Source organism: Panthera leo, chromosome C1, assembly GCF_018350215.1.
Source record: "Panthera leo isolate Ple1 chromosome C1, P.leo_Ple1_pat1.1, whole genome shotgun sequence".
Classification (NCBI taxonomy): Eukaryota; Metazoa; Chordata; class Mammalia; order Carnivora; family Felidae; genus Panthera; species Panthera leo.
Window position 1 is genome coordinate 192495168 of NC_056686.1, and position 144179 is coordinate 192639346.

At 39.6% G+C, this 144179-nt stretch overlaps 2 protein-coding genes and 1 non-coding gene across 12 annotated transcripts; 2 read left to right on the top strand and 1 right to left on the bottom strand.

The window, feature by feature from the left end:
* Window positions 1–3416: 3416 nt before the first annotated feature.
* Window positions 3417–21833, bottom strand: IDH1 (isocitrate dehydrogenase (NADP(+)) 1). Of its 3 annotated transcripts, none has more exons than XM_042949963.1 (10): window positions 21692–21833; window positions 20569–20634; window positions 17782–17966; window positions 14875–15166; window positions 12202–12307; window positions 10492–10669; window positions 9318–9469; window positions 7248–7388; window positions 5980–6142; window positions 3417–4364 (listed from the first exon to the last, which is right to left on the bottom strand). In XM_042949963.1, exons 3-10 carry the CDS (start codon window positions 17901–17903, stop codon window positions 4274–4276), a joined length of 1245 nt encoding a protein of 414 aa, XP_042805897.1. In that variant the 5' UTR covers window positions 17904–17966; window positions 20569–20634; window positions 21692–21833; the 3' UTR covers window positions 3417–4273. The 3 variants fall into 3 exon arrangements, with proteins under 3 accessions (XP_042805897.1, XP_042805898.1, XP_042805899.1); XM_042949964.1 differs by lacking the exon at window positions 21692–21833 and adding an exon at window positions 20804–21062; XM_042949965.1 differs by lacking the exon at window positions 17782–17966.
* LOC122228950 lies at window positions 13865–13969 on the top strand. The gene has a single exon (XR_006206833.1). It is a non-coding gene; the product is annotated as a U6 spliceosomal RNA (small nuclear RNA).
* Window positions 21834–22314: 481 nt separating the features above from the next.
* PIKFYVE (phosphoinositide kinase, FYVE-type zinc finger containing) lies at window positions 22315–109741 on the top strand. Of its 8 annotated transcripts, none has more exons than XM_042949972.1 (43): window positions 22315–22334; window positions 31521–31701; window positions 33977–34129; window positions 34392–34427; window positions 37652–37770; window positions 38473–38644; window positions 43570–43777; window positions 45945–46034; window positions 48529–48673; window positions 49961–50118; window positions 51316–51427; window positions 52354–52501; window positions 53041–53208; window positions 61136–61195; window positions 62827–62956; window positions 63398–63578; window positions 64230–64304; window positions 66256–66363; window positions 70798–70938; window positions 71549–71675; window positions 71958–73117; window positions 76427–76527; window positions 77799–77870; window positions 78528–78699; window positions 80865–81043; window positions 82644–82757; window positions 83464–83572; window positions 83683–83837; window positions 85179–85269; window positions 88245–88305; window positions 89386–89523; window positions 90832–90952; window positions 92913–93008; window positions 94709–94792; window positions 95864–95961; window positions 97752–97916; window positions 100679–100738; window positions 101389–101565; window positions 102547–102650; window positions 103421–103549; window positions 104632–104893; window positions 105298–105372; window positions 106494–109741. In XM_042949972.1, exons 2-43 carry the CDS (start codon window positions 31530–31532, stop codon window positions 106607–106609), a joined length of 6342 nt encoding a protein of 2113 aa, XP_042805906.1. In that variant the 5' UTR covers window positions 22315–22334; window positions 31521–31529; the 3' UTR covers window positions 106610–109741. The 8 variants fall into 8 exon arrangements, with proteins under 8 accessions (XP_042805906.1, XP_042805908.1, XP_042805903.1 ...); XM_042949966.1 differs by lacking the exon at window positions 22315–22334 and adding an exon at window positions 27912–28074 and having other exon boundaries at window positions 48529–48667; XM_042949970.1 differs by lacking the exon at window positions 22315–22334 and adding an exon at window positions 28099–28218.
* Window positions 109742–144179: the final 34438 nt, after the last annotated feature.

A 144179-nucleotide genomic window follows, 5' to 3' on the forward strand; every position in this document is an offset into this window, starting at 1 on the left:
AAAAAGTTCTTGATTTGCCCCAGGAGAATGTGGCCCTGTGCAATTTGTCCAAGAGATTCAGAACAGGTTTCCTAATATATTTGTTAACCTTTTTATTGTGAAATAAAGTTGATAGAGTTAACCACATAAAGCAAATAGGCACAAGGCACTCTTGTAATTATCACCCATGTCAAGAAACAGACACTGGAAGAACCCTTCAAGCTCTCCAAGTGCCTGTCACAATCATACTCTGCCCTTGCCCCCATTAATTATTACCCAAGTGTGCATCCCACACACTATAGCCTTGATAACAGAATTTAAAAATATACCCATCTCCCCAAAGGATCCAGGAATTAGTGACCCTAGCACTCTACTGCCTTCATTTGCTTCTAACCCGCACCTGTCCGTTAATGCTAGCCTTAAATTGTGAAATAGGTCTCTAGCATCCAGAGAGCCATTTTGAAAATGACAGTATTCCAACACATTCTACAGAGCCAGTGGGGGTGGGGGTGCTGTGGGGTTGGGGGGTAATGGAAAGGAAGGAAAGGACCAATACATTCTATTGGTAGAAAAGGAAGATCACATCTAAAGGCCCATCTTAGAGACAGTCTCACGAGAAGTCTTCATACTGCATAGCGAGCCATATCAAACAGTGTCTTTCTCTACTCAAGTGAATTGCTCGCAAAATGCTGTTACAATGCCAACAGGACCTGGTTTGATGAGATTGCCAATGGCCAAATCTGAGGCAATTTAAATATCAAAATATATTATGATAGTGTTAGATTATAACCCATTGAATAACGTTTTATTTATGGGCTCATTAGCCCATATTGATATGACTGAATGAAAAAATAAGTGGGGATGTCTGTGTGTGCCTGGGTGGCTCAGTTGGTTAAACATCTGACTCTAGATCTTGGCTCAGGTCATAACCTCATAGTTTTGAGATCAAGCCCTGCATCAGGCTCTGTGCTGACAACATGGAGCCTGCTTGGGATTCTCTCTTCCTCTCTGCCCTCCCCCTGCTTGCATGCACGCTCGCTCTCTCAAAATAAATAAACCTAAAAAAATAAGTGGGAAGAAGGGACAATTGCTCTTTACAGTCAAATGTAATATTTATAATATATATGACAATTACAGAACATACGATGGAGTTATAAAATCATCAATGGACGTTAAACTATGGGCACACTGTGAGAATGAACAGTATAGTTACATAGCATCTCCCTACATGTAACTTCTGCTCAAGAAGGGGAAAATAGTAAATTCACAGTGGAGAAGGCCAATGACTACCTTATCCTAATGAGCAAAGCCAGCTTCACCAATATTGGGACAAACCAATATATGTCCTTCTCCCTTTTTCCCACTGTAGTCCACTGTGGATACTATTATCACTTCAATGGTATTTCTGCCAGAAATGCAGAACTTGAATCTAATTACAAGGCAACATCAGATAAACCCAAATTGAGGGACATTCTACAAAATAACTAGGCTGTACTCTTCAAAAATGTCAAGGTCTAGAAAGACATAGGACGGCTTAGGAGGCTTAAGAGATGACAACTAAATGATATGATCCTGGATTGGGCCTTCAAAGGAAACCTGTAAAGATTATTGGAGCAGTTGCTGAGATTTGAATAGGGACTGTATCGTGTTATATTAATGTTACATTTCCGGACTTTGATAATCATATTGTGGTCACATTAAGAGAATGTCCTTGTTCTTAGGAAATACACACTGGGTTATCTAAGGGTAAAGGGGCACAATGTCTTCAAATCCCTCTGAAATGGTTCAGGAAAAAAAAAGTGTGTGTGTGTGTGTGTGTGTGTGTAGGAAGATGAGAAACAGAATAACAAATGGTGCAAAAGTAAAAAATAGGCAAGAGATTATGGGACTTCCTCATACTATGTTTCTGTAAGTGTGAAATAATATCAAAATGAAAAGTTACAAACAATGCTATGCTGTCTGCATACATTGAGTCTGAGATACCATCCAGAGTTATTCAAGTTTCTTGTTCCAGAGGAATTAGCAGTTTGGATGCTGTCTCCCTAATATTAAGAACAGGGACTATGAAATAAAATTTGATAGTATACAGGTAATAAAAGTACAAAATTTTTATCAGTATTTGTATAAACACTCAAAGTCATTCTTAATATTTTTTATATTAGTTTCCTATCTTACCTCCTGAACGGGAACAGACAAGACATTTAATTTGGAAGAACTTTTCATGATAGAAATATTCAAGTGCAGGATGGGAAACCACTCGTCAGGAGTGACTTAGGAGGACTGTATGTATCCGGGAAAAGTACAGGGGAGCTGTGATTCTAACTGTGAAGATTAATTTTTAAGTATTTTCAGTTAAAATTCTACTTAAGAAACAGTGCTTGCAATTTAGGGAGTTTCAAAGTCTGGAACCCCTCTGCCTTCTGTCCCTGGATCCCGCCGCCTTCAGTGTTCTGCAAAGCCAACAGTCATTTTCCAGGTCAACAGTTCTGATCCTGATGTTGTTACAAAATAAACCATCAGCCTCTGGATGTATTGGTCAGCAGCTGTTCATTTGCTAATTATTTTAGGACATTAACTGGTTCATGGCCAAATACAGATCCTGATAGACATGGGGGCAGGGCTTTGCAGCCATGATCACTCATCTGATCAACTTCAGGATGTTTGTGAGTGCTGGAGGGACTCATCCAATCCAGTCATCACTCTGTTCCATGTGATGCTTTCTTCCTCCATGTAAACCTGCAAAAGGGCAGATCTAGGAGAAAGAGCCCGAGCTTTGCTACAAGGATTCCTGCCTTCCAGGCCAAAACGGCCATTGACGTATCGTGTAAGCCTGATCAAAGCGCCTCTGGAGGCCTGTTTCCTTCCCCATAGTACATGGGTAATGCTGGGATGCTGACCAGCCTTTCTCCAGGTGGGAAACCTCCTTCCCCTCGTCCCCTGGGGCCCACCAATCCCCACCCATTCTTTCCTCTTCTTGGAGACCCTGCTCCCTCCATCCCCAGTGCCATTGCCCCAGTTCAGAACCTCATCATTTCCCACCTGAAGTATTACAATACCCTTACAACTGGCCTGCCTTCCTTGATTGTGGCCACCACTCCCTCCTCCACTACTATCCGTTCTTCATAAAAGCTGTGCTATTTTTTTAATTAAAATATGATCATGTCCCTCTCTGTCTTCCTATTAATTTACATGATCATACCTATACTCCTTACCATGTGCCCAGACTTGATTCCCTAATATTCCAGTTACCCCTTTGTTCTGTCTTTGGTCTTCTTTCCCCTTCACTGTAGGATCTACCTCTTACTGTTCACATACCCATTTTCCCCACAGTAAACTCCTTCAGGGCAGAGACTTTTTAAGATCGAATTCCTGTGCCTAGGACTTAGCACGGTGCCTGGTACCTAAAATATACTCGATAAATAAAAACCCAAGACTAGTCGTTAGCACTTGATTTTAATTAACATTAACAGTTCAGATGAAGAACAGACTAGAATAGTGTTTAATAATCAACTTCTGAAAAATCACATTTTATAGAAGGGAAATAAAACAGGCCAACAGAAGTCCAAAAAAGGTACAGCTTGCATTATTGCACTTGGAAGAAATACACTGCTCAGGGTGGCAGAATACTCAGGCCACACAAGGCTGGAAGGATGAGACAAACACAGGGGACAACCCCCAGGTAGTATTTATTTTGGATTACAAATGCTCCGGTGGCCTCAAAAATATTTAGCTTTTTCCAAACATTCAAGAAGAGCTCATTACAAAAGTGACTGCGGCATCTCCAACACGTTTTAGTCATACCTGTGCTCTTCGTCCCAAATTACAGGCAAGTTTAACATAACAGCTCTACCTCCCGTAATGGGACATCTGATACACCAAAACCACCCAGCGCCCGGGCCACGGAGAGTGGGGAAGGGAGTGAATTTTTACTTCACATATGTTTTAGGGAACGATACTGTGACTAGAGGTTACCCTTTCAAGCACTCTTCATTTTGGTCATTTGTATGGGAACATGAGAAAAAGTGACAATGAGTACAAATGAGTATTAAAGTAATTCCTAGGCTACTAGTAGAAAATAAAATAAAATTTAAAAAAGTCCCCTGCCACGTTCACGAGGGTGGCCTAACCATATGTGTAAGAAAAAGGCTGTAAACTTATAGAAAAGATACACTCTGGCTTCTAAACAAATTACAAAATTGATTTTACCTTTACCCTTGAGTGTTATACAGGAAAATGTAAACCAGTGGACCTAGTTACCAAAAAAACACATATCCTCCTTAGGTGAGGGACGGCCTTAAAGTTTGGCCTGAGCTAGTTTTATATTCAAGTTTTCTCCGAGTTTGTCCATGAACTCAAACGTATTCAAGTAGTCAGAACGCTGCACGCTAATAAAGGAGGAAAAAGAAAAGAAGGTTAATTAGTTGGTCTGTGATCTGGGAGCAAGCAGAGGAAAAGTCCTAGAAATGCTACGTAGGTGACATTTTATTTATGTCTAGAAGAAAACTATTTAATGTTAACAAGCTATAAATGTATGGCTGATGACTGTGCCCAAGGCAGATGGGGCTGACCCAGGCTATAGACAGCAGGCCCGCACGCACCTTCATAGGATGTCTCTTGCCCTGAGTCTTTGGGGGTGAAACTATCAGAGAGGTTCAGTTCAGACTAATGCTTGGGAGACCGAAATCATCCCACTTGTTATTCCTCTTCTTAAAAATAACAAAACCACTGGCCGCAGTCACTTACTGGATAAGGCATGAGCCTCCTTAAAAAGAATAAAATCTATTCAGCGTACAGCCATGCTTTTATCTACATTCCCACAAATTGTTACATGTCCTGAAAAAAGGTTTAACGCTCTTATTTTTATCATTGTCTTACTTAAAAACAATGTATATATAAGGGACTGGCTAACAAAACCATGCTGATAGGTGCCTATTTGAATAGGCTACAAAGATGGGGCGCCTGCGTGGCTCAGTCAGTTAAGCATCTGACTTCGGCTCAGGTCATGAACTCGCGGTTCGTGAGTTCGAGGCCTGTCTCGAGCCCTGTGCTGATAGCTCAGAGCCGGAGTCTGCTTTGGATTCTGTGCCTCCCTCTCTCTCTGTTCCTCCCCCGGCTCGCACTTTCTCTATCCCTCTCTCAAAAATAAAGATTAAAAAAAATTTTTTTTCAAGTAGGCTACAAAGGTAACAAACTGATAAGAACATTTGGAACACTGTCTTCCTGCTAGAAATTTAGGAAAGAAGTAGTGACTGAGTGAATCTCCATCACTGAGGTATACTGACCTGAACTGAGATCTCTGAGCATGCATGCTGGGGACATGAAATGGGTGCTAAATTTTAGTAGGGTTTCTTGAAGTGAGTCATAGTGAGCAACTCTGAGGGAGAGGTTTCTCTGATTAGCAGCCAATCCAGCAGGGATATGGGTTACCATGTTCTCAGAAAAATCCTGGGCAATACATAGACCTTGAATATCTGACTGTCGGTTATAGATGATTATGAAAGGGACTATGACCAGTGGGCATCTAATACTTGTGCTGTTACTTTTCTTATCTGTAAATTGAAGAAAACAATAGCCTTGGAGGTCCCTTTCTTTCAACCGCCTATACTTTCTTGTTAAATAAAAACGGAACCTTGTCATCCAATAACTGTCAACTAGATCAGAGGTCAGCAAACTGCAGTTTGGCTCATGGACTCAATCCAGGATACAGCCTGGTTTTGTACATAGTTTAATTGGAACACTGCCACATCCATTAGCTTCTGTGTCATTGGTGACTGTTTTCCTTCCACAGTGGCAAAGTTCAATAGCTGTATAGTTTTGAAAAGGCTCTATGTTCCACAGAGTTTGAAATGCTTATGGTAGACACTTTACATATAGTTTCTGTTGACCTCTGAACTAGGTAGTAAATAACAATTTGTATATTTCTGAAAAGCACTGATGTTTTTGAGCCCAATAAAGATAAGTGGTAATTTGGCCACGGGGCTCAGGGAATCTCATACTTACTTGGGCAAACCTTTAATACAAGCAGCCAAGTCCTTGGTCATGAAGCCAGCCTCAATGGTCTCAATACAGACTTCTTCCAAAGCCTTTGCAAAGAAGCTGAGCTCTTTATTGTTATCAAGCTTAGCTCTGTGGGCTAATCCTCTGGTCCAGGCAAAAATGGAAGCTAAAAAAGCAAAACAAAACAGCACTCAGACCAGACCAAGAGGGATTCCCAAATGTTTCACAGTTTTCAAAAACAGAACAATTATTTTTTCTTTTTGTTTAGGTGACTGATTCCATTAGATGTTATCCACATAGGCTATAAGTTTTATAAGAATTGGAAATATTTTGGGGTGCCTGGGTGGCTCAGTCGGTTAAGCACCCAACTTCAGCTTAGGTAATGATCTTGTGGTTCATGATTTCGAGGCCTGCGTTGGGCTGAGAGACTTGGAGCCTGCTTCGGATTCTGTGTCTCCCTCTCTCTCTGCCCTCCCCGGCTCGTGCTCAGTCTCCCCATCTTTCTCAAAAATAAGCATTAAAAAAAAAAAGAATTGGAAATATTTTACTGAATAGAAACTTTAAAAAATGCCTTTTTGTAGAGGAGATGTCTTGGGTTTTGTTAGAGCCTTAAAGCACATTTTCACAGTGTGCTTGTAGCACTTGAAGCTTAAGGGATTTACTAATTTGGAATAGGTCACAATCTCTTCTCTCTCTTGTCTATGTTGGCCTCCCTTCCTCTTTCCAAACTGTAATCTCTTTTTAAAGTGCTGCCCTTGAAACCCAGTTAGAAGGATCTATCTGTGTGGCTTTTACATTCTTAGCCATCTGGGACGTTTCGCTGTACCAAAGGAAAAGGAAAATGCTTGCTGACAACATTCTTCTCTGTAATGTACATTCTACCACAAAACGGAAAAGCATATACTACATTGTGTATATTTCAAGAAGCACATTCATGGGAGCCTGGGTGACTCAGTCGGTTAAGTGCCCAGCTCTTGATTTGGCTCAGGTCAGGTTTGTGAGATTGAGCCCCGTACCGGGCTCTGTCCTGACAGTGTGGATCCTGCTTAGGGTTCTCTTCCCCACCCCCACCTCCCTGCCTCTCTCTCAAAATAAATAAATAAATTTAAAAAAAAAAATAGTACATTCAAACAGCTCTTATTAGAACAGACCCGATGCTTGGTGAGGACTTTATATACAAAGCATTGGGTAGCCAAAGGAACATGTCTGATTTCCTTTAGAGATCTCCACTCTCTGGCTGGAAATCAACGTAGCAGAAAACACTATCTTACCAATGGGATTGGTGGACGTCTCTTGTCCTTTCTGATACATGCGGTAGTGACGTGTTACAGTCCCATGGGCAGCCTCTGCTTCCACTGTCTTGCCATCTGGACAAACCAGCACGCTGGTCATCATGCCAAGGGAGCCATAACCTGTATGCGGCAGAGCGTGAAGTACTGGGTACAAGTGCGAGAAGAACACTGGGTCTCTCGGAGAGGAGAGGTCTCAGCAAACCAAATAAACATAAGCATGTGTAGTCATCACCGATCCTTCTGCCTTTCAGAAAGACGGTCTCTGCTCCACACCCCAGGATCAGGGAGTCTGGAGGGGCTGCATTTCTTCCTCACTTATCTATCTCAGAAGCACCTGCCCCATGATGGAGAGCTCAGGGTCCACCTGCTTATACTGCACCCTAGTGCTGGGACTTCCTCGCTACTGGGGCTTGATTTTCTTATCTGTAAAATGGGAATAAAAGCACCTCCTTCATCGGGTTGTTGTGAGAATTAGATGAATATACATATATTTGTGAATATATGTGAAAGGACTATATATTAACATTCCTTAGAATAGTACCTGCCACAGAGTAAGAGCTCTCAGTATATTGCTGCTATTCGTATGTGCAGATGCTCTGCCGTTCTGGGAAAATAAAGATTAATGGGATGTGTGTCCTGCCATCTTTCTGCTCAGATTCACTGAGACTGGAAAGAACAGCAGGTTGAAAACAGGATGAGATGATCCAAGCACATCCCTCTTGCCCTTGCTGTCTGTAACAGCCCCACGAACAGTCCTATTCTGTCAGAGAAGGACATTGACACTTTTAAGTCCAGAAAATTGATTTTCCATCTTTTATTCATTTTTTTTTACCTTTGAATTCAAAGAATATTTTTCTCCATTTTTGCTACCTCCCAATAGCCTCTGTAGAGTTAATAATGCAAATGTATCATAGGCTGTTACTTTTGTTTTCTGGCTTGACAGTACATAAATAAACAGTGGTTTTGTTTGCTTGTTTGTTTTCTTTTAAACTCATCTTTGAGTATCGTTAAAACTTCTGCAAGGGATTAGTAGCTCCTTTCATATCATTGTGTTGGTCTGAGGCTTTAGTAGACTCTCAAATGTTTATTGGTTGGAGAAGGTCAGGAACCATATCCATAGTGAGTGTGTCGATCTTTAATACTAGGAGACACTCAGTACCACTGTCAAAACTGGGGACAAGAAATGGTGTGAGTCCAAAGTAGTTCATACTCTAGAAAAGAATGCACGTGAGGACGGCCTTGCTGCCTTTTGACTGTTCAGCTGCACTGAGGTCTCATTTATCTATAGGCTCTGCTCCAGGTATCTCATCAGTGCATTAATGGACAATACACTTCAGAAGTCCTATTCCAAAGTCCTTTGAAATATCTTGACAACATCCCTCCAGAGACACTCTTCGCTGCTACAAGGACATTTAGAAACAGTGGAGAGATTTGGGTCCCTTTCCAAGAAATCCAAGAAAACAAGGAACAGTTTCCCTTATCCACCGTGGAAGCCTCGTAAAGCACCACTCCTTCCTCTATGTACTCAGCACAAAGGATTAGGAGGATGTGGAGAAACAGAAGGAGAGTAAGAGAGTCGTCTAAGTCATTTATTGGACATCAAACTTCTCTTTAACTGGGTTCATCTACTGATTTTCAAACTGGTAGGAGATACTTAACTTTTCATAAGAGAAAAGAAAAAGTAGCACTTCCTGGGGAAAAGCAAACATAATTAAGGTTAACACACCATTTATCAGGGAAGATTCGAGTTTGCCATGGGTAACTGAAATTGAAGGGCAACTTGGTACTGAAGCAATCGGGGCAGAGAGAGTTTCTGCCGATCTGGCCCTTCCCTCTGGCATGGAGCCCCCGGTTCTTGGAATTTCTGTGAACAGCCCGGGGGCTTCTCTGCTCAATTCCTTGTGTCAGCTGAGAAGATGGAACAGAATGGCCTGCACTGCTGACACTTTGTGATTTTACAAACAATGGGCTGCGAACTAGAGAACTATCCCGCATGACCAACGTGATGCAGGCTGAGTTCCACCTCTACTTGGTCCCTCAGCTCCTTACCTTGGGCCACGGAGTCCGACTGCACATCGCCGTCATAGTTCTTACAGGCCCAGATGAAGCCCCCCTCGGATTTCATAGCTTGGGCCACCATGTCATCAATGAGCCTATGCTCATACCAAATATTTTGGGCTTCGAATTGGGATTTGTACTGCCTAAGAAGCAAGAGAGAAAAGGGAATTAAAAAGGAACTGGTTTTGGTAGGGACAGCACCCGCTTCTCCGAAGGGGGTGGGGATGGGGCTAGAAGCAGCATTTTTTAGTGGCAGCAGCACAGACTTGAGAAGCTGATAGACCTAAGCTCAAATCCTGCCCATTTTCTAGCTGTCATCCCCCAAGTCCCCTGCCTGTCAGAGCAATTTCACCTCCTTTGCAGAGATGTGAGAATGTCCCCAGCATTATTTTTAGTTTTCACTACACTGCTGATCAGATTCTAGAGACATAGCTTACTTTAAGAATGTAATAATGTATCTCTCAGGAAACTAGGACAGCTCCTAGAGTTGGTATGGATGGGTAGCAGAAGAGGAATTAAGATGTCTTAAGAAAGATACCTAAAATCCAAGCCCTGGCCTCAACACGCGCACCTGAAAGGGAGTTGTGCCATCTTAAAAGTTAACACATGCTCCCGTGTTGTTGAACCTGAAGCTGTTATAAAAATAGACTTGAGTTCAAATAGCCCCCGCAGAGTTCTAAATCACAACAGGCTTCAGAAAGAGTGAAAATGTGCCCAACTTAGAAACTCATATATTTGAAAAATCAGAATTTTCTTTCTTTCTTTTTTTTAAAGATTTTATTTTTGAGTAATCTCTACACCCAACATGGAGATTGAACTCAATCCCGAGTTCAAGAGTTGCAGGCTCCACCAACTGAGCCAGCCAGGTGCCCCGAAAAATTAGAACTTTCTATCAGTCACAGGGCACCTGCATTCAAATATTAAACAATTCTGGCTCTGAAAAAAATAAATGTGGGACCCTTATTTGAAAACATTTACCTTGTAAAAGCAACTCAGAAGTGCTTTTGTTTCATGTCTGTTAAATCTTAGTTTTGCCCTTAACTTTATGAGACAGAGATGGTTTTCATTCCATTTGTCCCAGAATCAAAGGGATAAGGATGCAAATTCTGTACTACAAATGTCAGCTTATTGTAGAAAAAGGAAAAAAGGAAAGAACTGTAGTTACTTGTCATATATTTCCTGAAAGATGTCTTTAAAACGTCCATCATATTTCTTCAGAATAGTGTTTTTGGTGCTCAGATACAAAGGCCAACTCTTAGACAGAGCCATCTGGAAAGAACTGTGTGCAAAATCTTCAATCGACTTATCTTGATTGTACATCCCCATGGCAACACCACCACCTTCTGTTGGGGGGACACCAATGAGAGGAGAAAGGAGAAGGGTAAATGGGGTAGAGTTGTAACAAGTCCAAATCCACCTACCACCACCCAAGCACCCAATCCCCAGCTCCCGTGTCTGGGCCCAGGCTTCCAAAAGTCCCAGCCAGGCTTCAAACGTGAATATTCCATGAGTTCCTGGGGCAAGTGATTGGAACAAAGTCACCTCTCAGTAAGGACATTCTAACTTGTTTTGAAAGGGCAATAGAAGAGAGAAAAACATGGTCTATAGGATCCTGAAGATATCAAGATACGAAAAACTACTGATATGAACCAGAAATACACTCAAGAGGGGGTGAATATCTAGGCTGTCTTTCACACTTTTATTATTTTTTTAAGTTTATTTATTTTGAGAGAGAGAGAGAGAGAGAGAGAGAGAGGGAGCACGAGCAGGGGAGGGGCAGAGAGAGAGAGAGAGAGAGAGAGAGAGAGAGAGAATCCCAAGCACTGACAGTGCAGAGCCTGATGCAGGGCTGAAACTCACAAACCGTGAGATCATGACCTGGGCCGAAATCAAGGGTCAGATGCTTAACTGACTGAGCCATCCTGGTGCCCCTGCGTTTCACACTTTTAAAATTTCATGTGTTTTAAACTCTAAGTGTGTGCTCCATCCTCAGCCATTGAAAAAAATTTGCATTTCAAATACTGAATGAGAATTCTCCTAATTTCCTGGAGGACACTGAAGATTCATACCCCACTGGCAGAAATAATTATGTTACATGTAACCACTAGTGTTTCACAACTCTTTATTAGTTGAACTCTGTAATTACCGGAAATTTAGAACTTGAATCTGTGCCACTGCCCAGGGCCAATTTAGCCTCAAAATGTGCAAGGCCAAATCCTGCAGGACTAGATTCTATTAAAATGATATTATTTAGAGGAGGCAATAAGAACACAGGCTAAGTAGGCTTTGAGCTTTTGTTTGTGTGAGTGCTTTCAACAACTTCAATAGTGGAGAAAGAGCGTTCTCTGTTCTTTCAGCAAACTTTGGGTGGCATTTGCCATAACGAACCTTTGAGACAGCAGGTGGGCAAGAAAAGGCAAAAGACAAACGTTCACTTAAACCGGATAAATACTCGGACCAAGAAGAAAATTCAGCAAATCTATAACGCAACCATTTTCAATACAAACCCTACCAGAGCAAACAGGCAGATTACATGATAGGTGACATGGGATTATTAATGTCTGATTCATACAATTTATGCACAACAGATTCCTGCCAACCTTCCCTCCATGTTTTAAGAGAAGTGCAAGTATCTACCTGTCTTTGCCCACATGCGTTTCCAATTAAGTGGCTAGTCTCTCTTGTGTCTTTATTCCACACCGTGGGAAGGCACGGAAGTCAATTACTTCTCCATGCTAGATTTTGGGTCCTATAGAAATGTTGTAGATTCCAGGTTGTATTTTTGGCAGCCACATAACTAAGTTTTAAGGAACAGCAATGACATTGTCTAAATGATCTGTAAAAAATTAAAAGAGGGAGCTCGCTACGGACCTACCTTCAAAGTTATGTACCAGGTATGTCATTTTTTTGGATCCATCACTTGACGTGTAGGTTATCTCTACTTTTCCAGGCCCAGGAACGACAAAATCAGTGGCTCTATACTGTGAAGGGGGTGGAAAAGGTATAAAGAAAATAAAATAGCATTTCAAGAATTGTAAGAAAAACAAAAATCACAGAATATAGAGCTGGAAGATACCTGGGCAAAAAGGGCAGTGTGGCTCAACCTTCATATATTTGAGAGATGGGGAAAAAAAGGTCCAGAGCTTTCCCAAAGCAAGTTAATCCTAGCGTACGTTGAAAACCAGTATTTACTGGCTGCCTACCATGTACAGGGCAGTTTTCTGAGCATTGATAAAAAGAATAACATCAAGCAGTTTCTCTTAGGAAGCTTATAACCCAACAAAGACATACGAAAGTGAGAAGCAACATAAGAGCTTTCAAATGGCAGAAAAGGGACTTAGATAAGAAATGCAACATGATGACAGAGAGAGAGAAATGACCATGACCTGGAGGTCAGGGAAGTCTTCCCACGGGGGGGTGACAGCACACTAGCTACAACATTGATGGTGGTGAGACACAGCTAATGCTTTGTCCTCACTATACGACAGGCGCTTTAAGTGACTGACTACAATCATCTCATTTCATCTGAGTATTACATTGGTCCTACAAGGAAGGAACTGTGATATGGTAGAGAGAACACATCTAACACATCTAGGGTCTAAAGACTTGGGATCCGATTCTTAGACCCACAGGACTCAGTCTACTATAATTCATGGTTGTTATTACTACCAACACCAGTCCAGGATTTATCCAAAAGCAGCAGTGATTGCAGAAGTAGCTGTGACACTTTGGTGGCCCTTAGGAAAGGACCTTACGAGGACAGTCATCTTGCTCACCAGAGTGAGCTACTCTAGGGAAACACGTGCCCAGCTCATACTGGGCATCTGTCAACTTTTGCTGCACTGTACCCTCTTTGATGATTTAAATTAGAATAGTTTCACAGTCAGGTACCAGTCAACCCTACTTACTTATGTTTGTATAGAGTAACACTGACAACAGCTGGTAGAAGAGCTGTAAATATCTTTTCTACCGAGAGTGTGTTTCTGCCACGTAAAGTCCTTCCCTATGGGTGGTCATTTATTCCCATTTCTCAAAAGGAAGACATGGAGGCACCAAAGCACCACGGATACTTTGTAGAGGTTTATGTACAGTTAAATGATTAGGGTTGAATCAACCTGAGGCTTAGAATTTTCAATCTGGACTTTAATAGAGAATGACCATTCTTCCAAGTGACTGATACCAAAACAATTCAGACAGGCGGGAGGAGGGGGATGGGGGAGATGAAAAAGACACCACTGCGCTCAGAAGAACTTAAGAGCAGTATTCCCAGGATTGGTGAGTTTGTAGCGCTGCGGTCTACATTTTCTCTCCGGGGTCTCCAGAGGGACCTGTGAAAGGTGTGGCCAGGACGAAGGGGTAGTTTGAACCACAGGGTGGAGCAGAGTGAACTGACCCTCAAGGACTGACCCAGTGACTCTGTCCCCAGGAACAGAGTGGTCAGCCCTGGCCACACTGCTTTTGAGAATGGCTATGTCGAAGCCTCTGGATCTCAGTGTTAGAGGTTCTTGTTTGAAAGGCTCTTTCAAGACATAAGCTGTGCCTGTTTCGGCAGTACGTATACTAAAATTGGAACGATACGGAGAAGATTAGCCTGGCCCCTGCGCGAGGATGACGCACAAATTCGTGAAGCTTCCATATTTTTACAGAGGGTTTCTGGAGGGGAATGGGCTAAATGGGTAAGGGGCACTAAGGAATCGACTCCTGAAATCATTGTTGCACGAAATGCTAACTAATTGGATGTAAATTTAAAACAACAACAACAACAACATAAATAAATAAAGCTAAAAAAAAAAAAAGACATTAAGCTGCTTTTTATGAAAGACTGAAACCTCTCTTTCAGCACCGTGTTTGTTCAGTTGGCAATTTTTCTGTTTAACTTGGCAATGAGTCGTCTTGTGTGAAAGTACAGAAACTATACTTTTTTTTGTCCCCCCTGTAGGAAAAGGAATATTTTAAAGAGAATGCTTTCAACTACTGCATCAGTTTTCTTTTTATGTATAAAGTCATGTTCAGTACAATCTTTGGTGGTTCTCAACCCTGCCTGCCTTCTGGAATCGCCTGGGAGCTTTAAAATGCCTGAAGCCCATGGAATTCTGATTCAGTTGGTGTAGGGTAAAACTCATGCACTGGAATTAAAACAAAAAAACATTTGCTTAAAAAGCAAAACAAAACGAAAACTGAAAAACCCAGAAAGGGATCTTATTGCATAGCAGGGCGAAGGACGACTAAACTGGTTGAACCATGGGAAAGGACACAAAAATGGCAATATAATACAGTTTAAGTGCAAAAACAGATACAGGAAGAAAAAAACCCATCTGAAAAAAAATCACTTGTGTTGACACAGGTACCTATCTGTAAGTTTATCTATATTTAGGTATACCTAAATATGCCTAAATATACAGATATACACATACACATTTCTCAATTTGGCATCTCGCTTAAAGGGAGTAGACACCAAAAGAATAAAACAGAAAACCAGAACTTCTAGGCAGCCACAGGTCAGGAAAAAAAAAAGCATGGAAAACCAAATCATGCCAACATGACTTACTTGATCCCCATAAGCATGACGACCTATGATGATAGGTTTTACCCAACCGCTCACAAGACGGGGGATATTTTTGCAGATGATAGCTTCCCTGAAGACAGTGCCGCCCAGAATATTTCGGATGGTGCCATTTGGTGACTTCCACATTTGCTTCAACTTGAACTCCTCAACCCTCTTCTCATCGGGGGTGATGGTAGCACATTTGACCCCAACGTTGTACTTCTTTATAGCTTCTGCAGCATCCTTGGTGACCTGGTCACCGGTGGCATCGCGATTCTCTATGCCTAAATCATAGCTGGGAGGGAAAAACCGTGAAGTATAACTCTCCAGGCAAACTGATGAGTGATGGAGGTACTATGGTCTACGGTAACTCATTAGTTACCATTCTACCACCACGCACCATTCTATGCATGGTGATGGCACGCGGAGCCTGCCCCGCAGAACGTGATGGCTCAAAACACACCCAAATCTGCCGACTTTTGGGTCAGTGCACCCTGGACACAGAAGATGGTTGTCAACCAAACAAAGCACAAAGAGAGGCTAAGACTCTGGGCCTCACCTGCCTGTGGTGTGGGAAGACGTCTAGAAGGCACCTGAATAGAAACCATTGTGCTCTGGCCTTTTGTGTGCTCTTTACCATAAAGAGGCAATAATAGCACAGGAGCAGACTTCCTTCCATAAAATTAGCATAAAAACAGAAGCCTAAGCACCTTATTTTTTCCTTGGTAAATATTGTGTGTAAAAATAAAGGGGTCAGAGGGTTTAAAGGGTTTTTTGTATTCAAGTGCTGGGAGCTATACATGTGACAGCTCACTCAGAGAGTTATAGCTTAATATACACCAACTCCCAGGCCGCAGGTTATTCAGAACTGGAAAGAGTGCTGATTGTTCATCAGGCACAGAGAACAATCAAAGGCTTATCTAAAGTATGAAACAGTTTGTCAAAAACAGGAGAGACAAAACGGTGACATAACAATTCGTGTTGTTTTCTGAGGCTTTAAAAACGTTTTTCAGCTTTCAGAACTTGTGAAACCATTAACACTTTGTTTTTCAGTTCCTTTTAGTTTTTGTTTTCCTTTCCTTAGCTATCCCAACTTACAGTGTAAACGCCAAGGTAGCAATCTTAAGGTATTTCCAAATAAAAATTATTCCAAACTGCTTTGACCTTGCGTAATTCACGGAAGTCTAACAAATCCATGGACTCTCTTATCTTCTGGCATAGGAAATGCTGAATGTTTACAAATGTCTAATCCTAACTCAACTAGGGACTGCAGTCAGCACTTTTCATGTTCGTAGGAACCATTTTTCATCAGCAGCATCTACCAGCAAAGTAGTGGAATTTTTGTTTCTCTTTTAATATTTCTAACAGAAAAGAATGAGTAAGTGGTCTGGACCCCTGTATAGCCTGCAGAAAACAAAACAAATCACTCCACTCCCCTCAAAAAGAACCCATGATGTAATAATAGCAATTTTGAAACAACTTAAAACTTGTTTGAGCCTCCCCAAATTCTTTACTCTGCAGCTAGTCACTGTTTTCCTTCTAGGCATAATGACTGTCCTCAAAAAAACTTTTTTATAATGTTTATTCATTTTTGAGAGATGGAGAGAAACAGAGTATGAGTGGGGGAGGAGCAGAGAGAGAGAGAGAGAGACATAGAATTCGAAGCAGGTTCCAGGCTCTGAGCTGTCAGCAGAGAGCCTGATGCAGGGCTCGAACCCACGAATCGCTAGATCTGAGCGAAGTCGGATGCTTAACCAACTGAGCCACCCAGGCACCCCCATAATGACTGTCCTTTAAAAGTCCTTATGCCCCTAAGGCTAATGAGGCTTAAAGCTTCTTTGCAGCTATTATACAATTTGCAAGAACTCTGCAAATTCACTTATTGCCATGTCAAGTCCTGAAACAGGAGAGTGCTCATAAAATGCTTCTTTAACCCACTTGGATGATGTTTTTTATGCTTCATTTCCTGTATGCTTGGTGGACCTCTGCAGGTATTTGCTTCTTCTCATGGTTGCAATATAGACCTTATCAACTCCTGAGGCTTAGAATAATTAAAAAGGGTGTCTAGCGACACCACGTGAATGAAGTATCTACACCTAAGCAAACAACAGGTCCTCAGGATACAGTCTTATGAATAATTCCGGGTCAACGCAAACACACTTAGAGGTGCCAGTAGTCCGGCTGAACTGTGTCGGTCAACATTTTGCCATGCCAGGCTTCAGCCACGGCCCCGTTGGAAAAATTCTGTCTCTACCTTGTTCAAATGCACACACAGCATGAGCAAGGTTATGAAAATCACAGGGAACAAAGCAGAAAGAATTCCACAGAGACTTTCATGCCTATTTCCAAACATGGTAAAGACAGGGCAAAGGCTCAAATCTTTAGAACACGAAAGGTTTAAGGGATTGTCTACTGAAAGGTGGGGGTTGTGTTAGATAATTTCAAGTGTTCTTTCTGTGCTACAGTTGTGTGAAAAGGGCAAGAGCCAAGGAATGAACAGGCGGAGAGGTCCACTGACTAGTTAAGCAGAGTGATGGAAAACAGCTATAGAAAGGACAAAACTGTGTGAACTACATTTACTTTACTGTTCGGTAGAGAATGTACCTCTATTATTTTCCCTTCCACTGATACCTTGTGCTACTCTTAACCACTGATTTATATAAATAGAAGAGGCTTAGAAAGAGCTGAGAATCTTTGTTCCCACCACAATTCTCTTCTGTGGAACAATGACAAGTCCAGTTTTTCTAGCAATATGTTAAAATTAAAACAGAAGATTCATGCATAGGCATCCCTCCCTCAAAAGTTTTATTCCTAAGATACAGCGCTAGCTCTGTGAAACAGCTAGTTATATCCTGAAATCACTTAGATTATGCTTTCTGAGCTTGCTGCTTGGAAGACTGATTCATTTACCTGTGTAGGTCCAGTTCCACGTAGGGAAAAATGAGTTTTTCTTTAATCAACTCCCAAATGATTCGTGTCATTTCATCTCCTTGCATCTCTACCACAGAACCGCCACGGATTTTTTGAGACATTTTGACTTCAAGAAACCTCTCAGAAGAACAAAAGAGAGGACACAGGTCTTCTCGTTTATTTCACTATAGTATAAAAACAAATTCAAACATTTTGGTGACTCCTAAACACGAAACTGCATAAGAAACTGTAACAATATATTTACCATTAGAATTCAGCACGTTCTCTGTAAAAAGCACTGTTATGTGCTTCATGTGTGGTTTTTGAGCCAGCCCTCACAACCCTGTAAGCTGGAAATTATTTTCCCGATTTACTTTGACAGAAGGAAAAGAACTTTCTCAAGGCTGTCCCATTACAGCGTGGGGGAACCAGATTCTAACATGTCCTTAATGATGTAATCACCACTCCTGATGGGTCATCTTATAAAATGAGATTATTTCTGCAATACCATGTCTAGTTGAATCCTTCTATCCAACTTCTCATCTTACTGTACCCTCAAAATGAGCAAAATGATAGGTGCTAGTATTTCCCCTCCTTTAAGAGGTTGTTTTATTTAAAAACAAAACAAAACAAAACAAAACAAAACAAAACAAAACAAAACAGGGGCACTTGGGTGGCTCAGTTGGTTGAGCGTCTGACTCTTGATTTTGGCTCAGGTCATGATCTCATAGTTTGTGGGATCAAGCCCCATGTCGGGCTCTGTGTTGACAGTGCAGAACCTGCTTGGGATTCTCTCTCTCGCTCTCTCTCTCTGCCCCTCCCCTGCTCATGCTCTCTCTTGCTCTCAAATAAATACACATTAAAACAAACCAACCAAAATAAAACAACTATGATTGAAGGGATTCAATGAGTTCTTATAAACCACGTTTAAGACTAAAAGTAAAATATGAAAAATTTCTGGTGGAATTATGTTTTCCTAGAGACAAAATGGATATTGGGGATGTCACACTAAATATAGAAGTGATTTCTCAATTTAGAAAAATCTGTATATAGAAGGGCTGCTGCCCAGGACCTAAGCATGTCCTGTCCTGTTCCTCAGTATCCTAACTCCTGGACTGTTCCTGGGCAAATTAAGCTGCCAGAAGGTGGGACAGAGAAATGGAAATTTTCCAGGAAGAGAGGTCTTCCTGGGATGTGAGGGTAGCAAATGCAAATTAATCTGATTCCCAGAAGGAACAGAGTACACCCTCTGGAAAAAGTCAAACTATGAGGCTTAACGGAAAACCGTGTCCTGGGTGTGTTTCCAGAGAGGAGGAGGGGCCCTGAGTCCACTGCAGGTAGGTATCTGTTCCCTTTCATGATGCTCTAATGGAAACTCTTTCCCCAGGACAATATAACTGAAAATTGCTTTTATCCTCTGAAGTTATCAATAAGACTGAGGCCTGAGAACTGATTTAAGCAACTATTAGGTAAGGGGCTTATAAGCAGTATCACTTGACAAAGTTGAACTGAAGTAATTTGACCTTTTTTTTTTTTTTAAGTTTCTTTATTTTTGAGAGAGAGAAAGCACAAGTGGGGGAGGGGCAGAGAGAGAGAGAGAGAGAGAGAGGATATCCCAAGCAGGCTCCACATTGCCAGCATGTAATTTACAAGTGTAATTTACAGTGGAGCTTTATATGATTCAGTCATGCTGAGCCCACTGTCACATCTGTCCTTGTATTTAAAACAAAACAAAACAAAACAAGAGGCAGCAAACTTATCTTAGTCTTGATACAGTTCCATGGCCACATTCCTACATAATATTATATAAGAGTTATGACTTGGCTATTTTTCCTTAATGGCAAATACAATTGATAGGTCATATAGCATCCTTGAAATTTTGATACTGAGTAATTGCATTTTTAAAACTACTTCCTTCTCAGTCAAAACAAACATTTACTGCAGTAATTTTTCTGTATCTTATAATGCATAACTGAAACATTTCAGGAGTTCCTCACATTATCCATTAAAATTTTACCACGTCCTAACTAAAAAAGTAAAGTCTTTTTGGGGTGCCTGCGTGGCTCAGTAGGTTAAGTGTCCAACTCTTGATTTCAGCCCAGGTCATGATCTCATGGTTTGTGAGTTCCAGTCCCACATCAGGCTCTGCACTGACTGTGTGGAGCCTGCTTGGGGTTCTCTCTTTCTCTCTCTCAAAATAAATACATAAACTTAAAAAAAAAAAAAAAAGGTAAAGTTTTTTTTGTAGACCATTGTTTCTTTCAAGGTCGGATTATTTCTTTTAGACTTAAATTCCATGGGGGTAGGCTTCAGGCCCCACTGGATTCATTTCTCTAACCCTTGCTCCCCAGATTCTCCCTCTCCACCCAAACCCTGACTTCAGAAGGAAGGACTTTTCCAACAGGCCAGTTTAGTGACTCTGAAAGCAGGTGAATTCCCATCTCCTGACACACTTGTGTAATTGCACAAGATACACCTGGACTAATACAGAGTAGTTTAAGGAGAAAGTTGCTTGAGCTTAATTTTCTTTTCATCAACCCCAAATTTTTAGCCACATGTTTTTTAAAAAGCAGAGTTCATGAACTACAATAATTTCTCGGCCAAAAATGGTCTCTTGCAGAGAAGAGCTGCGCTGAAAGAAACAAGGAAGCAGTTGCAGTTTGTTGTTGGAAATATCCCTGACTCATTCCCTTGCAGTGCCTCCACCTACTCAAGACCTCCAGGACCAATTAAATGCAGCATTGCCACATCAAGAAGTACAGAAGGGGAGAAAGTACTAATTCTCACCTTTACAACTTCTAATCACCCCAACTTCCTTCAATCTTGCAGACTCAGATGAGTGCAGTTAATTTCCTAAAACAAAACAAAAGAGGAATAGAAAAACTTAACGATCAAAATACGCCTGTCAGGAGGACTTAGCTGTTTTTAATACCGGCCAGACAGCCCAGTTTATCTGGTTTAAAGTACAGAGCTGAGTGTACCCAGTGGACCAAAGGCCAGTTTTAGGTGCGCGGGCACCTACCAAATAAAGGTTAAGAGCGCACAAATATCTCTGCCTGCCCACACACTGGAGGGCACGTCAGTGGGCGCGCCCCGGGTTCGTCGTCCGTTAGCTGGTCTTGGGGTTTGCACGTCCTTAGGTGACGCTGTGACCAGCGGGCTCTAGGCCTGCATGCGTCCTTGTGGCCGTTGTGCAAGAGGGCTGCAACCACGCTTGCTCCGCTCCTCTCTCCAGGTCTGCAAGCCCACCCCTTCCTTCTGCTGCGCAGGAACCTTTAAACCTCTGGCGCCAGTAGCATGCCGGGGGAACTGGAGATCCGCTTGGGGGCGGAGGGGTCTCCTCCACCTCCACTCCACCCCCTCCACGCCCCCGAGAGGACGCTTCCACTCTACCGCACTGCTAGTTCCAGCCACCTGAGTTCGCTGCACACGCCCAAGTCCATGGCTTCCACCTTTCTTTGCATGCAGCTCCCCACTGCCGCACGTTTTCTTCTCCCTAAACCCAAAACTTAGTCTTCCACTCATACTGGCATTCTCCCACCTCTCGATTTTCCTTTCTGCATGCAAACCCGGCCTTCTTTGTGTCACTGCAAGCAACTCTGTGCCGCTCAATTTCACCTTTCCGAGACCAAGAGCGGGCCTTCTCCACATTCTGGCATCTAGGACCTTCTTCCCCACGTCTCTTTCCCATACACAGGGATCCAGCACCTTCCTCCTCCCCACGTCTCTTTCCCACTCCCAGCCTGGATTTTCCCCGCTTCCTTTCGACCAGAGCTCGCCGCTAAATTTCTCCCTCCAGACCCAAGATCTGAGCTTTCTTCCTTTTTTCCCCACTCCAGCCATTGGCGGGCTCTCAGAGCCTCCCCGCAAAAGCCAGGGGCCCGAGCTGCCCCTCGAAGTCTGCGGTTACCTGCAGGAGAAGGTACGCGGGAGATTAGCCGGGGGCGCCACAGCCACTCACACGTTGAAGCTCACAAGGGTCTACACTGGTAATGCCAGCTGGGCCCCAGCTGTTTCGGCTTCTGACACCGCCTCCGCACCAACCCAGGAGGCGGCCGACAGGGCGGAGCCTTGGCACCAACACGCTTTTGTCCCCTCCCAGGCCCGCCCCCTCAGCCCACCCTCCCGGAGCCCCGCCCCCTCCACACCGCCAATCATCGCGCGCCGATCGCTCTGGGTGGGCAGGGCCGGGTCCCGGAACTTCTGGGCGAGATCTGCTGCTGCCTTCTCTAGGATCGCGGTGTGGGAAGGGGTCGCAGCGCCCCCTAGACTCGGCCCCGGAACCCGGCCGCGGAAGGACGTGAATGACATTTGCAGTCCTGCGACCAGGGAGCGCCAGGGCTGTAGTCTAAGACCCACGCCGCCTAGGGCCTTGCGGAGTGAAGTTTCCAGGTTCTCAGTGACTGCAAAGGAAAGACTTCCGGCGCTACTTCGGTGTGCGGTAGACCGGAACGAGCCTTTGGCAGAAGGAGGAGTGTGGGCGGGGGTAGGCAGTATGGGGTCGCTTTGGGGGCTTCTCGGAGCAACTAGAATGCAAAGAATTAAATACACAGGTAGGCATGCCACGGTAAATTTCCGCTACTACGTCTTCAGAACTTCTGTACCTATATTTCTAATTACTGCTAAGTACATACTATCAATAAGCCCAGGTGTCATTTGCATTAGAAGATAAATATAGGAGATTATTGTCTGGATTCCAGTGAAGTTGGAATAAAGATGTGAAGCCTTAGGAAACACTGGAATAAAAAGATTCTGTCAGCTACAGGAATTATTTTTGTGTATTCCTTACTCTTGAAAACATGGGGGAGGGGCATTTTAGACAGTGATTTGTAGTGGTTGTAATGCTTGTATATTACTGCCCAGGATTCAGTGTCCCAAAACTTATTTTAAAAAATTTTCTCGGGGCGCCTGGGTGGCTCAGTCGATTTAAACAGCCCACTTTGGCTCAGGCTCAGATCATGATCTTGGGGTCGTGGTCCTTGGGTTCCAGCCCTGCGCTGGGTTCTGTGCAGACAGCTCTCTGCCCCTGCGTCGTTCTCTCTCTCTCTCAAAAATGAATAAGCATTAAAAAATAAATAAATAATAAAACATTTTTTTCTCTAATATCGGATTACAATTACTCTGAAGATAAACCGGTATGAAGGTCATTGCACAAGGTACATTTTGAACACTAGAGGGCACTGGTATTTTTCCCAAGAGAAAAGTAAAGGGCGGGGGGGCGGGGGGGGGGAGGGGGATACATAGCATTGCATGTGCTGATTTTTTAAAAAATATTTTATTTTCAAGTAATCTCCACACCCAAGGTGGGACTCAAACTCACAACCCCTAGATCAGGAGTCACATGCTATGCCACTGAGCCAGCCAGGTGCCCTGCACTTGATTTTTGAAGTGGATTAATGGAAAGTAGCAGTTACCTCCATTTATTCTTGTAGAAATGATTATAGAGGTATATAAGCTTGTATTTTCATCTAGAATCTGAGATCCAAAGTCACCTGAGATTGTAAACTTACTCTCATTTTATATCAGGTTCACCCTTTGCCTACTACTGAAAGTATATTCTTTCTTGTTTCAGAAAGGATTTAGGGAAGCCTTCAAAATAACACAATATAGCACGATAAAACACATTGAATATATGTGAGGAAAATGAGGAAAAGGTAGAATACATATAGTAAATTATACAGAACCAAGATGAATTGAATCACAAAATGTATTCCATCAGATCCTAAACACTTCTAGAGATGGGCTGCAAATTTGGCTCTGAGCCACTGTGGGACACTTATGGATGGGAATCTCAGCATCCTAAAACAGTGTTTCCTAAGCCAATAACACAGCCTTTTTCATTGAAAATATTTTCTTGTAGGTCCCTAGAATTGGTTTTTTTACTGCATATATGTATATGCAAAACTAGGTATATATATATGCTCCTTATGCTGATAGCTCTTATACAACTAAAAAATAAATTTATAGACAAAATGACTAGAAACAAAACTATAAGATAATACATTACCCATTGACAACATTAACTAAATGTAACACATGATGTTTGCTTACATTCTTGCTGTTTTGAATCTAGCTTGCCTATTCTGGGTGTCGTGTGAGAATTCATTTAGCACACCATTTTTCTGTTTTGTTAATATTGCATGCCTTGACATCTTTTGTTTTTCATTTGGCCAATGAAAAAATCTGGATATTTTAATAGGAGCTGGTCCTATTTACTGTTGTACACACAAATAGAAACATGGGCTATGAAATTTCTGTCAGTATTTGGTTATGAGACACTCATCCAGATAACAGGATTGTCAGAAATAGTCTAAGGCATTTGTGTTTTCATTTTGATGATCTAAAAAAAATGCAGTGCAACATTCTACCTTGTGGAAATTCACTTTATTGACATTTATTGGCCATGAAGATTATGGGAGAAAGGAGAGTAAAGGTGATTTCTGGGCATGGGGTTTGAGTGACAGGGTGCCCTTCAACAAATACAGAGTCACAGATTTTCATGAGTTGAGTTTAAGATGTGTTAAATCTGAGATGCCTGTGGGACAGCCAGATAGAGATGTTATGGAGGCATTTAGCTGCATCTGCAGTTCAGGAGGGGTGTCTGGGCTAGAGAGAGAAATCTGAGACTCTTTAGCATTGTTATGGGCTAAAGTGTGTGTCCTTCTTTCCCTCAAATTCGTATGTTGTAGCACTGATCCCTAGTACCTCAGAACGTGACTGTGTTGGGAAAGAGGACCTTTAAAGAGGTAGTTAAGGTTAAGTGAAGTGATATTGGTGGACCCTAATCCAATCTGACTAGTGTTTTTTTTAAAGTTTATTTATTTTGAGGGGGGAGGGGCAGAGAGAGAGTGTATTAGAGCACTATCATAGAGCACTATCAGTGCAGAGCCTGGCATGGAGCTTGAACCCACAAACCATGAGATCATGACCTGAGCCAAAATCAAAAGTCAGACGTCAGATGCTTCACCAACTGAGCCACCCAGGTGCCCCTGGACTAGTGTCTTTATAAGAAGAGGAAGTTGGGACACATGTGTATGCACGGAGGGATGATCATGTCAAGAGGCTGCAAGAGGGTGGCCATTTATTGGCAACCAATGACAGAGGCCTCAGGAGAAAGTAACCCTTGCAGGCACCTTGATCTTGGACTTCCAACCTCCAGAACTGTGAGAAGTAAATTTCTGTTAAGTCACCCGATCTGTGGCATTTTGGTATGGCAGCCCTAGCAAACGAACAAGCATGTGTTGATAGTCGAAGCCATAGAATTTAAGAAGTCATAAACTAGAAGTATACAGTAAGAAGGAAAGTCTACCTCAGTGAGAATTCTGTGGAATACTCAATACCTTTAACAGCTAAGTGGAGGAAGAGTGGCCCCCAAAAGACAATGGCAAGGATTATCTAGGAGGTGGTAGAAAAATCAGCACAGACTGATGGGAAACAAAGAGAAAGTTTCTAAAAAGGAGGGGGTACTACAGAGAGGGCAAGGAAGACAAAGCCTGAAATTAATTTTAGCAAGTAGGAAGACCTCACGAATGCACCTTAAGAAGCATAAATCTATCAGAATGATTCTGATAGAAGCCTTACTATAGAGGATTGAAGTTTGAAAGGGAGGTGAGGGAAAGGAGACAAAACTTTTTCAAGAAGATTGATCATGAAATGAAGAATGCTCTAGAAAGTCTTGGCATAATTTTTAATGATTGCCTAATTGCCCATCATTTGACTATATTACTTTCATGTTATTTGTGTTCATTGGAAATTTGTTTCCTTTTTATTACTGTTTTGAATAATTGTGAAAAACATATTTAGCTATACTTTGTACTCGACTCAGTTCCTTAGGCACTACTGATAGAATTGTAATTGTTGGATCAAGGCGTATGAACATTTTAAAAGCACTTGTTAGATCTGTCAAATCATTTTCTAGGAGGGATATACCTATTTATGTTTTCATGTGCAGTGAATGTGAGTGCCACTTTCATTACTTCCTAGCCAGAACTGAATTTCATGATTTTTTTTAAATGTTTATTTATTTTTGAGAGAGAGAAGGAGAGGGAGCATGAGCAGGGGAGGGGCAGAGAGAGAGGGGGACACAGAATCTGAAGCAGGCTCCAGGTTCTGAACTGTCATCACAGAGCCTGACGCGGGGCTCGAACTCATGAAATGCAAGATCATGACCTGAGCTGAAGTCAGAAGCTCAACCCACTGAGCTACCCAGGTGCCCCTGAATCTCATGATTTTTAAAAATATCTTTGTGTTCCTACTAAAGAGAATCAGGGATCCTTACAGAACTAATTTTAGATCAAGGATAGTTCAAGATGAGTCTGGCATATTTTATTGGGTAAAAAAGTAAGGAAGTGCTCAAAAAGTGATGAAGGCATGTCAAATGTACACAGGAGCTGCTTGAAGGGCCTCTCACTGGGCAAATTAGGGACAACTTGACTATCAAAAAGAGTGGTGGCAGTAATGAATCATAACAGTGTAAAAAAAACACAAGTCTGTACTGATACCGTTAAAAGATAAACTGAGGCATATTAAAATTTCTAAGAGTTTATTTGAGCAGGAATCGGACACTGCCAAATGCGAAATGATCGGAAGCACTCCACCGATGGGAGCTAGGGGAAAGACTTGTAGAGGCAGAAGCAAAGCAAGAACACTATTTGACTGACCACATCTTAGGCGGTTGCATATTTAGGAAAGCCTAGGTGGCTGTTGGTGATTGGTTGTCCTTAGGTTTCAAATTCATAACTTTTGAGGCATTCTAGGCTTTGTTTTGGTTTACTTACAGAGGCTACTCAATCATTAGAACCATCTCATTCTGGGGCCTTCTAGGTTGGTTGGGCATCCCACTCTTGATTTCGACTCAGGTCATGATCCCAGGGTCCTGGAATTGAGCCCCGAGTTCGGTTCTGCACTGGGGGCTGCTTCGGATTCTCTCTCTCACTTCATCAGCCCCTCCCCAACACATGGGCATTCTCTTTCTCTTTCTAAAAAAAAAAAGAAAAAAAGTCTCAGACTAGTGGCCTGATGGCCTCCTTGTTTAATGAATTGAACAATACGAATCAATATAAAAAAGAAGAAAAGGAAAAGCTATTTTCAGTACAAATACAACTAATACATAATACAGGAAGGAATATAAGCATAGTACCATCATAATAATAGACAGAATCATAAATATGTGGGAGGTTTGTTACAGGTCACACCCAATAGCTTGTGCCTTTTGACTCAGGTAGGTGAGATTCTCTGCTGAGATCAATAGTCCAGGTAATGGGGCACGAGGAACAGTGTGATGTGGAACAGTAGTGACGGAGGGGAGAGGGGGCAGACTACCCACTCTGAGGATGATTGCCGAGGGACCCAGCTGAGGATGGTGATCGGGATTTCCCTGTAGTGATATCAGCCTTCAGGTTTTGACGCCATTCTCCATCCGCTGAGGAGGGCAACTCGAGGAAAACTGGGTAGGGATTTGCCAAAACTCTTGAGGAAAGGGCCTGGAGAATTGAATTAAAATAGCACCTCACTTTGGGTTTCATTAACTTTCTGACCTCCCTGCCAAGTCCCACCGTTGGGGTCAGCAGGTTTTGGCGTGTTGTCTTCAGCTAAGGGCACAACGCTCACAGCAGGACAAAAAGATGGATTAATGCTAGCCAGGCTGAGCAAGACCAGGCTCGGTAATTTTCTTGGCACCCAGTCTTGGCAACACACAACTTGAATGAAAACACTAGCTGTAGAGCTCCCATGACTTACTCTGGGTAAGGCGCTGTGCCAAAGGCTTTACGTGCCATGTTTTCCTTAATCTTCAAAAAAACTGTCCGTGAAGTGGGTATTGTTATCAGCCCCATTTTACAGTTAAGAGGGCAGGGGCCTAAGGAAGTTAGTAATTTGCTTAAGGTCATCTGGCCAGTTATTGACGGAGTCACTTAAGTGTGACAACAGTCGTCGCTCTCCTGAGTGTCAGTCCCTAGGAACGCTGAGCGCGGTAACACATTACGAGAGCCCATGTCATCGAACACATACGGTAACCGCGGTGGCCCAGCCAGCACCCGTCCGGTGACCCGACACGCGTGACGCTCACCCATGCAGTCGCCCTGCCTTCCTCTGGGAAGGAGGAGGCGGCCTAACCAGCCAAGCTGTCGAGGACGACTCTATCTGAACTCGACTCTTTTTGCCTGGGCGTCTGATCCAAACGTGGCGCGGACGGGAAGAAGAGGGCGGAGCCGGCGGCCGGGAGAATTGCGGATTGGAGAGAAGGAGGGACAGGGGGCGGAGCCTTCGGGGGAAGGGAGAAGCCGCATCAACCATGTAAGTGGCTTTGCTTCCTGCAGCAACCGCCGGCGGCCCGAGTCCTCCCGTCGCTGCGCTCCGGAGCTGGCTTTCCGCGCCTGAACGGGGTGAAGCGGCGACCGGGGTGGAGGGTGGCCGGCGGGGCCCAGGCGGGAGGCGCAGGTAAGGGAGGGGGCCTGGCGCGCGGCCGGCTGGCGCTGAGAGTAAGGAAGAAGGCCGGTTTGGGGAGCTCCGGGGCCAGAGCCGAGGGGAAGGCTGAAGTGAAGGCGAGAGCTGAAGCTTCACCACCGTGGCTGGAGGCCGGACTGTGGCCGAGGCTGGGCAACGAAGGGCAGAGAACCGGTACCCGCAGCAAGCCGGCTCCCCGATTCCCCGGTTGCCCCTGGTCTGGGAGCCGGGTGCGGCTGTTCTTGAAGAGGTTTCCTTGGAAACATTTGAAGTTCTCTTGCCCCTCTCTTGTCCCACGTCTCTCAGCTTATTTCGGAGGTGCACAGTCCCGTTCCTCCTCCCTCTCTGATGGATCAGCTCCTAGTCTGTGTGTCAGAGGTGCATCCATAGACTGAAAAAGAAAGTTCTTGAGCTGCAGAAAACGACACCAGTAGTGGGTTTTCAAATATGAACAGACCTCTTTAAAAATATTTGTTTCTTCTACTTGAGTCCATCCCATTACTACCTATGTTTCAAAGTCTCTTGAGGAGGAGACTTGATTTCCCATTTAGTATTTTACCTTTGCTTATAATGTTCCCAGCAAAAGCGTGAGGATGAAATGCGATGGATGTTTTTAGAGAATTAAGATATGCCCAGTGTAGAGATTATTTTTAAGATATTCAAGAAATGTGAGAAGTGCTAGAATTCTGTAGAAAGCAAGTTATTTATGTTTATCTGAGATGTGTAGGTATGTGTTAAATTATCATTTATTGATTCAGTGCATACTCTTTTAAAACCAGAGGTAGTGGTTTGGTTTTGCACTCTCTTATTTCAAACTTATTTGAATCTCCTTTTCTGCCACTCCAAAACTTTCATTCTATCAGGATTCAAAAATAACCTTAGTTGTTTGTTTGTTTGTTTTGGTTGGGTTTGAGCTTTTGACAAAGATTGGGCAGGTCGTCTGTTCTGTGGAGCAAAACAACTTTCCCTTCTTCTTTTCCTGTGGGCTCCCATTTTCTGCTTTCTGGGAAGAGTAATGTGGATCACGTTGTGGTCTTCCTTTAGTGTTTCTGTTGGCATGTTGGTCAAAAATTGAACAAAAAAATCTTTGTTGATGGAAACTGACAATTCTAGTATTCAGCTGGCCTGCATTATTAGATATGTCTTGAGTATTTTTAAAAACTGTATTTAGAAATTATTCAGCTGATACTTGGATTTTTTCATCCACTATATTTTGAAATTGGCTAGTGGATCTGGCCTGTGTTCTACGTGTAATACCTGATTAGCCTTCACATTGGCTTCATCACCGAGATAGTGTGTGGTGGGGTAGCCTTGAAATAAGAGGCAAAGTACTGGCATTTGGAAGGCCAGGTTAATATTTCTAATTGCCTGTCAGCAAGGAGGCCTAGTTTATATCCCAGACAGTAATTAAGCTGCCAGAGAATAAGAGTTGTAAGGCAGTTTTTTCAAGATGCTGGTGTCATTATGAAATTGTTAAGATTAGCTATGTGATTGTGTTTATGTTTCAGAGACTGCACTTGCTGAGCGTTTTCATGGTAATTTTTATGCTCACATCTCCAAAGCTTATTAATAGTTTTGTATATGGGTGACCCTCAGTAGTAACGCTGAGATTCTTCATGCAGATTGCTAACTCTGCTTCAGATGCTACTTATGTCACAGTAGAATGTGGACTGTTTTTCCAAGCCTGAGGGTGGTTGTTGCAATCACACAATCCTTTGTCTTTAGTACTCTTTTTTCTTCCCCTTTTTCTCTCCCCCCCCCCCCCCATTTTGAGTTGACACGAATTCGTTTAGCAGCTTGCTTCAGAATCTTTTATGCTGGAATATGGATTGTCATGATAATTTAGAATTGTTGACTATTCTCCCCAATAGAAGGTGGTATTAGAGACCCTTTCTGTCTCCCTCCATCTCCCTCACTCCCTCCCACCCTCTCCTCCTTTCTCCCTCCTTCCTCTCTCTTCTCCATCTCTCTCCTTCCTCCTTTTCCTCAACACTCCTTCCTCTTTTTCTTCCTCCTCTACTCCCCCCCATACCAATAAACATTTATTGCCAAATCATGTTCAAGTCCATGGTTTCATTTCTGCTTTAATCAATTAAATTATTAATCAGGAATTTAGATAGGCTGGAATTGAAGTCTGTGAAGAGCTACAATAATAATTTCGATCTAAAGAGGAATTCTGGGATAAAACTTGGGGTGTGATTACAGTTCTACCACTGACTGACTAGTTGTGTGACCCTCAAGAAAGTCACTTTAGGTTCAGTGTGCATTGGTTGCCTCAAAGGCAAAGTGTAGTAAGGCCAGCTCTGTGCGCTTTCCAGGATTTTTGTAAAATTAAAACAAGGTGGTAGATACGATTTTGAAACTGAAAAGCATTTTGTGGGAGTGTGATGTCCTCTTTGTAAGATATAAAGTAGATGACAAAAATCAAAAGTCATCTATAGTACTTTAATGACTACAGTTATGCATAGTTCATGGTTGTCATTAATTTGAAGTGTTAATACGGCAGAAAAGAGACATCAGTGTTTTTCTCTACCCTCCATCTGGTGATGTGCTTACCTTTACTACTTTGGTTGAACTATCATTTTTGGTTATTTAAAAAAAAAAGCTCTTGAAGATCTTCATTTTAATGTCTATATGAGGTTATGCTTAGAAGGAGAAAAACCAGATTCACGTGCCTAGGAGGAGAGATGACAGGAACAGTTTGTTGATTTGAATAGTTCTTGAGGAGATGAGGCACAGTTTGAAGAAATCTTTGAGGTTGTACAGAAATGTCATTAAGGGATGACTTTCATTTTCTTTTCTTGGAAATATTTATGTTTTATATTTTTAAAAGAAAAATTGAAATAAATTAAAAATTTTTTGAGGAATTAATATGGTTGTGTAAAACCAGTTTTCCTTATAACTTTAAACAGCTGTTGAGTTATCTCTTTTTCCAAAAAAAATGTTAAAATGGAAAAGATATAAATTATGTGAAAATGCTTTTTATTTCTTTTTTCCTGCTCACATTTGTACCTTACCTCCAAATTACTAATAATTTTTATATTTTCTGTAGATTAAATAGCAATGTTGAAAATTAGATTGGCTGTGTAATCGTAGTTTCAGTTGTCTGACACCCTTCCTTATGATCTAGACTACAGTGTTTTTAAGCCTTAATTTGCAATATATACTAAACTAGATTTATTTACTCTTTGGTTTCAGAGATCAGAGTTTTCAGAGTCAGATTTCCAGATATTTAGGTATGCTGTTTGGAATCAAATTTTGGGCTTCCTTAGCAACTCCTATCTTTTGTTTTTTAGACTCATGAAATGGCCACAGATGATAAGACTTCCCCAACATTGGACTCGGCTAATGATTTGCCTCGATCTCCTACTAGTCCTTCTCATCTCACACACTTTAAACCTTTGACTCCTGATCAGGACGAACCTCCTTTTAAATCAGCGTATAGTTCTTTTGTAAATCTCTTTCGATTTAACAAAGGTAAGACTTGTTCTTACAGATCAGAGAACCTGTAATTTTGATTTTCTAAAATTCTCTTGTTCAGCTCAGCTTTCATGCTGTGTCTTTGCAAGAATGTGAAATATCAACAAGGAGATAGCTTTAATCATCGGTCACTGGGGTTTGCTGCTCAAGAGAAGAAAGCTAGAATTTTCCCTGTAATCTTATTAGTTATTGGTAACTGAAGGTCTGAATTGAAAAATAATGTTAAAAGGAGATCCCTCTTTGAAGGTAGCATTTTTTTTTCGTTTCTTAATATGTTTCAACTTTCTTAAGTTCACAGAATGGACTTTGTTTTTATGGGGGTAAATAGCCAAAAGATTTTAATTAAAGCCATAAAACTAGAAGACTCAGCACCTGGGAGGAAAGATTCCTATTTTTCCAAAATTGAAACTGTCAGCATGCTTCTTGACTTAAACCTGTTAGATTAAGATGTAAGTGTAATAATATCAAGTGAAGAGATACTTTTTACCTATTTATATAAGGAAATTTAACATCATGCAGGACTTTTATTTAATCAACAGTCTGTATTCCAAACAAATGCATTGCCCTCAAAACTTCCATTCCAGGATCAGGTCCAGGATTACATACTGCATATAGTTTTCATCTATCTTTTGTCTCCTATTCTCTGTCTTGTGAGATGGACATTTTTGTAGAGAACATGCCAAATATTTTACAAAATGTTCCTTAATTGGGATCTTGCTTATTTTTATTTCTTTAATTGAAGTATAGCTGACGCCTAATGTTACATTAGTCTCAGGTGTACAGCATAGTGATTTTGACAAGTTATACCCCGCTCCCCCAAGTGTAGCTGTCATCTGTCACCATACAGCGTTACTGCAGTACCATTGACTATATTCCCTATGCTGTATCTTTTATATCCATGACTTGTTCATTCCATAACTAGAAGGGAAAAGGTACTTTTTAAGTGAGCTCTTTTGAAGTAAGGTATTTTTTACCTGGAAGAAAAATTTTAAAAAATAGGGGCGCCTTGGGTGGCTCATTCAGTTAAACATCTGACTCTTGACTTCAGCCTAAGTCATGATCTCACGGTTCCTGAGTTGGAGCCCTGCGTTGGGCTCCGCACTGACAGCATGGAGTCTGCTTGGGATTCTCGCTTTCTCTGCTGGTGTTTTCTTTCTCTCTCTGTCACTCAAAATAAGTAAATAAACATTTAAAAAAAAATTTAAAAAAATATGGCCTATTATCTCTGCTTTATATTTGGCTGTATTATTTGAAATGCATTAGAAAGTAATCCCTCTTGTAAGGAACTTGAGGGTTAATAGTTTAATTAGTTCAGAAGAAATTTTAATAGTATTAACAGACTTTTTTAAAGTTTGTTTATTTATTTATTTATTCATTCATTCAGAGAGCAGGGGAGGGGCAGAGGAGAGAAGGAGAATGAGAATCCCAGCAGGCTCAGCACTGTCAGCACAGAGCCTGACAGGGGGCTTGATCCCATGAACTGTGAGATCATGACCTGAGCCAAAACCAAGAGCTGGAACTGACTGAGCCAACCCAGGTGCTCCAGTATTAACTGACTTTAATTAGTAGTCAATTTAAAGTTCTATGAAATCTCCTGTTAGTCCATTTTTAAGGTAATGACTTTTTAGAAAAATTTTATTGTTTGCTTTTAGATTTACAGAAAAATTGGGAAGATGGTACAGGATTCTCATATACCCCCACACCCAGTTTTCCCTGTTATTAACATCTCACGTTAGTATAGTGCACTTATTACAATTAATGAACCATTATTGACACAGTATTATAAACTAAAGTAAGTGTTTTATTCATTCTTCAGTTTCTACCTAAAGTCCTTTTTCTGTTCCAGGATCTCATGTGGGATTACACATTATATTTAGTCATCATAAGACAATAATCTTTTTGTTTATTCAGCAAATGTTTTTTGAGTACCTATTATCCACTATTGCACTGTTTTAATAGTGCATGGGATCTATCCCATAAACAAAGCAGATAAAAAAAATATTCGCCTTTGTGTGAAGCTTACATTCTATTTCCTTTAATATGCTCAAGGTATTTCTAATGAAAAGTAAAACAAACTGAAGATCACATGCCAAGGAAGAAATATTGGCCCATAATTTTGCCACTTTCTTGAATATCTTTTTTTTAAGCTAATTTTTAGTTATGCATATATTACGTATATACATTATCTTCAGAACAGTTTTATCTATTCCTTCTCTTTGCTGAACTCTGAGTCTTAGTTTTGCAAATAATGCCAAGCTTTCCTTTGCTACAGAGCGAGTGGAAGGGGGCCAGGGAGAGCAGCCCTCTCTAAGTGGAAGTTGGACCAGCCCTCAGCTCCCTTCAAGAACACAGTCTGTGAGGTCACCTACACCTTATAAAAAACAGCTTAATGAGGAACTCCAGCGGCGATCTTCAGCAGTATTAGGTGAGACAGTGTTCTTATTTCATTCTTCTCTGTGTGTTACATTTTTCCAGACATTGTGTTTCCCAGGTTATTTAGTGACTTAACTTTTCTGCTGTTTGGAATAGTCAGGTGCTCTTCAGAATTCATGAAACTGTTACCTAGATAGTGAAAGAATTTGTTGATACCTAAAAAAAAAATTCTTAAGCATTTTGTTAAATTTTAACTTAGGCCAAGCACAGATATCTTGACTGTTTTTTTGATTAATTACTTGCTTGGGTTTCAGAAGAGAACAGTTTGCAACATCCCCAGGAGAATACAGGTTAGTTTCAACTTTGTGAATTAATTCTGCATCTGTTCTTGGGATGGCTAGTATAATGTGGTGTGCATGCCTCTGGCTGCAGAACTCTCAACTCCGTTAGTGGGCTGCCCCTTGCTCTTGTCCTTCTGTCCTTGTTGGGATGCGGACTGTCATTGTGGCTGGATAAGCTGAGCTCTTGCCTGTTTGTTCTCTGTCCTGGTCTACTGTAGTCATCTCCTTCATTTTCATGCTTTTCTGATGAGTATAGGCTGGGGATCAGTGTCTGAATGAGAGACTAGACAAAGTCAGTTCTATGTTAGATTCTATGTTAGAGTTCTATGTTAGTCAGTTTCTGTTAGATTATTAAACTCAGCACAGTGGCTTGCCCAGCTCAAGGGGGCAAAAGAAAGGCAGTGAGAGGTGACATAATAGAGGAAGAGGGGGCAGCATTAGAGAGGGCAAAAGAAAGGCAGTGAGAGGTGACATAATAGAGAAGAGGGGGCAGCAAGTGTCCCTGAACACCAGATCTTGTCTTGTCTGGCCAGTCTTCCCCGTGAGATCCTCGAGTGAAAAGTGGGCAGGCATAGGTAATGGTGGTTGGTGAGAGAGCTCTTCTAGCTAGTTCAGACTCAGTTTACGACCTCCTAAGGACTGGAGTGGGGCGGGCTGCATCACCACTGCAGGTTTCCCAGAGCAGTGAGCCTCTGCCTGGGTTACATCAGCCATTTGGAAGGAAGAGTCAGAAAGTGGGAAGTGGGGGAGAGAGAAAGGAGGCCATCCTTACTTTAACCTCTAAGCTCAGTAAGCTCCTTTGCTTTTGAACCTGACCTCTGGCAACACTACTGTTTTTGTGGAGGGGTCTGACTAAATCCTATGCTGAATTAAGCATAGAATTTCTTTATTTGTCAAATTGAGGAGTTGGACTAGAATCTAATCTCTTAGGGGTTACAAACTGACAGCCTACCACACCTTGTCGTGGTGTTTTGATGAACTTGAATTTAAATATCACAAGGTGGAGCTTGTAATGTCTAGTTTGCTGCAATCTCCACTACTCCTTACTTTCTTTTATCAACTCCGTTTGATTCTTTGATTCTACCTTAGCTGCTAGAAGCATTTAAGCTTCAGAAGCCTGAGACTGACCAATCAAGTTCATTTTTCTTTCTTTCTCTCTTTTTTTTAAATGTTTGCTTATTTTTGAGAGAGAGAGGGAGAAAACAAACATGAGCGGGGAGGGGCAGAGAGAGTGGGGGCCAGACGATCTGAAGCGGGCTCTGCACTGACAGCAGAGAGCCCCATGTGGGGCTTGGACTCACGAATTGTGAGATCATGCCCTGAGCTGAAGTCGGACACTTCACCAACTGAGCCACCCAGGTGCCCTCAAGTTCCTTTTTCTAACAAAAGGCTGCAATTCCACAATTTACTTGCTATGTGACTTTAGGGAAGTCATTTAATTATGCAATATCCATTTTACAGGAGAAACAACTAAGGTTATTTAGGGCAGAGTGCTAGACCAGATTTCCTCTCAGATCTCTGTCACCTCCATCGGATACCTGTGATTCTGTTGGTTCCAGGAACAGTGTCGCTCTTCCTTCTCCAGTGAATGATGCTATTAGTACTCTCTTATACCTCTAAGCAGCTAGAAGGGGCTTCACGATTATTTGTTGTCCCTGCATGGGAGCACAGCTATTGGAATTCTAACAGCTTCGTCTACCTCTTTTTTCAACTCAAATTACGGAGAGTTGCTTTTTATTATATTGTGATATTCAAAATTTTGGTCATTCTAATACTTGTACCTTTTATTCTAGTAACAACACATCTGAGTTATCTGCTGAAATTAGGGTAATACTATTTATAGAAAGGTAAAGTTTTTAAGTTTTCTAACAGGTACAGTTTCAATAATCACTTCTGTGATTCAGTTGTCTTTAGAGTTCTTTGTCAGTTTAGAGGCCAACCTCTCATTTCTTCGTAATCCTTTCTGTCCCATCCAGCCCAGACAAAGAACAGCTAAGGCAACTAGCAAATAAGTGAGTTTGAGAAGATTTAAGGTGGTGTATTTTCCATCCTGATCTGCCATAGGTTATTAGGTTAATGAGTTTAAGCTAACAGAGATGTCAGCCTTTTTGTCAAGCCACCTTCGCTTGACTTAGGTTTTGTAACTGCCAGAGCCAGGAATAGGTGGTAGCTTCAGTGGTAATCTGGCTGCAAAATGAAATAACATGACAGCTTTGGTGGGCACACCCATTTTGGCTACAAAACTGAATTTGGGTTTGTTTTACTGTTGATAGGACTGGCATAAGTATTGCTATTTAAAGTGTAAGTGATCCCTTCCAGTTGGAGATGCAGGGTTAAGGAGGTGGCAGGAAAGGGTAGGATTGGAGTTCTAGCAATTCTTTGGCATTTTTATCTGTTTAGACTTGATGGAGGGACTTTTGTGGGTAAATTACCACCCTGGATGTTCTGAACTCTGTCAGAGTCTTTGGGGGCTGGGTTATTAAACTTTCTGATCATCTGCTCAATGGGGCTTAGGTGGTTTGTATGTAGACTGAACTGGACTGTTGCTTACTGTTTGACTATATAGGCTAAGCTAGGTTAACTCACAGAGGTTGCCTTTTCTTCTGCTAAATTTCTAGCCGGTATTGATTATGGCTTGGGACCAAAGAGCCCAATAAATCATTAATGAATTTTGGGGCCATTTAAGCAGTACATCTGGCAGAGGCCTCAAAACTCTCAGTGGTCTTATTAGACAGTGCTTGTGTTAGGTAGCCCTTACTTGCCTGTGAAGCAATGTTTTACATGGTAGTAAGAAATACTTCCAACAGCCTCTTACCTTTATAAAGACTAGTTTTTGGGTTTTTGTTTAATGTTTGTTTATTTTTGAGAGAGAGGGAGACCGAGCACGAGCGGGGAAGGGGCAGAGGGAGAGGGAGACACAGAATCAAAAGCTGGCTCCAGGCTCTGAGCTGTCAGCACAGAGCCCGACACAGGGCTTGAACTCATGAACCGTGAGATCATGACCTGAGCCGAAGTTGGATGCTTAACCGACTGAGCCACCGAGGCACCCCCTATAAAGACTAGTTTTAACTCTCAATCCATATCACTGGCTGGGAGAACATAAATTTATGTAAATAGTAAAAGGCACTATACATCACATATATATCTTCACACATGCCTTATTTTTGCATAGACAGTAAGGACTAATAACAAGGTTGCTTTTTTTTTTTTTTTTTTTGGTAAATCTGACTCAGACACAAGAAGGAAAGCAGAGCCTGCCTTTGGAGGTCATGACCCTCGTACAGCTGTTCAGCTTCGAAGCCTCAGCACAGTATTAAAACGCCTCAAGGAAATCATGGAGGGGAAAAGCCAGGTACTTGAGAAGATCATTTATCAAATATTTCTATGGGCCTCATGCCATACCCACTAAAATTGGCATAATGCCGCCTAAAAGAATGTCCAGTTAGTACTTCCTTCAGCTATGAATGTGTATTTTTACGTGTAAATTCTTAAGTTTATAAATTTTTTTCTCCTTTATGGTTAGTGCTTTTTGTTTTAAGTCAGTGCTTTTCTGTTTAAGAGGTATTTATTTAGCCCACCGTCAGCGAATAGTCTTCCATAGTTTCTTCAAGAAACTTCATTATTCATGTGAAGTTTTGGGGTCAAGCTTTATTTTTTTCTCATGGATGTCTAGATGGACCCAGCACCAGTTTTGGTTTTGAAAGACCATTCTTCACTGATTGCATTATAAATCTTGTCACGAGTCCACATATCATGTGTGCGGGTGTACCAGGGCTCTCTTTTCTGTTATATAGCTCCCGTTTTTTTCTATCCTTGAACTGATTTTCTGTCTAAAATTACCATAGTTTCAGAATAAATTCTGATGGCTGGTAATGTAAGTCCTTCAACTTTGTTTTTGTTTCAGATTGTCTTGGTCATTTTGGCCAATTCCCACATGAATTCTCGAAATGGTTTGTCAGTTTCTGCAAAAGAAACCTCGTAGGGTATTGATTAGCACTATATTTGTCATTGCATCCTTTCATATTTTCGATTTCTCATATTTTTATTGTTATAGGATAGCGACCTGAAGCAATACTGGATGCCAGACAGCCAATGTAAAGAGTGCTACGACTGTAGTGAGAAATTTACAACCTTTAGGCGCAGACACCATTGCCGCTTGTGTGGGCAGATTTTTTGCAGTCGTTGCTGTAATCAAGAAATCCCTGGAAAATTTATGGGCTATACGGGTAAATGCATTTCATTGAAAGTTTTACAGTTTTTAAAGATCGTAACTATAAGTCGTTGTAATACAGGACCAATGTGAAGCCAGTTTTTATTTTGGAGCTTCATGTGTGAGACATGGGGGACACAAGTGAGGGAGATACAGCTTTGTTTTAAAGGACTTTACAGTCAAATAATAAAGCAGGTGGACATGTTCATAAATAACTAGGGTAAAAGATAGTGTGCCATAGGTGCTAGCAAAGACCATAGGAGTGTTAATATTTGTTAGACAAGATGGTTAGGGGACATTACTAATGTATATTACCACGAGAGTTTTCATTTTACAAAGTGCAGATCTTCCTTGAGTTGTATGATACTGTGCTTTAGAAAATTGCATCTTACTCATGTTCTTTCATGAGTTGTAGCAATATGGAGATTTAAAATTATATGTTGAAGCAGAAAAAAATAATGATGTGTGGATTTATACAGTGACTTGGGAGTGCAAGGTGGACAGAAGTTTCCAAAAAGAGAAACCCTCTCGGCATCTCTCAAATTATTTTTGTTACCATGCAGATCTTCCTCTTAGCTTTACTCACTTTTTTTCCCATCACTAAACTGCTACAGATTTCAGAGTTCAGTTGTCTCTCATCAGGATTATGGCTATAGCCTTTAAAAGATTTTTTTTTTTACCTTTCGTTTTTTGCTTTGTCTAATTCCTTTTCCACGTTCTGGTCATTATTCTTTGTTAAATGCTAATTTGATCATGTCAGGATATTCCTGTGCCTGAAACCCTTTCAGAGCGACCATTACCCTTAGGATAAAATCCGGTCTTGTTAATATGGTTGGTGTGTCAGTTTCCCAGGGCTGCCATAACAAAATACCACAAACTGAGTAGCTTACAACAACAGAAATTTACTTTCTTACAGTTCTGGAGGCCAGAACTACCATAATGGCTCTCACTCCACAGGTCAGGGAACTAATGTAGAGATTCTGCCATTTGCTGAGTATGTTTATTCCAATTATACATTTGAGAACTGAGGAATAATGACAGAATAACCACTGAACCCACTAGAAGATGGATCTCAGCTAAAATGCTGTTGATCAGCTGACCTCTGTAAGCCCCTACTCTGACTGGCAGACTACAGTAAAATGTTGGGTCCCTTGGAATTAGTGTCACTTAAGAGCCAAAGTCCAGTAACTTCCCCAAAGTTTGACTGTTAACCTTTTTCTCAATGCACAGTCACCCTGATAAAAGGCTGTAGGTCCCTTTGGGGAAGGCTGTATACATTTTTGGCAGTGTAGTGGAGTTCTTCCTCAAGGGGACCCAGCCTTCCTGCTTCATTCATGGAATTCTAGGTCTATAAATGGCTCAAGTCTGAGAATTGGGGAGCCATGACTGTTTTTGATTTAAGTTAGACTACTGTCCACTTGATCTAGAGTTCTACAAATCAAGTAAGAATTTAGTGGACTGCCCATTGAATTCGCTTCTAGGAACACCATGATCACTGCCACAGGTCCTATAAGTCAGACTATTCTGATTGCTGCTTTGACTCTACTGTCTATTGTGGTATGCATGCCCACCTTGTCATTGGCGATGAAGTGCCATCACTTGGCCCCCGCCACCCTGGGATCTAATGGTCTCCGTTGCATTTAGGTTTTCCAATTCAGTGGCAGCAGTTTTCCCACTGTAATTTCTGACCTACAGAGAACAGTGACCGCAAAGCTCTACAGGGATGCTGGGGCTCCCCTCACAAATTTATTTCTCATGGTCATGAAAGGCATGGGCTCCAGATCCTCCTGGGTGAGTGAGCAGGTCTTGCTTGGTAAATCCTCTCTTGACATTATAATCTTCCTATTTCTTTGCATCCCTTCCTTCATTGTATACCAGGGCAGTTCTGGCCTTTCAACTTCTTTTAGTATAGGCTGCTTTTGGTCCATGTTTCAGCCAGCCAACCAACCAACCAACCAGACTCTTAGAGCCCTTTTTTTACCCCTCAAGCTATGATATTCCATCCAGAACCTTTGCTTAGTGGGCTCATATCAAAAATCAGCTTGGTCCTACTTTATGTTCTTTCCACTATTCTATATCTTTGATGTCTGCTTCCACACCTATTCCCTGAGTTTCTGTCCCTGTAAGTTAGAAAAATCATGTAGTTCTTTTGGAGTGTAGTGCACCTTCTCATGGGTCACACTATACCTTACCTTTCAGGGCTTGTGGGGACTTGAGTCATGTTATAACTCTAGAAGCAAAGAGGGTGGTGGGAGTGGGTCCTGAGGAGAATAAGCAGTGTTTGGTAAGGTAGCAAACTCAGGCCATTTTGGATTTCTCAGGCAAAGCAGGGTTAATCTCTGACAGGGTGTGAAGGCTAAGAAAGGCAAAGAAGACTCAGCAGAATTTTGGGGTTTAGTGTCCCCCGCTTCATCAGGATCTTTTCATATATCCCCATTCTACTTTTCAGGATTCCATTCCTTCCTAATCAGTGCCCTTATTTTAGTAGCAGTCATACTACAAGATTAATAATTCAGTGTGCGTTGTAATTTAGCCACTTGCAGGATGAAACTCTTAGTTTGATTTTCAGCTCTTTTGCTATAGGAGATAGTGGTTTCTTTCAGGGAAGACATAGGAACTTCTAGGTAATTTGTACAGTTCTTGACCTGGGAATTTGACTTCCTGAGGTCATCCTTTTCTTTCCCCCACTTTGTCTAGTGCAGTTAGGAGCAACCAGTCTATCTCATTATACCTGCTAAATTGACAAAAATCTTTTAAGATAGGAGGCCCACCCACTTTATGGAGGGTAATCTTAATGTCAACAGATTGTGTACGTTAGTCATATCTATAAAAACCCTTCGCAGCAACAACTAGACTACTATTTGACCAAACATAAAGTTGACACATAAAATTAACCAACCCATTACGAATGGGATAAGACATGCTGGATGCAATTGTATGTTGTAGTTGTGAGTAAACGTAAAAGTACCCGGAATAATGTGTGGCACATGGGAAGGGATGAATGAATATCGAACAGTTATTGGTGGTAGTAGCAGTAATATCTCTGTATCTGTCATGTAACTTCTTCATTAGATGTGTCTTTCACTGCAGCCGACTGAGTTCTTTGGTGGGAGAGCTGTCTCATCGATCTTTGTATCCCATCACATAACACAGGCATGTGTTCAGCAGGCACTTGCTGATAAAGATTCTTCATGAAATGAAAACTTTCAAGTTCAGGCTTGGCTGAACTGTGTTGGTGTGGTCATTTTTATTCTGATCGCTGACTGGTTAAGGGAGCTCTCCTTAGAGTAAGAAACAAACCAAGCCTTTGTTGTGGGAACTTAAAGACCTTTCTGCAGGATGTGATTTCACTTCCTTACTGCAGTTCTACTTTGGTCAGCTGATGGTGGTATGTCCTCACACTGTCATTTATCCCAGACTGGAGGTCACTTTTTGTAGTCCTGTTTGCAGTGGATATATTTTTCTTTAGTTTTAATGCAACAAGTGGTATTTAATTTTGCTTAAAATATATGCATAACTTAACAAAAACTGAGCACTACATAGTTGTAGTCTTAAAATGAAAAAAACCTAAAACACCATTTATTAATGTTTATTTATTTTTGAGGCAGGGTGAGAGCATGAGTGGGGGAGGGACAGAGAGAGAGGGTGGTACAGAATCTGAAGCAGGCTCCAGGCCCTGAGCTGACAGCACAGAGCCCGATGCGTGTCTTGAACTCACAAACCATGAGATCATGACCTGAGCTGAAGTCGGCCGCTTGACTGACTGAACCATCCAGGTGCCTCATAAAACACCATTTACTATACTTGGTAGTAATTATGGTAAAAACAGAGTACAGGTGCTTTTAAGAAATCTTCTGTTCCATGTCACTTCAGTTTTCTAATGCTAATGGTAAAAAAAATTAAGGTAGAATTGTTAAATAACATGTTATTTGTGAAGTTTAGTTATCTGACTTTTTTTTTTTTAGTACACTAAACTGTTACAAAATCAATCACATGAATAGTGGTTACAGAAAATCAGGGTAGAAATGAAAACTTATATTTGGGTGGGGCTGTGTTCTAAAAAAATTTACAACGTATGAGAGTATTAAATTACCTTGTTTGTTCTCTGAAGAATATTTCATTTCCATGCTAATGTTCATTATAAGAATTTCTGCGATAGTTTCACCTATGTGCTTCCTACTGTGTGTAAGCCCATTTTCTGTTTGTTTTTACAATGGTGCCCCCTTGTGGAGGCCACTCTTAGGACTTCACAATGGAGACCTCCATAATGCTTTCCTCTTTTCCTCTTTTCTTGCCGAGGAAAAATATGTTGTTTTCATTTGTATTGGTTATTTACTCTATTTGAATTCTTTTTTCCTTGAGCCTACTGCCCCTTGTTTCACTTTTAGAATCTTGAAAAATACATTTTTTTTTTTTGAAAAATACTCTTTTTTTTTTTTTTAAGTTTATTTGTTTTTGACAGAGACAGAGTGTGAGCATGAGCTGGGGAGGGGCAGAGAGAGAGGGGGACACAGAATCTGAAGCAGGCTCCAGGCTTCGAGCTGTCAGCACAGAGCCTGACGTGGAGCTCAAACTCACGAACTGCGAGATCATGACCTGGGCCGAAGTCGGACGCTTAACCGACTGAGCCACCCAGGCGCCCCGAAAAATACTCTTTTAAAAACAGAGTTTTCTAGTATCAGAGTGCTATTTTCTTAACTCATTAATAAATATTTGAGGTAATTTGGATGCGTGGGTGAATTTATCATAATGATGGTTTTTAAAATATATAAATGAGCCAACAAAATTATTTTGCATTTTTAAAACCTCTTTTTTGGTGGTCTTTACTTGAAGACGTTTTCCTGTTACTCGAGTAACTGTTAACCCAAGAATATAATGTGTTGTGTTAAATTGTTATTGTTATCTTTTGAGTTAATTTTCTTTTTTTGTTTTCCCTCCTAGGGGACCTCCGAGCTTGCACATACTGTAGAAAAATAGCCTTAAGTTATGCTCATTCCACAGACAGTAATTCCATTGGGGAAGACTTGAATGCTCTTTCAGATTCTGCTTCCTCTGTGTCTGTACTTGATCCAAATGAACCTCGAACACCTGTTGGAAGTAGAAAAGCCAGCCGCAACATATTTTTGGAGGATGATTTTGCTTGGCAAAGGTACTATCACTTAACTACAATTTTATTTATATTTGAGAGCTACAGATAGTCTTGTGACCCATGAGAGCCTTCAGTTAATATTTATCTTCTTTTATTATTTCCTACAAATTCCCCACCTTTTTCTTTGGCTTTCTTCAAAAGGATCACAGCATGTTTATCGTGATTATATTGACTAATTAGGATGTAAGCTCTGCAAGAGGAGGGACTTTGTATCATTCTTGCTCACTGTTCTACCCACTGGCACTGAGAACAGTGTAAGGTGTATATATGATCTTGATAATATTTCTTGAATAGGCAACAGAAGTTATTGGGATTAATGATTTCTTTTTGTTTTTAAGTTTATTTATTTTGAGAGAGGGAGAGGGGGAGAGAGCACGAGCCGGGGAGAGGGAGAGAGAGAGAATCCCAAGCAGGCTCTGCGTTGTTATAAATCTTGAGATCATGACCTGAGCTCAGATCAGAAGTCAGGTGCTTAACCAACTGAACCACCCAGACGCGCCCTGAGATTAATTTCTAATGTAGCTTTCTTAGAGAAAGAGAATGCTCTTAAGGTTTGTTTTTATAATATGTGTAAATGGAATTATATTGCCTTCCTAAGGAACATTTCATGTTTTTCCATAGGTCTAAATATGCTACATCACCTGCTAGTGAAGGATGTTATTAACTCTTAGAAGTTACCTAGAATTGTTTGAATTAGAATCATAAATTCATCAGTTTCTGATTGTTTTTTGTTAGCTAAGTTATATTCTTATGCGTAACACTAAATCTGGCCATGTCAAATAGCTTAGAGTTTTAATTAACTTCTTTCTTACAAGTTATTTTATCAATCACCGCTTAAAGGTATGAGGAATTAATATATAACTAATGAAGTTAAACAGTAGTCAAGAATTACTATGTTATAGCTACATTCTATGTGTATGAATCTTAGGGACATAATGTGGAGCACAAAAGAAAGGCCCATATATAACAGTGATTATTTATGAGGTTCAAGAATATACAAAACCACACTGTCTAGGTATACAAACGTGGTAAACTTAAAGAAAAGGAACAAAATGCTATTTACAACCATAGTTTCATTCAGAGCCCAGAGGGGAACGGGATTGGGTAGGGGAATATAAGCATCTCGGAGTCAGTGCTAATGGTGCGTTATTATTTGTGGCATCATGATTCTTTATACATTACATGTATTTTATAAATTTTAAAGATTGATTCTACATTTAATAGAACAATAAAAAAATGTAGGAATTCTCAGTTCTTGCTTACGTTAGCTAGTAATGCCTTTTAGTTGTACCTGGCCCTATTGTGTGAGCCCAGAATTGGCAAGTATCATCTAATAAACCAGATTTTGAAAGCTTCTTGAGAGATGTAGGATTAATGTCAAAGGTAGAATAATTTTAGTTCTGTGCTGATTGATGTTCATTCTCTTTTTGGTTTTCCCATCTCTGAGATAGGCACTGCTTTCTCCTTTTGACAGATGTAGAAGCTGAGGTTCAGAGAGATTGAGTGATGGACCCAAGTTCATACAGCTAGTCAGATGGAGAGCCTGCACTTGGACCTAGGTTTGTCCGATTCTGCAGTGCTATTCCAGCGGGTTATGGGGACTGAGAATAAAATACTTGAATTCAGGATTTCCCCCCAAGGTCACTTCAGTTTTGTGTATATGATTGATGAAGGAGTGCTGGGAGTACCCATCCAAGCAATGTATTATTTTAAGGGCATACTATATACTTAAACTACCAGTCTTTTGGCATTTGATGCACTTAATGTAAAAAAACATAGTTTCTACCTTAATTAAAATAAAATAAAACTGATGCATAATTTCATCATTGCAGGGGAAAACAATCAGCTTTTATTAAAAAAATTTTTTTTTTAATGTTTATTTTTGAGAGAAAGGGAGACAGAGCGCAAGTAGCGGAGGGGCAGAGAGAGAGGAAGACAGAATCCAAAGCAGGCTCCAGGCTCTGAGCTGTCAGCACAAAGCCTGATGAGGGGCTCCAACGCACGAACCATGAGATCATGACCTGAGCGGAGCCGAAGTTGGGCGCCCAACCTACTGAGCCACCCAGGCGCCCCACAATCAGCCTTTAAATGTTAAAGCGCTTCATTGAAATTGGATTTGCTTGTTACTGTCCCAAAGCATCTCCATATTTTTCTACTTTCTTTATAGTTTGATTCATCCAGACTCCTCAAATACTCCTCTTTCAACAAGGCTTGTATCTGTTCAAGAAGATGCTGGGAAGTCTCCTGCTCGAAATAGGTAAGCTGCCAAATGAAAGCTTTATATTCTGTGTTTGAATTTTTCTTTTTTTCATAGTAATGAGAAGAACAAACAGATGAAAATGGGTGAGGTTGATTGTTATACTTTCTTAGCTCTAAAAGCTGAATTAAACTGTTGTTTTCCCTTTTGCTAGTTAGCTCTGGCTTGCATTCTCTTCAGTGTCTCTTTTCTAGTATTTTCCACTGGCTTCAGATCTTTGAACCCACAGCCTCCTCTTTCTTCTAGCTTAGCAGATGGCCTTATTTTCTATTTCATAGGGAAGAGAGGAGGTAACAGATGGGCACTTCCTTAACTCTTACCACCACTTACCAACTTGATTACATTTATCGCTCATTTTTTTTTTTCTTTTCTACCTCTTGACCAAGCTAATTCTCCATTTGTATTCTGGATCCCATCCCTGCTCATTTTTTATTGATTATCCTATTGATGTTTGTACATTAATAGTCATTTTGCTGACTTCTTACTGTTAGCATTTAAACAAACTCAGGTCACCTGTTAAAAACAAACAAAAATTTCTCCTTTATGGTTCATCTCTAGGACCTATATTCTCAATTATTTCCTTTCTTCTTAGCCAGCGTCCTTGAAATAGTTGCCTGTAGTCATTCTATACCTGCAAACTTCCTCCTCAGTTTTCACCTTACTAGATGTTACTAATGTTCACACCTCTTCACTGAAAATGCTTTCTTTTTTATAAGCTTAAGTGTTGACTAAGTAGTTATAAACCTGGAGAACTAGACATCTGAATGACTATGGTTTAACATACTTTCAATTTGTTCTTTCAACAAGTATCATTAAGTACCCATAAACTAGATAGTGGAATACAGCGGAGAGTCAAACACAAAAATTGAAAGCACAAATAAGCAATAAAACATAGGGGTAGAGGTTGAGATGTTAAATAGTGAGGTCAGGGAAGACCTCACTGAGAAGGTGACATTTGAGCAAAAACCCAAGGATGTGAGGGAATGAACCATGTGGAATGTTGACCATGTAGAAGAATGTACCGCAAGAACAGGAAACAACAAATTCCTAGAAGGAGCACACCTGGCAAAGGGTAACAAGAGGTCCCGTGTACCTGGACTACAGTGTTCTTACAGTTAAGTGTAAGGACTTTGTCATTTACTCTGGGTGAAATAGGAAGCTACTGGAGAGTCTGTTTTAAAAAACTTAAAAAAGAATTTTTTTTTTTAATGTTTATTTTTGAGAGAGAGAGAGAGAGAGAGAGAGAGCATGAGCGGGGAAAGGGCAATGAGAGAAGGAATTAGAGGATCTGAAGCGGGCTCTATGCTGACAGCAGAGAGCCCAATGCAGGGCTCAAACCCATGAATCCTGAGATCGTGAACTGAGCAGAAGTTGGAGCTTAACCAACTGAGCCACCCAGGCGGTCCACCCCTTAAGTTATTTTACAAGGATCTTTATCTTTGACCTGGGGAGAGCAGTTTTTCAGTTAACACCTGGTTTTGAATGGCAGCCTTGTTATTAGCTGAGTTCTCTTAAATTACTTAATCTCTGATTCTTGATTTCTTTCTATGTAGAATGGATTTACTAGTACCTACTCCATAGTGTGCCTGTGCAGATTAAATGAGTCATATAGTATCTAACGTACTGTAGATGCTCCTGCCTTTTTATCCTTTACATAGAAGCTAAAATTTGGGTTCAGTTTTTCTAAGTAGATTCTAACTAAATTTCTAGCTATAATTTTTTAATAAATAGAAGCTTGCTTGATGCTGTTGATATTCCACTTACAAATCATTTATCTGGTAACTTTGCCAAGAGACAAAATTAAGGATATTATGTCAGAATATAATAAGAGAGGAAACAAATTTTCACTTATTTTTTAATTGATCAAATTCAAAATATAATTGAAGATAACAACGCAGGTCTAATAAGAAGAAAGGAATTATTTTGGAGGGGGGTAACATTTGCTTAGTGGGGTTCAAAGTTAGTATTTTATCAGAACATTATAGACGTTCATCTAAAGACACTCTTAGTTTATCAGTTATAACAAAAACTATTTAGTCTGTAGGCCATAGTTTGCTGTCGCTGATCTGCAAGATTATTTTTGCATTTAGTCTGTGATTCTTTATATTTGTCAGCTAAAAAAACAAAAACAAACAAAAAAACCACACATGAATTTTCAGCATTTTAACAAGAATTTGTATGTTTTCTTTGAAATATTACTGATATATGAACTACATTTGTCATTACTCTCCTGTAATCTTTCCATAGTGCCTTTCCTTTACACTTATTCTGAAGTAGTTTTAAACTAACATAGAAGTTGGAAATACAGTATAGAGAATTTTTAGATAACTTCTGTCAGCTTCTCCCAATGATAATATCATACATAGCCGTCATAACTGTATTTAAAAGTACCTTTAGTGTTGGCAAGTAAGCATTTATTTAAAAATGAATTTTCGCTGTAATTTATCGATGAAGAATTTACAATTGTGTTTTCACTCTTTGTTTTTATTTCCAGATCAGCCAGCATTACTAACCTGTCACTGGATCGATCTGGCTCTCCCATGGTGTCTTCATATGAGACATCTGTCAGTCCCCAGTCTAACCGGACATACGTTAGGACAGAGACCACTGAGGATGAACGCAAAATTCTTCTGGTACTGGTCCAGTATCTTTGACCCATTGCTAGTTTGAGCATGAAGGTTGTTTATTTTATTGATTTTTCTTTTTAAGAAACCTACAAAAAGCCACTTAGCATATAAGTTAATAGAGGAAATAAAGTTTTTATTATAATCACCTAAGAAAGTGGTTAAGCATTGCATGCTCATATATTTGTATTAATATTTGCTTGACCCCTTTCATCTGGTAAGATCAGAATTCAGGTATCTATATAATAAGAGTTCCACTTTTAGTTAGGTCCCAGATTGCTTTTAAACTTTGAAAGATGTTTTGCATACACATGAAATGCTTTGCGTACATTTACTATTGTATGTTTATGTGAGATAATAATCAGTTGTTTATTGAATTTATCTGTGTATCAGATAACCTTGTTTAATCCTGTGAGTGACTTAAAGAAATGAAAATGGCTTCTGTTCTCAAGCTTACAATTCAGAAGGTAGAATTGAGGCTGATGGACAGGTCCTAAATAGTAAAACAAGTAATACTTTAATAATAAGAACTACAAAGATCCTTAGTAGTGAGGGAGTCAGGAAAGGCTTTCAACTGAAGGGCTTGACCCGGACCTTGAAGGATGGAATGGATTTAGGTTAGGCAATGAGGAAAATAAATCTTATTTAAAGGTGTGACAGAGTATAGAGGTGAAAAGGAACATGACATTTTCCATGGACCAAAGTAGGGTTTATAAGTTAGGTGAGGTTGGGGGAGAGATTAAGTTAGAGTCTGTGGGCAGTGAGAGTGGAAGTTACTTGGGGTCACCTGGTAGAACATGGTGAATTCAGCCTTTACAAGTTTAGATTTGAATCTGTAGGTGCTGGGAGTGTTTTTGAGCAGGGAGTAATGCACTGAAGGCCTTTCTACAGGAAAATTCACCAGACAGCTAGGTATAGATGAGAATGGTGAGAAGCTGGTGGAGTGAAGGGCACAAGAAAAAGATTAGTGTGACTGATGATTGTGTCCTCTCCCTTGCCCTGTCTCCAGCGAGGAGTATGCAGTGTTGTACTTAGATAACTAGGAGACTGATCATACACGCCATTGACTGAAAAAATTGATTAGGAATGGTGGTTTTTAAGAGAAAATGTTATGTTTGAAATTAGATGAGCTGAGTTCAAGCTGTTCCCCATGCACATGTCATTTCTATTAAATCAAGGGAGTTAGCTCTGACAAATTCAAGTTGAATTTCCTTTTATGAGTCTAAAAATCACAGGAGAGAATTTGAAAAGGTATGTCATATCCTTCTCAGGAGTAATTATTTGCTTATAATGTGATTTTAGGACAGTGTTCAGTTAAAGGACCTGTGGAAGAAAATCTGCCATCATAGTAGTGGAATGGAGTTTCAGGATCACCGTTACTGGCTGAGAACGCATCCCAACTGCATTGTGGGAAAAGAATTAGTCAACTGGTTGATCCGAAATGGGCACATTGCTACAAGGTAATGTAATCTTAAGAAAGACTTTTTGACATTTATTTATTTATTTATTTATTTATTTATTTATTTATAATGAGGCTATGACATTGAGATATAAGTAAGAGGAGCAAATGTTATGTTTTGTGAATAGGGTGCTATTTGTTTCTGCATTTGGTGCTTAGGGTGCTAATTAGTCACCCCTTCTCCCTCCTGGCTTTTAGATAGTAGCAGATAGATGCAAGGAGCCAAATGGGGTCGCAATTTACCTTATTTATTAAAAGCAGAAGTTTAGTAATTCCCACAACACAAAGCTCTCTGATTAAGCAGAATTGGGGAATGTAGCTAGATATTAAAAAGCACAGTGGATTCTCCTGCTACTGTTCCCTAATCTGGACATTACAACCTATCTTGGGAATTGAGTCCATAAGTTATGCCTGGAGTGTCCTAGCTCGCCTCATGATTCATTTGTGAAGAAGAGACAGGTCCTGTTACCTTTCAAGATATCACATCCCTAAGCTGTTCTACTTGATTAGATTAGCTGCTGCTCCTTTCCTGGGAAGAAACAAGTATGTAGGAAGAGAGAATAAAAGGGTTAGCAGTGAAGCCCTGGGTTCCAGTTTTGCCTGTATTTCTCTTAGTTTTGTGCCTTTACTCAGTTTATTTAATCTCTCTGAGACTTAGAGCTCTCAATTCCAATGTGAGGAAAATATATGGTCCTGTGAAGAAGCGCTGAGGATATTATTTCATAATATGGGCTAAAGAGCTTTATAAATTGCGAAATGCCGTATAAATAAAATGTGTTGTGTCTATTTCATGTATTTATGTGTATATATTTCATACCTTTGTCTGTAATATGTGGTATTGTCATCTCATCAAGACTGTAAGCTCCTTGAGGGCAGGAACCATGTTATCCTTTTTTTTTTATTCTAGTAAGTACAGAGGTATGCTCGCACTGAGCACTTGAGCACTTCATACGTGTTTGTTGTAAATAAAATTAGTTTTTGGTAGGACTGCCTTATCAGCAGGTTCTCCTTTATTTTGGTATCTGGAAAAATCTTTTAATATAGCTCCAGGTCTTGCTTCTTTTACCCCTCACCTCTCCATGGACCATCTGAAATTTCAACTGATTAGAACGGAAAAAAAAATTCATCTTGTGTCTCATCTTGTACCTGTGAAATTATCCTAACTTTTAAAAGTTTTAATTTTTTGGTCTTAATTCAGGGCACAAGCTATAGCAATCGGACAAGCCATGGTCGATGGACGTTGGCTGGACTGTGTCAGTCATCACGACCAGCTTTTCAGGGATGAGTATGCGCTGTACAGGCCATTGCAGGTAGTTTTCCGTGTCCGCCAGTGAGCACATAGCTCGCTTGGGAAGTCTTTCTTGATCAGTGGGAATAAAAAGTAGTTGAATTACTCACAGATACATTTTCCTAACATGTTTTCTCTGTTGTTTGAAAGTTAAACACAGGTTTACTTGGTAGCAGTGGTATGAAAAACCAATTGGAATGAGACACTTTTCAATTGGTATGGCTTTTCTTAAGCTTGACCCCGTATTATCATTGCCTGTTATTTACCTTTAATGGTTTTCAGTTTTACTGTGCCTGTGGTTTTAGGACTAAGAGAGAGTATACGTCATTAAACGATTGAAAAAATTTAGTATCACCCATGCAGTAGATTTTGACGCGTTAGCAGTATTGTATAGCAATGGTAAAATGATGGCTGTGTATATGTCTTTTAATTAGGGAAGTGGAAATTATTTAAAATAGAACTTTTTAAGCAGATAAGCTTTCATTTTCGGTTTATGTTAATTTGTTGTGTATAATGTTTAGTCGTACCTTTGTGAGCCAAAAGTGGAAACTCAGAGGTCAGAAAAGACAAAGGTATGGTATTATTTGTTAAAATTTAACAGTTGCTTTCCAGAAAGTGTCCTAGCATTGACATAGGATTAGAATAAATTCTAAGCCATGTTCACTCTCAGGACTAAAAAAGATGAAATGAAACTGTAAAATCTGTATATTATGTTCTCATAATGTGCTGCCTAAATCTACTGATTAATGAGAATTATAATTTTAAGAGTGGAATTGTCAGCATAATGTTGGTTTGCAACTTAGTTTGTATTAATTAGCCTATTTTTATGTAAATCTCTTTAGTGGTGAGCTTTGTAGAAGTATTGGGCTAGCGTTTATTTGTAGTGTGACAGCCTCACAGCATTGCCATTGAAAGTGAATGACTTGGCTCTTGTCTTGATCTTTCCAGAGTACAGAATTTTCCGAGACCCCTTCTCCAGACAGTGACTCTGTGAACTCTGTGGAAGGACACTCTGAGCCATCGTGGTTTAAAGACATAAAGTTTGATGACAGTGACACGGAACAGATAGCTGAAGAAGGTGACGATAATTTGACTAGTGAGTTTAAACTTTCTAACATTTTAATTTTTATGACTCATTACTGTGTATGTCTGATAAAATGAATGTTTTGTTTGTTTAGTTGAAAGAATCCTACTTTAAGTTTTGGCTCCAACTAAACGTAAACATCTGATAGCAATCCTTGTTCTAGATACAGTATTTTCTTGAGAAACCAACTTGTTAGGCTACTGGCGTTTTCAGATTTTGCCATAGTCTGTAGTTTGCAGCAGCTTAAAAATAACTCTGAGCTAATAATATCGCAGCAGACAACTTTCTCACCTCTTCACTGTGATATCAGACTTTCTCTCTGCAGAACCTCCAATATATTTCTCCATTTAAAAAATTTATTTTATATTTAATATGTTCAAATTTTATTAAGGCTACACAGAAGTACGTGAAAATACTGTATCCATTTTGGTATTGCACATTGGGCTTGTATATTAAAAAAACATTTTTCTCCTTTCCTCCAATACCCTGATGAAACCCGTTTTTACTCCCCTCCTCTCCCTATATTTCTTTCCCCTCCCCAACACTAAAAGATTCTGCCAGTCCTAGCAAGCGCACATCAGTCAGCAGTTTCCAGTCCACAGTGGACAGTGACTCAGCCGCGTCCATCAGCCTGAACGTGGAGCTGGACAACGTGAACTTCCATATCAAGAAGCCCTCCAAGTACCCACATGTGCCCCCTCACCCTGCTGACCAAAAAGGTAGGAGGTAGTCACCGTCTGGAATCCAAGCACAGGCTGGAGAGCTGGGCCGTAGGATCTCACGCCAGCCTGTCCTTCTGGCTTCGTCGGTCCCACACGGCGGAGGGGACGTGGTGTGGGTTTTGTTCCACCCTTTCTCATTTTCCCCACACCCCCTCCCCACACTTTTTTTGGTCGGTTCCTTTTATTTCTCGTTTTCTCCCTCAGTACCACCACACCCAATTTAAATAAAGCTTGTAGTCTTTCAAAGGAACTACATCGGACTGCTCTTCCCTGTAGCATAATGTGCAACTTCCAAGGTGGCATTTCTTGGCATTTATAACATGGACGTTCTGCTCTATTCATTTCTCTTTCTTTATTTAACGTTTTAAAGCCTATTTGCTTGTGCTATTAACCAGTAATGTAGTATTTCACTAAACCCTTTCAGGTGCTTGAACTATATTCGGGGGCGGGGCGGATATTCACACATTACAAAACATCTTTCTACTAGAATTTAAAATGCTTATTATGGAAAGAACAGACCGAGGATGCAAATTTATTTCCTGATATCATTGTATTTTTTCCATGGTTTCTAACTGTGAAGAAGCTTCTCACAGATATTTGTTTGCAGGGAAGGATTGTGTTGATCATACTTGCACGTGTACTTCCAGGCCATGTACTAGTTATTATTTCCCTTTGTTAATAAATATCATTCTTGTGTCCACCTCAGAAAAAATGCTTGTTATGTTTATGCCATATTTGTGAAAAAGTTTTCTTCTCTGAGTGATACAAAATGAATGCATTATTTTTAGCTGTCTTATTTGAAGCTGTATTCTACTGACTCACAAACAATAATAGCCATATTCAAAAGACATTTGGTATAAAAGGAAAAATAAGGTAAAGCATTGCTAAAATCCATTAGTGGCAGTACCTAAGAAATGAAATGCTTTTTTAAAATGGATGTTGAGGTTTACTCTTTTGGATATAATTAAAAGCCAAATTTGAGGTGCCTAGGTGGCTCAGTCGGTTAAGCATCTGACTTCAGCTCAGGTCATGATCTCATGGTTTTTGGGTTCGAGCCCTGCATCGGGCTCTGTGCTGACAGCTCAGGGCCTGGAGCCTACTTCAGATTCTGTGTCTCCCTCTCTCGCTGCCCTTCCCCCGCTCGTGCTCTGCCTCTCTCTCTCTCTCTCTCTCAAAAATAAATAAACATTAAAAAAATTTTTTTAAAGCCAAATTAAATTTTAGCCCTAAAGAGGCATTATGTAAAAGTAAATAAATTATGTAAAAGTAAAAAATACATAAGTAAATAAATAATTGTGAGGTTTCATTATGTTGTAGTAACTAAAAAATCATTATTATAAAGATGAAACAATTTGTTCTATGATTTCACCTGAGGTTTGGATTTTACCATTTAGCTCTCTGAAGTTGAATTGTTTCCTCAGATTGGAAATGCTTGTGTAATTCCTTGCTACTTCTTATTTTGAGTGTAAAAATATGGTCAGAAAAGAGAAATTTTTGAACCTAAACATCTATGCTAAAATAATTGGAAACAAACCCCCATTTCTACAACAAATTTCTCATGGTTGTCAATATTTTTTTTTTCAAGTTTATTTATTTAGTTAGAGAGAGAGAGAGAGAGAGAGCATAAGCAGCTCCGTGCGGTCAGTGCAGAGTCTGACATGGGCTTGAACTCACTAACTGTGAGATCATGACCTAAGCCGATATTAAGAGTTGAGCGCTTAACTGACTGAGCCACCTACGTGCCCCTCATCGTTGTCAATATTAACCATTATCCTCAAGGAGTGGTAAAATAGCGTTTAAGAGTTACAGTAATGGGGGGGGAAAGGGTAGCAAACCATAAGAGATTCTTAACGATAGAGAACAAACTGAGGGTTGGTGGGGGGAGATGGGTGGGGGATGGGCTACATGGTGATGGGCATTAAGGAGGACACTTGTGATGAGCGTTCTGTGTTGTATGTGAGTGATGGATCACTAAATTCTGAAACTCATATACGCTATATGTTAACTACCTAGAATTTAAATAAAAACTTGAAACAACAACAAAAAAAAGTTACATTAATAAAAATGTTTGTCTTATTCAAAAATAGAAGTTTAGAGAGGATGCGGTAAAAGAGGAGACCTGACTGGCATTGAACATGAGTAAGATACAGGTCTTTATGGGAATCATCAAAAATTATAAAAACGGTGGAGAGCATTTGGGCGAGTGTGAGAGGACAGTCCACTAGACACGGACGTTCGGGTGACATGAACTATAGTCTGGTCCCCTGGAGCACACTGGGTGATGCTTTTGTATTGGAAATGACAGGCGTGGGTCAGAGGTGGCATCTGTTGTGATGGAGGATATCTCTTCTCTGGACAAGTGTGTTGGCGATGCAGTCTTGTTTTGCTGAAAGTAGAATGTGAAATACATGTTTGACTTGATGTTGATTCCACATCTTGGAAAGTTAAGGAAATTATGAAAACCATGAAGGAAGTGACCAGTCATTATAGATTTTGTTATAGCAAAAGGTGGACTGCTGGGCAGTTAGACAATTTGCTTTAGGACGCCTGACCTCGTAATGTTGGGAGAGGAATGAAATAGGAAACTTCGATAATGAAATTTGTACAGTATTTTTACAACCTCAAATTGTATCCCTAAGGAAATTTAAAGGGGAAGCATCTGCAGTTGAAAAAAATCACCATGAATCTTTTGCAACCTCTCCGCTCTCAACCCTTTAAAAAGATGGTCTGCAAAAGTTGTGAGAGATAACCTTTATATGGGGTTGAATCTGAAAGTGGGGGCTAGCACTTAAAAGAAAAAAGGGATAGTAGAAGTCTAAATTGCGCTGATGGATGGACTAAATGCCAAGGACATCTCAGAAAAGATTTGGTTTTTAATGTTTATTTTTTATTTTTGGGGGGGGGGGAGGGGAGGGGCGGGGGGCGGGGCAGAGGATCCAAAGTGGGCTCCACGCTGACAGCAGAGAGCTGGATGTGGGGCTCAAACTCACAAACCGTGAGATCATGACCGAAGCTGAAGTTGGATGCTCAACTGACTGAGCCACCCAGGTGCCCCTCAGAAAAGATTTTTAAAATTGTGGTGTAAAGAAAGAAAAAAATAATGCCAGTGATAACGAGGAAGTTTATATAATATTAATTTAAGCTTCCCCCCTTGCCTCCATTGAGATAATCTTATCAGGAAAGAACTTACATGGTTAAAAGGAAAGTGAAGTCCAAGATAATGAGAAGATAGGGAATGCCAGGTTTTTAAAAAAAATTTTTAAAGTTTATTTATTTTGAGAGAGCGAGAGAGAGCAAGCACAAGCAAGGGAGAGGCAGAGAGTGAGGTAGTCGTGGAGTCCAACATGGGACTCCGTCCCACAGACTGCAAGATCATGGCCTGAGCTGAAATAAAGAGTTGGATGATTAACGGACTGAACCACCTAGGTGCCCCAAGAATGCCTGGTTATTTTAGTCTTTTGTCAGGTTTGGTCAAAATATATACTAGATTATTTAAAGAATTTAGAGCTGTGATCATGGGGGCCAGAGTTCGTTATCTTAAAATTGTGGAGAAAAGGAGAGGGTGGAGAAAAGGAGAAAAGGGTGACTGTAGTGACAGAGGCAATAAACTTTTGAAAAAGTAGGTTCTTGATTTGACATTAGAAGTTGGCAAAATTGGGGGCGCCTGGGTGGCTCAGTCGGTTGAGCGTCCGACTTCGGCTCAGGTCATGATCTCGCGGTCTGTGAGTTCGAGCCCCGTGTCGGGCTCTGTGCTGACAGCTCAGAGCCTGGAGCCTGTTTCAGATTCTGTGTGTCCCTCTCTCTCTGACCCTCCCCCGCTCATGCTCTGTCTCTCTCTGTCTCAAAAATAAATAAACGTTAAAAAAAATTTTTTAAAAAAGTTGGCAAAATTGTAGAAAAATTTAATGAAAAGAATGTACTGTTGTATTTAGAAAGGGGAGTGGTAGTGAGTGGGCACCAGTGTTGGTTTACTATAATAAGTCTTTTCAAAACAACCCTATTTCCTTCTTTTATGGTAGTAGGAGATTGGTAGCTCAGGAGACTGTGGTGGATCCTGTTGTCTTTGATGTTAATAAGACATTTAATGGTCTCAATAACTTTGTGGACAAAGAGGATAGTTTTGCACTTATATACTAAGGAGGTAGTTATAGACAGTAGTCATGTTTACCTGTAAATAGCACAGACTCGAGTCTCTATGAGTCTCTGTACAAGAAACATACATAAAGAGATTAGTGTGTTTGGCAAATGTAGGAACTTAAGGGTGTCACTCTTAATATGACACATGGATTTGTACTTTAATGGTTGTGCCAGATATTGAAAGAGTAACCTGATATCAACAGAAAAGGGATGCTCATAGGTTATGCTATAGGGCTGTCTATCTGTATTCAGTTCTTGCTCAACAAGCTTGTTTTTTTTTTGGTCAGCACTTTTAATGTTTTCCAGATTCACAAATTTTTAAAATATGGAAAGAATAACTAGCACATTGGATAGCAGAATTGAAATCTAAATATCTTTATTTTCTTAAGCAATCGACTGAGGCTAATAAGATGAAATTTAACACCTTTAAACATAAAATAATGTAATTAGGCTTAAAACATCTGTTAATACTCTGGAGAAAGTTGTCCTTTTTTTAAAAAAAATTTTTTTTAATGTTTATTATTTTTGAGAGACCAGAGAGAGCGTGAGCAGGGGAGGGGCACAGAGAGAGGGAGACACAGAATCCGAAGTAGGCTCCAGGCTCTGAGCTGTCAGCACAGAGCCCAACGCAGGGCTCAAACTCACGAACCGTGAGATCATAACCTGAGCCGAAGTCGGATGCTCAACCGACTGAGCCACCCAGGTGCCCCGAAAGTTGTTCTTAATAGTTCGTGTGATGTTGTCTGAGAGAAATTATATTTATTTTGTATATGGCTGAAGGAGAAGCTAGGTTCAGGAGTTAGGAGTAGTGAGCTCTTGCTGCCGGGCGCTGGGGGTGCCCAGGTGGTGTTGAATGTCCACCTTTCAGAGTTATTGAGGATTGATGCCTACATTGGATGAAACGTTAGGTACCTTGGTGACTTCTAAGTTTCCTTTTAATTCTGAATCTGAAAGGAGAAATCTAGATTTGACATTTTAAAAGAATGGTTAAGGAATGTAAGGAATCCTTCAGCCTATTCAGTAAGAACAGAATAGAAGAGATTCAGCATCAGAAAGAAGGTAATTATTAAGGTCATTTGCAACCTAGAGAGTCTAAAATTTAAGGACTTTCTAGGTGTTTATGGACTTAATAAATGTTTCTCGCTTTCACAGTTCTCTGCTGTTAGTTTTTAGCATACTAACAAGAATTATCCTTTGTCTGCTTTTCTTGTGAAGTTGAAATACAGTATTGTGTTTCTTCTGCATTGTGGTTAAGATTAACACTGGTTACCAGAAAGTAAATATCGTCAGAGTGAACTGGTAGTAAAGTGAAAGAATAAAACACTCCTCTGCCTCCGGTTTTCATTCCTCTAAAAATACAAATGGGAATGGGTGGTTTTTTAGCTTTCCATTGAAGTTAAAGGTAATATTTATTAACTGTTTTCTTAGGAATCATCCTCTATCTTCCGAGGCTAAGGAAATTTGGATTTCTAAAATTGATTGACATATCTGCACTTAAAAAACAATCTGCTGTTTTTTTATCTTATGTAAGCAAACCCCTCATTTTCATAAGCTCATAAAACTGAAACAGTGGGATCTTGTTTAATTATTCACTGGTGGTAAAATTTGGAGAGTAGTACAATTAAAATACATTTTATTTTGTGTTGAAGCAGGATTCTGAACGAGTCTTGTCAAGTTTGTGAGTAGAACCTAGAGAAGTGAAAATCATAGCTTCCATAAGCCTCTAGGTCTAACTTCCCATTTACAGGAGAACATAGGAGCAAGTTAAACTGCCCCATGAGGAAGCATTCCGATCAGATCCGGAATATGGGACATTCCACAGGACCTTTGGCCTGGGTTCTTTCAAAATTTAATATCATGACTAAGTAAAAAGGTAGGGAGTTTGCTCTGTTCTAAAAGAGAATGAAGGGAATGCAATGTGTGAATCTTAGTGGATCCAGGTTTGAGGCAAATAATTTATTAAAGCATTTTAGCAACAGATAAATTCAAATGTGCACTAACTTGACAATATTAAGACATTGTCAATTTTTTTGAGTGTATAAATGGTATTGTGGCTATGAGAAGAATGCCCTTATGTTAAACATTTTTTTAGTGTTTATTTTTGAAAGAGAGAGGGAGAGCGAGCAGGGGAGGGGCAGAGAGAGAGGGAGACAGAATCTGAAGCAGGCTTTGCACTGTCAGTGCAAAGCCCGATGTGAACCCCTGAATTGTGAGATCATGAGCTGAGCTAAAGTTGGATGCTCAACCAACTGAGGCACCCAGGTGCCCCCAAGAATGCTCTTATTTTTTTTTTTTTTTTAATTTTTTTTTTTAACGTTTATTTATTTTTGGGACAGAGAGAGACAGAGCATGAACGGGGGAGGGGCAGAGAGAGAGGGAGACACAGAATCGGAAACAGGCTCCAGGCTCTGAGCCATCAGCCCAGAGCCCGACGCGGGGCTCGAACTCAGGGACCACGAGATCGTGACCTGAGCTGAAGTTGGACGCTTAACCGACTGAGCCACCCAGGCGCCCCAAGAATGCTCTTATTTTTAAGAGATGCACGCTGAAGTATTAGTGGTCAAGTGTCATGATGTGTGTAATTTCAAATGGTTGGGGAAAATCTACATATATGTAGAAAGAAATCAGATGTGGTAAGTTAACAGTTGTTGAATCTGGGTGAAGGGTATACAGGATATTCTGTATGTTTGAAAATGATCACTCCTGGGGGGGGGTTAGGAAATATATATTACATATATACATATATATAAAAGTAAATGTATATGAAAAGTAAAGCTTGCAAAGCCAATATATTAGTTGAACAAACAGGTTGGCATTATTCATTCTGTGTGGGAAGTGTAGAAATGAAGTATAACATCTATTTTTATTTGTCCACATACTTGATTTATTGTATTTGAGTTGGCACACATGAATTTTCTATGTAAAACTTTTTCTCTGCTTTCTTGTTCAAAGGATGATCATATTGGCTTATAAACATAATGACTTCTGAAGCTTGTTTGTTATAAGTGAAATCTATTTAAAATGCTTAAAATACGTTGTGGTTTAGTTTGCATAGTAGAAAGAACCTAGAAAAGTTACAGGGGAAGTGAAGAATAAGTTTCACTTGTAAGAGAAGTATTTAATATTCTGAAAGTTCTAAAAGCACACAGCATGTGTTCAGTTACCTTCTGGCAACTCTTTGGCAGTGTTTGATTAGAATTTTGAAAAACTGAAACTCTAATTCAGAAACTCCGAGAAATCCTGATGAGTTATCTCTATTCCCTGCCAGTGTCACTTGTGTATTACTTTGCTTTATAGCTTGTAGTCTGAAATTAAAAAAAAAACAAAACACCTTATATATTTTTTCAGGTGGCTTCTCTACCCAAGAACTACTTTGTGTATAGACAGAGTCATTATCTGTGAAATCATACAGCTGTTCATGAGAAAAATAGTGTAACTTTTTTGGCTTTTCATGCCTAAATTAGTGAAGATCTCAATTTTCGTAAACTGTTTCAGCTTTGATAAGGGAAAAGCAATCTGTTAAAAGATTATCCGACTTTACTGCTTCAAGGTTCTTTTGAGTTATTATTCAAGTCTTTCAAGTCTGTTAAGTTTAGTATGAAGTGTGTGGAATAAGTCTAAAGATGCTTTTTAGCCTAACGCTCTCTTGCATTGGCTGGGCAGTGTTGGGTTTAGTATGAGTAATACTTCGTGTGTAGGTGTGTTCTCTGTATAATTACGCTGGCAAGTTACAGTCATAAGTCTCTGCTTTTCTTCCCACTCTCTCTGCTCTCTCCCTGGTATGCAGAGTATTTGATATCTGACAATGGAGGACAACAACTCTCAATAAGTGACGCCTTCATCAAAGGTAATTTTCTCAAAAGCTGTACACGGGATATTGTGTCTTGTTTGTGAGGATGTGCTTAGGGCCTAGCACACTGATTGGCACAGAGTAGGTACCGCAAATAAATTTGATTGTTTTAATATAATGGGAACACAGTTTTTGATACATATGGTGACTCTGAGAATGTTGGGAGTGAAGAATATAAACTTGGACTTGGTTTGAGACAGGCTATCTGATCTGAAGGGTAATTGTTTAAAAGCTTTTAAATAGAATTTGCATTTTATTCTTGTAAAGGCATACATAGCTTATGCTTTCCAAATCATGAATATAATATTAAGTATTGATATACATATCATCAAGGATTCTCAAACCGTCAGAAAGCCTCCAAGGAGATCTCATCCAATTGAGGACACTGCTTGCCCTGTGGAACTGGGAAGAGAAAGGGGCAGAGGAGATAAAGAACTGATTCTGCTGGTCCATATCTTGGGGATGGAAGGCAGTATGGAAGAGTACAGTCTTCTCTTACACCTTCCCTACTTAGCTTACTGTGGAGTACTGACATGCTTAATTAGTTCATAACCCTCCACAGCCTAGACCTTAGACAGTGGGAGGGCTTCAAATAAAAGAGAAAAGGTGGGGCAGGCTGGTGCACGGGGGGCCATTCGCAGCTGATCTCAAAATTTAGCAGGGTTTCTATATTCACCTCTGAACTCCTGGTTCAACCAGAAGTTGATAGGCCCGCTGTTTACATAATTAAAATATACAGTTTTTGTTCCTTGCATGTGGACATGTTCTTTACTTTATAGTGCTGGACCATTATGTTGGAAGCTGTTTTGTTTGGTTGGTTGGCTTTAAGAGGAGGGAAGGATGAGAGAATTTTTGTAAACGTTTCCCACCTCTTTCCATTTATTCAGTCACATTTTTCAGTAGTTATATAGTGAACATTTTTTTTTTGCAAAACTTTTAATGTTACCTATTTATTGTTTAGATCCACTTTCATTCTTTTTAAAAATTTAAAGATTTTACAAAATTTTACATAGATTGTTACCATGTTTTAATGTTTCTTTGTAGTTCATTTTTGGGTCTGACTTATAAAAATTTGGCTTAAAAAAAGGCCTTTGTTTTTTATATTGAGAAAGAAACACTATTAAGAATTGTCTGGATAAACTTTCTACACTGTCACATGCTGGTTCAGACGTATCAGAGCCGAGCTTTTCTCTTTCAAGTTCAGCACCCACACTATCACATGTTGTTCCGCCAGCATTCAGAGTTGTGCTGAATGTAGTTTTTAGTTTGCGTTATTATAAGGAAAGCTGGCCTCCTTTTTTAATGTCCCCAGCTGAATAAAAGGACTATAAAAAAATCTCATTTGTTTCTCAGAAGCCATATTTAAAATTGTTGGCTTAAGAGTCCTAGTCACTTACGTAAATTTGCTTTCTGGTGTTCTGTCTCTGATTTTGGCTGTTATGAGTTGATGATCTAAGTCAGACTTAATTTTTTTATTTGTGTATTGACACATGTCCTTGCCTTTTTATACCAATAGTTTGAACTGACAGACTTTAAAAAATTTGAAAGGATAACTTGGCACTTTCTAAACCTGTAAGTATATGGTATAAAATGCAACAGCGAAATACAATTTCTTATTTTATACTTAGAATCCTTATTTAATCGTCGAGTTGAGGAAAAATCCAAAGAGCTGCCTTTCACACCTTTGGGTTGGCATCATAACAACCTGGAGCTGCTGAGGGAGGAGAATGGAGAGAAACAAGCCATGGAGAGGTTGCTGTAAGGCAGTGAGCTTTTTGATTTTAATTTTCCATTTTTATAATGTTCGGTGACTTGGTGGGCATATGCAGAGTAGTTTTTCTTCCTCATGAAATCAAAAATACTAAGATTACTTAGGAAATAAAGCCTGTTGTGATGAACTTTCTTGTAAGAGTCCTCAACTGTGATTGTCTGTGCCCACTGTAATTTATGGGGTAAAATTTCATTGAATGAAAGGGGTTATCTTAATTGAATATACTCACAGATTTCTTAATTGAATATACTCACAGATTTCATTCATGTGCAAGATCATTAAGGCGCAGATAAAATAAGATTGACTCAAACAGATCTTCAAGCCCTAATTCACATGCTTATTTCTTTGTAGAGTGCCTGTTGATTTTCAGAATTCTTGTCTCTGGCGGTATTAACTCTGCAAACTTCTTTCTTGTGACATTTTTGTAGCTCAGCTAATCACAACCACATGATGGCACTACTCCAGCAGTTGCTCCATAATGAGTCATTGTCACCATCTTGGAGGGACATCATTGTATCACTGGTCTGCCAGGTTGTTCAGACAGTCCGACCTGATGTCAAGAACCGGGATGATGACATGGACATCCGTCAGTTTGTCCATATTAAAAAAGTGAGTTCCGCTAATGCTTTTCTAATGCTAGGTGCTGATCGGTGGGCCTGGCAGTCATTTGGCTCTTAATGGTCATCTAAAGGGGGTTCTCGGTGAGGAGGGGAAGGTTCTTCTGCCTGATGTGTTTGTTAACAATGAACTCAGTGGTCATGGAAGCCACTCATAGGAAGTGAGAGGTGAATGGAAGGGGTGAGTTGGGCATGGAGTGAATTGGGAAACCAAGCAAATACGGTTTCTTCCCTTCTTGCTTCCTTTTGCTTGATGTGTCGTCTATGAGAAGACCTCTTCCCACAGATTACTGTCACTGTTCTGAGGAAAAGCAGTGGGTAATTGCTTTATTTAGCTGGTAATGGAGTCCTGTATGTATTTTTTGCCTATGACGTTTGACTTAGTAATGGTTTTAATTGCCAATTTGTTCGGTCAGATTGGTATTTTAGAGCACCAGCTAATACTGTAGAGAGTGGGAAATGGGTAAATAGACAGTCGTGCTAGATGCCATTAATTATTGGTTGAAAGGAAGAGCTATATTCTGGAACTTCTTTTCTGATTTGATTACATAATAGTTAAAACTAAAAATGGAACTAAATAATAACATCCAAACGACTGGATTCTAAGGATATATTATTGAGTTTTGTTTTCTTATTTCATTAGATTCCAGGTGGAAAGAAGTTTGATTCTGTGGTTGTCAATGGATTTGTTTGTACCAAAAATATTGCACATAAAAAGGTAATGTGATCTTTTCCGACAATGAGGGTCAGCAAACTATGATTGTGTACCAAGCCAACAAGTTGGGGTACTAACTTCTAATCATAGAAGAGAAGGAGAATGGATATCAAGGAGTAGTTTAGCAGTGTCTGCTATAGGGGTGAAATCTTGGAGGTTCAGGAAAGGTCTCCCAGAGCTGATGATGATTAGGATTTGGGTAATAGGAACTCATCGGACAAAAGAAGATAGGGGGAGGGTGGGTCAGGCTTCCAGACCAACAGAATGATAGGATACTGGTATCATTTCTCCCTTGACCCTGCCACATCTTAGGGAGACAAGGTTTCTCTAATAGCCTGGAGTCCTTCCAGAGGCCTAGAATTTTAAAACTTTGCTGTTTTAGGGCTGAGCTGCAGAATTATCACTGATACTCTTATCTTTCTTACCTTCTATCTCTGCCTTCAGGCCTGAGGCCTCTTTCTAGCACTAACACAAAGAAATGGGGTGAAATAACCTGGTGTGTTAAAGAATCTCTGAGATCCTAAGGTGCAAGATGAGAAAGGAGATGAGGTTGGAGGAAGCAGGCAAGGGCTTTGTATCCCAGTAGGGGCCTTGAACTTTATTCTGAAGGCCACTGATTCTCAAAGTGCATAGTACATTAGGGTCACCTGTGGACATAGTTAAATATGTAGAGTCCTAAGCCCAACCCCTAGAAATTCTCATTCAGTATAAGGGAGTTGGTGGGGTGGGGAGGTGGGGTTGCTTTTAAAGTAGGCGTTCCAGATGTTTCCAGTGTCATTTGTTGCTCCTCACGTTTTGAGAAGCCATCAGTCTAGCAGTGCTCTCAAACTTGCTGTGCTTCTGAATCACTATGGGAGCTTACTGCAAATAGAGATAACCTGACCCCCCACCTCTGGGAATACTGATTTGGTTACTATGAGAGCTTAGGCAGATTTCTAGCCTGAACGACTAGGTGGGTGAACTGCAGTCCTATCTTCACTCTTTTCTAAGCAGAGACTAATTCATTTTTGGTAAAGGCATTAGGCTCCTGAAAATTATTAGTGACCATAGATAAATAAAAGTACGCTTGGATTTGAACTATTGTCATTATTTCTACATAGAATCTTATTAAACCAGGCACATTACCCATCAAAGTAGTAATTTAAGCCAAATGAAATGATCTGTGTTGAATTAAAAGGTAAGTATGTTGAGATTATCTCCAGAATTGAAAGTTATATGTGGGTGTGGTAGAAACATAGGCATGAATGACTGTCTTGCTCCACTGACCATATTTAGAGGTAGTCTTTAATTTATAGTTGGTAAAAAATCCCTAAATGTAGTTCCCCAACTGATGAGTCACTGTTTCAAGATCATTTGCCTATTTGGAGTCTACAGCATGGTCAGTCTGAAACCTCCATTGCGGGATCCAGGCTCTTCTGCCTGTGGTTTTAGTTACATGGATAGGGTGTATTGTTGGAATCTGTGCTTCTGGATATGCTTTAAGGTTTTCCTTTTTAAACTTTTTACCCACTTTGGCTTGCCAGTTTATAGTTTCTTGGAATCTATTCAGGGGGCATTTTCATTCTTTTCTCCCTCCTCTGTCCTTGAATTTTAGAAAGGTTAAGTTCGGCTTTCAAAGTTGCTGATTTCTATGAGTTTATAAAGTATCCTGTCTTTAAGCTCCTCTCCTCCATACCCAGGGCTTGATATCTTTTCTTGCAATATTAAAAAAACAAAAACCTTTTAAGAGAGTATAGAGCCAAGTTTTTAGAAGTCTGCATTGCTCTGAGCTCATTATTTGTTTTGAAAAAATATATAAGAGAATACCACAAAAGAACTAAATGAGAGTATTTCATTACAAATATAAGGAAATAATCTATTTAGGAGGAATTATAAACAGTGTGAGTTTAGTGATTAAAGGAGGTCTGTAACATAATAGACTTTAAAATCTTTTAACAAACTTCATCTTTTGTAGATGAATTCTTGTATTAAAAATCCCAAAATTCTTCTGTTGAAATGTTCCATCGAGTATCTCTACAGAGAAGAAACTAAATTTACCTGCATTGATCCTATTGTGCTTCAGGTAAGAACTTCTTACTGAAACAGTGATCTGGAGGGATGTTTGTGTACTGTAGTGCCTGCAAACACTTAGAACTCTTTCCAGCCGCTTAAATTGGAGGGGCAAAGAAACTCAATTGCATTTGTTTCATTAAAAACATTTTTTTATAGGGGCGCCTGGGTGGCTCAGTTGGTTAACCATCTGACTCTTGATTCCAACTCAGGTCATGATCTCATGGTAATGGGATCAAACCTCTTGTATGGCTCTGCACTGACAGCGTGGAGCCTGCTTGTGATTCTCTCTGTCTGCTCCTCCCCCGCCTATGCTCCCTCCTCTCCCGCCCAATAAATAAATAAACTTAAAAAAATTTTTTTTAATTTATTAAATCATTATAAAAGACATTTTTATGTATTACTTTGGAAGCTTACCAAAACCTCTGTCACTCCTCATTTTTATTTATATTTATTATTTTTTAAATGTTTATTTTGAGAGAGTGCATGCACTTGCAAGCGGGGGATGGGGCAGAGAGAGAGAGAATCTTAAGCAGGCTCTGTGCTGACAGCACAGAGCCCGACACTGGGCATGATCTCACATGCTCACATGTGAGCATGAGATCATGACCTGCGCCGAAATCAAGAGTCAGATGCTTAACCAACTGAGACACTGAGGCACCCCTGTCATTCCTTATTTTTAGAGTTTCAGAGTGTTAAGGGGAACCTAGAACTTTTTGGGAATATACGGAAGAAAAAGTGAAAATCTGAATTCTGGCCTCTGTGTGCATTTGGGTTGTTGATTTACTTCAAGTATTTTTCTAACTTACCAGATTCCCAGTGGCAATACCTGGCTTTTCATATAGTCTGTTCTACTAAACCACTTGTTTCTGGAACACCGGTTACCTTGTACACAGCTGGTAAAGGGGAGCAGCATCAGATGGAAGTTGTGTTGGTTTCTATGTGATTTTTCTTAGCTAAGGGGACCCAGCATGGCTGCAGTAGGATCATAACCCTCATAACCCTCAACTGGAAAGAAGAATCCGCCTCAGCTTGGCTGCTACCAAGGCAGGAACCCTTTTGGCTCTTTTTAAGAAATTCAAAGTGCTCTGCTGTTGGAAGGACTCTCTCCCTGGAGGGAAGCACCCCTAGCCCTGGGTGTTTCTTAATGGCTCCACTGCTCAGAGCTCCTTTTGTGGTTGTACTGTTGCAGTTGCTTTTGTACACTTAAAATTTCCCTTGAGGCATGAGGCAGCCTCCAGCTGTGCTGAGCTACCCATTGGGGCTGTCCACATTCTCTCTCAAGGTACTGATTATTTTTGTTAGTGCACTGGATATGAAGTTATATTGGTTTAAAAAGTTTTTTGCCCCGACTTCTTTTCTACCATAAATACTATTAATTTTAATCAGCAGTTGTTCAAAATGGGAGGTTTTCAGGAATGTGTCTGTAATATTATAGTAGAAACACATTCAGTTCCAGAAACATTTAGAGAAACTTGAAAATTCATGGGTGATAGGCACATTTTTCTGAGAGTGGTAGGAGCAGTCACTTTTGTACTGAATTCATAGACACCAACAGAAGAAACTTCGTTGTGGTTTATGGAACTCTGCTCTATTGCTTAATGAACTCTGTTACTTGGGGCTCTTTCTTCTTTAGAATTCAGTTATAAATAAGGCAAATCAGGGGTTCTGCCTATATCATACCCTCCCTACTAGCTCTGATGTACTGTGCCTTCTCAGTGGTGACATGAAATAAGGAATTAGGGGAAACACAATTACTGTCTATGGAATCTCAGATTCTTTAATGCTGGGAATTTTCTTGATCTCAATGAAGCGGTCCGTGGAAAACTTTTATAGGATCAGATCACAACTGCATTGATTGTAAGGCTTATCCTGGTTGCATTTGTTAAAATGTATAAAATTATAGGTCTTGTAATTGATGAATTGGGTAGCTGAAATCCACAGGTAATTATTTACAGAACATTTATACTTAAATTTATTCACTCCATTTTAACTCCATTCTTGCAAGTAGGTTAAGATACTAAAGTCTTTTTGTGTTAGAGAAGTTTGCTCTGGGCAAACATGTATCTAAGAGACATGATTTAATTCACATAACCTAAAGCATCTTGGTTGTGCTTTGAAACATAGTTTCTTATACCTCTAATACCTGCCCTATAGAAGCTTTTAGTTTGAATTAATATAAAGCATCAGCTTATTTTTTTCTCCTTTTTTGTTTGGTCCAATCAATGTGGAATAAGCAAAGAAGAAGCTGAAATTTTGGTTCATACAGGTGTACCTCAGAGATACTGCAAGTTCGGTTCCAGGCCACTGCAGTAAAGCCAGTATTGCGATAAAGCAACTTAGGTGACTTGTTTGGTCTCTCAGTGCATATAAAAGTTATGCTTACACCGTACTGTAGCCTTTTAAGTGTGCAAATAGCATTATATCTAAAAAAAAAAAAAGTATACATGAATTAAAAACACTTTACTGCTAAAAAATGCTGACCATCATCTGAGCTTTCAGTGAGTTGTTCAAAATCACTGATTACAGAGTACCATAACAGATATAGTAAGAATGAAAAAGTGTAAAATACTGCGAGAATTTCCAAAATGTGACACAGATATGAAATGAGCGAATGCTGTTGGAAAAATGGTGCCAATAGACTTGTTTGACACAGGGTCGCCACAGACCTTCAATTTGTAAAAAGTGCAGTACCTGCGAAGCACAGTGAAGCAAACTATAATAAACAAGGTATGCCTGTAATTAGAAAGAGGGTGAGTGACAGAGGCCAAGCAGGTAATTACCCTGGGGCTTTACAGTGTCTTCACAAAGCTGGCACTACTGGTGAAATTATGATATTTGGAAGTTTTGGGTTTGAGAACAAACGGCTAAGAAAGAATTCTTGAGACATTTTCGGTGTAAAGAGGTGATTTTCTTACAGCGTGGGGAGAAAGAGGGAAACAGAGGCAAAAGAAATGTAACTGAGCAGAAAGAGCTGCCCTGGGATTGTGAGGAGTGACTGATTATATACTTTTTAATTAGTGAGGGTTAGGGATAGCAGAAGTCTCTAAGGAATTTGGAAGCAAGACTTTCTGGACCTTGACGGGCTAGTTGCTGTTAAGATAAGGTTACATTTAGTCTTTAGTAAAACATAAACATTGAGGCACTAAGGCAGCCCTGAGTTCCTTGAAGAAGGTCACACTCTGCATGTTCAGGTATCAGTGTGCTGTAAGCTGTTAGGAAATTTCATTTAAGTTACAGTTCTTTTGCCTTTGTTTCCCTCATCACTACTAGGTCTGTTGGTGTGCTTCTGCTCCATTCCATGCTCATGGCCCACTTCCCGATATTCTGTCCTTGCTGGGCCTGGCCCAGGCCTCCTTTGAACATGGTGCTTCATGTGCAGTCACGATAGCTGATTATAGTTGGGACTGAGAGGAAGTGTATTTGCCATCCCTGTGCCAAAGGCCAGAAATTTAAAAAAAAAAAAAAAAAAAATCAACTTATTATAGTTACACTTTTGAAGCTGTACAGATAAAATCATTGAAAATGCCATTAAATGACCATTTGGTAAGTAGAGTAGGAAATTAACACGTTTCAAGGGAAAAAATCCATTTCGTTAATAATTGGAGATGTTGAAAACGTACGATTTCTATCAGTAAACAGAAAACGGTAGAAATGTACTTCATAGTGGTGGGTTCATTGCAGGGAGTAGGCTCATCCATTGCTGGCGGCACTGACCATGAATACAGACTTGCTCAAAAGACACTTCGGGCGTGTGGAGCAGAAGTGACAGACATGCACACACATTCAAGTGTCTCCTTTCTGGAGCCCATAAATTTTATGAAACAGTCAGTGATTTGTATTGTTTTAACTCTGGTCATTGTTGGTAGTATTCATTTGCTTTGAAAATAAGCCTTCGTCAAGAAATTGTATTAAGTGGTATGTTTTAGGTCTTTATAGCTGTACTAAGTAGAAGATGATCTTCTGGGAGATTGAAATGAGGAAGAAGCTGAAATAGCATCTGTTAGAGAGTTATTTATTCCAGTACCCAAAGAAGAGCTACTCTAGTTAATTTCAGAATGTAGTAGGGGGATTCTATATTTAAAGAATGAGAAATTGCTTTCATTGGGGAGTTAGGTTCACTGAGGTTAGGTTTGTTTGTTTTCTTTTAATCTCTAAGAGCAAACTAGTTGGATTCTTGGCTTTCACATTATTAGTTATTAAGAATTGAAAATCCTTCAAAGTACAATTAGTGAGTCAGAAAATGGAATTTCTCCTAAAACCCTTTTTTATTAGCATAACCAACAGTTCAGATTTATGAATAATATTCTTGGTTGTGTTTGAAGTGACTTGCTTATAGACTTATTTGGAGATGAAGAGACTTAGTCAAACCCTCCTGATGTTTTAATATTTGTAGATCTTGAATTGAAGCAGGTATAATATTTTTGATGTTTTTTTTTTTCCTTAGGAAAGGGAATTCTTGAAGAATTATGTTCAGCGAATAGTTGATGTTCGACCTACATTGGTTCTAGTTGAAAAAACAGTGTCTCGGATTGCCCAAGACATGTTACTAGAACATGGCATTACTTTGGTCATTAATGTAAAATCAGTGAGTGTTCCTATTTTTCTATCATTTAAAAAAAATCTCTGTTTTTAAATTTATATGCATCATATTGATATGCAGGGATCTTTGATTATCTGTTTGGTCTTCCATATATATTGAAAGTACGACAGTAAGCACGACAGTCGTTTCTTTAAGACTAGAGAATCTCAGACTGGAGGAAAGGGTAATAAATTATATAGCACTCATTATAGTTGTAACACCAAAGATGTAATAGATAATTGGTAATGAGTAGTATTTGTTGAGCCTTTGTTTTGTTTGGGGAATTGTACGAGTAGAAGATGCTCTCTCTCCTGAAAAGTTACCCTCTTCAGAATAGAGGCCACTTCTAGGAAATTTCCCGTTTCCCCCAGTCCTGTGCACGATGCTCAAATGTCTTTTAATAATGTTATTAATATGAGTCTGGTTTGTTTTCGTGGGAACATATTGATCACTGAGCAACTACTTACAGTGTAATCTAGAATCAAAAATTATTATATAATTAAAATTAAGAAAATTAATTGTGAAGTTTATGTCTAAATTTTTCCTATTTTCCAGATAAAATTTACTAAGAATTTTATTCTCTAATTTTGTAATAAAACGTTTTTCTGTGTTCTAGCAAGTTTTAGAACGAATCAGTCGGATGACCCAAGGTGATTTAGTAATGTCGATGGACCAGCTGCTTACAAAACCCCACCTGGGCACCTGTCACAAATTTTATATGCAGATCTTTCAGTTGCCTAATGGTGAGTGATCATTAGATAGATTGACCTGAGATTGGAGAATTGAAGAAATGAGTAAACTCATCAGTACTACAGTGTTTACTTTTTCCTAATTTCTAATAATCCATTAATAATGTTTAGTTATAATACTAACATCTATTAGCAGTGTTTGTTAAATGAGGATTGGTAACTGTGGTCTTACTTGAAAGTTTTTCTTTTGTAGAGGTCAAGATAATGAAATAATTCTGTCTGGGCTTGTGGAATGCCAACTATGTCTTCTTAAACTTTTTATATGTTTATTTGTAGAGCAAACCAAAACACTGATGTTTTTTGAAGGCTGTCCACAGCACCTGGGCTGTACAATCAAGCTTAGAGGAGGCTCTGATTATGAGCTGGCTCGAGTTAAAGAGATCCTAATATTTATGATCTGTGTAGCTTATCATTCTCAACTAGAAATCTCCTTCCTCATGGATGAATTTGCTATGCCTCCTACGTTAACACAAAACCCTTCCTTCCATTCTCTGATTGAGGGGCGGGAGGATGAAGGGACCGCACAAGAGCCGTTCAGCGGAAGTCCCCTCCCCCGGGAGCCTGACTTTCCTCCAGAATTTCTGCCCTCCGATGATAGCAGTTTGCTAGAATCAAGGATTGTGTTTGAGAAGGGTGACCAGGAGAATAGAAGCATTCCACAGGATGTTGCCTGTTTGAAGCATCAAGAGTATGCCACAACGGCTTGCCCTGCAGGGATCCCCTGTGCTCTCTTTCCATCGGTCCCAGAATCGTTGTTGCCGCTCCACGTGGACGACCAGCAGGATGCTGTGGGCTTGGAGCAGCCGGAGGCTTTGCAGCACCCAGATGAGCTACAGGATCCCAAAAGCCAGATGAGAGCCTTTAGAGACCCTTTGCAGGATGACACTGGATTGTATGTTACTGAGGAGGTTACCTCTTCTGAAGATAAACGAAAGACTTATTCTTTGGCCTTTAAACAGGAATTGAAAGATGTGATCCTCTGTATCTCCCCAGTGATCACATTCCGGGAGCCCTTCCTTTTAACTGAAAAAGGGATGAGATGCTCTACTCGAGATTATTTCGCAGAGCAGGTTTACTGGTCTCCTCTCCTCAATAAAGAGTTCAAAGAAGTGGAAAGCAGGCGGAAGAAGCAGCTGCTTAGGGATCTCTCTGGTCTTCAAGGCATGAACGGAAGTGTTCAGGCCAAGGCTATTCAAGTCTTGCCCTCGCACGAGCTAGTGAGCACTAGAATTGCTGAGCATCTTGGGGATAGCCAGAGCTTGGGTAGAATGCTGGCTGATTATCGGGCCAGAGGAGGAAGAATTCAGCAAAAAAATGCAGACCCTTTTGCTCATTCAAAGGATGTACCTGGTACTTCAAGTGGCAGATCAGGAAGCAAAACTGATGGTGACGAGGAGAAAGGGTTGATTCCGAGTGATGCAGTGTGGTCGACAAAGGTGAGGCAGACCACTTTGGGAGCTTGTGCAAATTTAGAAAGTGTTGAAAAACTTGCTGTGGCAGGGTTAAAAAAAAACCCATGAATATGACAGATTGCCTGCAGATTTATTATGTATTTCTTCTTTTAGTTTCTTTTTTTTTTTTTTTGCCCGGAGTCTGTTGGCTCATGTATTGCTTTCAAATGTATAAGGTAGGACGGGGCACCTGGGTGGCTCAGTTGGTTGAGCATCCGACTCATGATTTTGGCTCAGGTCATGATCCCAGGGTCATCGGATAGAGCCCTGGGTCGGGCTCTGTCCTGGGTGTGGAGCCTGCTTGGGATTCTCTCTCTCCTTTTCTCTCTGTCCCTCCCCTGCTTGTTCTCTCTCCCTTTCTCTCTCTCTCGAAATAAATAAACATAAAAAAAAATAAGAGTATAAAGTAATGAAACTTGACTTTTGAACGTTTCATGCTGAGCTCACAGTAAAGTAGGAAGAGCTTTGCCATGGGGAGAAGGGTGGAGCCATGTAAAATTTGTGGCAGGGTGACTTGGGTGTGGTGTGATGCATCCTTGATCCTTTTAATGATTATGAGGGAGAGCAAGATGAAGCTTACTATAGAAAATTGATGTGTTTTTAGAAAATCAGATTTATTTCTTTAGCATAAAACACTTTGCATTACTTAACTATGATAGTGCCCTTCTTTTTTTTTTTTAATATTTATTCATTTTTGAGAGACAGAGATAGAGTGTGAATGGGGGAGGGGCAGAGAGGGAGGGAGGCAGAGAATCCAAAGCAGGCTCCAGGCTCTGAGCTGTCAGTACAGAGCCTGACGTGGGACTTGAACTGACGAGGGACTTGAACTCACGTAGCATGAGATCATGGCCTGAGCTGAAGTTGGACACTTAACCCACTGGGCCACCCAGGCGCCCTATGCCCTTATTCTTTTTAAACAGCAATTGAGGGGAAATTAAGATTTGCTTATGGAAATACTGATGGTGGTTGTAATAAAACTAATGAAAACATCCATCTCTAAATGAGGATATGAAGTTGTTTAATAGAATAAATAAGATGTTTAATTTCACTGGTAGTTAGGGAAGTGCTAAATAATAATGGTATATACTATTTTCTGTTCGGTACATTATTGTTTGTGAGATTGGCAAAAAAAGAAAGTGGTAAGAGTCATGGTTAACATGGTGTGGAAAAATAGCTATAATAAATTTTATGTAAATTGTGTTTATATACATTTATGTAAATTTATAGAAAATGATAGGGAGATCTGTTTTAGTTTGTGTGTGTGTGTGTGTGTGTGTATGTATGTATGTATGTGTATATACATACACACATACACATACCTATGGTCCAGGATTCCAATTTTTTAAAATTTTAATTTATATTTATCAAATTTTTATTTAAATTCTAGTTGGTTAACATGTAGTGTAATATTGGCTTCAGAAGTGATTAAGCACTTACATAGAACACCCAGTGCTCATCACAGGTGCCCTCCTTAATACCCGTCACCCATCTAACCCATCCCCACCCACCACCCCTCCATCAAACCCTAGTTTGTTCTCTGTCGTTAAGAGTGTCTTAATGGTTTGTTTCGCTCACTCTTCCCGCCCCCCTTCCCATGTTTTCATCTGTTTTTCTTTTTAAATTCCACACATGAGTGAAATCATATGGTCTTTGTCTTTCTCTGACTTATTTCGCTTAGCATAATTCACTGTAGCTTTTCCATGTTGTTGCAAATGGCAAGATTTCATTCATTTTGATGGCTGAGTAACATTCTCATTATATATATATATACACACACACACACACACACACACACATACATGTATACACACATATACACATACATACACACATATATATGTACATATATATAAATATATGTATGTGTATATATATGTATATATACCACATCTTCTTTATCCGTTTATCATTCGATGGACATTTGGGCTCTCTCCATAGTTTGGCTGTTAATAGCATTGCTATAAACATTGGGGAGCATGTGCCCTTTCAGATTTATATTTTTGTATCCTTTGGGTAAACAGTGTAAGAGTGTAATTGCTGGGTCGCAGGGTAGTTCTATTTTTAACTTTTTGAGGAACCTCCATACTAGTCTCCAGAGTGACTGCACCAAGTTTGCATTCCCACGAACAGTGTGAGAGGGTTCCCCTTTTTCACATCCTTGTCAACACCTGTTGTTTCCTGTGTTGTTAATTGTAGCCATTCTCAGGATTCCCATCTTTTATAGCCTATTCTGCAGATATAAGTAAGCATCTTATGTAAGGATGCTTACAGTTTGTAGGAATATATATGCGAGGATGTTTGCTGAAGCCTTGTTTCTAGTTTTTTGCAATAAAAAGGATGAGTTGGATCTCATTGAATAACCCAGGTAGAGCCTGTGATATATTTTCAAGGGTTAAAAAGCAAGTAGTGTTATATGCGGAATCCTCTCATTTTTATAAAAACACTGTCCCCTGTGTATTCTTATGTGGGTGTTTTTGTGTGTACATGCGTGCGAGCTAGCAAAAAGAGGTCATGTTTTTAACCATATAATGAAAGCAATCACTTTGGGAGGTAGGGTGGCCTCAACGGAGGAGAGGCTTTATGTACTTCATGAATTTCTTCACTTACCTCTGTACTATTTGATTTTTGACAGAGAGCACCTGTTGCCTTTGTAATGCTCAAGAACAGGTATAAAGTATAAGTAAATAAATACTTGAGAGTTTTTCTCAGATTGATGTTATATCCAGCCATCAGTTCAGACTTTCTTTTTTTAAATGTTGGTCTATTTTGAGAGAGAGAGTGCATGCGCTTGGGTACAAGCGAGAGCAAAGGAGGGGCGGGGGCGGAGGGGGAGAGAATCCCAGGCGGCTCCATGCTTCAGTGCAGAGCCTGACCCGGGCCCAATCTCATGAGTCTGGGATCGTGACCTGAGATGAAATCAAGAACCTGATGCTCAACCGACTGAGCCATCCAGGTGCCCCAGTTCAGACTGTATCATATGGACTATTTAGTCAACTATTTACTTCCCAAATAATTTAATGCACTTTTATAAGTAAAAAAGAGTATTGAAGAAAACAAGCTATACATCTGTTTGTATTTTTAAGTTAGCTTAAGGTTTTTGCACTGGTTTGTCTCAAAAATGAGCTGCTCTTCTTCCTTATATTTAGTTTCTGGTAGTTTTCAGTCCTCTGTGGAACCCTTACAGTGATGACTGGAGGCTTCACAAGTCAAGAGGAATGTGTTGGATATTAGAAGCTTGCGTTGGGGTTGGAGTGTGGTGCCACTTGGGGTGCTCATCCGTTTCTTCCCTTTCAGGTGGACTGTCTGAACCCTGTTAACCACCAGAGACTGTGCGTGCTCTTCAGCAGCTCTTCTGCCCAGTCCAGCAATGCCCCCAGTGCCTGTGTCAGCCCTTGGTAGGGTTTTCCTCTTGCACTGTTGCATTGTATTTAAGAACAGAATTCTAGCAACTTAAAAAAAAAAAAAAAATCAGCCATTACGATCTGTTTTTAGGTACATGGCATGCTGCTCGTTGTATATGAATTGATAGAACTTTTAAACTTGTGAATTAAATATGAAATTTGTGTTGGTTCATGAGAAGTAAATGAAAGGTACCTTGAGTAAGAGTGAAAAGGATGTGAGGGATGGAAGGACATTTGTACTTATAAAAGTGAGAAAGTTGATACATAAGAGCTATTTTTTTTTTTTTAAGATTTTTTATTTTTAAGTGATCTCTACACCCAACATGGGGCTCGAACTCACAACCCTGGAGATCAAGAGTCACACACTCTACCGACTGAGCCCACCAGGTGTGCCTGTCAAAGCTAGTTTTAAGCATTTTGATGATAATGTACAATTTAGCCAAGTTTTCCATAAGGCATCATTTTCAAAGAAGTGGTCAGTCTTTTGCCTTATTAACGGATTTTGTCCTAAAACTTAATTCTAAGTAGATTGATAGAAAAAGGCTAGTTATTGCATAGTTTTATCTTTAGTTTTAAAAGTACTCTGGAATGTAGCTGCTTGTTTGTGGAGCACCGTTTCCTTGACAAAATGTGTTCTGTATTTAATCTTGGTCTCCAGAAACACTTATTGCTTTCAGTGAGATCAGGGATCCTTCTGGTTCCCGTATAGCTCTAGCGGACTGACTTGGGGCTGGGGAACCCACAGGAATTTTCTCTGGGGGTTTACGGACTCCTTAGGTCAAGGCTTGAATAAGGTTTAGGCTACAGCAGGGCTATAACCAAATTCTCTTATTTGTGGGCATTTATAAGTCAGGAATTGGCTCTCCCGGAAGAATATGAGCTGCTGCTGTTCTTGCTCAGTAAAGGTATGAGGACCAGAGAGCAAGAGACAGGAGTTCTGTTTTATGGTGATAGAGCAGAAGGGCTCTGTGAAAGAAGCTTTTATCTCTTCCTGGCTCATATCTATTTTACTCATTAATGTTATTGTTTATGCATCCTGATGTAGTTTGATAAGATGCTAATGGACTGGGAACGGATAAGGAGCTAGTCCAAACCTGTTTTATCAGCTGAGGTCAAACCTGTTCTAGAAGAACAGCAAAATATTACCTACTCTAATACTGCCTTCTAGTCACATCTAACAAGTAATCAGTTTGTAGTCTCATGAAGTATCTTTGCTGTGTGGCAATTCTTACGATACGTTCCTGAGAAATGTTGTCTTCTTTTAGGATTGTAACAATGGAATTTTATGGAAAGAATGATCTTACATTAGGCATATTTTTAGAGAGATACTGTTTCAGGTAAGAACAAATTTTCTCCTTATGTTTCATGTATGCTTTTCAGATGCCCAGGATTTCATCCTAAAACGTGAACATTAGTTGGAGTATTGTGTGGCCTTCACTCTGTATACCATACAGAGAAGGAATTTATTTCACATTCAACTCCAGGATATCTTATCCAGTTTGTTCCTCAGTCTTTGTCTAATTACACTGCCATCCCTAAGACTTTATTTTAGGATGTTTATCTTTAGAGTGATTGAAATGAGAGGCAGGAGAAGCATGAGAACAGCTAGACCTGGGTTTGAGTCTTAGTGCTGTCACCTGCCACTTAACATGATCAAGAGCAAGTGATTTTTACCAGCCCCCTTTACAGGGAATAACAAGCTCCAGATGTGATATGGACTTGACTAGGTAAAAAAATGAGTTGATACTTTAAAAATGCTAAGCAAATAGAAGGTGCTCAATAACTGGAAACTATCACTGAGCTGTAGCTGAAGACAGGATGCTCGGCTGCAGGCTCCGAGCAGTGTGGGTGGCACCCCGTGCGTATCGTCCACCGGTCAGCGTGACTCCGGAGAGGATGCTGCTCTTTCTGGAGATGGGGTCCAGTTAGCCAGTATTCATTCTACATTGCTCCTCGGTTTCATGGTTAATGTGAGGACTTTGTTTTTGTCAAAGGCCTTCTTATCAGTGTCCTAGCATGTTCTGTGATACCCCCATGGTGCATCATATTCGGCGCTTTGTCCATGGCCAAGGCTGTGTGCAGATAATTCTGAAGGAGTTAGATTCTCCAGTACCTGGATATCAACATACAATTCTTACCTATTCCTGGTGCAGAATCTGCAAACAGGTAAACGTGCCCTGTTACTGTAAATTTCACACAACATTATTTCTTTTTTTATTTGCATAGTTCTTTTGGGAGGGGGTGGTCTGTATTATTTTGGATTTATTTGTCATTGGGCTCTTATTTATTTTATCTTCCAGTGCTGTGTATTCCATTTAGTGTTTGTTTATTGAAGGTTCCATTTTAGAATTTATCAGTCATTATACAAAATATAAATACCTTGTTTGGTAAAATTATGGAGATTATATTTTGACAATTCTCAATTATGCTTATTTATTCAGCACTTATTTAAGCACCATCTGTGTGCCAGGGACTGTGTAAGGGCTTGGCATGCCGTCTGTCCTCTGGGGAGGAGAAAGACTTGTAACACAGTGATTACAGTACGCCAGGATGTTTGTGGCTATTTGAGCCTATACCAACATTTCTATCTTAAGAGATAGAGCTGAGACCATGTTTAAATTGATCTCTGCTGGTTTTCATGTGCCATGTGAAAAGGACCATTTTTGAGAAAAAGGATCATGTGTTTTATTTCTTCTTTTCTTGTTTAACTCTGGAGGATATACTTGGTGACAATGTTATGCTTTCAGTATTTACTTTTTATCCAAATTATTTGCAGCAAACTTATGCCAACTTTAACCTCATTGGCTTATTTTGGAGTGTGTTTTCAGAAGACACATATGAGAATTACAGATAAAATAATAGTGTGACCTATGTCAGCATCAGTGGTTGAGGAAGCCAAAATCAAAGTCTTCCTTCTGCAGTAGCACACATATAGCCGTGAAATCATTTCTTGCAATGATCTTACTTTTTATACTTGTTCTTACAGGAACAAGTATGGTTCCTGTTAGACAGCTGGTAATATTTTGTTGCGGAATATGTGAACTTCTATAGATTGAGCAGTGAATTAAATGAATAACTTAAATTTTATTTTTGTATCTTACATGCTTTGGTGTATATACTTCATTTTAAAACAAAAACTTCTGCCTTTGGGGCTATGTTAGAAAGGAAGAGGTAAACAGTTTTTGTTACACAAAGATGAAAGATTTCCATGTGTAAAAAAGTTATAATACGACCAAACAGTAATATACTTAATACTAAACTCCTGTAAGACATGATAAAAAAAGGGCACAAAGCAGTTTCACACAAATCGCCAGTAGACGTATGCAAATAAATGAGTTGTTAGTAGAGAAGTATAAATAAAACCAGTGAAGTGCGGTTTTATTTTGTTTTGTTTTTAAGAAACCACATTTCAAAGATTTATAATTCCTGAGGTTGGTAAGCAAGTGGGGAAATTGGTATTCTCAGATACTGTTGGAGATTGTGTAAACCAGTGCACCAATTTTGGAAGACAGTGTGGCAAAAAGTCTCCAAGACCTCATAAATATTCATGCCATTTGACCTACCAATCCCCACTTTTCTTAATTTATTCCAAGGCAATAATTATGGATATTTGTAAGTGTGTGTGTGTGTGTATATATATATATATATATATATATATATATGTATATGTATATGCATATGTATATATGTATGTATATGTATGTATATGTATATGCATATGTATATATGTATGTATATGTATATGCATATGTATATATGTATATGTATATATATGTGTGTATATATATATATATATATACACACACACACACACACACACACACACACACATATATTCATTCATCGGAGCATCATCAGAATAAAGAAAATCTTGTAACGTCTTAAATGTATATCAATAGGGATTGGTTTAATGTGTCCATATAATGGGATATTCAGTGGCCATTGAAATCAAGTTGTATAAGAGTATTTTATGTGGGAAAATATGTATGATACATTGTTAAGTAAAAATAACACAGGGTTATGAAACTAATTATAGGAAAGACTTTTTATTTACAAATATGCTGGCTGGGTACCTTCTATGAATTCATTTATGTGTATTCGTATGTGTGTACGTCATGAAAGTAAAAATACTAGCATATTGATGGTGGTGGGATCACCAATGATACTGCATGTCCAGCTATCCCTAACTCTACCCACTTTAAACCTTTCTTTCTTTTTCCAGTTTTCTGCAGTCAAAATATATTAGGTTTGTACTAGAAAAGAAACATTATTTTTTAAAAAAGAGATTCTCAGTATGTGGTTGCGTAACAAGTGATTTATATGAATTTCAGGTAACACCAGTTGTTGCTCTTTCCAACGAGTCCTGGTCCATGTCATTTGCAAAATACCTTGAACTTAGGTTTTATGGGCACCAGTACACTCGCAGAGCCAATGCTGAGCCGTGTGGTCACTCCATCCACCATGATTATCACCAGTATTTCTCCTATAATCAGATGGTGGCATCCTTCAGGTAGGAAAGTGACCTTATACATAGTTACCTAGTCCCTAAAGGCTTTGTAACATTTCTTCTCTAACTAGATTGAATTAATTTGTGGTGTGTGTTGTTCCCCACTCCCACCCTTGCAAATGCAAAGGGTCATACTCTGTGCTAAGAGCTTTCAGTGTTGTCATTTTATTTAATCCTTATTTTAAGAAATAGGTATTATTATTAACCTCACTTTTGAGCTTACAGGTCACCTAGAGAGCTAGCAAGGGATGAAGTCATGATGTGAACTAGTAGATCTGCTGTACATGTTAATCTTAACACTGTTTTACATGGAAGCATTGTCAGAATTTTTGTTGAGACATTAACTAGCATAAGGTTAATTGGATATTCCAGATAGAGCTAAAATCACCAGTTCAAAGAATGGGTCCACTGTGGTGCTAAATGATCTGAGAAAGCCTTCGGGTTCTGCCTTCAAAATATATCCAGAATCTGAACGCTTGTTACCATCTCTGCCACTCCCACTCTGGACTGAGCCTCTGTTGCCTTTTGATAGATGATTGCAGTGGCCTCAACCAGTTTCCCTCTGGCCTTGCCCCCTGCAGTCTGATCTCAGCAGCAGTCAAGTGATTTCCCTCAGTGAAAATCCGCTCAGGCCACTCCTCTGCTGTAGAGCCTTCTTCTGGGTGTCTGTTTCAGTGAGGGTGGAAGCCAGAGCCTATTTATGGGCCTGTGAGCTCCCGCAAGCTCTGACTGCTCAGTACCTCCTCTGGGTTCTCACCTCCTCCTCCTGTCCCCTCACTGCAGCCTCATTCGTGCCAGGGAGGATCCTGCTTGGGAGCCTGGTGCTTGCCCTTCCTTCTCTGAACCGCCTACTCCCCAGATATCTGCCTGCTTTTCCTTACTTCCTGGGTCTTTGTTCATATTTTACCTGAGCTGACTCCTCACCCCTAGCACTCCCTGTCTCCCTTTCCTTCTTTATTTTTCTCTGTAGCACTTACCATCTGCAATAATGTATATTTTAAGTATTTGTTCCTGAATCTCCTTATTTCTGAATCATGAGGGCAGGAATTCTGGCCCTTGTTGAATGCTGTATCCTCAGCATCTAAAATAACATCTGACACAAAATAGGCCTTCAGGAAATACTTAGAATTAGAGCTTATTTCCTTTGGGAGCAAGAGCTTTAACCGTGAACCTACTGTGTGGACAGGTTATAGCATTTATTAGACAACATAAACTCGTGGGTGGAAAGACTCTTAAGGGACTCATGAGAATAAAGACTGATGAGGAATCCTCAGGAGCTGGGAAAGTGATGTGCTCATGAGCTAATTGTAGAAAGGGATTCCTCTCATTCATAAAGTTTATTTCCCAGCCATTGTTTTTTATTAGCCTCAGGGGATAAATGATGACATCACAGTACAATGAAGAAATAAACAAGACAAAAACCCTTCTAGAATTGGGGAGGGTATTATAATGGATGAAGTTGTCTTCAATATTTTTATAATTGTTGTAAAATGCTATTTTACAGAAACTTTTTCTTATGCCTCATAGGATTTATGATTACCTCTACTCAAGATATTAAAGTATTTTTTACTTTTCTACTATTACTTGTATTTTTTTCTCTCAGTTATTCTCCCATTCGGCTTCTTGAAGTATGTGTTCCTCTCCCTAAGATATTCATTAAACGTCAGGCCCCATTAAAAGTGTCCCTTCTTCAGGATCTAAAGGACTTCTTTCAAAAGTAAGTTTTAGTTTCTTTGATCATCTTTTTTTACAGATTTAAAAAAAATTGTAAATATTTTAAAATGTCAGGTTTATTCGTGTAGCTTTTTTTGAAATCATAAATATTTTTAAAGTTTTTATTTATTTATTACTTTTTAATATAATTTATTGACAAATTGGTTTCTATACAACACCCACTGCTCATCCCAACAAGTGCCCTCCTCAGTGCCCATCACCCACTCTCCCCTCTCCCCCACCCCCCCATCCACCCTCAGTTTGTTCTCAGTATCCAAGAGTCTCTTACGATCGGCCTCCCTCACTGTAACTTTGTTTTCCCCCCTTCCCCTCCCCCATGGTCTTCTGTTAAGTTTCTCAAGATCTACCTATGAGTGAAAACATATGGTATCTGTCTTTCTCTGACTTACTTCACTTAGCATAATACCAACATAAATATTTTTCTAAATATATGTTGCATATATGCCTGTTACAAAAAAGAAGTAAGACTGCATAAAAGTATGAAAAAAAATCAAACCATCTTAGACATAAAAACTGTTAAGATTTTGATGTACATCCCTTTAGGTCTTTTTTGTTTTGCAGAATTGTGTATGATTCTTAATTAAGTTAAATACAGTTAAAGTTTTGTGTGTGTGATTTTTCTTTTGATAAGAGATTAGAAGATTTAATTCCAACTTTTCTGAAGTGTTTAACATCCATGTTTTTATCAGAGTTTCACAGGTATATCTTGCTGTTGATGAAAGACTTGCATCTTTGAAAACCGATACGTTTAGCAAAACAAGAGAGGAAAAAATGGAAGATATCTTTGCACAAAAAGAGGTAATTCGTTTCTCTGACAGAAACTCAAAGGTTAACTGTTAACTGTTACTCAGAAGTTTCCTTTGGGGGTGTGTGTCCTCACCTGCCCGAATTGTTTCTGTTCTGTGTAGATGGAGGAAGGCGAGTTCAAGAACTGGGTGGAGAAGATGCAAGCCAGGCTCATGTCCTCCTCCGCGGACGCCCCACAGCAGCTGCAGTCTATCTTCGAGTCCCTCATTGCCAAGAAGCAGAGTCTGTGTGAAGTGCTTCAGGCTTGGAACAACAGGTATGCTTTGCGCGCCTGGGGCTTCTTTAATGTTTGTGCAAAATTTGCTCTGCCGTGATGCTTTTAATGTAAAGGCCTTTTGGATAATGGATGTTACATTTTGCTCTCAAGTTGTGGAAGTTTTTGTTTTTCTGTCACCACCCCCCCTTCACAATTTAAAATATATATGCTAGTCATGGGGTGCCTGGGTGGCTCAGTTGGTTAAGTGTCCGACTTTGGCTTAGGTCATGACCTCGCGGTTCATGAGCTCAGGCCCCGCATCAGGTCAGGCTCTGTGCTGACAACCCAGAGCCTGGAGCCTGCTTCAGATTCTGTGCCTCTCTCTCTGCCCTTCCCCCACCTCACGCTCTCCATCTCTCAAATATGAATAAATGTTAAAAAAAATTTAAAAAGTATATATGCTTATCTTTAGGTAGTTTGTAAAGATAAAGAAACAAAGATGAGAGCAGCTTTCAGTGCGGTTTCAGATACTGAGGAGTGTGTGTGCTTATTGCATGTGATGTCACTGAATTAGTATTCCATGGAGTGATTATTGGTTTTTAGGCCAGGACTTTCAAGTATGTTGTTATTATTTTTTTTAATGTTTATTTATTTATTTTTGAGAGAGAGAGAGAGCACAAAGAGGGGAGGGGCAGAGAGAGAGGGAGAGAGAATCCGAAGCAGGCTCCAGGCTCTAGGCTGTCAGTACAGAGCCCGACGTGGGTCTCAAACCCATGGACTGTGAGATCATGACCTGAGCCGGTCGGACGCTTAACCGAATGAGCCACCCAGGTGCCCCTCAAGTATGTTATTATTTATACCTTTATTTAAATGTTTATTTGGGGAGATATTTCCCTTTAATGCTTATTTAAAAGTCGAGTTGGATTATAATAGCATTTATTTATTGAGCACTTGCATTATGCTAAGCAATAAGTAAGGCACTAGGTGGATGTTTAATCTTTTTTTTGGTCTTATGACTCCTACAGTGTGTATATACTGTTTCCATTTTACAGAGGGGGAAACAGTATCTCTAAGAGACCAAGGCATTTACCCAAGTTGTGTAGTTACTAATTATCAGAGCTGGTTTGGAGCTCAGGTCTGTTGGTCACTCAAGCTAGTATGTTTTGGTTACATTATGTTGTTTCTTATAATAACTTGCTGTTCTTTTATAACTATAGTCCTATGGCTAACAGCTCTTGATTAGTTGATTAGAAAAAAAACAGAAACTTAGTTATACATAATTTTCATATCTATTGCAGTCAAAGTAGGAAATCTAATTGTTTTGGTTTCACAAAATTTGTAAATGTTATTCAGGATATTAGAAACAAACTATTCTCTTCCCCCCAACCCCTTTAATTATAGATTGCAGGACCTTTTCCAGCAGGAAAAGGGTAGAAAGCGACCTTCAGTTCCTCCAAGTCCTGGAAGACTGAGACAGGGGGAAGAAAGCAAGGTAATGAAATGTAGTCTTTAGTCTTCCATTGATATAAATATTATAGTTAATTTCATTTAAGATGCTCACAAGTAGTAATTTAATACGTAGATTTAATAATACTAAATAGTTTTTCATTTTGCAGTTGTGAGGTTTCCAAGAGACATGACCTGGATGAATTTTTTATCTTGCTTGAAATAAAATTGTTATAATTCTTTCATTTCAAACATTTGTCAAAAGCTACTGTCTATGGGCTTCACTGGGGAGAGCATCATGGTTGCAGTAGGTCTCTAAAGGAGAGATTTTGGACGTCCTGAGTGTATAATAGAGTCCTAATTTATTTTAATATGTAGTTTTGTGTGTTCTTTATTTCTGTGCTTAAGTGGGAAGTTTTTCTTGAGGGTTAGTTTTGCACATTGATTTCATTGGCTTTTCCTAACTGTATTAGTTTTCTCTTGTTACATAACAAATGACCACAAACTTTGTGGCCTAAAACACAAATTTATCTTTATGGAGGTCTGGAGTCTGGCACGGTGTGGCTGGCATCTCTGCTCAGTCTCACATAGCTCCAGACAAGATTTGGTTCAGGGCCGTTACCTGAGGCTCAGGGTCATCTTTCAGGGTCATCCAGGCTGTTGGTAAAATTTAGTTCCTAGTTGTTTTAGGACTGAGGTCTCACTTTCGCTGCTGGCAGTTGACCAGAGCCCATTCTCAACTCCTAGAGGCTGCTTGCTTTCCTTGCCGCGAGCCCCCTTTCATCTTCACACCTTCAACAATGCATGGAATCCTCATGCTTCAGATTCCTTAGTTCCTCTTCTCTGACCTTTAGACACAGATTTGAAAGGACTTGTGTGATCAGATCACTGCCTGGATAATCTCTCCCCATTTGAAGGTTAACCGATTTGGGACCTTGAATACATCTGCAAAATCCCTTCACAGCAGTATTTAGATTAGTGTGTGAATAACAGTGGATGGGGGATGTGTATGCGGGGGGGGGGGGGGGGGGGGGGCAGGATTCTCCGGGGCCATCTTAGAATTCTGCCTATCATACTAAGTAACCATATTTTCAGAGAAGTTACTAATGTTAGTATAGTATAAGGACTTAATAATACGATGAGGGACTTTGAAGAATTTTTTTTTTTGTACAAGTGTGTAATAATATCTGTAGAGAAGTATTTTCATGGAATGATAAACTCAAGTGCCTTAGATCTTTGTGTTGTTTAGAAATACATAAATGAATTCTTCCTTTTTGTCTCATAGCTGTGTAGGAATTACTTTCCCTTAAAGTTAGGTGAGAGTAAGAGTGAGGGTTACTGAAGATGGTTTGTGTATTAGTATTTGCGAAGTAATCTGGGGCTATTAATGGCTAACACAGACTGTTAATGGCCTTCCCATTTGCCCACAGAAGAAACTGCAAAGCTAGTTGTGTAAGACCTTTGATTATAATACGTACATGCAGAATTAAAAATACAAAATCATTTAGTAGATGATCATCTTTTTGAAGACTTGAAAGTTGATTTGAAAGTCTGTAGCACTGCCTGTATTTTCACTTGATAACTAGTTTTTGAATACTTTAGGCACTATTCTAGGTTCAAGACGTATAGCTATGAACAAAGGCCGTAGTTACTATCCTTGTGGAACATTTGTCTGATTAGGAGGAGACTGATGATAAACCAGTGGACAATAAGCTTTTTTAAAAAATGGAAAAAAGGCTATGAAGAAAAAAATAAGGGAGATGGAGAGTATTGCTAAGGGAGTGGGTGGTGGTGGGTTATTTTATATAGGGTGGCCAGGGGTCTCTCTGGAATGGTGAGCAAATCTAAGAATGTTCTAAATAGCCATCTAAGAAATGACTTTGTAAACAAATTGTACACAGGATTTATAGTGATTCTAAATATATTTCACCTATGTGTAATGGGACTTGAGTAAGTCCAGTGGAAAATAAAAGATTACTAAGTTTAATGGGTAATCCTAAGTAGTTCTTAGATGCTTTAATGCTAGGAAGTGAGCCACTGTTTAGAGCACTGTTCACAGAGTGTAGTTAAAAGACTCCTGAGGGTTTAAGTTCCTTCCAAGGTCTCTGCAAGATTTCCCTTTTTCAATTACATATCTGTGTGAGGCTAGATTTTCTTTATATTGTTCAGTCATAATAATATAGCTCAATAGATTAAGTGCAGAAGCCAGAGATAATATCTAGCTGTCTGCTAGACATTAAAGTATTTGTAAAAGTGTCAAACAATGCCACTTTTACCAATTTTTTGATAAGTATTTTTTAATTAAATGTTTACATTAACATGTAAGGGTTTATTATTTTTAAAATGAACTAATAAATGTATATTCTAAAACTTTCTCCGTTTTAATTTTTTAAAAAAAGTTTTATTTACTTATTTCAAGAGAGAGGGAGAGAGAGAGAGCAAGGGAGGGTCAGAGAGAGAGAGAGGGAGAGAGAGAATTCCAAGTAGATTCCACACTGTCAGCAAAGAGCCCGATTCAGGGCTCAAACTCACAAACCGTGAGATCATGACCTGAGCTGAAAGCAGGAGTCAGATCCTTAATCGAATGAGCCACCCAGGTGTCCCAGTTTTCATTTCTAATAAGGTAAAAATCAAAAGCTATAACTCATATAAACAAAAGCTGAGTATCTTAATTCTTAAGAGGTTTAAGATAAGGGGCGCTTGGTGGCTCAGTTGGTTAAGCATCTGACCCTCGTATAAGTAAGTATCTGATTCTTGGTTTTGACTCAGGTCACAATCTCATGGTTCGTGGGTTTGAGCCCTGCATCAGGCTCTGTGCTGGTGGTATGGAGCATGGTTGGGATTCTCTGCCTCTTTCTCTGCCCCCTCCCCTTGTGCTCTTTCTCTTTCTCTCTCAAAATAAATAAATTAATTAAAAAAAAAAAAAAAAGAAATTAGACAAAAAAAGAGGCTTAAGGTTAGAAAATTTTAAAAATGTGATTTTAATGTTTCCTTAAGAGTAAGGTATTTACTTCTCTGCAGATAAGCGCAATGGATGCGGCTCCACGAAATATTTCTCCAGGACTTCAAAACGGAGAAAAAGGTGGGTCCTGGAGTCTGTAATCACTTGCCACTGGATTTAAAGAGATTCCTTAGTCTAGAAGTTGTTTCCATGGCTAATTTTGAGAAGATTTTCTGATGCAGTTGTTACAGACTTTTTTCTCCCTTCCTGTATTATAGCACTGTCAGTGTATCTTAGAGTATATTGCAAGAAGATCAATGAGGAGGTAGAAATAACACGATCTGTTGGGGGAAGAGCAAAGAAAAGAAGGAAATTGAATTTTTGTTTTGCTTGTTCCCAAGTCAGCAGGTTTCACTGCAAAAATATTAGAAAGTTTAATTTCTGTTTTCATGTCACTAAAATCTTTTTCTAGACCTAAGCTGTCTTTCACAGTATTTCATTGAATAACTTGGTGCCATCCTAGAAAATTCGTAGGGACATTTTCTTGGATCGTCTTTGTGGAATGTGAGCTCAACTCATAATTCTTGATATTTGTCTATTATGATTCAGTAAACTTTCCCCCTGAGAATGAGCACGTGATTTTTTTCTTCCAATGGTGTCTTGATTTTATTCCCTATTAAATTGAATGAACTGGGATTTAGGTAACCAGTTATGGTCTAGTCGTAAAGAATATTAGATAGGAATCAGACTTGGGTGGCCAGCCACAGTGCTGTCACTAAGAACTGACTGAGGTCAAGTCATGTAACCTGTTTGGATATTTGTATCTATGTCTATTAAAAACATTTTTTTTTAAAGTTTATTTATTTATTTTGAGAGAGAGAGAGAGAGCATGAGCAGGGGAGGGGCAGAGAAAGGGAGAGAGAATTCCAAGCAGGTTCCGCACTGTCAGCGCAGAGCCTGATGCAGGGCTTGAACCCACAGACCTACGGGATCATGACCTGAGCCAAAACCAAGAGTTTGGAGGCTTAACCGACTGAGCCACCCAGGCGCCCCTGTATCTATTTCTAAAATGTGTGCTAAAATGGCCTAAGTAATTTTTAGGAAGCTAAAATTCTTTGGTTTAGGAGGCAGAAATATGAGCTGGCATTTAAAAAACATTCCTATTAGGTAGACATGGGCTCAGCGTTTTTGAATGACTCACTGAAGTCTGTTTTTCTTTAGAGGACCGCTTCCTGACCACCCTGTCCAGCCAGAGCCCCGCCAGCTCGGCGCATCTGCAGCTGCCTACCCCCCCGGAAGCCCTGCCCGAGCAGCTGGCGGGAGCGCCCCCTGAGCTCGATACAGCCAGCAGTTCCGAAGGTACAGTTGAAGTCATTTTTACTGTACTTCATCCGAAAGAGAACACTGTGAATGCTTTGATACAACGCTTTCTTATCTCTTAGAGTTTGTATGTTTTATCTTTCCTGGAAGTGCTATTTTAGTTCCAGCTTTTTACCGTATCACTTCTTCAGTTGGCGCTCCTTGACATAGGAATATCTAAGGAGTAGAATGTTATTCTGCTTCATCTGTTTTCTGGAATATTACTTTCTTGAGTCCCACAAAGCACATGGTTTTGGCCTTGTAAGAAAATAAGAGAAATTGCAGCCATTTCTCCCAAACAACTGTTTATTTCACTAATGGCAAATTTATGCCTCGTTTCTCTCTTTCCTTGCTTTCTGTTCAAAGCAGTAACTACTTAAGTAGTGTAAACTCTAAAAATAACTTTTAGTTTTTAATTTTTTTAAAAGTTCACTTATTTTCAGAGAGAGAGAGAACGAGTGTGCGACTGGGGGAGGAGCAGAGAGAGAGAGAGAGAAGAGAAGCCCAAGCAGGCTCCATGCTGTGAGCACAGAGCCCAATTCAGGCCTTGTGGCCTGTGAACTTGAGATCATGACTTGAGCTGAAATCAAGAGTAGGACGCTTAACTGACCGAACCACCCAGGTGCCCCCAAAATAACTTTTAAACTGCAGTTAAACTCCGATGTCACAGCCACAGTGCATATAACTGAGTTGAAGTGATAATAAGAAGAGCTGTGGCTACGTTCACGAATGCTCAGGCAGTAATTTCATCATGGCTGCTGCCCGGCCCCTGCAATGATAAAGCATCGATTATGGGATGGTTCCAATTTCAGAGAGGGTGAAATGTAAAACAGTGTGATCTTTGGAATCAGTGCTATGTATGCTTCACTATTGTTTTCTCTTTCATCCCCAAAGAGTCCTTATTCCTAGATCAGAAATTTTGTACCATAATTGGTAATTATGGTGTGAATACATGTCTGTATTCCAAAACTGGCAAGAAATAATGTTGATACTTTATACTGTTTTTTACTTGTTCTGAATATTAACTTATAAGTAGAATATTTTTTTTTTTTTTTTTTTTTAATTTTTTTTTTTTTTTTTCAACGTTTATTTTATTTTTGGGACAGAGAGAGACAGAGCATGAACGGGGAGGGACAGAGAGAGAGGGAGACACAGAATCGGAAACAGGCTCCAGGCTCTGAGCCATCAGCCCAGAGCCTGACGCGGGGCTCGAACTCACGGACCGTGAGATCGTGACCTGGCTGAAGTCGGACGCTTAACCGACTGCGCCACCCAGGCGCCCCATAAGTAGAATATTTTTTATCCTAGATGTGTTTGATGGACATTTGCTGGGATCCACAGACAGCCAGGTGAAGGAAAAATCAACCATGAAAGCCATCTTTGCAAATTTGCTTCCAGGAAATAGCTACAACCCTATTCCATTTCCGTTGTAAGTACTGTAAAAGTCAGTGGCTGTTGTTGGGTTGTTTTGTTTTCACTTACTTTTGAACACCTCGTTCCAAATGTTTATCCTTTATGTATTTAAATATATTTATTTAACATTATGCATACTTCTCAAATTATATTTCCATCATAGTAAAAGAAGTGTCTTTTGGTATAATGTAATTTATAGAATTATTATATAGCAACCATCATCATATAGTAGATGAATGGGTGAGAAAAACATTAATGTTGCTTAATGCTTAAGATTACTAGTTCTGAAAATAATTGTTTATACCTATATATAAATATTATATCTATCTATCTAATCTATCTATCTATCTATCTATCTATCTATCTATCTATCTATATTAAAGACATACTGCTACATCTATTGATCCCATGGTCATAAAAACATACTGCTGGTTGTGTATGAAGATGACAGTACTGACTTATAACTTTCTGGGACATGGTACTTTTCGGTCAATGAATTACAATGACCTGTACAAATTTTCATGTGATCTTGTTTGTACTGGGCTCACTGAGTAGGAAAGAAAACAGGTTGGCTGTGAGTTTTTTCCCCACTGGTTGATCTGTGTAGCCATCGGATGCTGCTCCTGTATGCTGCTACAAGTGCATCCAAAAGGTGGACATTTGTTCATAAGACCTTTGTTCTTAACTTTGTATTAATTTATTAGTCAATATTTAAGTGTACTGAGTGCCAGTTCTAGTGCTCCAGGATGTAGAACAAGATTAATAAGGAAAATCACTGCTCTTGGGAGCTCACCATCTCAGGGAGGAGACAAGTAGAGATTTACACTACAGTCTGTGAAAGTCCCTGTTTTCTCTGCTTCAGACTTGACTTAGTTTCTTGACTAGGTTGTTGTTCCTCCTATTGTATGACCTTTGCCCATGCCCTCACTTTCTTCTTTTGTCATTACTCTGAATTCTTTTTCAGGGAAACTTTAGACTGTCCCCACTAGCTCCCTGCCTCAGCCAGATTAGGTCTCCTTGTTACATGCTCTCATGATTCCCTCGTGGTGCTTACCACAGATAGTGATTGTATTTATTTGCAGGATTATTTGATGCTTTCACATCTTGTTCATGTTAGGTGCTTAGTAATGGTTTTTCTTTTCTTTTTAAAAAAAATTTTTTTTTTAACATTTATTTATCTTTTTGAGAGACAGAGACAGAACGTGAGTGGGAGAGAGGCAGAGAGAGAGAGGGAGACACAGAATCTGAAACAGGCTCCAGGCTCCGAGCTGTCAGCACAGAGTCTGACACGGGGCTTGAACTCACGAACTGCGAGATCATGACCTGAGCTGAAGTCAGAGGCTTAACCGACTGAGCCACCCAGGCGCCCCAGTAATAGTTTTTCTTAATATTGTGTTTCTGGCACAGCAAATAGCTGTTAACACGAATGAATGAATGCCTCCCTAGGAGCTTTAGGGTGGAGGTCAGGGGATCAAGATTTGGGTTAAAATGGAGTCACACCATTGAGTTTCCATATGATAAATAGGAGAATGGCTGTGTTATATTATTTCTTGTTGGACTAATACTAGACTTAGAGCTGTGTTCATCTCAAAAAGTATTTATAATGGATAGCAGAAGTGTGAAAGATTTTGTTCTACTATAAGCCTGAACAAAAAGTCTTGTAGAAACTGTGTTATATTATTTCCTCTTGGAAACGTGCAAAGTGTTGTATAGAGTAACTATTCCGGAACCCTCCGATTTGAAAACTGATCTGACAATTTCCAATTACCTTTAAAAACTTTCTGTTGATAACATTTTCCTTGGCTGTTTGGTTAAATTCTACATACATTTTGGCTTACTTAGTTATATTCTTGTAATTATGCAGTATTTACCTAACTTAAAATTGTCATGAGATTTACTTATAATGTGTTAGTGGTTTGTGTATATGATTTTCTGCTAATTTTGTTCTTCTTTATTTATTTGAAAATTTTGAACAGTGATCCAGATAAACACTACTTAATGTATGAACACGAACGGGTACCCATTGCTGTTTGTGAGAAGGAGCCCAGCTCCATCATTGCTTTTGCTCTCAGGTATTATTCATGGGACTTTTCACCTGTGATTAGATCTTTATATTTTATGTATATTTACTAACCATCTTATTGTTGAGATCTTTTATAGAGAGTAGGGAAGAATGGTTAAATATAAACAAAAATACATATTCTTAGGGCACAATAGCTTGTTTTCTTTGTGTATGAAAGTGTATTCTGTACCCAGATAATAACAGGATGATTCTTAAGCAAGCTTCTACTTAGTAAATTGACTAGGCAAGTTATTTACTCACCTTTATATCCTCTAAACATTCTCTGTTCTACTGTGTATCCCTTCCTTACGTTTACTTACTGATATACTAGAACGTCTTATGTCGTCTGAGTTCCTTTTTGTGCTCTTCCTTTCCTTCCTGCTTCCCACACGTAGCAGGTAGTTTCCTTACTAGAGTAATGCCGTTCCTATGCCTTAACCCACTTACATGCCCACACTTATCATGTGTTTTAAACAAGCATTCCTCTATAAAAGTATTTATATCTTCTGTCTAAAAAGACAGCACTTTTAATTTAATTTATTTATTTATAATGTTTTTAATGTTTACTTATCTCTGAGAGAGAGAGAGAGGGAGAGATGGAGCACAAGGCACAAGGTGGGGAAGGGCAGAGAGAGAAAGAGAGAGAGAGAGAGAGAGAGAGAATCCAAAACAGGCTCCAGGCTCTGGGCTGTCAGCACAGAGCTGGGAGATCATGACCTGAGCCGAAGTCAGACACTTAACCCGCTGAGCCACCCAGGCACCCCTAAAAAGACAGCACAGACAATATCTTGGTAGTGACAGAACTTAGTTTAAGTATAATCTAAGATATTTAATTAAAATTTTTTTTTCTGTTGGAAGACATTGAAATTTAAAATTTTCTTTTTATATATTATTTACAAGAAGGCTGCTTATTCAACAAATACTTAAATGTCTATAAGATGTGGTATACTAGGTATTGGATATGTAAAAGTAAACAAGGTAGATTTATATGCCTTAGCATTTATTAGAGTTCACACGTTTGGGTAATGAGCAATTTCTTTCCTTTAGGAGATTCCATATGACAATTTTTTTTTGTTTGTTTTTGCCTTTTGGCCTTTATGAAGTTAGTATTTGCTTCTTACTTTATTGCTTAGTCTTGCTACATTAATAGAAAGGTAAGAAAGCCAACTAAATAAAAAATTCCTATTGTACTGTTAGGAATGGAGTATACTAGTAGAAGTCACTTTCTTCTAATGTGTTGGAAAAATAATACATGCTTCTCTTGTTCCCTGACATCTGTCTAAATCAGGGCTCCCAGACTGCTAGTCTAAGAGTTGAATTTTTTTTCTTAAAGTTTAGTACCTCTAAGTAGAAAACCATTCTCACGTCCCTTTTCACAGTTACACTAAAGTCTGAAGTTTTATACTTTAAATTACCTGTTGTATTCCTGAAGATATTTGGTCTAAATATTAATACGAAGGCTTTCGCAATCACCGTTTAGGATATTGATACTGGTTAGTGTGTTGGTTTGTATTTTGCAGTATTATCTGTGAAGATGACCTTCTTCATGAAGCTTCTACTTGATAACTTTTGTTAGTTGACTCAAACGTGTTTAGTTACGGGTACACAAAACGATTGTATTTCTGTAATGCAGAGCTTATTCTAAAGTATATGATTTATTTTGAAGAGAAGTTTAATGTTTAACATGTTGCAACCTATTTCTACCCTAAGTTGTAAAGAATACCGAAATGCCTTAGAGGAATTATCCAAAGTGACTCAGCGGAACAGTGCTGAAGAAGGGCTTCCAACAAATAGGTAATCTGTGATTGAGTAGAATTTATTTAATTTGGCTATATGTCATTTTTTTAGTTCTTTATTTTTATTAAGTTTATTTTGAGAGATAGAATGCGAGTGGGGAAGGGGCAGAGAGAGAGGAAGACACAGAATCAGAGGCAGGCTGCAGGCTCTGAGGTGTCAGCACGGAGCCCGACATGGGGCTTGAACTCACGAAGTGTGAGATCGTGACCTGAGCTGAAATCAGAGGCTTAACCGACCGAAGCGCTCAGGCGCCCCTATGTCATCATTTTTTAAATGCTCATACTTCGATTTTATTGTAATATATTATTATCAGCATGAAAGTTTCTAGGATACCGACAGTGGCATTCAAACTTTAGCCAACAATTAACAGAACAAAATTCAAGGATAGCAAAAGGCCTTCAGCGGTGCTTTTGGATAGTAGTTTTCTGATCATGGCCATAGACGTTCAGTGTATATTGCAGATTTAAACTTTCAGCATTTTAAATTCTCCTTATTGTTTTTATTTAAATAATAGTAACTTGTGAAATTAGTAACCCACTGCTTTACTTTGTAATTTAAACTACTTGTGAATTTTCAATAATAACTAAACGTTCTAATAGTTTAAAAACAACCCCCCCCCCCCCCAAACTGGTTCTTTTAGTATGTTCGGTATTTTACACATGTAGACAGAAATTGTCGTAGGCTCGTTATTTTCTTATTGAAATAGGTTTTTGACTTTCACTAATGTGACACAATTTGATCTGATTTATTAATGTGGTAACTAGACTGAGAAATACGAAATTGGTATTTTCTGTAATTGTTTGACTTACAGGTGCTAATATAGCTCTAATGGACTTGGGGAAAGTATTATAAAAGGCTCTGCTGTCATATATTTTCCGTATACTTTCATAGTTACAACATTTTGCTTCAGAGGAAGATCTTTCTTCTGTGTTATAACCTGTGTTTGTATGAGTTATGAATTGAATTTTGGATACTGTGGGTGGGGTTAGGTGGGGAGTCAATTAATGTAGGAACCATTTTCTGTGTGAGTAGTATGAATCTAACTTTTCTTTTTTTTTTTTTTTTCAGTACTTTGGACAGCCGACCAAAGAGCAGCAGCCCTATTAGATTACCTGAGGTCAGCGGAGGACAGACAAACCGTACAGCAGAAGCAGAACCACAGCCAAGTAAGATTATACATAGAGGAGTAGTTATTATTAGTTTTATTTATAATTATGGTTTGAAGAAGAAAACATTGAATAAGAAATAGCATCTGGCAAGAATTTATTACTTCTGGTCTTTACAGTATTATACGTGTTAATAAATTTTTGTATGCCCTCTTTTATACATACTTTGATTTCGTTTGATCTTTACCTGATTATTGGATTTGAAACTTCTAGAAACTCATAGGTCCTGCAAAAAGAAGCAGAATCTGCCTTAGAGTTTTCAGTTTGAAGTATACAAGCTAAGAGTGGCTTTAAAAAACTTAAACTTTTGTGTTTTGAAACTTAAAAAAGTTTTTACAGTATTGTTAGCATTGTGAAAAGAACTTTTCATGTGTCATGTCCTTTAACCCCCATAATAACTACTAAGAATTATTGTATATATCCTCAGTTTTTAGAAAGTTAAACTTAAGTACCTTGCTCAAGATTACAGAAGTAGCTGGAAGGTGGGATTTGAACATGGATCTCTTTGGCTTTGTCAGGAATCTATTCACTACAAATAGCAGAAGACTCAAGTGACTACTGGGGCTTAACCAAATAACAGTTTATTTTTCTAAAAAAGCAACATCCGGAGACAGGCAGTTGCTGGCATTGGTTCAGTTAGTCAGCATTGTCATGACAGTAGAGGGGGTAGTTTCTTTATGATTCTCTTAAATTTTCCTCATGATCAGAATGTTCCAGTTCATGTCTCCATTTGAGGCAGAGAGAAGGGAAGTAGGTATAAGCTGCAGCTGTTTCCTGTGATGAGGAATGCAGAGGCTTCCCCTGCGGTCTCATTGGCTAGTGAGGAATCTCGTGACCACCCCTTCCTGGAAGGGACAACAGCGCTGTCCTGATTGCTTATACAAATCGTGATTCGTTTTCTGGGGTTCTCCACATTGCCACCCCAACCAGAATTGCAGTTCTTTCAGCAAGGAACAAGGTGGGCTTGGATATTAAGGAGGCCATAATGGGGTCTGCCACCCTAAACTAATAAGCACTTTATGAATGACATTTTATGTGGATTTTATAGATGGTAAATTGAACAAGATTAGAATCATATATGCTAAGCTCAGAGATGATACATAGATGATATATATGTATATACCAAATTCAAAACTAGGAATAAAATTACAGTGAGCTAGGGCGCCTGGGTGGCTCAGTCGGTTGAACGTCCAACTCTTGATTTTGGCTCAGATCATGATCTCATGGTTGGTGGGATTGAGCCCCTGCCCTCCCTCCCCCAACAACCTCCCCCCCCGCCACCCCCCCCCACCCCCACCCCCCCCCCCCCCCCCCCCCGTCTCCGGGATCTGTACTGACAGTGCAGAGCCTGCGTGGGATTCTCTATTTCTCCCTCTCTGTCTCTTCCTCTCCCCCCACCCCAAGTAAATACATTAAAAAAAGGTATGTAAGCTTTGGCCATCTTATACTAATTTCAGAAAAATACAGAAAAATGCTGAAAAAATCTTATATTTTGCTGTGTTAAAATATAGGAACACAAATGGTACAGAGATATTACCTTTAACTCTGAATTCTGTTTTTCTGTAGAATTTCTCATTTTGATATATAGCTACCTGAACATAGCTCTTCTTTTATGTTTCTGATAATAAAAGTGCTTGACTAACCACCTCCCCCCCAAACCCATAAAACATATGGAATAATGTTATTACCTTCGTGTAATGGGTTCTTGCTAAGAAAGGAATGAGTTGAAAATCTTTTTTCTCTTTTCACCTGTAGTGACCTGTACTGAATATGTTACCTTTTATTTTTAGCCAAAAAGACTTCTGGAATGCTGTCCTTCTTCCGAGGGACAGCAGGGAAAAGCCCTGATCTCTCTTCCCAGAAAAGAGAGACCTTACGTGGAGCAGACAGTGCTTACTACCAGGTTGGGCAGACGGGCAAGGAGGGGACGGAGAATCAAGGTGCTGAGTCTCAAGGTGTGTTAAAGGAAACCAAATGAGCTTATTTTAGCTGCTTGTGTTCTTTCTAGTCTTAAGTAGATAATTCTTACTGCTGAAACTCAGACATTCGCTGTCTTCTCATGCCTCAGTATGGCAGAGTGGAAAAAGCATGGTGCTGATAGAGGCCAGATGTTATTGCTGTCACTTACTGTGTGGTAGAATCAGAAATCCTTAGTTTCCTCCATACCTGTAAAGTGGCAAAAGCGATGTCTTCTGAGGCTTACTAGGACTGAGTGACATTACACACGTAGAACATGTAAGTCACAGTATATATTCAAATGTTTTCACTCCACTACCCCCTTAGACATTTCCTTTCTTTTCCAGTCTCTATAGGGTTGAGGGCATTGATGTCTGCCTTCGTTTTGATATTTTATTTTATTTTATTTTATTTTTATTTTTTGAAAAAAAATTTTTTTTAAGTTTATTTATTCTTGAGAGATAGAGACAGAGTACAAGCATGGGAGGGGGAGAGAGAGGGGGAGACACAGAATCAGAAGCAGGCTCCAGGCTTTGAGCTGTCAGCACAGAGTCCAACATGGGGCTCGAACTCATGAACCATGAGATCATGACCTGAGCTGATGTTGGACGTTTAACCAACTGAGCCACCCAGGCGCCCCCGTTTTGATATTTTAAAATATGTCTACTTGATTATGTTTGGATATGAGGTTAGACCAGGCATAGGCAAATCATGCTCACCTGTTTTTGTAAGTAAAGTTGTATTGGAACATAAGCACACCCATTCATTTACTTATTGTCTGGCTGCTTTCGTGTTATATTGAAAAATTGAATAGTTTTGACTGAATAAAATACTTACCATCTAGCCCTTACAGAAATAGTTTGGTGACCCTGGGTTAGATCATGAATTAGTAGTCTACAAGATAGCATAATATATTTTCATTAGTACTTAAGCTATCTGTTTAGGATTCTGTAGGCTTCTGTTGGGCTGTAATCCTTGGAAGACATTGGTGCTTAGAAAACTAATTTTGAAATGTGAGACATAGAGGATTATTTCTTCTAACTATTAAAGTATGTTCCAAACTTGTAATAATTAGAGTAGATCTAGACACACAAATCAAATATAAAAAATTGCTCTGAGGTAGACACTAGTATATTTTATGTATTGTATATATATCTTAACGTATAACAAAGAAAGCATCTGGGAATGCAAGCTGGTGCAGCCACCCTGGAAAACAGTATGGAGGTTCCTCAAAAAACTAAAAATAGAACTACCTATGACCCAGGAATTGCACTACTAGGCATTTTTCCAAGGGATACAGGAGTGCTGTTTCGAAGGGACACATGCACCCCCATGTTTATAGCAGCACTATCAACAATAGCCAAAGTATGGAAGGAGCCCAAATGCCCATCAATGGATGAATGGATGAAGAAGATGTGGGATATATATACAATGGAGTATTACTCGGCAATCAAAAAAAATGAAATCTTGCCATTTGCAGCTACGTGGATGGAACTGGAGGGTATTACGCTAAGTGAAATTAGTCAGAGAAAGACAAAAATCGTATGACTCCACTCATATGAGGACTTTAAGAGACAAACCAGATGAACATAAGGAAAGGGAAACAAAAATAATATCAAAACAGTGAGGGGGACTAAACAGAAGAGACTCATAAATATGGAGAACAAACAGAGGGTTACTGGAGGGGTTGTGGGAAGGGGGACGGGCTAAATGGGTAAGGGGCATTAAGGAATCTACTCCTGAAATCATTGCTTCACTGTATGCTAACTAATTTGGATGTAAATTTTAAAAAATAAAAAACAAAATAAAATAAATACAAAAACACTAACTCTAAAAGATATATTCTCCCCTATGTTTATTGCAGCATTATTTACAATAGCCAAATTATGGAAGTAGCTCAGTGTTCATCAACAGATGAATGGATAAAGAAGTAGCATCTATACCATTTATATATGTATATATTGCAACAACATGGATGAATGTAGAGGCTATCATCCTAAGTGAAATAAGTCAGAGAAAGTCAAGTACCATATGATTTCACTCACATGTGGAATTTAAGAAAACAAATGAAGAAAGAAAGAAAGAAAAAAGACAAACATTCTTAACTATAGAGAACAAACTGATGGTTACCAGAAGGGAGGTGGGTGTGAGGATGGGTGAAATAGGAGAGGGGGATTAAAGAGTGTATTTATCATGATGAGCACTGTGTAATGTAATTGTTGAATCACTGTATTGTACAACTGAAACTAATATAACACTATATATTAACTACACTGGAATTAAAATTAAAAAAAGATTATCCATCAAAAAAAAAAGCATCTCAGGCTGTTGGAGAAGCATGATTCCACACACAGGGAAGACAGTCATAAACTGAGAAAGAAGTAATGGAAACTTGATGTAAGAGCGGAGTTAGTATATTACTCTCAGAGGCATCAAATACAAGAAAAAGTATTCTTCAACCTGAATTTCTCCATTTTTCATATGAAAATTGATGTTTCAAAAGGTACCTATATTTTTTTTTCAATATATGAAATTTGTTGTCAAATTGGTTTCCATACAACAGGTACCTATATTTTTGTAATAGTCTACACAAGCTTAATTGTACATATAATACTTGCTTGAGAGTGATTTGACCAGGATAACAGGGGGTTGACTTGTTAGTTTTTGTTATTATGTCGGGGTGTGGGGGGGGGTGGGGAAACAAAATGAACTGGTAACCCATTTAAAACTTTGGCTTAACTAACGATATTAAACCTTGTAGATGAGGTAGATGGAGGAGATACACAAAAGAAACAACTCATAAATCCTCACGTGGAACTACGTAAGTAAGAGATAAAATACTGATGGTGCAGGGACGGGGACTGTAATTGAGGAAACTGTTATTTCAGGCTTCTAGTTGTATACTAGATAAATATCCTGTTTCTTACAATAAATATTAAGTCTGTGTCCTGACATAAACTTTATTTAATCTAGATTTAGTTTATAAAATAAACATTATTTAGTTTATAAAGAAGCTTAGTTTAAATTATAATTTAATTTATAATGATTTGATTTCTAACGTTTAAGTAATTATTATGTAGTCTAGAGCTATAGCCGTGACCAGGTGTCTAGCATTTTGTGTGTGTGTGTGTGTGTGTGTGTGTGTGCCAAAAACGTGTCATCCAGAATATGTAGTAAAATTTAAGATGTAAAAGCACAATGAGGAAAATACAGTAACCTATAAAGTTAGAAATGGGTCTTATTTTATGTTTGATTTTTCTGTAAGGTCATAAGGTGTTTTTTAATTTTCCTTGAGGGTTACTTTAACAGAACTGTGATAAACAGGGATGTAGATGTGGCGTGAGAAATGCTGTCGTGAAGAAAACCAAATGGTCGCATTTGTTGGTGGTGGGAGTGAGCAAGAAGGAAGAGAGATTTTTGGCTCATAAAAGCCCCTCACCCCCCTTTTATCTTTAACACTTCTGTTTATAGAATTTTCTGACGCGAATGCCAAGTTTTACTGTCGGCTCTACTATGCGGGAGAGTTTCATAAGATGCGTGAGGTGATTCTGGGGAGCAGTGAAGAAGATTTCATTCGTTCTCTTTCCCACTCGTCGCCCTGGCAGGCCCGTGGGGGCAAATCAGGAGCTGCCTTCTATGCCACGGAAGGGAAGTCTTTTTATCTTCTACTGACTGAGTAGTAGCTATCTTTTGCCCTCAGATAATTTAGGACTCACTTAAATTGAGGTTGTATGATACTGCCAGTTGTCAAGCAAGGGTTTCTTTTTTTATGGTTGAAAGGATGTAATAATTTTTAAGAGTGTACATATGTGTGGTGCGTATTTAGAGACAGACATTGATCCGATCCTTGCTAAACTCTGATCTGGTTTTGACTTCTCCAAATGTAAATAGTAACAGAGAATTTCTAGAAGAGTCAAAAGGGGTACCTCAGAGCTGGTGAGAGAAAGATAAAAATACAAATACTTAACTTGAAAATCGGAAGCCCAGGTTCTTCACCTGCAGAGGTTTACAGAAGGTGATGACCGTTTGTACTTTATGTTCCGTTCTCCATACCCTGAGAGCAAAATTATTTGAGAAAATGCCGCAGGAGGAATGTTGCTTGATACAAGCCTTCATAACTGTGACTTACTGCACTGTTAACAAAGGAGTTTATAAAATTTTACATAGTAGTTAGCACTCAGTAAGTAGTTTTACTTAGTATCTAGTTATGAATTTAGGTGTGGTTCTTGACTACATAAATCCTCAGGAACCTCTTGAGCCCTCAATTACTTGAGAACTATATTCTTTTTATTTATTTATTTGTTTATTTATTTATTTTTGAGAGACTGAGAGAGGGGGACAGAGGATCCGAAGTGGGCTCTATGCTGACAGCCGAGAGCCTGCTGCGGGGCTCGAACTCACGAACTGTGAGATCATGACCTGAGCTCACGTCAGATGCTTAACCGACTGAGCCACCCCAGGCGCCCCATTGAGAACTATATTCTGATTAAAATTTTCCCTTGACATTAGAAAATATCCCTTAAAGCTATGAAGCAAACAAATCATTTGGCATCTTTGGAATGATTTATTATAGATTACCTCAGGAAATACTGTGACTGAATAAATGCATATGACACTTCTACCTTTTAGATGATAGATTCATTTTGAAGCAGATGCCTCGTCTGGAAGTCCAGTCTTTCCTCGACTTTGCACCACACTACTTCAATTATATTACAAATGCTGTTCAACAAAAGGTAGAAATCCCAAACCTTGGTCCGTAATTAGAGTTTTTTGGGCTTTTTCACATCCTGAGAATTCATCCCAATGGCAGTCTTTTCCATGCTAAAATAGGGACAGGACATGACTGGATCTCTGTTATGTTATTAAAGTGTGAGAGAATGTAGTCATTTCAAACCCTCTTTCCTACCTTTGCCAGCCCGGAACCAAGAGATCTTGAGCAGGTTGCATTTAGTGTGTGTGTGTGTGTGTGTGTGTGTGTGTGTGTGTGTGTGTGTGTGTAGAAACATTAAGATTGAATGCTAATGCCTGCACATTAGAATTTGTAATTTTGTGAAGACAGAAACTAGAAGTGTTTGTTAAGACAGGTGTATGGATCCTTAGGTAGAGAGAGAGGCAGCCAGTGGTTCAGGTTTGCCCACTTGACATTTAGCCATGATCTTCCCAGTGAGTGTATAAGGGAGTCACATAGATTGTTTTTCACTTATGGTTTATTGCATATTTTAGGGGAAATTATACGTCATAGTAAAATTTGTGATTTTGAGAAATTGTAAAGCCTTATCCTTTGGGCGAATATTAAGGATCATTAATGTTTTTATTGGCATTGCTGTTTTACTTCTCACTTGCTTCTGAGATTCAAGGGTTTAAGTTTCTTTCAAGGCCCTCTGGTCCTATTAATAGAACATTAGTTTGGATATTACATGGATAATCCAGATATGGGTATTAAATTACAAATAATTATTTTTGATAAGAGTTGACTTTCATTTTTTTTTTTTTTCTTGATCAGAGGCCCACTGCATTGGCCAAAATTCTTGGAGTTTACAGAATTGGTTATAAGAATTCTCAGAACAATACTGAGAAGAAGTTAGATCTCCTTGTCATGGAAAATCTTTTCTATGGGAGAAAGATGGCACAGGTAAGGATATTGAACTATGCAAGCCACTTAGCTACTGGAAACTTTGGCACTTCTGGTTCCTGATTATAAGGAGTTAGAGAATAACATCTTATTTAATAGAATTAAGCCTTTGTTGCTAGGCCAATTTTAACTTTGGAATTGTTGAACCCTGTAGGAAAGAATAAAGAGGAATATTGTAGATGGGTCCTCAAATTTAACCTTTCCAATATCCTAGAAACACAGAATTACAGAATTAGAAGGCAGATCTGTCTCCATCTCTGTTTTAAAGAGGAAGAAACTAAGACCCAGAAAAATTTAACTTTTTGACAGTCACACAGATACTATCAGAACTCAAGTTGTTTTAGATTCTAGAAAAGTACCTTTCAAGAGTGTTGGTCCTTGAACTGTTTGTCCCTAGTCTGGTGAGGTAAGGAGCTTATACTAGAATATAATTCAATGCACTGCTTTCTTCATTGAGAGTGTGGTGCTGTGCTGAACGAACAGTGTGCTTAATGATGCAACTGTTTCACATTCTAGCACTAGCTCCTTATGTTGTCATGAGCCAGCGACAACTGACTAGCATTAGTCTGCAGAACACACTTCATGTTGCACTGATCTAGGACCTAAGTCCCCTGACCTTTGAGTGTGTGGCTTTTACTACCCCAAAATTTCTAGAGACCTGCTGTTGCTTCTATATTGCCGTAAGTATTGCATAGGGTTTTGGTATCAAAGCTGTAAGTTTCCTAAGACTGTTTGCATCTGTATTTTAACTGCTTTACGATTCAGTGATATACTTTTGGAGTTATTTGTTAATGTTTCTTAAAGTTGATTAAGTGTGTTAGTGTATTTCTGAAATGTTTGAGTAGTTGACTACCTAGGTATTAATTTTCAATGATGAATCACATCACCATTTATTTTATGTATTGAACAGTTATAATGCATGCATTTAATGGCTTCTATAAGTTATGATTAAGTTTTAAAATTAAATTTAACAGTGTATATAATGGTATGGGCTGTAAAGAGTCTTTCTGCATTTCCAATTTAATTACATTAATTCATTGCACAACTCATGCATAAATAACAGAGAATTTCTTTTCTGCTAGGTTTTTGATTTGAAGGGTTCACTTAGGAATAGAAATGTAAAAACTGATACTGGGAAAGAGAGCTGTGATGTAGTCCTGCTGGATGAAAATCTCTTAAAGATGGTTCGAGACAACCCCCTGTATATCCGTTCTCATTCCAAAGCCGTGCTGAGAGCCTCGATCCGTAGTGATTCCCACTTCCTTTCTAGCCACCTCATTATAGATTATTCTTTGCTGGTTGGACGAGATGATACCAGCAATGAGCTGGTAGTCGGAATTATAGGTAAGTCGGCAAGCATACCTTCTAGTTCGTGATTGAAGCCAGAGTATATTTGAAGATTATACTCAGCCTGGTCTCGTAATAGCTTGTTAAATATTTTCACCAACTTACACTTGAAAATTCACAATCAATAGCTTTTAAATTCTAGTTACCTTCTATTCAGTGTCCTCATTTTCATTTTCATTATCTTTACCAAAAACAACCTGTATTGAAAAAGTTACTTGTAAATGAAGCGCTGTGAAGTTGTAATGAGGATTGAATGAATTAATATGGAGACAAACCTTGGGGGCAGCACCTGGCAGTGTTGTTAGCACTCAGTAAACATGGTAGAAGTAATAGTAATTCCTGTCGTTATTTTCTTACACTTACTAACGTAGCTTTACTGCCAATATTGCCTCCTGTAACAGATTATATTCGAACATTTACATGGGACAAAAAGCTTGAGATGGTTGTGAAATCAACAGGAATTTTAGGGGGACAAGGTGAGCAGAATTTTTGTTTATTCTTTAAACTGTTCTTCTGCCTTCCTTATCAGTTAACATTTAAAAAATGGATACTTTTTTGGGGCACCTGGGTGGCCTCAGTTGGTTGAGCATCTGACTCTTTTTTTTAAAAAAAAACTTTTCTAACGTTTATTTATTTTTGAGAGACAGAGCACGAGCCGGGAGGGGCAGAGAGAGAGGGAAACACGGAATCGGAAGCAGGCTCCAGGCTCCAGGCTCTGAGCTGTCAGCACAGAGCTGACAGCTCGAATTCCCGAACCATGAGATCTTGACCTGAGCCGAAGTTGGATGCTCAACTGACTGAGTCACCCAAACACCCCAAGCATCTGACTCTTGATTTTGGCTCAGGTCATGATCCCAGGGTCGTAGGATCAAGTCCTGTGGCAGGCTCTGTGCTGAGCATGGATGGAGCCTCCTTAAGGTTCTCTCCCTCTCCCCCCCCCCCCCCCCCTCTCTCTCTCTCTTCCTCTTTCTTTCTCTCTCTCTCCCTCCCTCTCTCCCCACCCCCCGCTGCCTCCCTCCCTCCCTCCCTTTCTCTTCCCGCTCCTCTCCCTGCTCATGCTCGCTCTTTCTCTAAAATAAAAAAAAAAAAAAAAAATTAAAAAAAAAACCCGGAAATAAAAAGTGGGTACTTTTTTAAATTCTAAAAAAGTAAGTGGTTATCTCTGATTTTATCATTTCCCAGATGATCAAATAATAAAGGGAATTGCGTAGGTGGGGGAATAATTGGTTTTAAATTTGTGTTAAGTTGCCAAGGGTTCTCAAGTTGAGAAGTTACCCAAAAAAGGCCATAGATTCTGAATAAGAGGTTGTCTCTAATTAACGCTTCAATCTTCAAAGTTCTCTGAGCACTGCCAGCTCCATTTGTGCTTTCATACATTTCGCATCTCTAGGCAAGAGCCAGTCTTCTAAAATGGAACCCCCTAGCAGGAAGGACCTGTCCCATGTCGTGGGGCACAGTGAACACCCCTCTGTCCTTTCTGAGACTGCTGTGGTGTGTGTGTCTTTATGGCAGTTTTCATGAAAGAACATAGCTGTTCAGATCAGTTGTTGATCAACTATGTAACAGCTTTTTCCCTTTGCTCTTTTCATAATCTCAGGTAAAATGCCCACCGTGGTCTCTCCAGAGTTGTACAGGACTAGATTTTGTGAAGCAATGGACAAGTACTTCCTGATGGTACCAGACCACTGGACAGGCTTAGGTCTGAACTGCTGAAATAGACCATGAGTGAAAAGGTGCCTGGAACAAAGGACCAAAAATAAGCTACATGTTTTATTTCTTCATCACATTCTCCACAGTATGCCAAGGCCTTTCCGTTCTGTGGTTGTGTGGGCTCCGTGTACCTGAAGTGTTAAAACTCCATGGATTTGCACTTTGGTTTTGATACCTACAAATTAGCTGTCCTTAGGCCGGGAGGTTGCATGAACATTTTTCCACTTAAGCGGGAATATAGACCCGTTTCAAAGGATTAAAGACAAATGTGTGGTCAGAGATGAGATAGGGTAAAAAACGGTTGTCAGACTTGTTAACAATCCTGTTAAGAAAATAACGTCTCCTAGATTGTGAGTTTCCTGGCATCATGTTGGACGTATTCTTTACTTAGAAAGCATTTGTAGAGCTGGTGACTTTGTGTTTCTTATGTGACAATATAATGTTATGTATTATCAGAATTTATGAAATCTTTAAAAAATTCCAAATTATACTATTAATGGCCAGTCAAACAGATTGACACAATCTGTTCTTGTTTTATTGAAGAATTTGACTTAAATTGGGAACCCTGTTGTGTGTTCTTATCTTGCTCTGGTTTTCAGTATGCTTGATGTTGTTTAGGTTCTCTCTTCTCTGTGGATGACAGGAGACTATAGCTATTAACCCGAAGCCTTCTTTTGGAGCTGTTTTTTAAGCTTGTTTGTAACTTTTTTGCAATTAATATGTTCAACTACACTTCTCTGCACCTGCTCATCTTGTAGGTTTTCCTCCACTTTCAGGGAAACAGTAAATGAGTCTATAGTGACTAAATTCCCAAAGGGAGAATTACTAAGGATTTTTTTAATGTAAAAAAGGAATTAGACCTTATCCAAGAAATTGGGTGAGAGGTAGGCACTTGCTTGTTTTTTGTAAAGGTAAAGTGTCTTTTTCAATACAGATAGCAATTTAAGTGGCATCTATAAAACTAAGAGGTTTCTAGTGTGGACATCCCTGTTTCTTAACTTTCTGTGCCAGTTTCTAGGCCAGTTCTGATTATTGAGAACTGTTAAGAGATAAAATATTTGTAGTAAGGAACTTCTTGTTTAATAGAGTTTTGTTTGTTTTAAAATATGATCAGATAGAGTACTAAACTAACTATCTTTGGGGAAATAACAGAACGCCAAATATTTCCTCGTGGCTTCTTTCCCTAACAAGGATACTTGGGGGATTTATAAAGTTTTATATAAAGTTCTGTTCTTTTCAGGCTTTCCTGTAAGAGCACATTTCTATTGTAACTTTCACAAAACAAGAAAAAGGAATCTGGGTACATTCCGGTTACAGAGACTTATAAGTATGTGAAATAGGAACATTTTGGAAAGTTTGCTTTAGAGAATGAAAACATTAGTTTGGTATTTGGTGCTTATTGGAAACCGTGGTTTCTTTTGAACTAGAAACATGTTGGCCAAGGACTTAAAACTGATGATAAGCTTAAAAAAAAAACCCCAAAAACCTGGGTGTGCCTTTTGAAAACACACAGAACACTGGTGGTTTTAGAGGAGAAAAGGACTGTGTCCTGCAAGAGAAACATTGGAACATTGTTAACTTCTTGTGAGTCCAGGAACAATGGATCGTGCATCTCATTCTGAATGTAAACACGGTTTTGTCTCTGTTCTTTTTTTGTGTCAGGATACTTGGGAGTATTTATCTTGTCTGTTTCCTGCACCCCCCCCCCAGTCACGCACACCTCCACAAGTTATCTTCCCTCAGCTGTAATCAGGTCGTTTCTCAGTTTTAGTCTCAACACTATGTGTATGTGTAGCTTGGATCCTTCACTGGAATAACTCCTGATAATAATATGTCACGTTGATTTTGTTTGGCTTGCTCATGACTTGAAAGATTATTTTTTAAAGCACTGCTGACTCTTAGATAATTCCGTGGCTAAAAAAATTCCAGGATAATATAATCTTGAAGCAATACTTGCTGCCTTGCAAGGGTGACCTGTCCTTTTAAAACTGTCTTAATGCAAGGGAAGTTAATTTGTCATGAGTGGTAGAACTATATCCTCAGCCCTTGCTGCTTTTGTTGAGGCCACTACCATATATATATATACATATATAAGGTGTTTCAAATAGCATGGTCTTCAGTGGTAAGCATTGAATGACTGCTCGCCTCTCTTGAATTCCCTTTCGAGGCTTGGAGGATGTCAATGTTGGAAAGTTACGACTAAGGAAGATACCTGAGTACTTTCTTCCTTAGAATAAAATATGAATCCTAAGAATAACTGATAGTAGCACAAGAAAACTATGTGAATGTGTTGCATTGTATAAAAATACTATTTATAAATGTGAAGGTTGTTGATGCCATCAAAACTTTATGGAAAAATAAAAAGGATTTCCTTTTTTCTTACCCAAGCCTGAGAAAAATAAGGGGAACCAGCTATTGCAAGCCCTTTTGTAGTCTGTTGAATAATTTAAATTTCTAGACATTCAAAATTTCCTACAAAATATGCTGCTTATAATTTTTTTCTTGATCCAGTCGTGAGTGCTTTTCTAGCCTTGGCTTTTATTGGGTTTTGTAAATAGGGTCGTATTGGTTTTGGTGGCATCAGTGTCTCCTTGGCATTTTACCCACTAGCAGTGGGCTTGTATAAAACTGCCAAGGAAAAGTAACCTACCTGTAGAAAGTTTGCTTAGCTAGCAGAGTGAAACTGTTGTGAATGAGCCTGGTGGGGAAACAGGTCAGGCCATTCATTATTCCTCAAGTGTTAACATACTGACTTATGCAGTATTCAGACCATCTAGTGCAATGCCTTTTTCTTTGTTTGTTTTTGTAACACGGGTGCAGTGTATTATAGAAAAATAAAGATTACAATCATGAGCAGTTTTATTAATGCTGCTGTGCTGGTTTTGTAAAAAATGTACATTATGCCTTTTGACAGGTTTAATTTTAACTAGAGAAATGACATTGTAAATCACAATATCCTCTTTTAATTTAATATGAAAAATTCAATTAACAATATTGAAAATACTTACTGTATTATATTGTATATATTTCTCTACCTTGGTTCTAGCTGTTTTATATGATTGACATGTTATTTAAGAGATAAAACTGCCTTGACCTTTTGGAGACATACTATAAATAAAGAAGACTTACAATAAACTGAGAATCAACTTCAGTTTGTTTTGAATCGGCTTCAGGAAATTAACACGGGGAGATGGAGTTTGGGGCCCAAATCTCGCCCCTCGCCCCTCGCCCCTCGCCCCTCGCCCCTCGCCCCTCGCCCCTCGCCCCTCGCCCCTCGCCTCTGGCCTCTGGCCTCTGGCCTCAAAGCGTTGCCTTCTGTTCATTCTCTTCCCCATCATTTTTCCCCCTGGAGAATTTAAGTCTTTCACTAGTAAACAGCCCTTCCTTCTTAAGTCTCAGAAAGGGGGTCTTAAACCTGTGTGTTTGCGTCTACCACTAATGGCCTCGCCTCTTCTGTCCTCCTCCTGGTCTTCATGTGTTTCCGTTTTCTTGGCGGGACGCTCAGGAAAGCCAGGGAAGGCCGAATTCACCTCTCTGGCAGGCTCTCAGCTGTTGGCTGCTCTCAGACGTGTTCAGACACGACCCGCCTGCCTGCGGTGGATCCGCTGTGCTGCAAGCTCGAAGCTGTGGACGCGCGCTCCCCTTCACCGCGCCTGGGCTCCCCCGGGGCACAGCGTCGCCGCCTGGCGGCCGCGTCGGCTCCTGCAGCCCCGCCTCTGCCCTGCGGGTAAAGAGACAGTGCAGGCACCTGCCAGCCAGTGCTCTGTTCCCACTTACCTGAAGGAAGTGTCTTGTGTTGGAAATTCATTTCTTGTACAATTCCTGGGTCAGTGCTTAACAAAGTTAAGATTGTTAACCCACGTTTAAAAACTGTGGTTAAGACAATCCCAAATGTATCATCTTCACCGCGTTTAAGTATATACTTTAGTGGTAACTATACTCACGTTGCACATTATACCCCCAGAACGTACTCATCTTGCAGGCCTGCAACTGCATCCATTTAACAACTCTTCCTGCTCACCCTGGTCTCTCGTGACCATCCTGCTTTCTGTTCCCGTTAATCTGACCACTTCGGGTACTTTACGAGAAATCAGACAGGATTTGTCTCTCTGGGGCCGGCTTATGTTGCTTAGTGTCCTATCCTCAAGATTCATTCATGTTGTAGCATTTCCTCCCTCTGTTAAGTTAAATGCTATTCCAGGTTGAATGATATTCCATTGTATGTAGGCACCACATTTCTTTTTTCATCATCAGTGCACCTTTGAATTGCTTCTGCCTCTTGGCTGCTGTGAATAATGCTATCACGAACATGGAAATTCAAATGTATGTGCAAGATTCTTTTAAAAACTTCTTTTAGATAAATATGGAGAAGTGGGATTGCTGGATCACAAGGCAGTTCTATTTTTTTTTAAATGTTTTGAGGAACCTTCACACTGTTTCCCCTAGCAGCCGTACTGTTTTACGGTCCCACCCACTGTATACAAGGGTACCAATTTCTTCACATCCTTTTTTAACACTTAGATACTTATTTTGATGGTAGCCATCCTAATGAGTGTGACATAATATCTCATGTGCTTTTTCTAAGTTTTTTCTTTTTTAATTATTTTTTAAAAATTTCTTTATTTTTGAGAGTCAGAGCACGAGCAGGGGAGGTGCAGAGAGAGAGGGAGACACAGAATCCGAAGCAAGCTCCAGGCTCTGAGCTGTCAGCACAGAGCCCGATGTGGGGCTTGAACTTACAGACCACGAGATGATGTCCCGAGCTGAACTTGGATGCTTAACCAGCTGAGCTACCCAGGTGCCCCTCTAAGTTTTGTTTTGTTTTATTGTTTTTAATTTATTTTGTTATTTATTTTTGAGGGAGAGAGAGAGAGGGGTGTGTGTGTGTGTGCGTATATGTGGACATTTGTGAGTTGGGGAGGGGCAGAGAGGGAGAGAGAGAATCTCAGGCAGGCTCTGCACTATCAAGGCAGAGCCCGATGCAGGGCTGGAACTCTCGAACCGTGAGATTATGACCTGAGGAAATCAGACACTTAACCCACTGAGCCACCCAGGAGCCCCTCATTGTGGTTTTGATTTGCATTCCTCTCATGATGAGTGATGTTGAACATGTTTTCATATGCTTGTGGATCATTTGTACATTAACTTTGGAGAAATGTCTATTCAAGTCCTTTTGCCATTTTTATTTGGACTCCTTGATTTTTTTTGTTGTTGGGTTGTAGGAGTTCTTACATGTTGTGGATGTTAACCCCTTACCAGACATAAGATTTGTTAGTATTGTCTCTCATCCCATAGACTGCCATTTCAATCTGTTGATTGTGTCCTTTGATATGCAAACATTTTTAAGTTTGATGTAGTCCCATTTGTCTCCTTTTGCTTGTGCTTTTGGTGTCATAACCAATAAATCTTTGCCAAATTCAGTATCTTGAAGCTTTCCCCCTGCTTTCTTCTAGCTTCACAGTTTTAGGTCTTAATGTTTAGGTCTTATCAACCCATTTGAGCTTTTTTATATGGTGTAAAATAAGGGTTCAGCTTCACTCTTTTGCATGTGGATATCCAATTTCTTAATACCATTTGTTGAAGAGACTGTCTTTTCCCCATTAAGTGATTTTGGCACCCTTATCGAAGATCACTTGGCTATATAAGCAAGAGTTTATTTCCGACCTCTTTATATGTATCCCATTTATTTATGTATCTGTCCCTAGGCCAGTACCACACTGTTTGCTTCCTGTGGCTTTGTAATATATTTTGAAGTAAGGAAGTGTGAGATCTCCAACTTTTTTTTCTTTTTCAAAATTCTTTTGGCTATTTGAGGTCCCTTGAGATTCCAAATGTGTTTTAGGATGAAATTTTCTATTTTTACATTAAAAAAATGCCATTGTCATTTTGATAGGGATTATGTTGAATCTGTAGATTGCTTTGAGTAATATGGATATCTTTTTTTTTTTCTTTTCAAAAATATGTATTTATTTGGAGAGAGAGAGAGGGTGCAAGTGAGTGTGAGTTGGGGAGGGGCAGAGAGAGATATAGAGAATCCCAAGCAGGCTCCAGGCTGTCAGCGCAGAGCCTGATGCAGAGCTTGATCTCATGAACCGTGAGCTCATGACCTGAGCTGAAATCAAGAATTGGACGCTTCACCAACTGAGCCACCCCAGGCGCCCCTGGACATCTTAACTATATTAAATCTTCCAACCTGTGATCATAAGATGTCTTTCCCCTTTTTTTGCTGCCTTTAATTTCTTTCCCCAGTGTTTTGTAGCTTTCAGAGTACAAGGCTTTCACTTTTTGGTTAGGTTTATTCTTAGTATTTTATTCTTTTTGATGCTGTTATAAATGAACTTGTTTTGTTAATTGCCTTTTCAGATTGTTCATTGTTAGTGTGTAGAAGCACAACTGATTTTAGTGTGTTGATTTCATATCCTACAATTCTCCTGAATTTATTTTAACATGTTTTGTGTGTGTATATACTCTTCAGGGTTTTTTTACATATAAGATGATGTCAATTGCAAATAGACCTTTTTATTTCTTCCTTTTTAATTAACATGCTTTTCTTTTGCTTTCTTGCCTAATTGCTCTGGCCAGGGCTTCAGTACTATTTTGGATATAAATGGTGAATGTGCACATTCTTGCTTTGTTTCTGACCTTAGAGGAAAAGGTTTCAGTGATGCTAGCTGTGGACTCTTCATATATGACCTTTATTATGTTGAGGTAGTTCTTTATTTGCAGTTTGTTGAGTGTTTTTATCATGAAAGTGTGTTCAGTATTATCAGATGCTTTTTCTGCATCGATTGAAATGGTTAAGTGGTTTTTATTCATTCTGTTAATGTGGTATAGTGTGTTGATTGATTTTTGCGTTAATTAAAGCATCCTTGCCTCCTGAGGATAAATCCCATTTAGTCCTGGTGTCTGATCCTTTTAATGTACTGTTAAATTCAGTTTGCTAGTATTTTGTTGAGGATTTTTGCATCTATATTATCAGGGATAGTGGCCTATAGCTTTTTTTTTTTTTTTTTTTTTTTTTCTTGTAATGTCTTTCTTGGGCTTTGACATCAGGGTAATGCTGGCCTTATAAAATCAGTTTAGGAGTATTTTCATTTCTTCAGTTTTTAGGAAGTGTTTGTATAGGATTGGCATTACTTCTTTGAATCACTGGTAGAATTCACCAGTGAAGCCGTCTGGTCCTGGATTTTCTTTGTTGGGAGGTTTTTGATTATTGATTCAATCTCTTTACTATTTATAGGTCTGTTCAGACTCTCTTTGATTCAGTGTTGGTAGATGATATATTTCTAGGAAATTACCATTTCTTGTAGATTACCCAGTTTTTTGGCCTATAATTGTTCATAGTATTCGCTTACGATCCTTTTCATTTCTGTGACACTAGTTGTAATGCCCCTCTTTTCATTTGTGATTTTACATATTTGAGTCTTTTATCTTGTTTTCTTAATCCAGCTGAGGGATTGTCAATTTTGTTGATCTTTCCCAAAACCCAACCCTTTTGTTTTTTTCTTAACAATTTTTTTTTCATGTTTATTTAATTTGGAGAGAGAGCAAGAGAGAGACAGAGCGTGAGCAGAGGTGGAGTAGAGAGAGAGGGGGACACAGAATCCGAAGCAGGCTCCAGGCTCTGAGCTGTCAGCATAGAGTCCGATGCAGGGCTTGAACTCACAAACTGTGAGATTATAACCTGAACTGAAGTCAGATGAGCCACCCAGGCACCCCTGTGGGGTTTTTTCTATTCTCTACTTTATCTCTGTTGTCAATCCTTATTTCCTTGCATCTGCCAATTTTGGGTTTAGTTGTTCTTTTTCTAGTTCGTTGAGATGTAAAGCTATGTTGTTGATGTGAGACCTTCCTTTTTCCGTGTACATGTTCATGCCTGTGAACCTCCCTCTTCATTCTGCTTTCACTATATCCCGTAAGTTTTGGTATGTTGTGTCTGCCTGTGGATTTGTCTCAAGATATTTTCTAATCTCCCTTGTGATTTCTTCCTTGAACTTGTGGTTGTTCAAGTGCATGCTGGTTATTAATTCTTGTGTATTTATGAATTTTCCAGTTTCCCTACTGCTGTTGATGTGTAGTTTTATTCCATCGTGGTTGATAAGGATACTTGGTATGATTCCAATCTTAACAATTTGTGCCCAAAAGAGAACTTCTGTTCTAGAACATGTATTCTGATGTCTTAGGTTAAAACAAAAGAGAAGGTAGATATCCAAGGAAAGTGTTTTGAAATTGAACGTCATGGAGTGAGAAAGTGACTAAATTACCAGTTGTTAACCCAGGAATTTTCCCCAGTGTCTTGACCTATTGAAAGAAGTCTTTTCCTTTTTTTAAAATCTCTATTCCTGATTAAAAAAAAATTTTTTTTAACATTTATTTATTTTTGAGAAAGAGAGACAGAGCATGAGTGGGAGAGGGGTAGAGAGAGGGGGAGACACAGAATCTGAAGCAGGCTCCAGGCTCTGAGCTGTCAACACAGAACTTGACACGGGGCTCAAACCCACAAACCATGAGATCATGACCCGAGCCGAAGCTGGAGGCTTTAACCGACTGACACCCAGGCGCCCCTCTATTCCTGATTTTTAAAACTGAAAACAAAAGCTATGAGATGATAATTTTACTGTAGTAAATGTCCTTTAATGCATCCTTGGAGTTAGCTGTCTTGAATTTGGCTCTGATTGGTTATTATTTACTGACTGATTACATTTAAAATTTTCAAGTTTGTCAGAATATGTGTAACAGGGCTGAGAAAACTTTTAACTTTATAAACTCTCACCTTTAAGACATTGATTGCACTTATATGGCTCTTAGCAAGGTATCATAAAAGCTGCCCCTGCTTTTATGGTTGAGGGAGGAAGGTACTTTCAGGGAGTTGGCTAGGGTTAGAAATGAACCCAAATGAGGTTGCAATGGTGAGGAGAGGCCAGTAGAGGGCTCTGAAGCACTTGTTTCTAAGATTTCTGAATTCTTTCTTTAGAGCAATAGGAAACGCCTGAGACAAGGGGACCCAAGTCCCAAAAATCTTTACCAGAGTCCCAAGTGCCTTCTAAGCTACTTTTTGACAAGAGTCTGTTATATCTTAGAATATGTAGTTTTCAGATGGAGGTGTAAGTTAGAAATAGTTTAATATTTTCTACTCAGAATTGTAATTCTTTTTTTCAAATGAAGGTAACATTAAAAGCTTTTCATTTGAAAGAGCATGTATTTGATAAATTTGCTGTCCATACACCACTGAAATAGAGTCATAAGTACAAATGAGTGACTATCAGAAAAAGGACATTAGGAAAATCTCACAATATGAACTTTAATTAGTAAGAATATCAGTATTGGTTCATTGTGACAATCGCCCCTTAGTAAATGTAAGATATCAATAGTAAGGGAAGCTGGGGGTATGGAAACTGTCTATACTACCTTTGTAATTATTTTTCTGAAACAAAAAAGCAAAAAATCCAAAACAAATAAGTGATGATATTGTAGATAGGAATAACCTCACTTTAGAGATGTGATCTTAATGAAATTAAATGGGGAGGGGAGGTCTTTTTGTCCTTTACTGCTATTATCCTATTAAAATACTTTCTTCCTTCCCCAATTCAAAGAACCAACTGTTCTTTAGAAGGATATAGGCAAGTGAAAAGAGAATACACTTCCATTTCTGATGGCTTCTTCCCGCCATCTTGCCATGGGCAGTTTCCTCGTGTAGGTAAGAGCAGTGCTGTGCTGGGTACCTATCATCTGCAGATCTCTGGGGCTCTCTCGCTGCGAGGCCCTCTCCCTTCCAGACTCTGTCCCATGAATTCAGCTGCCTTAGGTCTTCCCTCAAGGACTAGAACAGGATCCTCCTCAGTTGCCCCTTCCTCTGCCTTGACCTAAAAGCTTTTTGAGCATAATCTGGGTCAAACTGGGCTCAACCTCATTTGTTTCTCACCTCTCAAGGATCCGCTGTCCTATATCAAATGTTTTCACTCATATGTGGATCTTGAGAAACTTAACAGAAGACCATGGGGGAAGGGAAGGGGAAAAAAAAAGTTACAGAGAGGGAGGGAGGCCAACCATAAGAGACTCTTAAATAGAACAAACTGAGGGTGGATGGGGGAGTATGGGAGAGGGGAAAATGGGTGATGGGCATTGAGGAGGGTACTTGTTGGGATGAGCCCTTGGTGGTGTATGTAAGCCAATTTGACAATAGATTATATTCATAAAAAACCATTCAATATGTTTAAAAATTCTAAATAAATGACTTGGTTTAAAAACAAAAAAGGATCCACTTTTTTTTTTTTTCCTTTTCCTTTGCTGGCTGATAACCAGTTTTGAAAAACATCGTTCTGTGTATTTTTCCTGGTTTTCATGATGGTTTCAGAAAATCTGGACCCTCCTACCTCACTTTGGTGGAAGCAGGAGCCCAAAGCAGATGGAATTTATAAAGATTATATCTAAGTGCTGTGTTGAAATTGATACAATGTTCCTCTGTCAAAGTAAAAAGTAATACCCTATTTATGACTGTTTTAAAAATGATTAAAAAAACCCCAATCTCTTCTAATTGAAGTCCTATTATCTGCAACAAATTAAAATAGAGAGATAATAATGTAACTAGGAGAGAAGATTTAAATTCAGTGTGCAATTATATGCCTTGAGGTACCAGCAGATAATTGTGATCCTGTACACAGTTACGCATTATCACCTGGGCAGAGCATGTTCCGGGGAGCAAAGAACCCTGAGCCAGATTCCTGGTGTTGCCACCATGTCTGCCTTTTAGCTTCTCATCTTGAAAATGCTGGGGAACTTCAAGGTTGTTTAAGAATATATAGGCATAACTAATTGCTCTGTAGCTTATTGGCCACAGAGCTTGGTAGGTACCTCTAGATTTTTCCACAGAGAATTTCATGGGCATTTCTATTGCTAACATGCCGCGTGATCGGAGAGAAACCCATCTGGCAGTTCCAGCCAGTCCCCCCCACCCCCCCATACTCTGATTGTCATCATTGCCTACGGTAATATCACATAAAGTGCCAAACTACAACATACCATTAAGGAAGTGCTCCGTAGGAGAGACCAGCTCAAACTGCTAGCGAGAGAGCGCACCCTGATTTTCTAGAAGTGATTCCCGTAGCAACATCTGTTTCAACTGGTTTCACACCACCAGTGCAGAGGGGCCCTCTTTTATCTTCTCTGTGCCCACCTCTAAAGACCCATCGGCGGAAATTGCAGAGATTTTGCTCTTAATATCAGAGATCTTGCCTTTTCCTTCTGCCTTTCAGAAGTGAATGCATTGTAAGTAATGCTAAATAAAATGGATGTGATGGCTCGGAGAGATCCAAGCTCTTCAATTGTAACAGAAGGTGGACACTCACCACCTTCGTCTTAGTCCAAGCCTGGAAGCTGCTGTCCGGTGCATTCTGTCTGGCTGCTGCAGGAGTGGGACTTTTATCTGCTAGTCCCCATGAACATGGTGTGTGCAATTCACAATAGTGAATCAGCTACACATTTCTGTTGTCTGCTGCTGGTAATTAATACTTTCGCTCATTCAGTCAAGAAAGTTTCATGGAGGGGCGCCTGGGTGGCTCAGTCGGTTAAGGGTCCGACTTCGGCTCAGGTCATGATCTCGCGGTCCGTGAGTTCAAGCCCCGCGTCGGGCTCTGTGCTGACAGCTCAGAGCCTGGAGCCTGTTTCAGATTCTGTGTCTCCCTCTCTCTGACCCTCCCCCGTTCATGCTCTGTCTCTCTCTGTCTCAAAAATAAATAAACGTTAAAAAAAAAAATAAAAAAAAAAAGAAACTTGCATGGAACATGTACTTTGGACTGGTTCCTGCTGCTGCGGAGATAAGAGTCCCCACTCTCAGTCTCAAGGAGCTTACAGTTCAGTGGTGGAAATGGATATAAAACAAATAACCAGATGATTACTTGGGGTAAAGTCGGATAAATGTCTGTTTTGTTAATGGAGGTGGACTTTATTCTCTGGGAATGTTTATTCAATTGGCTACATGCAAATCTGCCGATTTGAAGTATGCTATGTTTAAGTGACTTGAGAAGAGATTTGTTTTTACTATTTTTTAAAATGACTTTATTTTATTTAGAGAGAGAAAGAGTGCATGTGTGCAAGTGGAGAAGGGACAGCGAGAGACGAGGAGAGAGAGAGAGGAGAGAGGATCCCAAGCAGGCTCCGCTTTGTCAGACCAGAGCCCGACGTGGGGCTCGAACTCATGAACTGTAAGATTGTGACCTGAGCTGAAATCAAGAGTCGGATGTTTAACCAACTGAGCCACCAAGCACCCCTTACTTTTTTAATTTTAGAGAATGTTAGTTACAAAAATATTTTATTTTTTTCTTGAAGATGTACACTTGAGGCAGTTTTCCTTGTAAAGTATTGCGTTTCCCCATGTGAATGTCAAGGAAGAGAAAGCTTAACACGAACAGCTAATTTTAAGCATCTGTCATGGAACCTGAGTTGCTCAGTGAGGAAGGTTCTCTAGGCTAACGCAGGAGGATAACTCAAAACCCTTGTGAAGATGCCTAAGTGTCCCTGTGAAGGCAGGGACCTTTCTTTGCTTCTTGTGGCCTCCAAAGCAGTTCTCTGCATAGTTGAACTGGAGACAAGGCCGTGGCACTCTCAGGACAGAGCGCTAATTATGCACCCACGGTTTCTTCCGTGTGAGCTCCCCTGGTTTGACTTGGTTTTTATCATGACCCTTACTGGTTGACCCAACACTTCTTTATGCCCCAAGCAACTCTCCAAATAGGCTACATGTACAGAGTCCACCAGCCTAGGAGACGATCTAGTTTGAGGAGTCTGCCCAGTAGAAAGACTCCATGTTGGATGGTACCCAGTGGATTCAGTCAGATTCTCTTTTTTGGTCATTTTGATTTGCAGAGGAGGCAGTGGCAGCAAGGACTGTGTGTAAGCTGAGGCAGCAGAGGGGGAAACTGAGAGGGCGGCTGGGTCATGAATATAGTGAGCTCAGTAGAGGAGGGGGTGAGAGAAAGCCGGCTTCTGAGGGGCTGACTGGATGTTGTGTCTCGAGCACTTGTTCGAGTTGTCTGAGCGGCCACTCTCTCATGAATAAGGATGACTTTTCTAGCTCCGCAAGCCCATAAAGATCCTAGGGTTTCCTTTCTTTCTGGCATGTGCATAACAGATGCCCATCAGATGAGGTGGGCATTGCCTAATCCTCATAGTCTGTAAGAGGCTAACACAATATTTAGGCAGTGATAATTCTAAAAGGAATTATTAATGCTTCCATTACCATATTACACATTGTAACAACATGCCGACCTCGCTATCCTATTCACATTTAGCCTTATGCTGACTCTGTGTTTGCAAATCAGTAATGCTGATATATTGCATTTTTGCCAATATAATAAGAGTGTTAAACTGTATTGCTTGAAATACTGTGATTTTAATGTAAGCTAGCACTTTAGAAAGTATTACAAAATTAACCAGGTAAGCCTGAGGAAGGATTTTATTATCCATCTTATTTTAGAATAGTTTTATTTTATTAAAAAATATTTTTTAATATTTTTATTTATTTTTGAGAGAGACAGAGACAGAATGCGAACGGGTTAGGGCAGAGAGAGAGGGAGACACAGAAGCAGAAGCAGGCTCCAGGCTCTGAGCTGTCAGCACAGAGCCCGACCTGGGGCTCGAACTCACGAGCTGTGAGATCGTGACCTGAGCCGAAGTCGGACACTCAACTGACTGAGCCATCCAGGCGCCCCTAGAATAGTTTTATTTAAATCAAAATGCCTGCTGTTCTATTTTAATGCGTTTTGTACATGTAAATAAAATCAGGACTGGGGGCGCCTGGGTGATTTAGTTAAGCATTCGACTTTGGCTGAGGTCATAATCTCCTGGCTTGTGGGTTCAAGTCTCATATCAGGCTCTGTACTGACAGCGTAGAGTCTGGAGCCTGCTTTGGATTCTGTGTCTCCATCTCTCTCTGCCCCAGTCCCTGCTCTCTCTCTCTCTCTCCCTCCCTCTCCCTCTCTCTGCCTCAAAAATAAATAAACATTAAAAAAATTTAAATCAGGACTGGAAAATCTGACGATTTTCATCAGATAGGAAAATGCTTTTGTAACACTTGTCCTTGTTTGAAATTGAAATTTCATGTTTCTGTAAGAATTGATCAGCAGAAGCTCAGGTACAATCAGTAAATTGATCTGTAAAAGAGTACCCGCAGGGTTTTAACTATTATCTTTGGAATTGCTTCCCAGCCCACACAGGCAATTAAGTAAGAGGAAGAAAAAAAGGAAACACTCATCTGAATCCTCTATTAAAGTCTAGGTTCCACTCTAAGACACAACATTTTATTTTTTGATCTCATAATATTTAGCATATGTGTTGGTCATATTCACATGTATGGGCTCTGTTTTCTGCAGTATTCCAATTCTCCTTCTATCTTTCCTTATTATGCACTCCCATTCCCTCCCACCTCCTTGTGAATAAAAATGCCTCTTTCAAATATCTAAATTACATTTCATTGATAACTACCTTCAGTTGAGCACCTAACGCCTCCTCTCTCAGGAACTTGAGAACATGTGTTTTTTTTTTTTTGTTTTTTTTTTTTAATGTAGTATCCATGAACATAAAACCAGGAATTCAGAGTAAAATAAGGGAAAATTCAGTTATTCAGCTATATTTAGTCTCCTAGACAGAGCTGGTATCCTTCCTTAGTGCTAAAGACTGACTTGAACTCTAACAGAATTCAGATCTCTTTTAATTTAAGTATAGAGCCAACTCAGTGGCCATGACATTCAAGGGTTTCCAGGTAGAATTGACTTTGCAAGACATCTGATAATGTATGTGCTTTCCCTAGTCCCCACTGCTCTGTGAATTTAAAAACATTTAGCAAACATTTTAAAATGATCAACCCAGGCTTTTCACATGCAAATGTTATAAAAATTAAAAAATATATAAGTATATACACTTGAAATATAGTGGCCTTTTCATGAAAGTTTAAGAATTTCATAATGACATGGAAAAATACAGGAAGGCAGGGTGCCTGGGTGGCTCAGTTGAGTGTCTGATTTCGGTTCAGGTCATGATCTCACGGTTCGTGGGTTCCAGCCCTGCACTGGACTCACTGCTATCAGTGCGGAGCCCTCTTGGGATCCTCTGTCCCTCCCCTCTCCCCTGCCACCCCTTCCCCACTCACACACACACTGTCTCTCTCTCTCTCAAAAATAAACAAACATTAAAAAAAATACAGGAAGGCAAGAAGGTAGCCAAATTATTAAGAGTTGTTGCTAGATTTGTATTGGGCTCCTGCTAAATTAGCTTAAATCCTGAAATCACAGGCAAGCATTTACGGCTAAGTTAAGACTATGGACGTTCTAAATAGAGCCCAATCTATCATTGTGTAGATTTTGGCGTTTCTCTTTTTTGTTTGGTATCTTGTTTTTGATTCATCTAGATGTCAAATATTTACTTACTGAAAATAATGACTCACATATAAGGAAGACCCTCTTCTGCAATGAAAAGTTATTTCTGTTCCAATAAAATTCAATAATAGCTACTTCCTCTCAAACAGGAGTAATGCGAGCAGTACATTATAGAGACACCTGTTCTCAGCTATTCTCTTTGGATTCTAACCAGTTGTTACTACAAAGGATGTAAAAGATTCCGTTGGTGCAATCAAGATTTTTGTTCTAACCAACCATCGGCTTCATAAATCATTAATATAGTTTCCATCTTAAATTAGAGGTAAAATCACGGCCTATTTATATTAATCAAAGTTTATAATTATTTTGTTGTTTTCCTAGAAAACAATTCTGTGTTCGTTTGCTGTTTGTTTGCTAGCATAATATTACAGACCTGTATAGCCTACTTTTCGTAATTTCTCTATTCTGTAGACATAAACATAAACCTGTCTAGAGGATAGTAAAATTACTGAAGGTAGGTTCTACAGTATAATATTATGCTAGCAAACCAATTGCAAGTGAATGTAAAATTGTTTTCCGGGAGGGAGGGGGGAAGTCTTGTTTAACTTATGACATCGACCCAAGTAACTGTGTTCTATTTGTTCCCAAACCAGTCTTGAAAGGAGAATTTGGTCTCCATTAAGCTTGAGCAGAATACTTCCAGTAATGATTGTACAGCCTCCATTTTCATGAAGTCACCATCATAGAAAATTGATTAGGCATATTAAATATTTCCAGGCTTTAATAAAATAACAAACGTGAATGGTGTTAAAATCAGTACAATGAAAATCTTCAGAAAAATATGGTTTACTTGATAATGAAGCATTAAAAAGGATGTCTCCTTTCATTTTTCTGACTACTTCCTTCTTAAGCTAAACTTGGATTGAAATTTTTTTTTTCCGAAGGAGGCACCATAACATGATGGGACGTGATAGCATGATGGGATGCCAGGTTTGGTAGGGAGGAGGGGACAGCACCCCTGGGTTTCAATTTCAGCACCCACCACAGACGAATGCTGTGGCCTTGGCAAGTCACTTACCTTCACTGAGCCTTGGTTTACTTGTTTATAAAATGGGGGCAATAATAGCTACCTTATTAAGTAAATACGTAGGAGTGGAATTGCTAGGTCCTGTGGTTAAGTATATGTTTATAACGAGAAGGAGTTACCAAACTGTTTTTTACAATGGTTTTACCACACTTGATTTTTAAAAGAAGTCATAGATTAGCTATTTTGATGCTGTATGTCCACCACCTTAGAGAATCAAATAGCCTCCCGATCAGTGTGGGAAATTGTGTGGGAAATGCATGGAGAGTGTGGATAGATGAAGCAGGTGCACAGGAAACTTGGGCTGGAAAGTTTTGCTTTAGTTTCCTTATCCCGCTGCATTCCAGAGTCTGATCTCTACTCACAAGCAGACGGATTCTTCAGCCTTCAGGCCCTTTTCTGCTCTAGTAACTGAACCATCAGATGGAGGCAGGAAGAGTGTAAGCTCTTCCAGGGAAATTTTGGATGGCTGTACAGGTCACCCCAGCTGCCAACTCAGCTGGACATTTATTAGCTCAGTGCTGACTAGTATTCTGTTACTGTCTGAGGTTCGCTTCCTGCCGTTGGTGTGTGCCCTGGGTCATAAGGCTGGGTTCAGCAGTGACTCCACGCCAAGCTCCTTGCTGCACCTTCCCATTGCCGTCCCCTTGGGAGACCTGGGGCTTCGGCTTATCATTATTATTAGTCTCTTCTGCCCAAGAAGTGCACCTACACGCTAATCAGTTCCCTCTTTCTGTTTCACCCTGATGGGCAGACCTAGGGATGTATGGAAACCTTTCTGCAGTAAAACTGTTAGGTTGTCTAGAAATTCATCAGTGAGAAAAATACCTGAAGGGAAGTAGTCAGAAGCTGTAAGGTGCTAAATATTTTTCTTTCTTTTAAGTGTAATGTTTATCAATTGATTTTTAAACCTTGGGCAGAAATTTGTCAGAGAGTACGGATGTGAAATGAAGGTGTGTCTGTGTTGGTTTGCAGCCTCGGGAGTTCCCTATCTGAATCTGAACCTGGCCCCTGTGCATGGGATACAAGAAGGCACTGAAGAAAGGGGCAGACCACTTCACGTTGGTAGGTGGCAGTTTTGATACTCGAGGAAACTTACATAGGGGGCTTCTCTTGGGCAGTAGCAAGATGAGTGGATCTCTGCAGCCTGGCCCCCCACTCCCCACTCTCACCGTGCCCACCAGAATCTTAAAAGTTTGTATAGAGGCCTTAACTGGGTTCGGTCGTGTATACCACCCAAATGCTCTCAACCACACATTATTCTCTCAAGGTTGCATCCTTGAAATGGCTCCAGCTATGGGAATGGGGGGCAAAATGTACATTTCAAGGATATGAGAGATGGTGAGTTTTGTGGGTCCAGCTTGCATGTCAGCCGGTGGTCATGTGGTCTCGATGACCTCCTCCAACGATTTGCTGTCTCTGTTGAACTGCTCACTGGTCACTACCAAGAGAAATTTAGGGGAGTGGTGTTCACAGCTGAAGAGAGAGAACATTATCAGGGACCCCACGGCACTTTAGAATATGTAAGGAATTCCTTAAATTTTCTGGTAGAATTACTGCAAAAGGTAGAAATGCTTAGATTCTTCTGAAACTCATACCTCATGCTGTGATGACTCTAACACCTCTAAAGCTTGATTTTATTCTGGCCACATTTTGCAGTATAGAAAAGCACGGTTACTTTTAACCTCTTTACCTAAAATTTTTTTCTGACCTATAAATGATCCCAGGAAAACAATCTAGAAATACAACATTCCACTGAAGTAATGAACCGGGAACATGTAGCTTGCCAACAGCTAAACTTGAGCATGATTATATGAGTGTGAGGACTGGTGTTCATCATCCCTGTGAAAACAGGCTGCTGTCACTTCCCTGCTGAGACCCGGGGTGCATCCCAGTCCCATACTGAGCCTCAGGGGGGACCCACATGCTCGGGGCAAGACTGATCTCCTCCATGTTGAATGACTATTTGCCGCGATGAAGGTAGTATTCTGAGAGGAGCAAATGGAGGGTGAGACATGGGAAAAAGTCAGGCTTTTCCATCTAATTAGGACCCTTTCTTTGTCAGCTAATAGTAAGAAATGAATGTTTCCACCTAACATTTACTTTGGAAGAGAAGATAACTGTGTGAAAACTAGCTGTCCTAACCAGAGAGCATCTGACCAAGCAATTGCACGTGTCGCATGGAAATAAGTGCACAAACCTGTTAGCAGAGTGAGTGCTGTGCGGGCCACACAGGTGTATAAGCAGGTGTTTTGGTTCAGGTAGGGCTTGGCCAGGTGCTTGACCAGGGTTTGGATTGGTGGGAAGAAAGGGTGGGTGTCTCATGCCAAAACCCAGCCATGCCAGTGGATTTGAGGACAAGTGAGTAGTTATTTGTGTCAGAAAACCCAGTAAAAGTAGGGCATGGTGACATGGAATCCTTGAAAGTAGGGAGGCTCGATATCCAGTTTGAGGCATGTTGACGAGGGTCTCTGGAGATCTGAAGAGAGACCTGTGAAAGCTTTTTCAAAGCCTGAAGTTGGTCAGCAGAATGAGTAAACCCCAAACATCTGCCCCTTCTGTTACCTCTCCCACAAGGAATAGCACCCCTGATAACAACTTGGTGTAAAGACAGTTGTTGATTCAGTGCTACTGCTGAGTCCCAGTTTCTTTATTTACACACACACACACACACACACACACACACACACACACACATTTTTCTCTTGAGAATGTTTCTTTTAGATGAATTGTTTTTGAAATTAAAAAGTGACATAGTCCCATAAAAGAACGAAGCAGTTAGGTGCTCACCCCCAAAGGAGAGATTATTGTTATGTCTGTATGGCAAACGGATTCCGGTTGAGAGTTTTGGACTGAAATAAAAGAGCGTAAGCGAAAACAGCAGGAACATTTGAAAACCACACATCTCTCTTCCGGCACTCCCTTCCTAGAACAGAAATAAAAGACTTGTGCTTTAAAATATTGGCTAGAGAAATTTTATTTGTACTTGCCGTTCTCCAAGTTACAATCACTACCTGATAGTGTTAATACTTTTGTTTAGTACCCTTCTTTAAAAAATACAGGGGAAGTGACCTGTTCCAAGAAACGGTGTCCTTTAACTCAATTGTGTGTGTGCTGTGATTATTTTTAAAGTGGCCTATTGAGTAAAGGATATGAACAGGTCACTTATAAAACAAGCAGTAAGTGTGGCTAATAAACGTGTTAAAAAACGTTCCTTCACTAATACTGAGAGAAATGCAAATTAAAATAATGACATGCCATTTTTGCCTGTCAAATTAATATTTCTGAAAATTGTTGCATAAATTTTATGGCTAGGACTGCAAGCCAACACATTTTGGGCAATGGAGGCACATAATAAAAACTCTAAAGATGTTCCTGTGCTTTGACCCAGCATTCCTACTTCTAGACTTTGCTCTGTGGTCATCTGGGAGAAAGCCTGATGAGGTCCAGAGGTGTCAGAGCAAAGCAGTCCTTCCCTCCCCTGGGCTGTGATCTTTTTTTGCAGTGGTTGATCCTCTAATTTTCAGTAATACCAGTCAAGCTCCTAAGTCAGATCTTTTTATAGGACTCTGGATTTGAAGTCGAATCAGGCTCTTAAACGTGCTGTGGCTTCTCCCGGCTTCATTGTAAAAAACCTCTGAAGAGCTAGACACAGAAGATAAAAAAACAAAAACAAAAAACAAACCAACAAGAATCCTTGACAAATAATTTATTGCCAAAATTACTAAATACTTGGTCGATAGGGCGAAACGGAGGAAAAACTGTAAAGAAGCTTTCTCTTATTAAACAAAACAACTCTACCCATTTGAAACACACGTGAAGAAACCGACCACCCTTTTGCCTTGACTCAGAGACCCAAATTTCTGGGCATTCATTTTCACCAGATTCTGTGAGTAATGACTTTTAGCAGCTAGATCACTGTTCCCCCACTAGCGATTCTCCTGTGTCTCTTCAGATACAGAAAGTTCCTGAAAATATTTGAATCATCAAATCTTTGATTCATTTCATATATCTGGCACAAAGAGGTGTTCTCATTATCTTATGCCCGAGAGAGTGAGATTTAGACTTATGTTCGTTGTTGTATTCATCTTCTGGACATATGAATTAAGCCCTGATGAGTTGTACTCACTTAACTCACATTGACATGTGTATACATATGACATTGTATTTGTATTGTGATGTATTTAGATGGAGGTACACACAGATGATGATACAAGTAGATGTAGGCATAGTATTGACATAGATACAGCACAACTGTGTAATTACATATGTATTTCATATACATCTAGACTGTATCCACGCCAATACCTTATTGAGTTGTGAGGCATAAATAAGTTGATACATGTGAAGCTTTTAGCATAGCACTTGGCACATTGCAATCAATAATAGTTAGAGAAAGAGTGAGAGACCGAAAGATAGATGCAGAGAGAGGCAGGGAGAGACAGACACAGAGAGAACCTGCTAATAAATGTAACTGATTTGGTCATATCTTAGTTTAGGCTGCTGCAATAAAATATGGAATGAATGGCTTACACAACAGACATTTCTCAGTTCTGGAGGCTGGGAGGTCCAAGATCACGGTGCTGGAAGATTTGGTTCCTTCTTCCTGGTTTGTAGGTGGCCACCTTTTTGGTGTATCTTCACCTGGCGGATATCTATCTATCTGTTTACCAATGTATCATGTATCTATCTATCTATCTATCTATCTATCTATCTATCTATCTAATCTAATCTGTCTATCTACGGATATCAGCTTTCTTGTGTCTAAGAGCTAATCTCATCATGGGGGCTCCACCTTCATGACCTAATTAGCTCCTGAAGGCTCCACCTCCAAATACATCACATTGGGGGTTACATATAAGTTTTGGGGAGACCAAACATTCAAGCCCATAGCAGATAAGGCTTTAATTTTAAGGTTAAATGGCAATTTGTAGTCTATGTTCTCTCTTTAAAAAAAATTCTTCTACTTTTCAGTTCTTGAACTTCCATAGGCAAAGGAACAACGGTTTGACTAAATGTTTCTGCTTTTTGAGATCTGGATTGTTATTTGCACTACTATAATCATGAGCATCCTATAGTCTTATATTTGCAGAGATGGCACCTTGTATTTTTAAAACAGTTTTATATGTTGTGTCAAATTTGGTTTCTCATGAAACGTTCTATGAGGTAGAAAAGACATATATATTTATCTCACAGATAAGCTCCCGGTGGAGTCCAGGGTGCCTTAGATTACACAGCTAGAACATAGTGGTGCTAAATCCTAAATAAACAGGCCTTTGTCCCAATGCACATTTGTGTGTCCCCAGCCCATGAGGCAGTACATTGCACCCTCAAAGGAACACCCTCCTGAAAGTCTCTACCCTATTCTACTCTTTGTCCCTACCTTCCTGATTGCTGAAGCCCCTGACTACTGTTCTAGTTCCTTTAGAAAAGGGCCTCAGAAATGAGGAGTCACTTAATTACATTAGAACTTTATCCCCCTCTTAAAAGTGTGGCTCCATTCTTTACAATTAGATGATCATTTTCCATAATGAAAATGACTGAGGCAAAATATCGCTCAGGTGCTTTTGCTTCTTTATTCTGCCATCATACTGTTATTACCTAGAGGATGTCACACTATTGAAATCTTTTGACTTGACTGTTCTCTGAAGGGGAATTAACGACATCTGTCTCAGTCACTAATTACATCATTGCAACAACTCTGATCCAGACGTCCCTCCCCACCCCCTCACCCCTTCATTTTACAAAGAACAGGAAACCGGTGGACAGGTGTTAAATAACTTCTCCCAGGATCACAGATGACTCCGGCAGTGGCAGAACCTGGATGTGGGTGCAGGGCTATCCCACTCAAAGTCAGTCCCCCAATACCATGCCATGCTTCCTCGGAACATAGGCTACACGGCCTGGGATGGAGGCCATGAGTGAACTCGTAACAGTTGAAGACTTCACCCTTCAGTCTGCGTTGGTCCCAACACCATCGAAGCTACAATTCCACATATGATTTCTGTAAGGTGTTGTCTTGGGTGATGTTTCAGGCCATTGCTCAACACTGTCTGTCATAGATAGCTTTTCTTCTGTTGCGTCCACTCCTGGGTTCCATTCCATCAAGGCTTGAAATAACCTGTTAGATCGTATTTATCTTCCTATCTACCTACTACTATGTGGGTACATAGCTATTATAAATCCTGAAGTCCTCTATCTTTGCATAAAATGCATCATTATAAATTGTGTGCTTTGAAATGTCCAAGTAATAGTAAATTCTCTGCTACAGACATGTTGACATAAGAATCGCATTATTTAGGCAAAATGGAAATGGTGTACTAAACACGACTTTTGAAAGAAAGCTGTCAAGGGATGCCTGGGTGGCCCATTTGGTTAAGCGTCCGACTTCAGCTCAGGTCATGATCTCATGGTTCGTGAGTTTGAGCCCTGCATCGGGCTTATCAGTACAGAGCCCAGAGCCTGCTTCAGATTCTGTGTCTCCCTCTTTCTCTGCCCTCCCCTGTTCATGCTCTGTCTCTCAAAAATGAGTAAACATTAAAAAAAAAAATTTTTTTTTTAAAAAGAAAGAAAGCTGTCAAAGACCATGGCCAAACTATTAGGAGAAGATACTGCAACTCACTGCTCAATATCCTTAAATTTCTGCTTCTCTTGATGTTTGGTTGAAATTCTACCCCCAGCAGCTTCAAATGCAATTTTTAGAGGAGAGAATACAAACCCAGGGTCTGGTACCCAGTCTGGTACTCATGGATATAACCAGCAAAATCCTGTAGCACAGACTCCTTGGAGCATAGCACACACTTAGAAAAGCAATGGAAGATTATTTGAACACTTCATGAATATGTTGAATTGAATAAAGTAGCCTTAGCATCAACATCCTTGCCCCCCTTCTTCTTAGAATCAAGAGATTCTGATTAATAATTATAGGGTGTTCATAATGGAGATGGTCTCATTATATCTGAATTTAAGCATTAGAGAATATTACACATTCAAGATGTTAGAAAAGACTAAATTTCTATTAGGCTATTTTCCATTACTAAGAATGTTAGAAATATGCCATGCTTTTTACAGCGGTACATTAAAAGCAAGCACACACATAATTTATTAGGAAAAAAATCTCTAAATAGATTGTCTATACTCCTTAGTGTAGGTCTACAGCATTATGCACCATTTCATTAAAATTCTTCTCATTATTTTTAGCTCTTGCCAATTGTTCTGCTTAATTAACTCAATCAATTGTGGATTACTGCCAGTTCTGTTTGCAGAAACCATGGCAGTTTATTAACTCTCATAAATGCCAAAAGATAGCAGAAGCACTGGAGGACTGATAATTAAATGCATCTTTTAATTTCTAGCCTACAAATACAATTTAGCGCATGTTAGTTTGCAGGTTGTCAATGGAAAGCAGGTTGACTCTGGAGTGGCATTTTCCTCAAAGTCTAAGCTGTATGTGGCCCATGAGGAGAAGTTAGTGTATCAGGGTTAAGGTGACTCTGGCTAACATAGTGTTCTCAACACTGATGTATTTGTTTGTTTCTTAGAGAGGGAGAGAAAGCGTGAGCACTAGAGGAAGAGAGAGAATCTTAAGCAGACTCCACGCCCAGTGTGGAGTCCGATGCGGGGCTCTGAGTCATGACCCCGAGATCACGACCAGAGCTGAAATCGAGTCGGACACGCAACTGACAGAGCCACCCACGTGCCTCTAACATTGATGTTTTATTGCAAATCATGAAAGAGAAAATTTTTAATATTCTTGAAAGAAGATTTTTTTAAAAAAATAGCTATATTGCAATAATCTAGAATAGCCATCAGCACATAGTAGGTGTTAAAGAAATATTTGTTGGAAAGATGAACAAGTTGCTTTTAGTCCTGTCTTTGAGAGGGTACTAATATTTTTCTTGGTCTCCAAATACCATGTACCAGAAAATAGTTGTTGAAAGTAAATATTTTTTTATCCAATGAATAATAATCATTGTAATACATGTGATTTATGACTAGAAAGCAATTTATTCATCCAGTCTAAAAATAATGCTCAAAAATAGAAACCTAATTTTGGGGGTCTTTGTTTCTTAAGATTCTTTAAGCCATAGAAATCTTGGAAAACACTGAATTTACCACCCTAAGCACTTCACTCAAAAATACTAGTTTCTTTTTCTTTTAGAATGATGTATTTTAAGTTTCAGTGCACATGTATCTTCATTATCTTTCTTGAAATGATAATGTTTACTTAATTTTTAATATGTAGCATTTAGGTCCCACACTTAGCACTCCTTGGTATTGTCTAGAAGGATCTGTTGCTGGATGGCCGTGAAAGCCAAACACGTCCTGTGCAAGAAATGGACTGACAAATTCACTGTGGGTTTATAGAAATGCTTGGTTGGAAGTGTTTATTTGTTGCAGCTAGATCAGTGTTCCACCCATTTCCAATTACCGTGGTGATTTAGTGGATGGGTTAGATGTATGTCCTTAGACATAGAGCCTGAAAAAAGGAAGAAAGCATTAAAAAAGAAAAGCTTTTTAAGGCTCATGATATCATTATTAAGGGAGTCCTTTTAGAGGCAGTATATGAGGTATATGGACGTGGTTTAGGAATATAATTAGACTGTTCTGTTAAAAATATTTAAGGGGACTTCTCTCTTCCCCGAAGTTATTATATTACTAATTAATTTGCTATCTTGATTTTGTGCCATTTGATACATACCTGGAACAATTGGTTCTTAAGGCAGAGAAGAGTTGTCTCATTGACCTGTGTCCCTTGTGATAACATAGCAAAGGCTTGAATTATCACATTACACCGTCTTCAATACTAGCTCTTAACCAGCACTAAACTTGACTAATGATTCAAAAGATCAGGCAAACACCAGGCACAAATAAAATAGTCTTTTCTTGGAGAAGTCTGAGACCATTCAGTATGGCTTTTAAAATGGCCCTACTCTTATGCAGTAGGAGGAGCTTTGGTTTAGATGTAATAGACAAGACTCTTCCTAAGCAGCTTACATAGAAACATTGTTCAAACAAAGGAGTAATTTGGGTTAGGGAACATCCCTTCTTCATATCCCATTGATTAACTGTTTGTATGAACAGCCCTTGTTTTGCAACGAATTGTACCACCAATAAATCTGCAAATGCTAAGTGTATTTATAATAGACAACCTACATAATTAAGACATGTCCTCCCAAAACATTCTGCAGATACAGATCATCATCTTTCCACTCCTAGTAAGTACCATTAGTAAGTTTACTGGGAAGTCTGGTCATCAGTGTATGTGCAGGAATGGGTTAACTCAGTAGGCTTGGGGTGCTCAAACCCTGCACATTCCCAAAAAAGTTCCTGGGAGATGAGATCTGAGTTTTTGGAATGTTCTGCTGGATAAGAGTGGTTTTGTATGCCTTAGTTTGACCAGATAGTTTATGCTAAAAATGTGATCCCAGGCAAATGCCTATTTTTGCTTCAGTAGGTGGGAGACTGGAGTAGGTTTCAGTAAAAACCATGGGCCCCAAAGCTTGGGTGAGTGTCCTTGGTTTGCAGTGCTCCTCATGAGTTGTCACGTTTCATTTGTGGGAGAAGTAAGCTTATCTGTGCAACTCTACTGGGAGAAGACGCCTGGAAGCTTGTGTTTGATGCCTCCTGAACTTTGTTTTGCACTGCGTCCCTTTGTTGAATTTCATCTGTATCCTTTTACTGCCATGAACTGAGACCATGAATATAACAGCTTCTGAGTCCTCTGAGTCCTTCTAGCAAATCATCCAGAGTGAAGATGGTGTGCTTGGAGACCCCCAACACAGCACATTTGAAAGAGAGTTGAGGTTTGACTTTTCTTTCAAAAAAAAAATTTTTTTTTAATGTTTATTTATTTTTGAGAGAAAGACAGAGCTTGTGGGAGGGGCAGAGAGAGAGGGAGACAGAGGATATGAAGCAGGCTCCCTGCTCAGAGTGGAGAGCCCAATTTGGGGCTTGAACTCATGAACCATGAGATCATGACCTGAGCCGAAGTCAGACACTTAACCAAGGTGCCCCGACTTTCTTTTCTGATAGAAAGTTTGCCTGCCTTCGACTTAACCTTTTCTTTCTCAGCGTGGAGCTCCAAATCCCTGTGTAATATCCCTCCAGCCCTTTATATTGACATTCTACTCACTCTGTCTCTAGAGACTTAAACCTTCATTAATAATCCCATAGGGAAAAAAAAAAGCACTTATTTCAATAGATCCTCAATCTCTAGCTATTACTTTTAGTTATTTGGCCCATGTTGTTTCTGCAGAGAATGCTGCTCTTTATAGCCTACTAAAATAAATATTATGGTGGTTATATGTCCAGAGGCTGGTAGCATACTTGCTTATGGCCAACAAAACAAAATATGAATTCTAAATAGTAATGTTCAAATTTCCCGAAATGTAAGGGGATAGAATTGACTTCAGTAGACTTTTCTCTTTAGTAATATAATATCCTGAGAAGCAGTTGCCAAAAAAATCTGCTTAGTTATTAAATTAGTCATCAGTACCTATCTTTGGGACCACCTAAAATGAAAAGATATGTTTATTTATACTGCAGTGGGATATTCTTAAATTTTCAAAAATGGCAAGAGCTATTTGAATGTCTCATTAGAACCTTTTTTCCCCTAATATTAGTTTAGCCTGGTAATGCAGTAAAAACAGCAACATTGCCCAGATTGCTAAGGGATGGCTCTGAATAAATTATATTAGTGGTTACATTGGTATTAGTTTTATTATATTATCTATAACTTTTTCTACAGACCCCATTGATTTAATTTAGGGAAAATTATTTTAGATATGGAAAAAATCAGACAATAACTTAATTTTATCTAAATATTTTCAAGTTAAGCCAATGAGAGTTCAATAAATAATTGCTATGAATAATTTCTTTAATTTTTCAGCCTGTTTATGTTTTATTGGAAATAGGATGTATGTGTGTTATGTTCAACTAAGCAAGGTAGTCTTTTATCAAGATATTTGGTGTCTAAATGGATATTTAACTACATGTATTTGTATCTCTCATATCTTTCCTAAAAAGCAAAACAAAGTTTTTTGGAGAAGATAAATGCACATTTCATAGTAAATCTTAATAAATATTTGACAAGTGTTGACTTCGTATTTGTGGAGTAGAAGCCAACTGGATAGGATATGAGAGGTGGTGGGCCTGTTTTTGTAGCACTCTGCTCGCCCGTCCATTACCCCAGGTGTGTGAACGATGCATAACAGGGTTATGCCACGCTTGGGTATACTGGATGTGTGTATACAAATTATACAAGGAAGTCATTTGTATTCTTGCATACATTGAGTTTCTTCACGTAATTCATCCACTCTGTGGTCTCAGCCTCCGCTTGTATCAGGACTGTTCCTAAATCTGTCTTCAGGGCTGTCATTGTGGCCCCACTCCGATTCCACGTTCTCTGTTGCTATTCTCCCCCTCCTGCCACCTGTATGTTCCAATGGTCCCGAAACACAACATCAAGTGTTAAAGATGAGCATTTCTCCCCTGGCAAAGCAGTATCCTTTCCTGCCTTCAACACTGTTCCCATACTTTTGGGCTCCAAGACTTGCAAAAAGGTATTTTAAAAAATTTTTATTTATTCTGAGAGAGAGAATGTGTATGAGTAGGGGAGGGACAGAGAGAATCCTAAGCAGGCTCTGCACTGACAGTGCATAGCCCGATTTGGGACTCCACATGAGGCCGGATGTGGGGCTTAAATGCATAAACCCATGAGATCATGACCTGAGCCAAGATCAAGAATCTGATGCTTAACCAACTGAGCCACCCAGGCATCCCCAAGGGGGATTTTTTATATATATAAATATATATATTTTTTTAATTTAATTTTTTATTTTTTTAAATTTACATCCAAATTAGTTAGCGTATAGTGCAACAATGATTTCAGGAGTAGATCCCTTAGTGCCTCTTACCTATTTAGCCCATCGCCCCCCCCCACAACCCCTCCAGTAACCCTCTGTTTGTTCTCCATATTTAAGAGTCTCTTATGTTTTTGTCCCCCTCCGTTTTTATATTATTTTTGCTTCTCTCCCCTATGTTCATCTGTTTTATATCTTAAAGTCCTCATATGAGTGAAGTCATATGATTTTTGTCTTTCTCTGACTGACTAATTTCACTTAGCATAATACGCTCCAGTTCCATCCACATAGCTACAAATGACAAGATTTTATTCTTTTTGATTGCCGAGTAATACTCCATTTATATATATATATATATATATATATATATATATATATATATACACACACACCACCTCTTCTTTATCCATTCAGCCATTGATGGACATGTGGGCTCTTTCCATACTTTGGCTATTGTTGATAGTGCTGCTATAAACATGGGGGTGCATGTGTCCCTTCGAAACAGCACACCTGTATCCCTTGGATAAATGCCCAGTAGTGCAATTGCTGGGTCATAGGGTAGTTCTATTTTTAGTTTTTTGAGGAACCTCCATCCTGTTTTCCAGAGTGGCTGCACCAGCTTGCATTCCCACCAACAGTGCAAAAGAGATCCTCTTTCTCCGCATCCTCGCCAACATCTGTTGTTGCCTGAGGTGTTAACGTTAGCCATTCTGACAAGTGTGAGGCGGTATCTTATTGTAGTTTTGATTTCTATTTCCCTGATGATGAGTGATGTTGAGCATTTTTTCATGTGTTGGTTGGCCATCTGGACGTCTTCTTTGGAGAAGTGTCTATTCATGTCTTTTGCCCATTTCTTCACTGGATTATTTGTTTCTTGGGTGCTGAGTTTGATAAGTTCTTTATAGATTTTGGATACTCACCCTTTATCTGATATGTCATTTGCAAATATCTTCTCCAATTCTGCTGGTTGCCTTTTAGTTTTGCTGATTGTTTCCTTCACTGTGCAGAAGCTTTTTATTTTGATGAGGTCCCAATAGTTCACTTTTGATTTTGTTTCCTTTGCCTCCAGAGACGTGTTCAGTAAGAAGTTGCTGCCGCCAAGATCAAAGAAGTTTTTGCCTGCTTTCTCCTTGAGGATTTTGATGGCTTCCTGTCTTACATTGAGGTCTTTCATCCATTTTGAGTTTATTTTTGTGTATGGTGTAAGAAAGTGGTCCAGGTTCATTCTTCTGCATGTCGCTGTCCAGTTTTCCCAGCACCACTTGCTGAAGAGACTGTCTTTATTCCAATGGATATTCTTTCCTGATTTGTCAAAGATTAGTTGGCCATACGTTTGTGGGTCCATTTCTGGGTTCTCTATTCTGTTCCATTGATCTGAGTGTCTGTTCTTGTGCCAGTACCATACTGTCTTGATAGTTACAGCTTTGTAGTATAGCTTGAAGTCTGGGATTGTGATGCCTCCTGCTTTGGTTTTCTTTTTCAAGATTGCTTTGGCTATTCGGAGTCTTTTCTGGTTCCATACAAATTTTAGGATTATTTGTTCTAGCTCTGTGAAGAATGCTGGTGTTATTTTGATAGGGATTGCATTGGATATGTAGATTGCTTTGGTAGTATCAACATTTTAATAATATTTGTTCTTCCTACACAGGAGCGTGGAATCTTTTCCATTTTTTTTTTTGTATCTTCTTCAATTTCTTTCATAAGCTTTCTATAGTTTTCAGCATATAGATTTTTCACCTCTTTGGTTAGATTTATTCGTAGGTATTTTATGGTTTTTTGTGCAACTGTAAATGGGATCAATTCCTTGATTTCTCTTTCTGTCACTTCATTGTTGGTGTATAGGAATGCAACCGATTTCTGTGCGTTGATTTTATATCCTGCAACTTTGCTGAATTCATGAATCAATTCTAGCAGTTTTTTGGTGGCATATTTGGGTTTTCCATATAGAGTATGATGTGTTCTGCGAAGAGTGAAAGTTTGACCTCCTCCTGGCCAATTTGGATGCCTTTTATTTCTTTGTGTTGTCTGATTGCAGAGGCTAAGACTTCCAATACTATGTTGAATAACAGTGGTGAGAGTGTCTTGTTCCTGACCTTAGTGGGAGAGCTCTCAGTTTTTCCCCACTGAGGATATTAGTGTGAGCTTTTCATATATGGCTTTTATGATGTTAAGGTATGTTCCTTCTATTCAGACTTTCTTGAGGGTTTTTATTAAGAAAGGATCCTGTATTTTGTCAAATGCTTTGTCTGAATCTATTGACAGGATCATATAGTTCTTATCCTTCCTTTTATTAATGTGATGTATCACATTGATTGATTTGTGAGTATTGAACCAGCCCTGCAGTCCAAGAATAAATCCCACTTGGTCGTGGTGAATAATTTTTTTAATGTATTGTTGGAGCCAGTTGGCTAATATCTTGTTGAGGATTTTTGCATCCATGTTCATCAGGAAAATTGGTCTATAGTTCTCCTTTTTAGTGGCATCTCTGTCTGGTTTTGGAATCAAGGTAATGCAGGCTTCATAGAAAGAGTTTGAAAGTTTTCCTTCCGTTTCTATTTTTTGGAGCAGCTTCAAGAGAATAGGATAATAATAAGGAAGAATAAGGAAGAATTAACTCTTCCTTAAATGTTTGGTAGAATTCCCCTGGAAAGCCATCTGGCCCTGGACTCTTGTTTTTTGGCAGATTTTTGATTACTAATTCAATTTCCTTACTGGTTATGGGTCTATTCAAATTTTCTATTTCTTCCTGTTTCAGTTTTAGTAGGGTATATGTTTCTAGGAATTTGTCCATTTATTCCAGATTTCCCATTTTATTGGCATATAATTGCTCATAATATTCTCTTCTTATTGTTTTTATTTCTGCTGTGTTGGTTGTGATCTCTCCTCTTTCACTCTTGATTTTATTTATTTGGGTCCTTTCCTTTTTCTTTTCGATCAGACTGGCTAGTGGTTTATCAATTTTGTTAACTCTTTCAAAGAACCAGCTTCTGGTTTCATTGATCTGTTCTACTGTTTTTTGGGTTTTTTTTTTTTTTTTGTTTTGATAGCATTAATTTCTACTCTAATCTTTATTATTTCCTGTCTTCTGCTGGTTTTGGGTTTTATTTGCTGTTCTTTTCCAGCTCCTTAAGGCATAAAGTTAGTTTGTGTATCTGAGACCTTTCTTCCTTCTTTAGGAAGGCCTGGATTGCTATATACTTTCCTCTTATGACCACCTTTGCTGCATCCCAGAGGTTTTGGATTGTGGTGTTATCATTTTCATTGACTTCCATATACTTTTTAATTTCCTCTTTAACTGCTTGGTTAGCCCATTCATCTTTAGTAGGATGTTCTTCAGTGTCCAAGTATTTGTTGCCTTTCCAAATTTTTTCTTGTTGATTTTGAGTTTCATAGCATTATGGTCTAAAAATATGCACGGTATGATCTCGATCTTTTTGTACTTACTTAGGGCTGATTTGTGTCCTGGTATATGGTCTATTCTGGAGAACGTTCCACGTGCACTGGAGGAGAATGCATATTCTGCTGCTTTAGGATGAAATGTTCTGAATATATCTGTTAAGTCCATCTGGTCCAGTGTGTCATATAAAGCCACTGTTTCCTTGTTGATTTTTTGATTAGATGATCTGTCCATTGCTGTCAGTGGGGTATTGAAGTCTCCTATTATTATGGTATTACTATCGATGAGTTTCTTTATGTTTGTGATTAATTGATTTATATATTTGGGTGCTGCCACATTTGGTGCATAAATGTTTACAATTGTTAGGTCTTCTTGGACATAACCCTTCTTGGACAGACCCCTTGATTATGATATAATGCCCTTCTGCATCTCTTGATACAGTCTTTATTTTAAAGTCTGGATTGTCTAATAGAAGTATCGCTACTTCGGCTTTCTTTTGTTGACCATTAGCATGATAGATGGTTCTCCATTAGCTTATTTTTGATCTGAAGGTGTCTTTAGGTCTAAAGTGGGTCTCTTGTAAACAGCATATAGATGGATCTTGTTTTCTTATCTGTTCTGTTAACCTGTGTCTTTTGATTGCAGCATTGAATCCATTGATGTTTAGAGTGAGTACTGAAAGATATGAATTTATTGCCATTATGATGCTTGTAGAGTAGGAGTTTCTGGTGGTCTTCTCTGGTCCTTACTAATCTTCGTTGCTTTTGATATATATATATATATATCAAATTATGTATATATTATATATATATAATATATATGTATAATATTTTTAATCTTTTCTCCCCTCAGAGAGTCCCCCTTAAAATTTCTTGCAGGGCTGGTTTAGTGGTCACAAACTCCTTTAATTTTTGTTTGTCTGGGAAACTTTTTATCTCTCCTTCTATTTTGAATGACAGCCTTGCTGGATAAAGAATTCTTGGCTGCCTATTTTTCTGATTCAGCACACTGAATATATCCTACCACTCCTTTCTGGCCTGCCAACTTTCTGTGGATAGGTCTGCTGCAAACCTGATCTGTCTTCCTTGTAGGTTAGGGAACTGTTTTCCCTTGCTGCTTTCATGATTCTCTCCTTGCCTGAGTATTTTGTGAATTTGACTATGATATGCCTTGTTGATGGTCGATTTTTGTTGAATCTAATGGGAGTCCTCTGTGCTTCCTGGATTTTGATGTCTGTGTGTTTCCCTAGGTTAGGAAAGTTTTCTGCTATGATTTGTTCACATAACCCTTCTACCCCTGTTTGTCTCTCTTCCTCTTCTGGGACCCCTATGATTCTGATGTTGTTCCTTTTTAATGAGTCACTGATTTCTCTAATTCTTAAATCGTGCTCTTTTGCCTTAATCTCCCTCTTTTTTCTGCTTCTTTATTCTCTAAGTTTGTCCTCTATATTGCGGATTCTCTGTTCCGCCTCATCCATCCTTGCTGCTGCTGCATCCATCCGTGATTGCAGCTCAGTTATAGCATTTTTAATTTCATTCTGGCTATTTTTTACTTCTTTTATCTCTGCATAAAGGGATTCTAATCTATTTTCGACTCCAGCTAGTATTCTTATTATCGTGATTCTAAATTCTGGTTCAGACATCTTGCTTGTATCTGTGTTGGTTAAATCCCTGGCTGTCGATTCTTCATGTCCTTTTTTTGGGGGTGAATTCCTTTGTTCTGTCATTGTGAAGGGAGAAAAGGAATTAATGAGGTAGAAAAATTAAAAAAATATTAAAATTAAAAAAATATTAAAATTAAAAAATCAAAACACACACACAAATCGAATAAATGATGCTAGATCCTAGGTGTGTTTTGGTCTGGTGTTGAAAGTGGTTTGACAGATTAGAGAAAAAAAAAGTGGGGGAGAAAAAAAAGGAAATCGTTTGAGAATTTGAAAAAGTGAATACACTGAAGTAGACTAAAATGAGATGATGGAAGTAAAATAGAATTTGAAAAAATATACACAAAAGTAAAGAATATAGTAGAAAAAAAGAAAAATATTTTTAATAAAAATTAAAAATAAAAATGGATATTTTCTTTTTCTATATTCAAGAAAAGAAACGAAAAAGAGAAAAAAGAAAAAAACAAAGGGAAATCACTTGAAAATTTGAAAAAGCCGGGGTGCCTGGGTGGCTTAGTCGGTTGAGCGTCCAACGTCGGCTCAGGTCATGATCTTGTGGTCCGTGGGTTCGGGCCCTGCATCAGGCTCTGTGCTGACAGCTCGGAGCCTGGAGCCTGTTCTGGATTCTGTGTGTCCCTGTCTCTCTGACCCTCCCCCATTCATGCTCTGCCTCTCTGTCTCAAGAAAATAAATAAACATGAAAAAAAATTTTTTTTAAAAAAAGAAAATTTGAAAAAGTGAATACACTGTAGTAGACTAAAATAAAATGATGGAAGTAAAATAGAATTTGAAAAAAATTACCCAAAAGCAAAAAATATAGTAAAAAAATTAAAGAAAAATATTTTTAATAGAATTGAAAGTTAAAATGAAGTTTTTCTCTTTTTGCATTCAAGAAAAAGAAAAGAATAAAAAAAGAGAAAAAAAGAAAAAAAGGAAATAGTTTGAAAATTTGAAAAAGTGAATAGACTGAAGTAGACTAAAATAAACTGATGGAAGTAAAAGAGAATTTGAAAAAACTTACACAAATTTAAAAATATAGTAATAAAAATTAATGAAAAATATAGTAATAAAAATTAATGAAAAATATTTTTAATAAAAATTGAAAATGAAAATAAATTTTTTTCTCTTTCTGTATTCAAGAAAAAGAAGTGTAAAAGAAAAAAAAAAGAAAATGAATAGATGGACCTGCTAACAGATTGATGTAGGACTGAAATTACTTAATTTTTCCCTAGAAGTCAGACTCGTAGCTGTTTATAGTCCATAAACTAAGCAGGCGGGGAGACTTGTGTTCTTGAAGAGTGAAGTTGGCCCAGTTGGGCAGGGCTCAGGGTAAAGGCTCCGCTCTCCACTAGATGGCGCTGCTAGCCTACTGGGGTGGATTGTTGCAGGGCTCATAGGTGCGTGTGCGTATGCGCATGCGCGGGAGGGGTGAAACAGCGCCACCCAGCCACCCACTCTGTTCTCCCGGATCAGCGGTCGCGCACCTGTCCTCTGTCTTCAGCTCTCGTCCACTCCCTGCTTTTTCACTCTCCGTGACCAGGCCCCAGACAGTACCTCTCTCCCGAGTTTTGTCTCAAATGTGGCTGTTTTCCCTGGCCCCTTACTTCTGAAGGACTGTGGCTTTGACCCGTTCCGCCCCTCTGTGCTTGGGTCTCACTGAGCAATGGCCGAGTGAGCAATGGCCGAATGTCGGCTGCACCCAGGAACACCCACTGGACCCTGCTGTTGCCAGTGCCCTGAGACTGCGGCCAGGTGCCAGCCCGCCCCAGAAAAAGTTCGCGAGACAGTGTAGCAGCAGCTTTTCAGGGATTACGGAAAATCACAACACACATCTGGCACCAGGCTTCACCCTTAAGGACCTTGTTCCAGCACCAGCGAATGTGGCCGTTTTCTGGGGTCTGCTGGGACCAGGTGGCTTCAGCAGTCTTTACCAAATGTCCTTCTGGCAGTGGAACCACTTTTGTCTGTGTGGCCTGAGAACCTCCCGGACCGCACTCTGTTCCTGGGGATTCGCCCTTCCCACCAGAGCACCGCCAGGTATGGAGCTGCGGAGTTGCAGCCTTTGCGCTCCCCTTGTTTACAGTCTTAATGGAATTTAAACCCTCTCCTTTCTCCCTTTTTAGTTTAGTCCCTGCGGCTGTTTCCGATTTCCCACTTTCTCTCCAGCTGCTTTTGGAGAGGGGTGCTTTTCCCGTATTCTTCACCCCACCCCATCCCATTCTCGGTCCTCTCTCACTTGCAAAAGCACCTCCCTTCCTGTGCCTTCTCGCTCCCCAAGTTCACTTCTCCGCACCGCGTACCGGCTGAATTCTGTGGTTCAGGTTGTGCAGATGGTTGTGTTAATCCTCTAATCAGTTTTCTAGGTGTGCAGGATGGTTTAGTGTTGGTCTGGCTGTATTTCACGGACGCGAGACACACTAAAAACTTCCATGCTGTTCCGCCCTCTTGGCTCCTTCTCCTGCTGAAGGGGATTGTTTTTAACCCCATCATCCTTTTTACCCTCTTCGGCCTCCTCTGTTAACTTAGGCATAGCCACTCTGCACGCTCAGTCCCCATGTTTCCTCTGAAATCCTCTGTCACCCGCACAGGGTTCGGTGTCCCTCTTGGGAAAGCATTGGAGACAACAGGATTGTTTCCTTTGAAGCTCTTGTGCCCGACACACGGTGCCTGCTCTGTTCTAGTTCCTCCTAGGAATGGCCCGCTGACACCAGTCCATGGCTCCCCCTCACTGCATCCGTTCTACACAGAGCAAACGGAACACTTTCCCCATGCAAACATTTAAAAAAACTGTTTATTTATTTTAAGAGAGAGAGGGAGGGAGGGAGGGAGAGGATAAGTGGGGAAGGGCAGAAAGAGAGAGGGAGAGAGAGAATCCCAAGCAGGCTCCATGCTCCGTGCAGAGCCAGAAGCAGGGTTCCATCTCATGACCATGAGATCACAACCTGAGCAGAAATCAAGAGTGGGAGGCTTAAGCCACCCAGGCACCCCTCCCATGCAAACGTTTTCATGTCTTAACTTTGCAGTGGCACGTGACTGGCTGCCATGCCATTCCCAATTCCGTGTCTTATCCAGGTAATGAGGGACTCCCAGCCCCTGCTACTTCTCATCTTCCTGTCCTTACTGGCAAGGCCATTTTCCTCTTGTTTCCTTGTACACATTCTATAATATGGCTCTATTCTGTAATATTTATATGATATAAATATTATAAACCCACCCAGCTTCGTGGTGAGTTCATGTCATGGGAAACACATAAATGCCCTCTCCCTTTGTCATATCACCTCAGAAGCTTTGCAAATCTTCCCACCTCCTAGAAACCTTCTTCAGGTATCCTTAGCCCCAACCCGATTACTCCCTTGCTCTGTAGCCCGTAGTTATTTTTGTAAGACATTATTTTGGTTATGTTGATATTTTGCTTTGTTATATACATTCTTTAGGCCACAAAGAATATGTTCTATTTCTTTATCAACATTTACTTCTTTTTTTATTAAAAAAAATTTTAACATTTCTTTGCTTTTGAGAGAGAGAGGGAGGGAGGGAGGGAAAGGGGCAGAGAGAGGGAGACACAGAATCTGAAGCAGGCTCCAGGCTCTGAGCTGTCAGCACAGAGCTCGACATGGGGCTTGAACTCACAAGTCGTGAGCTCATGACCTGAACCAAAGTCAGATGCTTAACCAACTGAGCCATCCAGGCACCCCAATATTTTCTTCTTAACAGTGAGCATCAGTGTCTAGAAAGCAGTTAATGTAAATTGCTAACAAACCGTCATGGCTCCTGAAGGCCTAAAAGTTTTAATCAGATTACCTTCTTCAAGATTTCTTGAGCACTCCCCCCCTTTTTTTAAATAAATAGAGAAACAACTACATTAAACATCTCAATGTTCTTTCCTAATCCATCTCCAAATTAAAGGGTCATTCTTTTTCTTATTGAGGTTAAATTTCTCTTTTAAATGTTATTTCGTACATTCTTGGGAGCATATGGCTCCCTCTGCTGAGAGACTCAAAAAATAAATCACTGGGGCGCCTGGGTGGCTCAGTCGGTTAAGCATCCGACTTCGGCTCAGGTCACGATCTCGCGGTCCGTGAGTTCGAGCCCCGCGTCGGGCTCTGGGCTGATGGCTCGGAGCCTGGAGCCTGCTTCCGATTCTGTGTCTCCCTCTCTCTCTGCCCCTCCCCCGTTCATGCTCTGTCTCTCTCCGTC

Coding starts and splice junctions, on each gene's coding strand:
- PIKFYVE (XM_042949972.1), top strand. CDS start 31,530: ATGGCCACAGATGATAAGACTTCCCCAACATTGGACTCGGCTAATGAT. Junction 43,778..45,944: donor GATGATTTTGCTTGGCAAAG/GTACTATCACTT, acceptor CTTTCTTTATAG/TTTGATTCATCCAGACTCCT. Junction 100,739..101,388: donor AAATCCTCACGTGGAACTAC/GTAAGTAAGAGA, acceptor TTCTGTTTATAG/AATTTTCTGACGCGAATGCC.
- IDH1 (XM_042949963.1), bottom strand. CDS start 17,903: ATGTCTCAAAAAATCCGTGGCGGTTCTGTGGTAGAGATGCAAGGAGAT. Junction 15,167..17,781: donor GTGGAACTGGACCTACACAG/GTAAATGAATCA, acceptor TTTCCCTCCCAG/CTATGATTTAGGCATAGAGA. Junction 10,670..12,201: donor CCTGGTACATAACTTTGAAG/GTAGGTCCGTAG, acceptor TCCCCCCAACAG/AAGGTGGTGGTGTTGCCATG.